The 144,179-nt window shown below is 42.2% G+C and overlaps 2 protein-coding genes across 2 annotated transcripts in view; both read left to right on the top strand.

Moving 5' to 3' along the window:
• The window catches only part of TMEFF1 (transmembrane protein with EGF like and two follistatin like domains 1), a 311,438-nt gene extending 244,226 nt beyond the window's left edge, over positions 1 to 67,212 (top strand). Inside the window, exons 6-10 of the mRNA XM_082258289.1 lie at positions 20,265 to 20,413; positions 22,798 to 22,863; positions 31,118 to 31,241; positions 56,042 to 56,200; positions 65,782 to 67,212. Of these exons, the coding sequence (XP_082114415.1) occupies positions 20,265 to 20,413; positions 22,798 to 22,863; positions 31,118 to 31,241; positions 56,042 to 56,200; positions 65,782 to 65,866 (583 nt within the window). The 3' untranslated portion in view covers positions 65,867 to 67,212. The remainder of the gene's footprint in view (positions 1 to 20,264; positions 20,414 to 22,797; positions 22,864 to 31,117; positions 31,242 to 56,041; positions 56,201 to 65,781) is intronic.
• A 22,270-nt stretch (positions 67,213 to 89,482) lies between these two features.
• On the top strand, positions 89,483 to 141,865 carry CAVIN4 (caveolae associated protein 4). Its single transcript, XM_082259893.1, has 2 exons — positions 89,483 to 90,022; positions 141,023 to 141,865. The coding sequence occupies exons 1-2, from the start codon at positions 89,618 to 89,620 to the stop codon at positions 141,683 to 141,685; spliced, it is 1,068 nt and encodes a 355-aa protein (XP_082116019.1). The 5' UTR covers positions 89,483 to 89,617; the 3' UTR covers positions 141,686 to 141,865.
• Positions 141,866 to 144,179: the final 2,314 nt, after the last annotated feature.

The raw sequence follows: 144,179 nt of genomic DNA, 5'->3' as shown, positions 1-144,179 counted from the left end.
GTTGGGCTTGGCCCCTTAGTTCCAGTTAAGAGAACTTTTAAGGCGTTAGCATACTAAGACATTTTGGACAATTTCATGGTCCCAAATTTATGGGAATGGTTCCAACATGACTGCACACCAGTGCACAAACAAGGTTAATAAAGACATGGATGAGTGAGGTTGGGGTGGAGGAACTTGACTGGCCTGCACCTTAACCTGATAGAACACCTTTGGGATGAATTAGAATGGGAGACTGCGAGCCAGGCCTTCTCATCCACACCAATGCCTGACCTATGCAAATACGCTTCTGGAAAAATGGTCAAACATTCCCATAGACACATTCCTAAATCTTGTGGAGAGCCTTCCCAGAAGAGTTGAAGCTGTTATGGCTGCAAAGGGTGGGCCAACTCAATATTGAACCCTACGGACTAAGATGGGATTCCATTAAACTCCATGCGCGTGTAAAGGCAGGCGTTCCAATATGTTTGGTAATATAGCGTATATAGATATGAGGCTCAAGATACAAGACCCACTGAGTGCCTAGGCATAGAAACTGTTACTTTTCATGAAGAATTTAAGGCAAATATTACATTTTTTTCAGGAGCCTGCTTAGGCACATTTAACCCCTTACCACTGGCTTCAGTTGGTCCCTTAAAGTATAAATTAACTTTGGATAGAGGTCCCTTAAAGTATAAATTAACTTTAGAGTGAGGGGGGGGGGTTTATATCCCCCATCAGTTTGGGGTTTATTTGCTATCTGTTTAACATTACGGAGATTTCCCTTCACTTCCTGTCCCATAGCCAAAACTGAAAGTGAGAAGAAATCCCTCCAGTAAGGGAATCACAGTTTGCCACCAGGGTTACCAAGACTAGTGTCCCTAATGGAATATTTCCCCTCTATTACTGTTCTAATGTCAACCCAACCCAACATTTGGGATTTTCTTTTACTTTCACTTTTAATTAAAATGGTAAATAAAATAAATAGAGAGGGTGAATCTCCCTAAGTGAGACAAAGACACTGACGGTATTCTTATCCCTCGCCACTCTATCCAAAACTAAAAAAAGGTTTTGCCTTTACTTACACTTTAAGAATTTGTAAAGCCAAAGGTGTTACATGGGCCTCCCAATCATGTGATCACTGGGATTGGTTGTGACCACATGATCGGGAGCACATCCTACTAGCTCCTGATGATTACTATGTAACCAGGAGCTGGCAGTGACAGCGCAGTCACAGTTCTCTGGGTGCACAATTGAGTGCACTCTGAGCACAAGCATTGATGCATACAGTGAATGTAGAAGCATGGCATTAAGCCCACTTAGGTCCAGCAGAAAGAGAATGGCAGATAATTTCCAGATATTCCCTAAAAGACAGCAAAATCTCACTTTTTCTGTTATATTTGAAGATTTCAATAGCTCCTGATTATAAAACAGTATCTTACTTTTCCATTAACCAATGAAGCTCTTTAAAATAGGGGTTTTGGGGATATATATCAATATATAGTAGCTATTTAGGAACTGGATGTTATTTTTCATTTTTTAATGCAGTTTTCCATTTCAGTTTTCTTTCAAAGACATTGCTATTGTGTGTTCTCTAACTTTGTACAGATATGTTGCTGAACTGATGTTACAGTTATCTCTTCTATTGTACTGCTGTGCTTATTTTTCTACTCTCCGCTACATTCCCCGTGAGCTGTCAGTACAAATACACAATAGCAAAAACAAAGCCCTAACTAGGTTATATTTTCAGCATTTTGTACGAAATTGAAATAAATAAAATGTGCTTTCATGACACACAGGCATAATAGAATACCTAATTTTGCTAGTCTACATCTGTGTAATATTTGAACTCTTTTACTGTTTAACATATTTGCAACACTTTGTTATAATTCTTCACTTTGATATGTCTTTCTGGCTTCTTTTTCAAAATGTAATAGTTGACATGGTTGATCTGCTGACACACAAAGCTACAATTGCAGGCTTTCTCAACCATTATAACACAGAGAAACCTTGGCTAAAAATGACTACTGTACATCTACAATTCATGATACATTAGTGTGATGGTGAGTGGGAAGAATGTCCCTTACACTTGTAGTCATTGGGAGGAATTACCCATTTACAGATAGCTAAAAGGATCAGTGGTGTCAGTGGGAACTTATCTGAGAGGCAAAAATGTGTCATTGCCCAAGGAACCCTTAGCAGCTTTTGGAGGAACCCTGGTTGAGAAACCCCGCACAATACTAGCATACGGAAAAAGTACTGGATTTACCCTAAGGCCCCTTTCTTATGGGTGGCAGTTGGGCAGTAAAAAAAAAAAAAAAAGGTGGTTGATTCTTCTTTTACCATTCCTCAAATTTCCACTTAAAACCTAAAATGGCTGTTGTAGGGCTTTGTACAGATCCTGCAGCTGCAATTGTTTGCTTTGGAGCTTTGACAGCATGTCAAGTTTGGCAGGTGGCACCACCGGTAAAAATTGCCCTTTGAAGTCCATAGGAGCATGCCACAACTGCAAGCCAAACGCTTAGATCGCTGTTGCAGCCCAGTATGCCCATGTAAAAATAAAACAGCCAACAAAGGCATTCGGGAGGCAGCAGTATTTCTTCCTGAATGCCTGCAAACTCTGTCATAGCGACCTATGAAAAGTGATGCACCATGGATTGCTTTTGAGGTATGCTGTGGTTCTAAAGTCAAAAAACCTTTCACTAGTTGCACCCCCAACCCCTTAGCCTAAATACTTAGTCTTATTTTAATTCAGACAGTGCCCATCTGTAGAAGCATTGGTTCTCACTCTCCACTCTCACAGGCTCAGGGACAGCTGCTGTCAATCAAATTATGTGAGCCTAGAGCAGGGGGTGGGGCCAAGCTGTGCTGTGTGTGTCTATGGCTTCCTATGGTGGCACACAAAGAAGAGAAGGAGCCAATATTGCTGACGGGGACCCCAGAAGAGGTTCAAGACTGCTCTGAGCAATACCATTGGATAGAACAGGTAAATATAACAAATTTGTTTTAATTTTAAAAAAGAACAAAGCTTTGCAGTCGCTTCAGTTCTGCCGCACATGCGAAAGAGGAAGAGATGCTGGTTATGCATTTTGTGAATAGTGCACAGAATAGAAGGCATTCTCTCTGCGAATGGACAAGGGCAGAGGGGGCAGATAAATGGCACTATGGCCACAGCGGTCCAAAAGTGTAGCGAGAGATTTACTATCTATCATTAATTAAACTGTAAAGGTGCTCATACATGCATCAGTCATTTTAGACCTATAATGCTAATAATTACTTATGATGGAATGTCGGAAAAACATTCTCCATCTAGTGATCATGATGAGAATTCCTCACTGCATTTCTCCGTGTTTACAACAATATATCGCCTTCAGCTTCTCCCCAAGCTTTGCAGACTACTGAATCTTCCACAGGTACCCCATAGGTTTGTATGACCAAATCACATAAATGCCTGGAGGGAGGATCAGATATGCTCATGTATAGATAACAATATTTTTCTATTTTATTTTCTATGATTTGAAGAGCGACATTTGCTATGTTTACTGCCACAATGTAAAACAGGTCATTCACTGATCTAAAGCATGACTTATTATTCTTGGAAACAGAAAATCATACCATGGTGTGTGCTGTACCCAGATACCTTCATATCTTTTTTGATAATGCATTTTAAACCCGTATATAAATGAGGAAGCACATGGTTGTATTTTTTTTCTTTTTTTAGAAAAACTTACATTTTTCAATTTGTTTCAGACAGTATTTGTCCCTTCAGAAATAACTCTTGTTGATTTTTAATTTCCACTGGATTGTGCTAGAGAAAGTAGGGTAAAACTTGAACAGATGGTTGTCATAAAGAGGATACCAGCAGGGAAAATTAATGTACCAGCCTATGCTAACTGGTATGTGGAATTAAATGTTTGGACCAGAAAATTAGAATACAGGATTTCCTGGCACTAACAAAAACAGTCATTGTATTTTATTAGTCCATTAAATCATTTCAAATGTGTTTCCTGTAATGCATGTGATACTTTATTTAAAAGAGAGAGAATATTTTATACATACTGTATATACAGTATATATATATAATGCTTTCTGCTCAGTCTTTGCTCTAAAGGAGCTTACAATCTAAGGTGCCTATCTTTATCTCATATGTAAATACTGTATATTCATGCATACACATACCAGGGCAAATTAACTTACCAGCGTGTCTTTAAAGTGTGGGAGGAAATCCACAAAAGCACAGACACAGCATGCACACACTATGCCTATACTGCCCTAGTAGTCAAACCAAGAATCCCAGTGTTGCACATGTGCTAACCATTGAGCCACTGTGCTGTTTCTATTTACATACATTTTACATTTGTTTTACATGTGGTACCATTTAAAATTTTGGAAGATTCACTTTGCTAAAAAGCATAACAAACATGTGTCAATTAGGGTTTTCTTTACCATACTAAAAGATGGAAATGGTCTAGTCTAGGTTTATGGTATTGTTTGGGTAGGGGCATGATTGGGTAATTATTACGAATAGGCTAGAGTAAAGGATATTTGGCAACACGGTGCCCAGGATTGGCAGTATTTTCCTCTTAACTGATCAATTTTGTATAGATGGCTATTTATGTTTATAAACTCTTTTATATTTAGGGTACCTTAAGACACATTTCATGACTTTTAAATATATCATATATAATGTACATCATTTTTCTTCTTTCAATCCAAGATAAACTGGTATTCATTAATATGTAAAATTGTTAATGAGCATTTTCTCTTACTGAGATATAACTGATGACACTGACCCTTCAGTAGAGTTTTTGTTTAATGTTCTTCTGTAATTGAATGCATCTCAAGGACTTTATCAAACCTTATTTCATATTCTTTAGAGCTTCTGCTCTATAAAATTGACGCACATACACTGCGCCAGTGTTCTGCTCTTTTCAAATTCTCTCCAGTTTGAACACTAACCCCAAGCATCAATGAAAGTAAGTGGACTTGGCCCATTTAAAATAGATCAGATATCACAGACAGTGTTTTTACAACACAGCAGGCAGTGAATGGCTGTATACAAATGTTTCCCCCTGAAGTTGGAGAGCATCCTCTATTAGACCTTATGGAGTAAGGGTGTGTTCTCCCCAGTGCTGTTTTTTATTGAAACATAAGAAAGACAGTTCTCTTGAACTGCCTTTTCTGATGGAGAATGTTCAAGTAACACCGTTTCACCAATAGATCTCAAAAGAGAGCTGGGAAACATGACTTGCTGGTAAGCAAGTGATAAAGGGGAACCTTGCCCTTATCTTAACAATTACAACAACGCCACCTTTATTATTGTTAATCTACAAACAGATACTTATAGATAACTAAAGGCTTTTTATTCTTTGCATACCTTATTTCCCCCCCCCCCCCTTCTCACATTGGCCATCTTGCTAACAGCAGTTAAATCTGTCTCTCTTTACTTCCTGGGATCTGGGTCTGCCTTCTGTCAGCTTTAAGAACAATTAGACCTAGTTAGTAGTAGTTTGTCACATTCCTTGTCGTGTAAGGTTGAAGACATTTTGTAGTTTATCCAAGCCACTTCTTCAGTTCTAATGAGAGTCAAAAACATACCCCAGCACATACTGTACAGTATATCCACACAGGTAGCACAGACACCTTAATCCAATGAACATGGAATGTGTCAAAGCAAATATATGTGGTTAGAGGTGTGAGTTGTTGTGAAATCATTGGTATAGAAATGTCAAAATGGTGTTTTATGTGAAATATAGATGGTGTTGAAGTCCCTCACCCCCATTTAGAGATGGTGGATGAAGTTTGACCTAAATGGCCCTTTTCACGCCTTTTGTGAACCAGCTACCCTCTGTGCAAAATGCTTCTAAAGAATGTCCTCTTTCCTTAAAGGAATTGTAAAGGCAGAAGGTTTTTTTTTATCTTAATGCATTCAAGTAGAAAAACCTGTGTGTAGCAGCCCCACCCAGCCCTCTTAATACTTACCTGAGCCCCATCTCTATCCAGTGATGTTGCTGGAGTGTCTAAGCTGCTTGGGACTCCCCTCCTCATTGGCTAAGACAGCAGCGTGGCGCGATTGGAGAGGGGACGGGGCCGTTTTGCGGCTCTATGTTTGAATAGACACAGGAAGCTGTGACTCAGCTCAGGTGCCCCCATAGCAAGCTGCTTGCTGTGGGGGCACTCAACAGGAGGTTGAAAAAAGAACACAGAGGTGATCAAATACCAAAAGAAAGCTCTATTTGAACAAAATGGACATACATTTTATTTGTGTGCAGCATACACGAAAAGCACAATTGTCAGTTAAAGTAACGCAGTGCTGTATCACAACAAATGGCCTGGACAGGAAGGGGGGTAAATCTTCTGGAGGTCAAGAGGTCAAGTAACTTCAGTTTTGTTGAGAAAAAAAAGCATTCCTGTTTTGGGCGATCAGTGTACATTGCAAGGATTTAAAGCGGAGTTCCGGCCATGAAAACGTTTTTTCAATAAAAATACCCCCGGGACAGTCAGGGCTAGTACATTCCACAATGGATAGCCTCTGTACTGTCCAGGGTCGCACTTACCTTTTAGAAGAAATACTTACCTTGAAAATTTCTTCTCCAGCGCTGCCATCTCGGATGTGGGCAGCTGAAGCCAGCACGTCCTCTTCTGCGTCCTCTTTCGTGTCCTCTTCTCCCAGAATGCGCCTGCACCGGCCCTGCTCGTCACTTCCGGTGCAGGCGCGTCATCCCTCCACAGCTTCTGGGCATGCCCAGAAGCTGTTGAGCAGGGAATGACGTGCCCACACCGGAACTGACGAGTGGGGCCGGTGCAGGCGCATTGATTCCTGGGAGCGATGACGTTCAGCTCCCAGGAATCAGTGCAAAGAGGAAGTGATGGCACGGGCCACGGCTGCAGAGGGAGGAAGTGGAAGGAAGGTGAGTATATTTTTCTTCAATAACAAGGTAAAAAAATCGTAACTATCCATTTATTTTTCAGGTGACGAAAAGCAAGCGGATGGCCCAAAATCGACTATGTCGATTTTGTGACCGGAACTCCGCTTTAAAGAAACTTTGTATTCTTACATTTTATTGCTTCAGACTGATCACATATTGATTTTGAGGGTTTGGTACATTGTTAATCAGCTGATGCATTTTTGTGTTCTAATGAGAAAGGCTACAATGTCTGCATCCCTTTAAAAGGAGGAAGGGGAGGGGGAAGAAAGACAGAAAGAGAGTAGTAAAATCATTGGATCTCCTCAACCCAACAACCACAGCCTCCAAGAAGTCCCATCTCAGATGAGTGACTGTAGATATCTGATCCGGGGGTTTCAGCCTTCCAACCTAACCTGCTTGTCTTGTATTTGTTAGGTTTGTAAATGGTAGCAGGAGTTTTCCAGGCCCAAAGGAAAGGTATTTGTTAATACATTAAAATACAGTATAGCTTGTGTAGCAATTGTATTTGCTATAATTTTTTTCCATGAAAGTGGAGTTACCCTTTTAGATGTAGGAAAACTGCTGAGCCCCAACCTGTAGAATATTCCCTCCTATGTTGGCCCATTTGTTTCACACCTACAGCCATGTAAATTGAAGCAAATAACACCTATGTAGACTTCCTAACACCAAGGGAAGGGATTATTTAACAAGAACCACTTTCACGCCTCCTATCCTGTTTTCGGACAATCAACCTGTGCCCACTAAGACTTTAGTGGGCTCCTTGCACGCTGCACCTGTAGGTTAGGAATGCCAGAAAAAAATGGCCCCTTTGCGGTATACGTGCCTTAGTGCCTGCATGAGGCAGGACCAATAAAGGCCTTATTGTTGTGGGGGAAATATAATTGTAAAAAATTGTATGTTTTCATCTTAAATTTTTTGAATAAAACTTTAAACAAGAATCGTCAACACTAGTATATTTTTTCTATTGATTCTTCTTAATACATGTAAGTTTTATTCCCCCCTCCTTTCCTTACAGTAAAGAAAGCAACTGCTAATTAAGTTCTACTTAAAATACAAATTATGCATGTTTTATCTAGTAAATGTTTGTAATGTATAAAGCACAGCACGGCTCAAAAATACATAACCAGGGAACCTTCTCGAAGGTAGAGGCTTCTATTGTCTGGTGTCTTAACAGTACTGAGATGAGACAGCTGAACATGAGTAGATTTTACGACTGTGTATATAGCCCATGCTGGGCAGTATAAACTGTTTGACAGCAGCCTCATGAATGTTATACAGAGCAGAAATAAAATGGGATGCTTTATGAATACTTAATTTGTGTGCAGTCCCCCATTATCTTTGACTGGAACAAAGAGTCATCACCTAATTGTTGATTGCTGCCAGGCAGGGCGCTTAGTTATCCTTTCAGCTTATTCTGTTGAACATTGCAATTTCTCAGGAAACATATCATTTTCAGGCTTTAGGTTACACGACATATGTGGGTATAGTTAATAGAATGATTACGTTGTATAAAAACTAGAATTATTAAATGCGACCTGAAAAAAAAAAAGTTCTAAGTTCTAAAATATCGTTTAAACAAACAACTGTCCTTTATTGATATTATCAACACGTATGAGTTAATGAAGTGATATTTTTTTTCTCTTACTACCCCCCCATTACAGCTACATCTGTCCAATTGTTTAAAGTAATTGATCTACATAGCCCTTCATCTCTCAGTTGTCTGCCGAGTCTTGCCTCTTTTGTGTTCTTGTGAATATTCAACACACTCTTCCTTTGTGCAGTGCGCCTAATTGCTCATTTCAGATGGCACTGACAGGATTTTTCTGGCTTTTATGTGAATTTGACAGCACACGCCCTACACACAGGCTGTGTTTCTGATAGAAGCTCTAGCGGGCCTTTGTGGCACAGGGGTCTATTCAAAAGCTGCTAGTAATAATGCCAAGCCATCGCACATTTATGCAGAGAGAAACGATTATGGAACTTGTGAGCAGCTTTTATTCATCCAGTACATACACAAATGAATGATGTGCTGTGCTAGGACTGCTGAATAGTTAGTACAGAGGTGCTTTGCTCTGTGCATAGTTTATCTTTGATGAAGACGCGTACTGTTTTATGGCATGATCAGACATACTTTTCCCTCTCAGACAGGAATAGATTTTTGTAAGCATCAGAGACTTTCAAGCAGACGTTAATGAAAAAAGGGGGCATATGTACGAACGCAAATATCTATAAAATGATTACAGAACTACACAGAGGGTTTGATTTTTTCCTGCGGATTAGGGTATGTTTACTTTACAACAGTTGTACTCAATTTAGCGAATCAGGGGAGACAAAGTGAAAATTAATTTAAAGAATACCACATCAAAAAATAAAATATTTTGGCTCACACATGATTGGATGATGGAAGCCTGGTTCACTAAGCTAAAATTAATGTTGCAAAGTGAACATGCTGTACTCCTTTAGGGCCCCTTTCACACAGGCGGACCGTTCAGATCCGCCTGTCCGTTTTTTAGGAGGATCTGAACGGATGTCCCATGCATCTCTATGGGGCATCGGATGTCAGCGGAGAATCCAAGTTTTCCAGCATCTAAGATCTTAACGAGCACAGGTCTGGAGATCAATTACCTCAGCCTCTTTCTAGGAAGGGCTGGACATAATCTTTTGCATGAAGGCAATAAGACCCCTGAAGGACTGGACAAACAACCATTAAATACAGGAAGCCTACAGATCCCCCCCACTTTGGAAGCAGCTGATTGATCCGGTCCATTCTGAGAACCACCTCTTTCAGCCTATCAGTTGGGACCTCTGGACAAAACACAGTACATGCTCACATCTCTCCACATTGTGGTAAGAGTCCACTCCTATCACTGGGTGTTCACATGTGTATACCAGGTTATTGAGAATCACTTTGGATCACTATTTTGGGACGAGGCCCCACCCACCTCCCAACACTCCCTAACCTTCACTCCATCTTCTGAATTGAAAGACTTTTTACAGTTTTGCACCTTTTGGAATTGAATGTATATGTTTAATTGGTGTCATCACAGACATCACCTATGAACCTTTGTTCTCATCATTTTGTTTAGCGCACTTTGGTAATTTATGTTTCATACATTACTATTTTTCCATATTCAATTTGTCTTGCAGTGCTGCTTTCACCCCACTTTCATCTGTTTTTAGGTTCGCGCACCTATTTCCTTTCACACATTAATAGAATTTAAAGGCAAAAAATAAGGGACTTTTTGAAAAGCCCAGCAAAGAGTGCAATTCCCTCTGTAATTTGACAAAAAAGTTGGAGGTTTACTGCTTTACATAGAGATACAGTATATCTGATTCAAAATGTGTAAGCTGACAGATAAGGGTGCCAGTTGTTGGCAGGATTTAGAGTAACGTATAATTAGCCCCTCTTCCTCCCACATTGACCTGGTTATGTCTGCTGTGCACAGAAGACATCTTAAATGGCTCTCTTCTTGTAAACCTACACCCAATCCATATCCAAGACCTGCAATTTTAACTTTCTACTTAGCCTGATTTTGAAGATGTTTGCAATCCACAGTCCTCAGGGCACATCTTTGTACACAAAACTTTGTCTTTACACTGCCCTATTAAACTGTTTAAATTTCTGTACACAGTGACACACCCGTGGCATTTACATTATTTTATCTGCCAAGTGAAAGGACTCTTAAGGAAAATCACTCAATTGGATCCACATTTTGGTTTTTAATGCCTATTTCTTACACCACTTTTCCCAATTGATCTAGTTGGCCTTTTCATTGTGATAGATTATTAAAACTTTTTTTTGACCAGATACTCAACCTTCAGCGTTGTTCATATCTGCCAATCCTATTAATATTCACTGTTGAGCCTTGAAGGTTGTAGGAGTCAGCACACAATGTAAACAGCATTGCTATCGAAACCAGCCATACCAGAGCTGATGCTGCGTTGCTGAATCTCTTTTATAAATAACCAAATACATCCCCATGTTTTCATCAGGCAAACTAAACAGAGATTCCTTTTTAATAAAGAAAAACTAAAAGCAAACAGGAAACACCAGCGCAATTTGTAGATTTTAGGCACAGTAGAATACTTAGTGCTGTAGTAATAATACTAACTGTATAGAAAACAATATCAGTGATGCATGGTATGGATATTTTGTATGTTTAAATATAAGCAGTAGAACCCGTTATTAAATCCTAAATATGATACACCCTTTTCTTTGAATGTGTTCATTTGCTTATTGTTTAGTGTTGACTGAATTAAGTCAACAGTGAATTAAGCATCTGGGTTTATTAGTGTCCGGGACTATGCAGAGCAAAAATCCAATCCAAGTGGAAAATGAGTTTTATATGATTCTTATAATCACTGACCCCACTTTGTGAGCTGGTTGATTTGAAATGTCTGCAAGCATGAAATTAAGTACTTAAATTAATCTAAGTATTTAACTACTCTACTCCGCACACAAACAGACTTGTATTATTAGAATAATCACAAGCACTGGAATAAATATAATTTCTTGGGAAGGAATGCCTTTTACCTTATTGTTGAAGAGCCAATCCTCCCATTTGCCTGCACTGTAAATCAGACTGGTTATCAAGGCAACCTTAGCCTAAGATCCTGCTGAAACAAGCTGCTCCACCCTTACTGAGCAGTGCCTGCACCTCCTTGTCGTGGTCAGGCCCAGAGGCCAGTAGCTATAGCAGTGGAGAGGTTCCCACTGACCAGCTGGATAAGTGCAGCTGCAGGTTATCTTCGAGGATGACCCACGCTCACCCGAAGTGTGGCGTCTAAGCACTAACAAGTCTTCACCCGAGCTCCTGATGGTTGAGATGAGTTTTGCTGTGTATTAGTACCAAGTTGCTGTCCTCAGGATTGCCCTCTTCAGGAGGTGGGGTCCAGTAGCAGATATAGCAGGTAGGGATCAAGCAGAGGTGTAGGCAGTAAACCAGTAGTTAAAGGTTGAGATTAAGCAGAGGCGTAGTGGAGGAACAAGACAAAATTTGGTAACCGGTAAGCTGTGTACCGGAAGGACAGGGTAGGAAAAAGAGGGGGAGGGGTATGTCTCTATGTCAAGAATAATGTAAGGGCGATAGAGAGGAATGATATCATGGAAGGGATGATTACGGAGTTAGAATCTGTGTGGGTAGAACTCCATAGGGAAGAAGTAAAGGGAAAAGTAATTGTGGGGGTTTGTTATAGGCCACCCAACCAAAGGGAGGAGGTGGAGCTGGAATTTATATCACTGTTGGGTAAAGTGGCAAAGCTGGGATCAGTCATCATATTAGGGGACTTCAATTATCCCGACACTGACTGGGAAGAGGGGACTACACACTCACAAAAGGCCCGTCTCTTCATGGAAACCTTACAGGACAACTACATGTCTCAGTTGGGGGATTCTCCTACTAGAGATAATGCAGTGCTGGATCTATTGATCACTAATGACCCAGACCTAATCTCGGAGGTAGGAGTTCAGGACAACCTGGGCTCTAGTGTTCACAGGATGATCACATTTAATAACAATATAACAAGGCAAGAGGGGAACATAAGAACCCTAAACTTCAGAAGGGCAAACTTTCCCAAATTGTGCTCAATGATGGAAAGGGGACCATCAGGGTTTCCTGGGACCAAACCCTAGGAACACTGACCATGGAGGAAAAATGGGAATACTTTAGGAACATATTAAACAAATGCGTCTCGCAGTGCATTCCTATGGGAAATAAATTTAGAAGAGACAAAGCCAAACCTGGGTGGCTAAAATGTAATGTTAAAAAACTTATTAGGGAAAAAAAAATGGCCTTCAAGAAATATAAATCAGAGGGCACATTATCGGCTTTCCAGCAATACAAGGGGGCAAATAAGAAAAGTAAATACGAAATCAAAATGGCTAAAATCAACTTCGAGAGACAAATAGCGGAGGATAGTAAAAAGAACCCTAAGAAATTCTTTAAATATATCAACAGCAAAAAAACAAGGGCCGAGCATGTTGCACACATAATTAACAATAAGGGGAGGATGGTTACAGAGGACACTGAAAAGGCAACCATGCTTAATGCTTTTTTCTCCTCAGTCTTTTCCCAGGAAAAGGAGGGGTACACTGACCATGACTGTATGGTTAGCAGTAATTCCCAGGACTTGCCGCTATGGCTAACAAAGGGTGAAATCAGGGAAAGGCTGGATAAAATTAACACAAATAAATCACTCAAAGAACTTAGTAAAACTTTATCTAGACCACTGTTCCTGATCTTTGCTGACAGTATTATGACAGGAAATGTACCGGGGGATTGGAGGGAAGCTAACGTGATACCAATATTCAAAAAGGGGCAGAGGCATAGCCCCAGAAATTATAGGCCGGTCAGTCTGACATTAATAGTATGTAAACATCTGGAGGGGATGATAAGGGACTATATCGTAGAGTTTGCTAGAGACAACAACATCATCAGCAGTAATCAGAATGGGTTTACTAAAGGGCGTTCTTGTCACACCAATCTCTTAACATTCTACGAGGAGGTGAGCTGTGAGCTTGATAGGGGGAGACCAGTGGATGTGGTGTACCTGGATTTCGCTAAGGCGTTTGATACATTTCCCCACAAGCGCTTAATTTATAAAATAAGGTCTGAAGGCATCGACCACAAGGTTTTCTCATGGATACAGAACTGGCTAAAAGGGCGTGTACAAAGGGTGGTAACAAATAGCGCATACTCAGACTGGTCTGGGGTGGTAAGTGGGGTCCCCCAAGGCTCAGTCCTGGGACCGACCCTGTTCAATTTATTCATAAACAGCATTGAGGACAGGATCAGTAGTTCTATATCAGTTTTTGCAGATGACACACAATTGGGCAGGGCAATAACTGCACAGCATGAGGCAGATATCCTACAGAATGACCTGAACAAAATAACAGAGTGGGCAACTACATGGCAAATGAGGTTTAATGTGGAGAAGTGTAAGGTTTTGCACTTGGGGACTAAAAACATAAAAGCACAATACACTTTAGGGGGGGAACCTTTGGGGGAATCAAAAATGGAGAAAGATCTGGGAGTCTTGGTAGAGGATAGACTAAGCAATAGCATGCAATGTCAAGTGGCAGCTGCCAAAGCCGGCAGAATATTAGCATGCATAAAGAAAGGGATGTATTCCAGAGATAAAACTATAATCCTACCACTTTATAAAACTCTGGTCCGACCGCATCTGGAGTATTCTGTCCAGTTCTGGTCGCCAGTCCTCAGGAGGGATGTGTTGGAGCTGGAGAGAGTCCAGAGAAGGTCAACTAAACTAATTAGGGAATTGGAAGACTTTAATTATGAAGAGCGTCTACAATCGCTTAATTTATTCTCCCTTGAGAAGAGACGCCTGAGAGGAGACATGATAGCAATTTATAAATACCTCAATGGTGATTTCAGCATAGAAAAAAAGCTATTCAGTCGCAAGGATTGCATGTGGACTCGAGGACATACAATGCGATTAGAGGAGAAGCGTTTTGACCTCAGGCATCGCAGGGGGTTCTTTACTGTTAGGGCTACAAGAGTGTGGAATTCTCTACCACAAGAGGTCGTTTCTGCGGAAGTATGGCTACTTTCAAAAGACTCTTGGACGTACATCTCAAGGGTCAGAACATTAAGGGGTATGAGAGATGATTACGGCCACGCGCGCCTACACAGGTTGAACTGGATGGACTATTGTCTTTATTCAACCTCAACTACTATGTAAGACTATGAGTGGTAGTGTAGATACGAACTGCAGCACGAGTGGCAAAAATTAGATATTGGCTGGAAAGAGCACAATACTATGTCAAACAGGAAGTGCAAAGGCATGGCTTAGATATGAAGTTCATGTGAGGAGCAAAGAGTTCAAGGTTCAGCAAAACAAGGGCACAAGACAGGATTGTCCAATGAATCAGACAGGGTGCAATCTAGCATATCAGGTGGCTAAGCAAGAAGAGATATCACCTGATACTGCAGAGGTTCCAAGTTCAGATCCAGGTTCTGACATACCTATGCAGTTAGTTAGCTATTCAATTATTTGCCTTCTATTCCCTAGTACCAGCACAGCGTTATTCAGTACAAACCCATCAAAGTACCTCAGTGTAAGCAAAATTTTTCTCTCAAGTTTGTGGTATCAATGAGTGAGGAGTGTCATTCTATCCTAGCTAGTCATTAGTCAATGGACCCTAATTGGGTGGGGGGTATTCTGTTGATAATGACACCTCACTTAAATAAAACTAAAAGCAAATGAGCAAGTTTATCAATAGCCCTATGCAACTTATTTTCATCCCACATTTTTCAAGAGAGACTGTGATTTCTGAATAATCGTCTAATGGCATTCTATGTTAGTTGATGTTTCCCCTGCAGTAATGGTTTTGCAGTGTTGTGTTTGCTCAGTGGGTTAGGACCTTGAAGTAGCTCATTTTGACATCAATGCACTGAAAAGAAGGTCTGAAATATCCTCACTAAGCTAAGAGAAACGACTATCAGCAAACAACTTATTAAGCCGAACACTGAAGCACCAGACCATATATTCCACATGGTATAAATATATGGCTGTGATTATTTTGCTTGTGTTCTACTTAAGTTGAAAAATGAGGGTTATACAAGGTAGATCGGATAGAAAAATTTACTTGCTGTATTCCATAACAGAGCATGTATTGTGGTTATTTCTTGAAACACAAAATTGTCATCCAGTATCTAAAATTAAGTTATGTTAGCTACCGTCTCCATATAATTCTGTTATGCCTCTTTTTGTTCTCCTCCCTGGGATAGCATGAAGGCGCCAGAACACTAAACTCTGCTTATACACCAATACTACACTTCACACACAATCCTCCTTTCAAACAATGCATTTCTTTATTATACTTGTGTTTCCAGAGGGGCTGCACATTACATTTCAGTTATTTCTAGCCTACCCCTATTAATCTGAATATACTCTTGCTACTATTAGGCCTTGTTTTCATGGGGCATACTACGATGCACTCCCATGTGAGGGCCATGCACTCACACCCGCAGGGATGTCAAATTGGGAATAGTTATGTGCACCCCCCAAAGGGTAAACATGGCCCTTGCATAGGTGTAGTACACTCTGTGTGAACAAAGGTTAAAGCTGGCCATACATGGAACAAAATTCAGCTGGTTCAGCAAGGACTAGCTGTATTCAATCCATGTATGGGCACCCTGATTGTACAGAACTTATCACAGTACAACCACCCTGTATATTTTTTTCTGAACAGTTAGTGTCACCGGCTATAGCTAGCAACACTGATTACTGTGTTCTGACAGTGAGGAAGGCTCCCTCCGCCGTGAAAACACAATAGCACAGCAGGAGCGATTCCCCTATCCTCCTTGAATGTGAGGATGGGGGATCAGCACTTTTTTTTTTTTGTTCAACCTTTGCTTTGGGGCGGGGGCGGGGGGGGGGGGCAAGGGCCTCTTCCCCACAACCCTGACCAGTGGTTGTGGGGGTCTGCTGACAGCTGATGAGCCATCTTTTGTTAAGGACGCGACAGCTGGCTTGCCGGCCCGCTACTAAACAACCACCTATTCACTTGTTGTTAAGGACGCCGGCGACCGCCCTGCACCGGTGGTTATCAGCTGTTTAGGAGCATTTAGAAGTTTTCAGCGTTTTCTTTTTTTTTTTGCCAGCAAATCACTCCATAATACGTTAAAAAAAAAAAAAATACAAAAAACTTTTTTTAATGCTTCTAATTGCTGAAGCTGAAAAAAGGCCACTAGACTAAACTAGTAAGCATGAACACATAGGATAACACTATTTGTTTCTAGAATGCTCAAAAGCTGCTGCCAGGAACTTTTTTTTAAGCTAGTGTGCATGGAGCCTTAGGCTCTGTGCTTACTGTAAAGCTACAAAAAATGCCAGAAAAATGCTGGATGAAAAAAGCTCATAATAGCGTTTTTGTGCCAGCTTTCAGCAGCATTTTAACAGCAGTTAGGAGTGTTCAGCGTTTGTTCCCACCTGCAAATCCTTTCCAAAAACACGAAAAAAAAAATATATTTGTTTTCAGTTCCTAGAAGCTGAAGTTTTTAAAACGCTTCTAGACTAAAATAATGTGCATTGACACATAGGATAACACTATTTGCTTCTAGAAGCAGAAAAAAAGGTCAAAAGCTGCTGCTAGTAGCGTTTTTTTAACCACTTGCCGCACGTATAACTTACTTATAAAGTGGCAAGGTGGCACTGCTGCATCGGATCACATACCTAGTACGTGACCCGACACTTCCGGGTCTGAAACGCATACGCACTGCCTGCAACCCGCTCCCGTTGTGATTATACACATGGGAAGCTGATCTGTGGGTACCGCAGACTCAATGTCCACCGGCACCCGCTGATCATTCAGCACAGAAGCAGAATAGTGATCTGCTTATGTAAACAAGGCAGATGGCCATTCTGTCAGTAGGGGAGACATGGATCCTGTGTTCCTGCAAAGCAAGGACAAGGATCCATGTTTCCCCCTAGTAAAAGCACCTCCCACAGTACACAAACACACTAGCTAAGCACACAGTTAACCCTTTGATCGCCCCTGATGTTTAACCCCTTCCCAGCCAGTGCCATAAGCACAGTGACAGTGCATATTTTTATTACTGATCACTCTATTAATGTCACTGGTCTCCAGAAAGTGTCAGGAATGTCAGTTAGTGTCTGACGGTCCACGGCAATATCGCAGTCCCGCTATAGGCCGCTGTTTGCCACCATTACTAGTAAAAAAAAAGATGTTAAAAAAAACTAAAAATGACACCTAGTTTGTAGACGCTATAACTTTTGCGCAAACCAATATACGCTTACTGGGATTTTTTTTACCAAAAATATGTGACAATATATATATATATTGGCCTAAATTTATGAAGAAATTAGATTTTTTCAGTGTTTTTATTGGATACTTTTTATAGCAGAAAGTAAAAAATATTGTTTTTTTTTTGTTTTTTGTTTTTTCAAAATTGTCTTTTTTTTGTTTATGGCGCAAAAAACAAAAAAAAAACTGCAGAGGTGATCAAACACCACCAAAAGAAAGCTCTATTTGTGGGGAAAAAAGGACATACATTTTATTTGGGTACATCATCGCAGGACCGCACAATTGTCAGTTAAAGTAATGCAGTGCCATATCGCAAACAATGGCCTTGTCATGAAGGGGGGTAAATCTTTTGGAGCTGAAGTGGTTAAGCTAGTGTGCATGGAGCCCTTAATCTCAGTCATTCAGTGTGGATGTTGTTTCACAGGGGTGGATTTACTAAATGCAAATAGACTGTGCTCTTTGCAAGAGTAGTTCCACTCATTTTCCCAAGAGCTTATTAAATGTGGTAAAGTTGTGCTGCTTTCCATCATCCAATCATGTGCAAGCAAAAATGCTGTTCTTTTTTGATTTTCCTTACACCAAATTGGGTATTCTTTACAAAGTGAAGCTTTACCTCATTTACTAAGCTGTGGGGAAAATGAGTACAATTGCACTTGCAATGTGCTCAGTCTATTCACCTTAAAGAGGTTGTAAACCTCCAAAAAAAGAAAAAAACTGAAAGACAAAGGCATAATGAGCTAGTATGCATCGCATACTAGCTCATTATAAACTACTTATCTTAGAACAAAGCCCCCGCAGTGCTTCCCGCTCACTGCTGACACAGCCGATATGTTCACCCATCTTCCTTCTGGGTTAGAGTCCTCCAGCCATCTGATTGGCCAGAGCCGCAATGACGTCACTACCACGCATGCCTGTGGGGCTGCCGTGCCGTTCCTTCAGAGCTCATGTGCCAGTGATGTCACTGGCTGCATGCAAAGTAAATATCTCCTAAACGGTACATGTTTCGGAGATATTTACAGTACCTATAGGTAAGCCTTAATATAGGCTTACCTATAGGTACAAGTTACAGAGGAAGCTTTACTTCCTCTTTAAGGCTCCATTTACACCTAGGCATTTTGAATTGTGGCTGGAATCGCTGCGATTCTGCATGCGATTGCAAATTTCAGCAAACCACACAACGCTTTTGTGATGCCATTACTTCTTAATGGCACCCCAATCTCGGTGCAATTTTACCACGATTGTTGTGCGACACATTGCACTGCAATCACGGCAAAATCGCAATGCACAAAGCTTGTCTCTCAAAAAAGGAGCAGGAAATTCTTTTGGGTGATAGCGTCGCACGTTGCGATTGCAGCGTAAGTTATCATGCAACAGTCACAACATGTGATCTGGGTCCTATTAAGAAGTAATGACATTGCAAATGTATGCTGCGTTTTGCCGGGTTTTGGAATTGCAGGCAGAATCGTGGCGATTCCGCCCATGATTCAAACTGCCTAAGTGTGGATGGAGCCTTAGTAAATCCACTAAGCCACTGAAGGGAGGACCAATACATCTGCATGTGACATAATCAGAAAATAGGGTACATTAAGCAAGAAAACATTTGAAAATAACAAATAAATAGGTGGTATTTCACTCCCTATAGATTATCTAAGATGAATCCTTCCCTTTCTCCACTGTGCTGGAGAGAATGTGGTAGAGTGGGCACCTTACAGCACGTCCTATGGGATTGCCCCTCCCTCACAAGCTTTTGGAAAGCAATTTTCCAATGTATGGCATCCATCACTGGAATCTTATCTCCTCCCAAACCAGAGTTGGCATTATTGAATCTAAACATTGAACTATACCCATTGACATATAGACAAATGATTGTGCATCTCCTTTCGGCTGCCAGAACTTTGATACTACGTAAGTAGAAAACCACCGACACCCCAAATATTTCCGAGGCAATTACCCTAGTTAATGAGAACTATAAACTAGAGAAAGCTTTATCCTTCAATGCATTAACCCATCACAAATTTCAAAAAGCTTGGTCGGAATGGCCCTATTTAACACCTGATACTAGAAGCTTATAATGGAACCTTTTATCTAGATTAGTTCTACTCATTCTGATCCTGGGGATGATGGGGGGTGTCGACGACTCACGGCTTGGTGACATTGTTCCCCTAGGGGTTCTGAGTCGGGTTGGTTCGACGCCTCTTCTCTCCTTCCGTCATCGGAATACTCTATGTTAATCTTTACATGCATGATGTCAAAATACTCTTGTACGAAGTTTATAACTATTGTTTGAACACTGTATCATCCACTTTTGGATAATGTTCTACCTTGTTGTTATCATTTTCTTATATCGCATTCTTGATGTGATTTTCTGTTTTTTTTTTCTTTCATTTGTATTTGAAACTCAATAAAAATGTATTGATTGAAAAAGAAAATAACAAATAAATTACTTTAAGCCAAGCTTGAAAATAAAATGTTTACCCAGTACTAAAGTATTGTAGTTTCCCTTTTCCATTGCACTGATCTTTATTTTTCCAGCATTATACAATTTATGCACTTTTTTTTGTCTCCAATAGGTGCGTGTGTAATATAGACTGCAGTGGACATAATTTTAATCCAGTCTGTGCCTCTGATGGAAACTCCTACTCCAACCCATGTATGGTTCGAGAGGCATCGTGCCTGAAACAAGAACAGATTGATGTCAAACACCTTGGAAGCTGTACAGGTAGACTTGCCTCTCTTAAGTTCAGATTGAAGTGTTGGGCCTAAACCAGTTCCAGATGTATAGATCAGTGTCCTGTAACCTAAGTATTATGTTTTTTACAGAATGGGTCCTGCATGCACAGGTTAGGTTTCATACTGATTAAAACATCCTGCAACTGTTCAGAACAATAGAATGTTAGCAGATGGAGAGCTTTTTTTTTTTTTTTTTTTTTTTTTTATATTTTTGTATAATGAAAAGTTTTTGACAAAATATAATAAATCCTTGTATATAAACTATAAGAGAACAGTGTCATCATACGCAGCTTAGAAAGTAAAATTCCATGTTTACATGTTCTGTGATACAGGCAGCACAGTGGCTAAGTGGTTAGCACTTCTACCTGGCAACAATAGGGTCATCAAATTGAATCCCAACCATAGCACTACCTGCATGGAGTTTGCATGTACCCCCTGTGTCGGCATGAGTTTCCACCCACGCTCCAAAGACATGCTGGTAGCCTAATTGGCTCCTGTCTAAACTGGCCCTAGTATGTGTATGTATGAATGTGGGCTAGGGACTTTAGATTTTAAGCTCTTTGAGGTTAGGGACTGATGAATAGTACTATGAAAGTACTTTGTATACAGTTATATATATATATATATATATAGCGCTGGGTAGAGTTCACAAAAGCTACTTTTTATTCAGATTTTTTTTTGTGCATATTCTTTTTAAGTAATGCTAAAAAAGTAAAATGTCAACAGGAGCATTAGCAGCTTTAGCCAAGTGAGCGCACTGTATAATGCAATCATAATATGTACTTCTTGGAAAGGAAACACAGAGAAAGCATATTAAATCTAAAAAGCATCACATTTTTAAGGAAAAAAATATCCCGTTTACGAATAATTTTAAACCCAGGGGTGTCATTTTTGTGAGTTGTGATCCATTCAGGACACTATCTGATTTGATAGGCCATGGTACTTCTTGTGAAAATGATCAGATTGAGCAAGTATTCTATCATTTTTAAAAAAAAATTGTAACCACTTTCGGATCACGCACCACATATATACTGCGGCAGGGTGGCCCGGCTGCGCATAATCATGTATAGGTACGCGATTTTGTGCAGGGGTTCTCGAGGGAGCGCACACTGTGATTAGAGCCAATCTCCCGCTGTGATTAGACACAGCAGTAGCCAATCTCCAGGTCTGGCGGCCACGATGGCTGCCGGCCACCCGCGATCATGCAGGAGAATGACAGAACGGCGATCTGCCTATGTAAACAAGGCAGACCGCTGTTCTGTCACAGAGGAAGAGTTAGGTCTTGTGTTTCAGCTAAGCTGAAATAAAGATCTCTATTTTCCTCTAGCACATCTATCCCCCACAAAGTTAGAAAGCACTCCCTAGGAGCACACTTAACCCCTTGATCACCACCCTTTTCCTGACAGTGTCATTTATACAGTAACAGTGAATTTTATTTTAGCACTGATCACTGTATTGGTGTCACTGGTCCCCAAAAAGTGTCACTTAGTGTCAGATTTATCAGCCGCAATGTCGCAATTCTACTAAAAATCACTGATCGCCATCATTACAAGTAAAAACAATAAAAAAACAATAAAAATGCCATAAATCTATCTCATAGTTTGTAGATGCTATGATTTTTGCACAAACCAATAAAAATGCACTTAAGATTCTTTTTTAACCAAAAATATGTAGCAGAATACATATTGCCCTTAATTCATGAAAAAATTTGATTTTATTGAGAATGATTTATAGCAGAAAGTAAAAAATATTGTGCTTTTTTTCAAAATTGACAGTGTTTTTTTATAGCGCAAAAAATAAAAACCACAGAGGTGATCAAATACACCAAAAGAAAGCTCTATTTGTGGGAAATAAAATACATCAATTTTATTTGGGTAAAGCGTCGCACGACCGTGCAAATGTCAGTTAAAACAGCGCAGTGCCGAATCACAAAAAATGGCCTGGTCATTAAGGGGGTAAAACCTTCCGGAGCTAAAGTGGTTAAATCAGTGAATGATTGATTAAAAAAGTAATACCAGTCCATGCTTTTTCTTTTGAGTCTTTCATCCAGTCATGTGTCACATTGGATCCAAGCTCAGTTAGATCTTTATGCTTAATCCTTAACATTAAAATACACATAAGAAATAAAATAATGTTTGCAAAATGCTATTCCTCTCATTCCCCCAGAGACAGAACATGTGTAATTTCAGCTGCTGAAGTGAGAAGTAGCAATTTTCAAACCTTTGTAGTATTCTGAGTGTGCACGCAGTGTCGTTGAGCTTTTTTACTACATCTGCTTATATTAAATTTCCAGACAATTTAACATTCTAATTTGATAGATCACAAAGGGGTTTCTTGGTATGACCGGCACTTACACTTCTGTTCTTTGTTCAGCAACTGATGACACAATTCCAGCTGGAAAGAAAGATGATGGCTTACAGTACCGCCCGGAGGTGAAAGGTATTGGCTAATTTTCTCAATTGACATATACCACAATTGATCTAGCTGTAGCTTATACTGTATCTGCTTTCTGCATCCATAGATAACACAAATGACAAAAGAGGGGATAAACAGATAAACATGACATGGTATCCTTAACTCACAAGTGGAGAGTATAGGGGTACCATGTAATGTTAGCTGTATATCCCCTTTTTTTCCCTTGGGGTTATCCATTAAATCAGTTTATGATTATAATAAAAAAGATGATTTTAAAGGATAAGTTCACCTTTGGTAACATGTTACATGTTACACCCGTGTTTAGGCCTCATGCACACTGGACATTCTTTCTTCTTCTCCTAGGGGCATTTGGCTTTTTTATGCCCCTAAATGCCCCTATATGTTAGCCTGTGTGTCCATGCACACATAGACATTTAGAGGCAGAAAAGCAGGAGCAGCAGATTTTTGGCAGAAAAAACGCTTGACGCACATAAACAAGCCTAAGCGCCAAGCACACTTAGCACTTGAGCGTTAATTAATTTCAATGGCCAGCATAAATTATTATTCTGGCCAATAAAATTAACACCCAAGTGCCTGATGTGGCTAAAGCCTTACAGGCTTTTATGACTGTCAAGCATTTTCCCTTCCAAAACTCTGCTGCCAGGAGGAAATGAGTATTGGTAATTATTAAGCGATCTTAGAATCGTGAAACGCGTTTACCTGTACTGTGTCTATGTGAAGCAATGTTTGTATTATATCCTACGGGGGATTAAACATTCCATTCTTCAATTTTCTCTGGTCACATTTTCTTTGAACAATAGGAAAGGAGTATATGCCAGTTAGCAAAACGTCCTGTGTGCATGAGGCCTAAGGGTGTAACACTTAACATGTTACCAAATAGCACTCGCCTGCACTCTCTCAATCCCCCCTTGTGACAGCGGTCGGGAGATCCTCTCTCTGCACCCATTTTTATAATTCAAAAACAGCGCAGCCATGCAAGGCTCCTCCCACGCAACCATGTCATTCATTCACAGTTTTCTGTGAATGAATGAATGAACTACAAGTACTGTCTGCCATTGCTGCAGATAGCTTGTAGTTCTCAATGAGCTGCAAGGATGCTGGTGAGGCTCTCGTACTTTAATAATTCTTCCTGCAGTTAAGTAACTCTCTGTCCATATGGGAGGTACAAGCAAAAAGCTGATAGAGAGTCTGCAGAATCCTGGCATTGCATCTGCAATCTGCTGATCATGGGTGCAATGCTTTACAGGCTCCAATTTAGATAAAAATGTGCATTTACTTTTTTTAATAAATGCATTAAGATGTGAATTAATTTTATTTTTTTACAAAAGGTGAACTTAGCCTTTAATGTTGTGTAGTTAATACCTGAAAAGTTCAATGGTCCTCTTGAGTTCTGTAGTGTCAATTAAAACTTAAGGGATGTGGTGAAATCTTCCACACTTTCTGCATGTTCCTTCCAGATGATTGCAGTTGTTTGTAAAATCATAGTATACTTGGTACTCACTAAATCACACCGAGCTATAAAAAAACTATGGTAGTCCACTAAAATCCCCATGTAAATCAAAATATCCTTGTTCATATTTTTATTGATGAAAAAGAGAGACAGGATACAGCGAACATGTCACATTTAAGACTGTGTATGGTAAATAGCGGAGTACAATCAATCATAAAAGAAATATGATTGGGAGCAACTATACAACAGTGAAGTGTAATAACACGACCACGTCAAAGACAATGGGTTTGATTTATTAAAACTGGAGAGTGCAAAATCTGGTGCAGCTCTGCATTGGAACCAATCAGCTTCCATGTTTTTGTGTCAAACCTAACTGAACAAGCTGAAATTAGAAGCTACCATAAAGGCTACAATGCACAGCTGTACCAGGTTATTCAATCTCAGTTTTTTGTAAATGAACCCCAATGTCACTTCAACTCGTTATACAATAGGAGCCCATATCATAGAGTAAACTTTTGTAGTAACTATAAACATAACTAGCAAGTGACACAAACATAGCGAAGTCTGGCAATAGGATAAGGGAAAATATTTTCGCTGGATCCCCCAGACCAAGAAGGGCTGGAAGGGCAGGTTACAATGGGGTTGAGGTCTAATAGGGGATGTGCAAAGGCTTTGGTAAACAAAAATGTATGAGAAAACATGTGGAAGACTGTAGGAGACATACAGTAGGAGGGGAGCATAGATAGAAGATAGAGAAGTAACAAAAGGAGGATAGAGGATAAAGGACTCTGAAGATAGTAGAAAAGCGGAGAGGATGCTACCCCGGGAAAAGCTGAGTCTTCTCTGAGGTACTGCTGGAGTTTTATGGTCTACATGCATATGGTCAACTATGGAAGTAGCAGTTTGCTATCAAAGTTAGAGGGTAAATAGTTCTATTTCAAGGGGCTCCAAAGTTTCTCAGATTTTGGCCACTCTATCTAATAAAACGGCTTCTATTTTGGCGTAGATCATAGCTTGTGTGATCCTATTTTGGACTGCCAAGACAAAAAGAGTGGAGGTTTTTCAGGCTCTCACCGTTGTTTGTTTGGCTGCTGTAGTAACTTGAAGGAATAGTTTGAATTGTTGTTAGGTTATGGCCAGTGGATCATAGCTTGTGTGATCTTATTTTGGGCTGCCAAGACACAGAGAGTGGAGGTTTTTCAGCCTCTCGCAGTTGCTTGTTTGGCTGCTGTAGTAACTTGAAGAAATAGTTTGAATTGTCGTTAGGTTATGGCCAGTGGTTTCACATTCAGGAGTGCCACAGTGGGGTCTGGTTCCATGTAAGTGTCAACAAGTTTAGAGAGGATGCCAAATATGTCTGACCCAAAGGCTTGCACCACTAGGCATTCCAATCAAATATGAAAGAGGGTGCCTGTAGACTTACAGCGGCAAAAAGAGTGGGAAGGGTATTGTAGTAAGAATTTAGAGATCCTGCCAGGGACCAAATACCACCTAGTGAGGACTTTGTAGTTCATTTATAAGACAACATTATTTTGTAAGGATGATTTTGTGGCTTCCCCAATGTGGGTCTAGTCTACGGGGTCTAGGGTGAGTCTGAGGTCTCTCTCCTATTAAGCAACATAGGAGGGAGGGGGAGGTTGGCATTTGCGGGCTCTAACAGCTGTCTATAAATGTCCAAAATAAGGCCTCTCCTATGAGGAATAGATTTGCTTTATCAGCTACAAAGTATCACAATCCAATGACAATATCGTATGGCAAAAGGATAACTGTACTGAAAGATATTATTTGTTCACAAATAATAAGTAGATGTATGTCATTAACTTTATTATGTGTGGTTGCTCAGGAAGTATGCTATTCGCTTTTTTTTCTAGATTTAATGGGGAATAACGTTTGTGTATCCACCAGAATTTATGCACAGAGACAATGATGTCTTGAGTAAATGGCCATGCCTTGTGTGCCAAATTAGGTAGTTTGACTGGTGTGCCAATTTCTAAAAAGTGTTGTGTCTTTTGCCCCCAAATTACCAAAAGTACACCAGATGTAAACTGGTGTACAAAAATGAGAAGTTGAGGGATTCATGTGATAATAGGCACTCATGTTTGTAAAAGTGTACTGTGTTGTGTAAGAGTTTTCTATTGTCAGATGTCCATGATTTTCTCTTTTCTCAAAAATTCCTGTATTCTTTGAGTGCATTTATATCTTTAAAAAACTGAAAAAAGACCCTACACTTGTATATGTGTAAAATATATTGACAGCAGCACTCTAATAATTTGAATACAAAATAAAAAATATGAAAACATAAATAGGTGTGCTATCTCTTTAAACTAAGTGAAATGTGTTCAAACCAAAAAAAAAAAAAAAGAAAATAATAATATTGCATCATAACATAAAGCTCAATTATATAAATAACACACAATGTGCAAAAACAGGTAAGTAATCATCACAATTTGTAAATAACTCATGCAATTAATTTGGTTGGAAGACCCAAGCTCCATACTGAATTTACACTGCTCATAAAAAATTAAAGGAACACCTTTTAATCAGAGTACAGCATCAAGTCAATTAAACTCCTGAGATATTGATCTGGTCAGTTAAGTAGCGGAGTGGGTTGTTAATCAGTTTCATCTGCTTTGGTGTTATTAAAATAACAACAAGTGCACTAGATTGGAAAAAATGAGACAACCCCCAAAACAGGAATGGTTTTACAGGTGGACGCCACTAAAATAAAATTTCCCTACTCATTTCGTTTGACTGTTTTTTACTAGTTTTGCTTTTGGCTAGGGTCAGTGTCACTACTGATAGCATAAGGTGATACCTGAACCCTATAGAGGTTGCAGAGGCAGTCCAACTCCTCCAGGATGGCACATAAATACATGCCATTGCCAGAAGGTTTGCTGTGTCTCCCAGCACAGTCCCAGGAGCATGGACGGGATTCCAGAAGACAGGCAGTTACTCTAGGAGAGCTGGACAGGGCTGTAGAAGGCCCTTAACCCATCAGCAGGACAGGTATCTGCTCCTATGTGCAAGGAGGAACAGGATGAGCACTGCCAGAGCTCTACAAAATTACCTCTGGGCAGGCCACTGGTGTGAATGTCTCTGACCAAACAATCAGAAACAGACTTCGTGAGGGTGGCCTGAGGCCCACCGTCCTCTAGTGGGTCCTTTGCTCACTGTCCAGGACCGTGGAGCTTGATTGGCATTTGCCATTGAACACCAGAATTGGAAGGTCCGCCACTGGTGTTCAATGGCAAATGCCAATCAAGCTCCACGGTCCTAGACAGTGAGCAAAGGACCCACTAGAGGACGGTGGGCCTCAGGCCACCCTCACGAAGTCTGTTTCTGATTGTTTGGTCAGAGACATTCACACCAGTGGCCTGCCCAGAGGTAATTTTGTAGAGCTCTGGCAGTGCTCATCCTGTTCCTCCTTGCACATAGGAGCAGATACCTGTCCTGCTGATGGGTTAAGGGCCTTCTACAGCCCTGTCCAGCTCTCCTAGAGTAACTGCCTGTCTTCTGGAATCCCGTCCATGCTCCTGGGACTGTGCTGGGAGACACAGCAAACCTTCTGGCAATGGCATGTATTTATGTGCCATCCTGGAGGAGTTGGACTGCCTCTGCAACCTCTATAGGGTTCAGGCATCACCTTATGCTATCAGTAGTGACACTGACCCTAGCCAAAAGCAAAACTAGTAAAAAAACAGTCAAACGAAATGGACAGGGAAATTTTATTTTAGTGGCGTCCACCTGTAAAACCATTCCTGTTTTGGGGGTTGTCTCATTTTTTCCAATCTAGTGCACCTGTTGTTATTTTTTTTCACAGATGAGAGCAGGTTCACCCTGAGTACATGTGACACACATAAAAGGGTCTGGAGAAGCTGTGGAGAACGTTATGCTGCCTGTAACATTGTTCAGTATGACCGGTTTGGTGGTGAGTCAGTGATGGTCTGGGGAAGCATATACATGAAGGGACGCACAGACCTTTACAGGCTAGACAATGGCACCCTGACTGCCATTAGGAATCGGGATAAAATCCTTGGACCCATTGTCAAACCCTACGCTGGTGCAGTGGGTCCTGGGTTCCTCCTGGTGCATGACAAAGCCCAGCCTTATGTGGCGAGAGTAGGCAGCCAGTTCCTGGATGATGAAGGAATTGATACCATTGAATGGCCTCCACACTCGCCTGACCTAAATCCAATAGAACACTTCTAGGACGTTATGTTTCAGTCCATCCGACGTCGCCAGGATGCACTTCAGTCTCTTTAGGAGCTCAATGATGCCATTGGTCCAGATCTAGGAGGAAATACCCCAAGACACCATCTGTCGTCTCATTAGGAGCATGCCCTGAACTTGTCAGGCATGCATACAAGCACGTGGGGGCCATACAAATTACTGAGAACCATTTTGAGTTGCTGCAATGAAATTTCAGCAAAATGGACTAGCCTGCCTGCTGCATCATTTTTCCACTTTGATTTTTGGGGGTGTCTTTGAGTTCAGCCCTCTTTAGGTTGATAATCTTATTTACCATTAAACAATGTGGCATTCTTTCATTCCCAAAATATTACCCAGTCCATATCAGTATAGATATCCAGCATGATATTTTTCCCCATTGAGATCTGATGTGTTTTCAAAGTGTTCCTTTATTTTTTTTGAGCAGTGTATATGATCTCAAAACGAGATCAACCGCACCTAGTTGACACACACATATAACATGAAAGGAACAATAGATCCCATAGCTTAGCATTTTTAAAAACAAGGTTCAGTTTATTATGTAAAAACACACATGATTGACCAGTGCACAAGAGAGCCAGCACAGCCACAAGTCACGATGGTGTGCAGGGCCTGGTATGTGACGTCATCACGCGCGTTGATGTGATTGCAGCTGTGCTGGCTCCCTTGTACATGTGCTGATCTATCATCCTTTTATATGAGTGGTTTTGTTTCAAAAAATGTAACCTTTTTTTAAAAGAATACTACACTATGGGATCTATTCCTTTGTTTCTTTCATGTCCATTGTGAATTTACTTAGGATCACTGCGTAATCGGGATCCTGGAGTCTGTTATAGCTGTGTGTCAGCTAGGTGCAGTTGATCTCATTTGGAGATCATATATATCTGGTAAAGATCTTGTAAACTCTGGTGGGATGACTTTGGATCAAGCTTTTGTTTGCTGTGTGGGCACTCTCCATTTGTCACAAGATCTTCTAACAAAGTGGATTGCAAGATTTATTTACCAATTGCGACTTTCACTTATCTGTTTTTGCTTATTGTGTGTTATTTATGTATGAAGCTTTATGTTATGATATGATTATAATTGTTTTTTTTTTTTAGTTTTTTAAATTGCACTTAATGTAAAGGGATAGCGCACCTATTTATGTTTCTATATTTATATCTCTAACCTTAATTTGGTCAGTATTGTAAATGTTGACAAATGTTCGCAAGATTTAGTACCAACTATTTACTGTATTTTTGTCCACAAATAGCATGTATGTCTTCCTTCGTGACAAAATGCTATTTACGTGCCACATTTTGTCCCAAAAACAAATATTTGGTGCAAGATATTTATTTGTGATTACTACCTTCCACCCAAACTATTTCTACATTTCTATGCTGCATATTTCCCTATGGGACAAATTAACAATCTTCTTACACTAGGTTTATTAATTTGACTTAGCTTTCGTGGGGATATATTCAGTTTAGAAACCGGACCACGTTTCTATACGTGACAGTATTTAATTCTCCCCAGTATGTTCTCCTAAGTGTAAGTCACCTGCAGCTGATAACTCAAAGAAACTGACATATCAGGCTCTCTGGAATGAAGAGGCTTTCTTAAAAAAATGTTTTTTGCTAGAGTAAGTTTGCCCTACTAAAAGAAGAGTTCCTGTTCTTTTTTTTTTTTTTTTTTATAAATGTATTTATTGTTTTCAAAAAGAGAGCATACAAATATATTTCACACAATAAAAAAACATCTATTTTCAGTGATGTAACTTTTCCCCCTATTGACCCCCCCCCTATCTATACTAGTTGTCTGTCTCTTTTTCTCCACTCCATTTGGTATATTCTCTCGTTGTCTTAAACTCCTTCCAGTTTTCCCATGTATCATTCCATTCCTCTATATCATCTCCTTCCCAATCTCTCAGGTATCCCAATGTTCTTATTCTCTCGACTCTTTGTACCCAGTCTCCCGTGGTCGGGGCCTCTTCCTTTTGCCAAAATAATTAATTAATTAATCCTTTGCCTGCATTCATCAGGTGGGGTATTAATGTTGGTTTATATTGCCTAACGGAATTTTTAATACCGTGGAATAGACAATACCAAGGATCTTCCGGGATTTCTATTTTCGTGATTTTTTTAATTAAGACCAGGATTTATGGTGGGATTGCCCAAAAATCAAAAAGTATTATAAGAGTTCCTGTTCTGATAGAGACTGCTATGGAACAGAGAGACTTACCTGTTAAAACGGTTATCAAGAGCAAGACTGCCCTGTTGGAAAGAGGTTGTTATTGTAAGTTATTGTCCTGTTGGAGAGAGTCCAAATTCTGAAAGATTGTTCTTTTGGAGTGACTTCTACCCTGGAGAAAAACTATTCAGTTACAGAATGCCTGATTAACTCATTGATGGTGTAATGGGCAACATTACAACAACTGGGAAACAATAGTTGCATCTTGCAAGCAGCGCTGCATATAAAACCTCCAATTCTCTCCAGCAGTGCAGTAATGTTTTCTTATCTCTGGTCTGAAATTGGAAGCATATCAATGTGATACCAATTTGTCATTAAAATCAAATGTGCTTATGTTTCTTATTATTATAGATTCCAGTGATCAGAGGGAAGATGACTACATGGGCAATTACATGCCATGTTCTGAAAATTATGTTGGATACTGTGTACATGGAACATGTGAATTCAGTTATTCAACCCAGAAAGTATCATGTCGGTAAGTTACACTTACAAATAATATTATTACTTAACTTAACACAAATTTGGGAAGTTTTTGGGCATCTATATAATACAATGAATACCTTTTACAAGGCTTTTATTCTGCCAGAAGGTGGAAGTACTCAGTGCCAATACCTCCCGGAAATGCCCCCCAGCCTGGTTAGCTCTGTGAGAGTTAATGCTCAGTAGAAAGCCAGCTAATGGGAGGCAAACAGCAGCTGTGCAGAGTGAGCTATCGCCAGATATGAACACAGGGGACGTGCAGCTCAGAGCGAGTCGGTCCAAGTACAAGTAGGAAAGTGTTACCTGCAGTACAGCTTTATGGGATTGTCAGCCCCCCCCCCCCCTTGTCACTTAGAAAGAATTGCTACCAGGAGCCGATGAAGTCACCAGTAGTAACAGGAATAAAAACAACAGTAAGAAGCCACAGGAAGAAGCCAGTGAAACTCTAAAAGCTACTCACTTTCAAAAGGAAGGCATTCTATGAGGCTTACAGCAACAGTCCAGTACAGCGGGGTAAGAAGGGACTTAGGCCCTAAGTTGAATTGGCTATACTATGTCTGCATGATGTGAATGCGCTTGCTATACTGGCTTCTAGGTATTACTTGTTACAGGACTACATTGACAGTGTTTTGTGGCTTCCTTGCATTTGATAGGGATTGATGGTGTGGCTTTGGGCTGGATCACAAAGGCTACTAGTAGTCACTGTGACTTAAAGTATAACTAAAGGCAAAACTTTTTTTTTTTTTTTTTATAGTTTTAGATGGAGTTGAGAGGGATTAGAACATCTGTCAGTTTTTATTGCTGTCTGTGCCCCCGTTAACCAGTGCCCGACCACTCTAAAGCAGTTTTACCAGAGGCGGCTCGCTCCCGCTGTGATTTTACACAGTGGGAGCCGATCAGCGGGTTCTTGCGGACTCGATGTCTGCCGGCACCCCCCAACCGTTTGGTACAAAGGCAGAATGACAGTCTGCCTATGTAAACAAGGCAGATTGCCGTTCTGTCAGTACAGAAGGCATGGATCCTGTGTCTCTGCAAAGCAGGGACACCAATCCATGTCTTCCCCTAGTCAAAGCACCTCCCACACTACACTAAAACATTAGCTAGGCACACAGTTTACCCTTTGATCGCTCCTGATGTTAACCCCTTACCAGCCAGTGTCATTAGTACAGTGACAGTGCAATTTGTTAACACTGATCACTGTATTAGTGTCACTGGTTCCCAAAAAAGTGTCAGTTAGTGTCCGATTTGTCAGCCGCAATATTGCAGTCCTGCTATTTGTCACTGATCGCCGCCATTACTAGTAAAAAAACAATACTAATAAAAATTCCATAAATATATCCCATAGTTAGTAGACACTATAACTGTTGCGCAAACCAATGATATACGCTTATTGGGATTTTTTATACCAAAAATATGTAGAAAAATACATATTTGCCTAAATTGATGAAGGAATTAGATTTTTAACATTTTTTTATTGGATATGTTTTATAGCAGAATGTAAAAAATAGATTTACCCTCTCAATTTGTCCTGTTTACCATTACCTTTTTAAGTGAAAGTAAAGAAAATCCTAAATGTTGGGTTGTCCCCAGAAAAGCAATAGAGGGGAAATCTCCCAATAGTGACACTAGTTCTGGTGAACTCGGGGGGTCCCCAAGGGATTCCCCTGATATGTAGGGATTTCCTCTCACTTCCTGTTTGTCTGTGGGACAGGAAGCGAAAGAAAATCTCTGAAATTGGGCACAGATGGCCCTATACTCTATCGAAAATGTAATCAAGTTTTGCCTACAGTTCTACTTTAAGGGTTGGACTATTTTATTGATTGCTTATTTGTTTCCAACATATTCACCAATTACTCACCTGTAGTCTAGGTTTCATCAGGAATGCCCTTTTTTACCTCTGTATTGTTACGTGATCACTGCTTTTTTAGCAGCTCTCTATTATCTTAAACCGCAAGCCCGTATTTATTCTTGGTTAACCTCCCTGACGGTATTCCCGAGTGTGGCTCGGGGTTAATTTTCAGTACCAAATGCGGTAACCCCGAGCCACACTCGGGATTACCCTGCAATGTTACTCACCTTCCCTGCGCTCCCCCGCCATCCTCCCCGCTGTCCTCACTGTCTCTCCCGCTCTGTGCACGGCCGATTGCCTGCACTTGGCTTCCGGTTCCCTTCCCTGTGAGCGTTGCGACGCAGGGGGGTGGAACCGGCGGCAAATTCAAAAGCGTAAATACACAAATGACATGATACAAAGCTGTGATCCTAACGGATTACACTGTATCATGCCATTTCAACAAAGGAATGCACCTGGATACTCTTCTAGTGCTTTGTGCCTGGAAAATTTTGAACGACCATGGCGTCCAAAAAGTGTTTTTTTTTTTTTGCGCACTTTTGGACAAACTGGAAAACAGCAACAGCGAAACTGAGTTACTTGAAGAACTGAGTGATAGCGATTCGTGGGAAAATTTGTCATCAGGTACGGAAAGTGATGTCAGCGACGATTCTGATGTCTCTTTCTGGCACATAGCTTGTGGAATTTGGGAAGTATATCAAATGATTCTTCAGAATTTCCAACGGAGCTATGTGCCAGAAACAGACATTACAATCGTCGCTGTCGTCACTTTCCGTACCTATCGGTCAGTTCTTCAAGTAACTCAGTTTCGCTGTCGCTGTTTTCCAGTTAGTCTAAAAGAACGCTTTTTAGACGCCATGGTCGTTCTCAATTTTCCAGGCACAAAAACTGGAAAAGCACAGGCAGGGCACTGGAAAAGTCACCACGCAATCCTGTGGTGAAATGGCATGATACAGTGTAATCCGATCCGATCACAACTTTGTATCATGTCATTTAGTGTATTTACATTTTTGAAATTGCTGCCGGTTCCACCCCCCTGTGTCGCAACGCTCGCAGGGAAGGGAACCGGAAGACAGGTGCCGGCATCGGCCGAGCACACAGCAGAAGGACAGCGGGAGGACGGCGGGGGATCGCAGGGGAAGGTGAGTTTTAAAATGTAAAACAACAGATTTCCGTGCAAAACAATGTACCGCTTTCAGCACAGAAATCTGGACATAAACATACCGCCAGGGAGGTTAATCTGTCTTTTGCATGGCAAACTGCTGTATTGTGAAAGATCCACACAAGTGTTGTGGATGCAGGGAACTCCTCCGCTGTGCTATTTTATTCTGACAGCAGGAACTTCCCCCCATCAGAATACAATAATCGAATGCTGGTTTTCCAGCAGGACTGTTTAACAGAAGCCAGTCCAATGCTCAACTTCTGTTGAACAGAGCGGGGTACACAGAGATTGAAATTTCAGCAGGAACCAGACAAATCTTAATTTCAATACATGTTTAGGCTACTCCAATGGTCGCAAGCACATTTTTTGTTAATGTGCTTTCAAAGCACCTTCCAAATACTAATAGGTATCTAAAAACAGCATCAAATTTGTATGTAAAGTACATGCATACATTTATAAGTGCTTTCACCAATCCTTTTGAAAGTTAATTGAAAATGACATTGTCAGTAAAAACAAAACTTAATTTAAAAATTCATCATCTCCTTAAATATATCACAAACCTATTATAACTTCTTCCTAAATAGATGACACCTTTGGCTAAAACGTACATTTGTAATTTCATTTTTCGTCTGTTAGCTTGCAACATTCATGCATGCGACACTTTATAACCCTCATCAGTGTTGTGTGCATTCATTTCATCATACTCTTCTAATTATAGCGGAATTAGAAGAATGATTCTGATTGTGCTGACATTACTGTCCATAAAAAACTGCAAGCCAGAATATTTGCCACAGGCACTCTTCCCTTTAACATCTCTCTACAAAAGTGGAATGTATTTGGCTTTAACCAGAAATGGATGTCAGTTACGGCCCCAGACCCTCAGACCACTTAAACTATATGTAGTCCTAATTACTAAAGTCATTTTTAATGTTTACCTGTAGCTGTCACTTAATAATACCTGGTGCCATGAATGGCCTTGTTTAGTCTCCCAGTTGTCCTCTTACCTTGTAACCCTGTCACATAGACTCCCAATGGGGACTACAATGGGTTATGCTGACACACATTGCACATGCTTGTTCTGCTTCACCCTGAGATATGATAGGCAACAGTTAGTAGATTATGTGAATGTAGATATTACATGACTGCAAAAAGAATACAGAAGTTTAGCAGAACTGAGAGACAGTGATTTTATCAAAAGAAAATGTTGTTTATACAAAGTGCTTTAGCAAACTAAACGTCAATTCATTAGCGTTTACATCTACTTTATTAATACCCTTTTTACCATACTGTTAATTTATTTTACATTTACCAGAATGCTAAAAGAGTGAAATACAAATTGTGATGATGAAGTGAAGGCAGTCTACCTGTAGAATTTGAGACTTGCACAGCTTTTCACAAATATAGTTTAGTTTTAAATCCATGAATAGTCCAATGCTGCAGCTGTCTGTAATTTTTAGGGATTTGGTTATTAGTCTGCATGCACCATTATGAAGATTTATAATCAAGATAATAAAAATATGAAAATGGGGAATTTAATAGTGGCACAGAGCTGAAACAAGTGTTGTTTTACTAAAGACCAATACACTGTGCACTTTGCAAAGTGCAGTTACACTCTGGAAGAGCAGTTGCTTCAGAGATTAGTAAATGAGCAGAAGCTTTGCTGACTTCCATCGTCCAATCATGTGCAGGCAAAAATGCAATTGTTTTTATTTTCCTTGCACGTTAATGAGTACTCTTTGCAAAGTGAAGCTTTGCCTCATTTACTAAGCTCTGGATACAGTATATATATACGTGATCCTGCACTTCCTGGTAATGGGCGCGAATGCGCACTGCAGGCGGCTCGCTTCTGCTGTGATTTTACATAGCGGGACCTGATCAGCTGGTACCATGGAATCGATGTCTGCTGGCACCCGCTAATCATCCTGCCGACAGACAGAATGGCAGTCTGTCTACGGAAACAAGGCAGATTGCTGTTCTGACACGGGGAAGGCATGGATCCTGTGTCTCTGCAAAGGAGGGACAAGGATCCAGGTCTTCCTCCTCCCGCAAAATAGTAAAACATAGGCTAGGCACACAGTTAACCCTTTGATCACCCCTGATGTTAACCCCTTCCCAGCCAGTGTCATTATTACAGTGACAGTGCATATTTTTTTTAACACTGATCACTGTATTAGTGTCACTTGTCCATAAAAAAGTGTCAGTTAGGTGTCCGAATGTCCATCACAATATCGCAGTCCCACTAAAGTCGGTGATTGACGCCATTACTACTAAATAAATAAATAAAAAATGAATACAAATATCCCATAGTTTGTAGACACTATAACTTTTACGCAAACCAATCAATATACGCTTATTTGGATTTTTTTTTTACCAAAACTATGTAGCAGAATACCTATTGGCCTAAATCTATGAAGAAATTTGATTTTTTCAATTTTTTTTTATTGGATACGGTTTATAGCAGAAAGTTAAAAATATTGAGTGTTTTTTTTTTCAAAATTGGCAGGCTTTTTTTTTTTTGCTTATAGTGCTAAAAATAGAAAATCGCACAGGTGATCAAATACTGCCAAAAGAAAGCTCTATTTGTGAGGAAAAAAGGACATACATTTTTTTGAGTACAGCATCGCACGGCCGCGCTCTTGTCAGTTAAAGTAAAGCACTGCCGTATCGTAAAAAAATGGCCTGCTCATGAAGGGGGTTAATCTTTAATATTTAATATTTATTTCTTTAATATTGGATTTGGATCATGCTGATTTTTGTCATAACTAGTTTTGCAAATATTTCAGTATTTTATTATCATTAGGATTTATTACAATATTAGTGAATGTATTTTCACTAGCTCATGCATTAAGTAAATGTATGCTCTGAGAAAGTGATTGTAATGTTTTTATCCCTTTATGCCTTGACATTTATAGACCGAAAGCAAACTCCAACAAAACTAAAAACTCTGTTCTGAAAATAACACACTTATTGAGGTCCCTTATTTTACCTATAAGTATTGGTGCAATATGTGAACATATATATATATATATATATATATATATATATATATATATATATATATATATATATATATATATAAAATATAATATACTGTAATAAATATATATATATATATATATATATATATATATATATATATATATATATATATATATATATATATATATATATATATATATAATATATAATATATATAATATAATACACTGTAATATATATATATATATATATATATATATATATATATATATATATATATATATATATATATATATACAGTATATAATTTATATGTATTCATAGCAACACCATCTTCATGCACCATTGCCTCTTCCACCTCTATTCCTGGTTGGAAACCTCGTTGAAGTTTCATGGTTGTCAGATTTTGAGATCTGTACCTGCAGCTATGGATTTTAAAGGGTATAATCCACAATGCTAGCTTCTTTAGAAGTAATCACTGTTCACATCTCACTGCTGCTCTGAACAGTCCATATTTGATTTTTGACATTGACAATTTTAGCAGGCTGTATTTCACGTGTGTAGCCTAAAGAGACCTATTGCTGTATGTACACATGCAGCATTGTAATTTAGAATACACAGTAAATATAAACATACTGCATATATATATCAGAGACTTTTTAATGGTAAGTTGGAGGTTTTATTGCCCACTGCTTGCAGTTATGCACTCAAAATGCAGAAAATTAATTTCTACTGCTATGGAAGCAGCCACATATACAGGACAGAGGGAGACCAACTGCAAAGCAAATTCACCTGCCAATGAATTTTGAATGATCTCAGAAGTTCATCAAACTAATGTTGAAAGCAAGCTGCCTTTTTTTAACCACTTCAGCTCCAGAAGGTTTACCCCCCTTCATGACCAGGAGATTTTTTGCGATACAGCACTGCGTTACTTTAACTAACAGTTGTGCGATCATGCAAAGCTGGACCCAAATAAAATTGATGCAATTTTTTTCAACAAACAGAGCTTTCTTTTGGTGGTAATTGATCACCTCTGCGGTTTTTATTTTTTGTGCTATAAAGAAAAAAACTGACAATTTAAAAAAAAAAAAATATTTTTTACTTTTTGCTATAAAACATTCCCAAAAAAGTTTTTAAAAATAAAACTTATTCATCAATTTAGGGCAATATATAATCTGCTACATGTTTTTGGTAAAAAAACAATCCCAATTAGCGTATATTGATTGGTTTGTGCAAACGTTTTTTCCGTCTACAAACTATGGGATAGATTTATGGAATTTTTATTTTTTATACTAGTAATGGTGGTGATCAGCGATTTTTAGCGGGACTGCGACATTGCGGCAGACAAATCTGACACTAAGTAACACTTTTTGGGGACCAGTGACACTAATAGTAATCAGTGCTAAAAAATGCACTGTCACTGTACTAATGACATTGGCAGAGAAGGGGTTAACATTAGGGGTGATCAAAGAGTTTAATGTGTTCCCTGGGAGTGCTTGCTAGCTGTATGGGGGATGCTTTGACAAGGGCAAGACAGAGATCCGTGTTCCTGCTTAGCAGGAACACAAGATCTTCATCTTCCCCTCTCACAGAACGGCAGTTTGCCTTGTTTACAAAGGCAGACCACCGATCTGCCTCTCTTACAAATGCTCGCCAGGTGCCGGCGAACATCGGGTCCGCCGGACCTGCAGATTGGCTCCTGCTGTGTCCAATCACAGCGAGAGTGGGTCGCTGATGGCAAACACACGCGCCCCAGACCCAGTGCATGAAATGACATACAGGTACATCATTTTACACAGGAGGGCCGCCCCAGTATATCTGCGTGGGGCGGTCTTATAAGCAGTTAATGTAGATGTAAACCCCATTCATAAAATCTGACCTCGGAACATATATCTGTAGTGTTTACATATCTCTCTGCAAAGCCCTAAGTCCCATGTCTTCCTGCTGCTCCGTTTCTCTGTTATCAACATGACAAGTTCTCCGACACAGGGGATAAAAGCAGCTGGGAATTTGTTTTGGGGTGGGGGGGCATAGAGATAGATTAGCAGAGAGCTGTTCTATTCACAGCACGTCTCTGCATGTTTCTTCCTTCCTATGTGGAGGGGGGAAGGGATGTGCCTTTCCTCCAATCAGCTGTCACACAATGTATGCCAAGACTCCACACCCAGTGCTGGAACAGGAAGAAAAAATTCTAACATGATGTTCACTTTCTAAAGAGTGTAGAAAGCGGATATAAAAAAATAAAACTTGTGTAGGGAAATTTGTTTCATCTCTGTGTATCATCTGAGGCTGCTCACTTCACTGGGTATATGTGAGGGTTCACAGCACCTCAAAAGTAAATCGTTTTTTTTCATTATAGTCTATGAGGCTCTTCAAATCAATGGGTTGTGTTACAGTACAGTGTGCTGCATTTCTGTAAAATCCTGCTTTTTACACATGCATTCTTTTTGAAAAAAGAGCCTTTACGTTATAGTCAATGGTAAAGTACAAAAAATGTAATACAAAAATTAATTAGATATTAATTAATTTACTAATTAATTAATATTAAATAGAGTGATGTCAGTCACATGGCCATGGTTTTAGGGTGGAAATTAAAAAAAAAAAAAGGATGAAAAACAAATGTAAAAAGCGCACAAATGTATTTAAAATGCAGCATGTGTTGTCCTAAACTGTAAGGCACTGCGATTTCCAATGCCCTCGTGTGACTGCATGCAAATAGATGACAAGATGTGCTGCCTAGTACATCCACTTTGTTTTAACAACTTTCGGAAATGCAATAAAACCTCTGTTTATGGGTATAAGGAATGCTGTATACAGTATATCCCCAGTATACTCTTTGTGGGAACAAGGATACAATTGTTAGAGCTTCACAGAAGCTTGAGTGCTGGAGGCAAAATGCCTGTCAGTGTGTCTCCTCCCAAGACAATTTTGCCGTTAGCATTAGATTAGATAGAGTTCTCTTCTTTGAAGCATTAAAGCTAAGTAGAAGCACTGTCATAGCTCACTTTTTCCTCCAGTGCTGCCAGGAACACAGTAGACGTTTGGCAGTTAGAGATGCATTGAAAAAGGGGGGGGGGGAATTGATAGAAACCCACACTGCATCGTTGAAGACTAAAGCTGGATACACACTATCCAACTTTTGTGGTTAGATTTCCTTCAGATTTACCTTTTCTATGTAGTACAAGGGCCTGCCAGATTGCATACAAATTGAAAGTGTTTAGGTTTGACCTCATATTATATGGTTTTGGTAAATCTAAAGGAAAAAGTCTTCAGAAAATCCTATAGTGTGTATGGCCCTTTAAGCTGGATACACACTATACAATTTCCTTTAGATTTTTTCCTTTATTTACCAAAACCATATAATATGGAAGTCAAATCTAAACACTTTCAATGTGTATGCAATCAGGCAGGCGCTTATACTACATAGTTGAAGGTAAATCTAAAGGAAATCTAACAACAAAAGTTCTATAGTATGTATCCAGATTTAAGGACCATACACACTATAAGATTTTCTGAAGACTTTTTCCTTCAGATTTACCTTTTCTATGTAGTGCAAGGGCCTGCCAGATTGCATACAAATTGAAAGCGTTTAGGTTTGACCTCATATTATCTGGTTTTGGTAAATCTAAAGGAAAAAATATTCAGAAATTCTTATAGTGTGTATGGCCCATTAGAGTGAACAGAGCTTACATTCCCCATCTAACCTCACAAAGCCATCAAGACTCACAACTATGCCCTCTATGCAAAGACCGCAGGCCCTCTTTACTCCACAGACTTTGGCCCTGCCCCCACATTTTTCGTTTCTGGGACCGACTCAAACTCTTTGTGGCGAATATAACGGCTCTCCACCCCGCAAAGACATCTATTTTTTACTCTTTGGGTTCTTCGACTCAAACCCCCAAAATCTAGGAGACACGCAAGCCAAGATTATCAGGAACAATAAAGCATGGCTTTCCACTTGCTACGTGGTTTGACGTTTTATCTGTTTGTAACTCCACAGAAGAAATCCAATAAAATTTATTTGGAAAAAAAAAAAACGACTTAGAGTGAAATAGTTGGATGATAGGGGATGGTCAGAGAAGAGTATTGCTGAAATTTAAACTGAATGGGTTGTTTCGTAAGGTTATCGTTTACATTCAGTTTAAAATTGAAATGAAAGGCAAAACATTTGTGTATAGATATATTTATTAAAAAAAAAACAAAATCATTAATAAATACCTTTTATTTTCCTTTTTTATAAGTGATCACACACCGTCTATTCTCAGCTGCATGAGAGCTGGGGGAGGGGAAGCAGCAGCACACCCATCTTCCCAGTGAAAGGCTGTCCAGGGGGGGGTGTCATTGGAGGAGAGCAAGCTGAGTTCCCAGCATAGCTAGAGGACTGACCACAGTCTGTTCTCCTGCTTAGTGTGGTCAGTTTTTAATAGGGAAGCAGAGGGACTTGCAGGAACACTGGGGATTTCACAGAAAGGAAGCAATACAAAGAGAACATGATACTTTCTCATACAATTACATGCTACAGAAGACACATATCAGGAATATGAAATGTTGTGGTAACAAACACTTTAACCTCCCTGGCGGTATGATTCTGTCAGGAATTACATACCAAAAGCGGTACAATTCTTTTCATGGAAATTTGGCATTATGTATTATAGGCCTACAATTCTTAGTAATTACTGACTTAAACCTGACCAAAACAAGAGTGTAGTAGACATCCCAGATGTGATAAATTTGAAACACAAACACGAGAATTATAATCGAATCAATAATATTATTTTATTATTTAATATATAATATGTATAATAAAATTATATTATTGATTAGATTATAATTCATGCATTATATATTATATATAGATATATGTGTGTGTGCATATATATATATAATATAAAATGTGTTTTGTGTTTTGTGCAACGTTTTTTTTTTTTTTAATTTCCCTCCCTAGTTCCGCTCCCATGCAGCATTGCTGCTGCAGGGAACGGAACTAGGAAGTGATCAGAGCGACGGAGACCGACGGAGGAGCGGCGGGACTCTCGGCTGGCGGTCACAGCAATGAGAGATCATCGCTGGATCGCCAGGAGAAGGTAAGAGAACACCGCTGCGCTCTCTGCAATCCACCCCGAGCGTGACTCGGGGTTAGCGCTCCTGATATGAAAAACCAACCCCGAGTCACGCTCGGGATTACCGCTAAGGAGGTTAAGGAGCTTGTAAAGGCACATACGGAATGCAGGAGCAATATGAGAAGACACAACACGGCCTCCATCTAGAGCGGCCTTTCTCAACCCTTTCAACGTGGAGGAACCCTTGAAATAATTTTCAGGTCTCAGGGAACCCCTGGTAAAAATGACTATATTTACAATTAATGATACATTAGTGTGATGGTCAGTGGGATAAATGTTCCTTACACTTGTGGACATTGGGAAGAATTACCTTCTTCCAGATAGCTAAAAAGATCAATGGTGTCAGTGGGAACTTATCTGAGAGGCAGAATTGCTCAAGGAACCCCTAGCAACCTCTGGAGGAAACCTAGGGTTCCACAGAACTCCACTGATCTAGAGGTCCATTGGTTATAACATCTCAGGCAGGACACATATTGAGATCTGTTTGTACAAAAATGTCTATATCTTGCATGCAAAAATCTCCATATTACTGACCATGTCTGTTGGGTCAGCCGCACTAGAAAGAGCAAATCCTGGCAGTACAGTTGATAGCCAGTTGTCTCCCTGTCTGTCATTCTTAGAGACAGCTGTCCATCTATGGCTAGTTTTACTCACCAATTTATGGAGAAGAAATAGTCATATCAAAAATCCTGTACTTAAAGGACTTGGCAAAATAAAGAACTGGAAACTAAAAACATGTTTGCAAGTTATAAAAAAAAAACAATTTTCATTTTGCATCGGTATAATCTCAAAGCCTTATCACAAAAACCACCTCTGTATGATATTGTCATTTTAATATAAGTTACAACGATAAATCTATTTGAATTCCTTTAGCAGTGAAAGAAGGCCTGCAGGGTAGAGCATCCCAGACCTGGTAAGCCTTCACTTTCATTTCTAAAGGGGCTGTTTTGATTAAGATGTACTATAAAATACATTTAATACACAGCCAAAATATCTAAATAAATATACTATCTCTGGAAGTGATGATAAATAATTCAGACGATGATGTTTCTAATAAAAATGCATTTGAAATAAACATGAGCTTGCTTTCAATCAATTTTTTCCTATTTTCATTTGACTTTTCCACTTTATAACAAATTAATGTATAGACCGTCACTCACTCTTTTCCTAGAACATAAACTTTTCCCAGTAGTAATTTGTAATATGCACTTAGCTAAGTAAAAAAAAGTGAAGAATTGAAAACCGGTGAAAACCCTTAAAGCAGACCGCTCTACTTAGTTACATAGTTTGTGAGGTTGAAAAAAGACATCAGTCCATCCAGTTCAACCTATGATGTGTGTGTTAGTACATTGTATACCCCTGTATGTTGTGGTCTTTAAGGTGCCCATCTAATAGTGACTTAAAGCGGTATTAAACCCAATGCCAAAACTGTAATTTATTGCACCTTACCAATCATCAGTGGTGGATGCATCAGTTTTCTTGGGCTTTTTCCCTCTGTTTTCCTCCGGTTTTCTGACCACTAACACTCTTCCTGGATCAGAGTGCCCCCACTCTGGATGCATGAGCACAGGGGGCACCTTTGGACAGCAGCATTGTCAATCTGAGGGGAGGGGATTGTTGGGTGTACTAGCAGAATTGACACTCTAAACAAATTGAAGCCAAACTGAAGCTAATACTTTAAATGCAGTTACAGCAAACAGATTTTTCCTTTTAGGATAAAGGTTTTGCATAAATAAAAGCTATTCATTGTAAGCACCCCTGGTAGTGGTAATGAGTTTATTTAATCAATGTAACTGATACATTCTGCTGGAGAGCTTGCACTTTTGAAAAACAAACTTACAGTGCAGTGCAATGGCACTTTTCCACTGCAAGTACCGGCTAGTACCGGCTCGGCTCTACTCGGCCCTGCTTGGCCCGGTTTGCTTTTCCACTGCGGTACCGCATGGTATAGTGTCGGAACGGTTCGGTACGGTACGGTATAGGTTTGCTTTTCCACTAAAGTAGTACTAAAGTTAAGTGGGCGGGATAACAACGGGGTGGGTGTGATTCTCTGACCAATCAGTGGCTAGTAGTGACTGCATGCAAAGGATTGTGGGATATGGTACCAGTTTGGTACCTGTTGGAACCACAATCGAGTAGGTACTGTTTTTTCAGAGCCGTACCGTACCGTACCGTTCGGTTCCATGCAGTGGAAAAGCAAACCTATACCGTACCGTACCGAACCGTTCCGACCCTATACCATGCGGTACCGCAGTGGAAAAGCACAAAAGCGTGCCGAACCGGGACGGTTCCATGCAGTGGAAAAGCGCCACAAAAGTGCCATTAGATGCCTGGATCAGCACTGAACAACTGAGAGCCTGAACAGCCGTTCCCGCCACCTACACAGCCCAGCATTCCAGCAAACGCTGAAGGGGCAGAACAGAGAGCCAGTAACTGACAGTCACCACCTCCCTGCAGGCTGAGGACCAAGAGCTAAATGATCAGCTGTGTTTGCTCAGTTGTCGGTCTTAAGTGCTGTGGGGGACGGCTGCAGCTGGGTCGGTGCTGCAGCCAATCAAGGGGATTGTTTCTTTCTTGTGATTCCTGAACTTCTCTTTTAACAATGAATTCCATGCGTTGTATTTGGTGTATTTTTAGTTACATTTGTCCAGCTTCGACCAATGTAACTATGTATACACGATACCTGACATCACTGTCCTGCCTCTCCACCTTGTCCAATCAGAGAACACTTTTCATTTATTCAGAAAATGCAAAGCATTCTCTGAGTGGGCCCATACTGAGCCACAACCTCCTATATTCAGAATGCACCAAGCCAGCAGCTCAGCACTGAACCCAGAAGCAAGTGGAGTAGCTGTGTCTACAGTGATTTCCAGCTTCCAGGGGCAGGTATGGTACTGAATATGCTTAGCTACATTTGCCCAAGATGTATAAAATAGTCACACCTGGAATTCCTCTAACAGATGTTTTAGAAAGCAATTACTAGAATATTAAGGTTTACTTGTACTCCTAGGCAAAGATGTACAGATGTCTAGTTACTTATATCTCATGCACACTATGCATTGTACTATATATAGAGCCATGTATCATGTAATTGTTGCATAATCACAGTAGCATATTGAGGATCTTAGGAACAGGGAGAAACACAAATGGATTCAGATGTCTTGCCATTAATCAGTAATTCAAGTTACAACACAACAGACGTAATGACTAGCCTATCTAGCATAGAAGGGGTCAGGTTGGGTCAGGGAAGCATTGACATATGTACAGTTGTTGCTGACTGTGTTGTGGAGGTTTGGTAGCACATATTAGGGAAGCTTTAAATTCAATGTGGTGTCATGTAGATTTTATATTATTTGAGACTTGTTGCCTTTGTTTTTTGAGAAATCCGAAATTTGTAGTATACTTTAGAAATACAGTGTATTTGAACACTAATATTCATGTCTGGAATAGGCATTTGTGGATTGAATAAAGCCCTGTACACACGTATCGATTGTCGGCCAAACGATTGGCCGTCTTGTGTCCAGTGCTGTCGTGTTGGTTGAAAAGTGCTCAAGACTGCACACGAATTTTGTCGGCCAACAACAACCAACTTTAGAAGTGATGTCATGTGATGGTTAACTTTCCGTGTGTTTTTTCTTCTCTGAGCATGCCCAGTCTTGCTCATATGGCTGTTGTCGGCCGAAATCTGTACTGACTGACAAACAATCGGCCATTCTGGTGTTGGCAAAAAAATTTTTATAGCATGCAGACCAGATTTTGTTCGGCCGAAAAGTCGCAGTCGGTTGTCGGAAGCATCATACTAACAAGCCGACAATCGGGCCGATTGGACGTTGGCTGAATATTTACGGCGGACAATCGGTACATGTGTACGGGCCTTTACCCACTTGCTTGTCCTAATTCTCATAAGACATTGTTTCCACATGACAATTAGATCTGTGCTCTGGGCAGGGTCACACACACGACCCAATAGACAAACATGGAACTTTTATCATGGGGATATACGCATCCACTGTGCTGGTAAAACACGGCCCTGCATTGGGGTATGGATGAAATCGCCCCATGAGAGCAAAGCCTTTCCTTTTAAATTTAAAAAAATGGGGAGTTGGGGGAGTCTTTTAGGGAGGGGTAAAGGAAATACGCGGCCACTGAATCCTACAAAAGCCCGATAAGAAAGGATATGTGCAGTGAGAAAATAAAGGAAGAAGAAGGGAGAGAGAAAGAAGAGGGAGGGAAATGAGTACTCCAGGAGTTTTAAGTAAATACAGCGTGATAAAACAAAAATTGTGTATTCATTTCATGTTGCAAAGCAACAAAATGTGATTATTTTAAAGGGGGGTAATTCTTTTCTATACCCGCTGAACATGTCCGTCTCAGTTATTTGGGGGTTTTTTTTTGCATCATGGGTGATACCATTAGCAGCGTGACATCATCACTTGATTTGGCCAAGATTATTGCCTGAAACTCTGAACTCTCATAGTGAATAAGTGCCACCAGGTATTCTCAGATACAGTACTGTATAAGAAAGCCAGACTTTGTGACTTATTTTCCAAGAACAATGAAAAACTGTTCTTTCAGTTTTTGGTGCATTTGGACTTTCAACCCAGATTTTACTTAACTTTCTTACTCACGTAGCACTCTTATCAGCATCAAGTATCTTCATCCGCCCACTGTCTGGAATTTTGGAAAAATACACTTATTTTTGGGACATGTCATGGAATGAGACCTGTGAATACCTTAAGGCTCCGTTCACATGTGAGCGTATGGATCGCGGGCAGAACCGCCGCGGTTCCGCCCACGATCCGGAGATTTATTGCATATCGCGGGACGCCTAGCGTTGCCCGTTGATTTGCAATAGCGCCCCAAACACCGAGTGATGTTGCCGCGATTTCCGCCTGCCGAATCGTGGCAACATCGCGCAAACAAAATCGCGGGACGCAATACGCTCCAAAGAAGTATCAAGGGCGGTTCTGCCCGTGATCCAAACGCTGACATGTGAATGCAGCCTAAGTTCTAAGAAGGCTTTACTCTGCTCTGCTCAGATTTGGTAGGGGCTTTTTGATTATTTTAGGCTTAGTTCACACTAGATTGCGGAGCAGCTCGCAACAGGAGGTCCAGTGCGTTCCGTTCACCGTTTTAGGTCTGAATTCGGTCTGAATTTTTGGCTGAATTTGGATCTGAAACAGACAAGACGACGCACACGAATTTGCTGCAACCTCCACTGAGAACCAGTCACACTCTCCTGACATGCAAATTAGATGCGTGGAAACCTGCATCCAATTCGCAGTAGTGTGAACCCAGCCTTAGTCCCTTCTTACTACAGCATGCATGTGGTTACACTGTCTTGTTAGGTCCCAAGCCCTTTTTCATGAAAACCATGGTTTCCATACACTGTATGCAATTTGGAATAAATGGTTTTATAATATTAGGCTATATTTGCACTATACACCAGCAGGTCTGGAAGTACATCTGGCTTATGGGGCAAAAAATCACTGATCTGCATGGCCTTGCCTACGTCTAAAATGAAAATAATTCTCTTTTTTGTGGGGGGAAATAAGTGGAACCTAAAATGTAAATACCATTGTTCTAAGAAGGCTTTACTGTGCTTTGCACTGGTTCGGTTTGAGGACTTTTTGATTGGTTATACTGTCTTATCATCAAGTATAATTATTTGACAAAAAAGTTACACTGTAGTACCCAACCATTTTGGACTTCATTCACACCTGTGCATTGTATAAACATGCACAAAACTGAACCCTTGCCGCAATGCACAGAAATTTGCTCCCCTTTTGCAGCCCTGTGGTAGTTCATTTTAATGGCACCCTAATACATTTTTCTAACGTTTTTCAGAACGCATTGTACCATGAATTTTGGTTCAGAGCAATTTTTAAAATTGGAGAGAAAGCCGCAAGCTTGATCTTCCGCATTGAATACATTTATTAATCTAGGTTAATTAATTTAATTAAAAATTAATATACGGCTCAGCCTATAATTAAGGCAACACACAGAAATGCGTAAGCCCTGTATTATTTCATACCACATCTGGAATAATAAATTCATTACGGGAGATCAAGCTTCCGGCTTTCTCTAATCGACATGTTTGCTTGGGTGCTAGGAGGACACTACAAGCCAGTGCACCGACCTCTCACTACCATAAGAAATTACTACAGGTGTTTTCTACTATATTTAGGCATTAAAACGAATAGGCTGCCCTAAACACAACATGTGGAAACAAGCAAAAAAGTGAGTGTGTTCCGACACACAAGCAAGGTGTGAAGGGAGCATAGTACCTAACTTGTAGTGCTTGTTTGGAAATAATTCCAGTGCCTTCTGATCCCAGTATCACAAAGAGAATATTTTCTACATACTTATGTTTAATCATTTATCATGAATGAATAATGAATTATACTTTATATACACTGCTCAAAAAAATTAAAGGAACACTTATTAATCAGAGTATAGCATCAAGTCAACGAAACTTCTGGGATATTAAACTGGTTAGTTGAGTAGCAGAGGGGGTTGTTAATCAGCTGCTTTGGTGGTAATGAAATTAACAACAGGTGCACTAGATGGGCAACAATGAGGTGACCTCCAAAACAGGAATGGTTTTACACTTGGAGGTCACTGACATTTTTTTCCCTACTAATTTTTTCTGACTGTTTTTCATTAGTTTTGCATTTGGCTAGGGTCAGTCTCATTACTGGTAGCATGAGGCAATACCTGGACCCTATAGAAATTTCATAGGCAGTCGAACTCCTCCAGGATGACACATTAATACGTGCCATTGCCAGAATATTTGCTGTGTCTCCCAGCATAGTCTCAAGAGCATGGAGGAGATTCCAGGAGACAGGCAGTTACTCTATGAGAGCTGGACAGGGCCATAGAAGGTCCTTAACACATCAGCAGGACTGGTATCTGCTCCTTCGTGCAAAGAGGAACAGGATAAGCACTGCCAGAGCCCAGCAAAATGACCTCCAGCAGGCCACTGGTGTTAATGTCTCTGACCAAACAATTAGAAACAGACTTCATGAGTGGGCCCTGTGCTCACTGCCCGGCCCCATGTAGCTCAATTCGCATTTGCCGTTGAACACCAGAATAGGCAAGTCCGCCACTGGCGCCCTGTGCTTTTTACAGATGAGAGCAGGTTCACCCTGAGAACATGTGTCAGACATGAAAGGGTCTTGAGAAGCCCTGGAGAACGCTTTGCTGCCTGTAACATCGTTCAGCATGACAGGTTTGGTGGTGGGTCAGTGATGGTCTGCGGATGCATATCCATGGAGGGACGCACAGACCTCTACAGGCTAGACAATGACACCCTGACTGCCATTAGGTATTGGGATGAAATCCTTTGACCCCTTGTCAAACCATACGCTGGTGCAGTGGGTCCTGCTGGTGCACAACAATGCCCGGCCTCAAGTGGCAACAGTATGAAGCCGGTTCCTGGAGGATGAACAAATTGATACCATTGAATGGCCCCCATGCTCACCTGACCTAAATCCAGTAGAACATCCCTGGGACATTATGTTTCGGTCCATCTGACGCTGCCAGGTTGCACCTCAGTCTGTTCAGGAGCTCAGTGATGCGCTGGTCCAGATCTGGGAGGATATACCCCAGGACACCATCTGTCGTCTCATTAGGAGCTTGCCCCGACATTGTCAGGCATGCACACAAGCACATGGGGGCCATACAAACTACTGAGTACCATTTTGAGTTGCTGCAATAAAATTTCAGCAAAATGGACTAGCCTGCTGCATCATTTTTCCACTTTGATTTTCAGGGTGTCTTTGAATTCAGCCCTCTGTAGTTTGATCATTTTCATTTCCATTTAACGATGTGGCATGCTTTCATTCCTAACACATTACCACATTAGTATAGATATCCAGCATGTAATTTTTCCCCATAGAGATCTAATGTGTTTTCAAAGTATTCCTTTAATTTTTTTGAGCAGTGTATTATTATATTAATATTAGGATTACGGTTGTTTTATGCAGAAATTATACACAGTGTATTTCGAAGAAAATATATATAAACCAGCCAATAAAACAGATTAGTTATACAGTATATACAAAAAATACCGTGCAATTTTAGGCCCTTACCCCTGTAAGACCAACAAAAATTAAGGAAAGAAAAAGATGGGGCTTTACAGGCCGGTGGGAGCAGAAGGATCAGAAGCAAAACCAATATTTGTAAAACCAAAATTACATTTTATTGATAAACATAGAATAAAAATACGCATAGACAACCATGCATTCTTGGAAATGACAGACTAACATGTATTGGTAAAAACATATAAAGTCACTAGCAGTACAGAAACAATCCCCAAGGGGGATATGACCACAAACGCCTGTGTAGGATGGAAGATGGGTCTCATGTTGGATTCGGTCAAATATAGGTCCCCAGCAAGCCGACGCGTTTCGCTCAAGACTTCCTCAGGGCCTGAGAGACCATAACAGACCGGTGTTTCTATAATAACATAAAGGCATAATCAAGTAAGTATTAGTCAGTCATACATTTCGAGGTATATCATACATGGATTTATCATATTTTAGTTACATTTGGTTGCGGTTTTGTACTGACCCTTATTGGTAGTGACTCATACTAAGCGACAAGGTTGTAGTGATGACAGATGCTGTTTGGAAGATATTGCTTCCGTATTTCCAATATGAATTCTTATACAGATATCATAGACAATTAGTTGCACTGGATCCAATACTTTAGAGTCCCAACTGCATCACCAATGGCAGGGCTGTGAATCAAAGCACCAATAGGCTCATAAGCCTGTGTCTATTCTAAATCCATAAAAATCTAGACATCTTTATATAACATTTCCACCCACCTTATAGGTTTACCCTTACTGTAACCTCTTGAACAGAAAGTCGCATTTAGAAAGGCAACAATCCTCTCCCTGGCGTCTTTCCAATTTTATATAAATATGTATATTCACCATTAGGTGTGATGGATCTGTAAGGTGGAAAGAATGGTGAATTACCACATATATAAGAAGGGGAGGCCAAGAGGTTACCATTGATTTGATAAAGTAAGAACAACTATGCCACAGATTCTGGCGGTATTTACAATAATGTCCAGTAATGGAGTTAAATATTGGCACCCACCTACGTTTACACAGGAGTGGCTTCAAACAGGACAGGAGTCACCCTTCTCTTTGCGATTCAAGAGATGCTAATGTTCGCGGTCTAGAAGCCCTGGGAGGTGGCAGTGAATGACCTGGAGGGAGGGATTCGTATTTAAAACATAAAAGGAGATTCTTCTGCCACATAGCTATACTCTCAGGCTGTAGAATTATTCCAGAAGAAGGAAAGTTATTGTATTAGAGAGAAAGGAGGGCCACACATAGGTACACCTACCTCTTCTTAATGTATGGAGTGCTCCAGGCAGGAAAGGGGGTGCATATATTTCATTTATAGGGACAATTGGTCCTGGGCTAATTAGCCCTGAAAAAGATGATTCAAGGAATTAATCAAAATACTTGCAGTATCCCAACCAGTGCTGCAGATAGTGCAGCTCCAATGGTACATGTCCTTTAGACCCATATAGAGTTCGCCCTACTTACCTTCATCTTCAGATTGCCAGACAGCCTGCCTACCTGCTCCATGTTATAGCCGGATTATATATAGGGAGTATGTCAGGGGAGACCGCCTCTATTGCGTTGTTTTGGCGCTCAAACATTCAAACCCATCCAGGTGATGTCTATGAGTGTGTGATTGCGGTCGGCGGTGGGGTCACTCGACCGCATCATTTCCGGTCGCTCCGGAAGTGAAGACATAGTCTTCTCACCAATCAGCCCGCGGTTGGCGGCGGCGCCACCGTATCCGCGTCACTTCCGTGCGCATAGGAAGTGCAGAGGTACGGCAGAGAAAATCCTCCACAGCCGCGTCTGGCCCGCCCTCCAGCCCAAGGAACATCACCTCAATGCGGATGCCATCAATGCTGCATCCCAGGCGTCCCACTCCCACAGCTCCCTCTACTGGTGTCTCCTAAAATATGCTCCAATACACATCTCTGCCCAACAGGAACCCATAGGGGACCCATGATTAGATCCAATCATGCAAATACCCTATTATCGATATGTATGTCAATAAAGTTGTGACATATTATTTTTTAGAAAACAGCATCCGTCAACTCCTTGTCGCCACGCTGGTCACCTATTTGATACAGAAAAGAAGATACATATATATGTTAATCTCTGCATATGAGCAAATTCATCATTTATTTTATATACCCACTCATTTCATATACAGTTACGCACATCTCATTGTGTTTAAATTGGTAGTCCCTATGCTATCAGAGTCCTCTGATAGCATAGGGACTACCAATTTAAACACAATGAGATGTGCGTAGAGTAGAGGGAGCTGTGGGAGTGGGACGCCTGGGATGCAGCATTGATGGCATCCGCATTGAGGTGATGTTCCTTGGGCTGGAGGGCGGGCCAGACGCGGCTGTGGAGGATTTTCTCTGCCGTATCTCCGCACTTCCTATGCGCACGGAAGTGACGCGGATACGGCGGCGCCGCCGCCAACCGCGGGCTGATTGGTGAGAAGACTATGTCTTCACTTCCGGAGCGACCTGAAATGATGCGGTCGAGCGACCCCACCGCCGACCGCAATCACACACTCATAGACATCACCTGGATGGGTTTGAATGTTTGAGCGCCAAAACAACACAATAGAGGCGGTCCCCCCTGACATACTCCCTATATATAATCCGGCTATAACATGGAGCAGGTAGGCAGGCTGTCTGGCAATCTGAAGATGAAGGTAAGTAGGGCGAACTCTATATGGGTCTAAAGGACATGTACCATTGAAGCTGCACTATCTGCAGCACTGGTTGGGATACTGCAAGTATTTTGATTAATTCCTTGAATCATCTTTTTCAGGGCTAATTAGCCCAGGACCAATTGTCCCTATAAATGAAATATATGCACCCCCTTTCCTGCCTGGAGCACTCCATACATTAAGAAGAGGTAGGTGTACCTATGTGTGGCCCTCCTTTCTCCCTAATACAATAACTTTCCTTCTTCTGGAATAATTCTACAGCCTGAGAGTATAGCTATGTGGCAGAAGAATCTCCTTTTATGTTTTAAATACAGATCCCTCCCTCCAGGTCATTCACTGCCACCTCCCAGGGCTTCTAGACCGCGAACATTAGCATCTCTTGAATCGCAAAAAGAAGGGTGACTCCTGTCCTGTTTGAAGCCACTCCTGTGTAAACGTAGGTGGGTGCCAATATTTAACTCCATTACTGGACATTATTGTAAATACCGCCAGAATCTGTGGCATAGTTGTTCTTACTTTATCAAATCAATGGTAACCTCTTGGCCTCCCCTTCTTATATATGTGGTAATTCACCATTCTTTCCACCTTACAGATCCATCACACCTAATGGTGAATATACATATTTATATAAAATTGGAAAGACGCCAGGGAGAGGATTGTTGCCTTTCTAAATGCGACTTTCTGTTCAAGAGGTTACAGTAAGGGTAAACCTATAAGGTGGGTGGAAATGTTATATAAAGATGTCTAGATTTTTATGGATTTAGAATAGACACAGGCTTATGAGCCTATTGGTGCTTTGATTCACAGCCCTGCCATTGGTGATGCAGTTGGGACTCTAAAGTATTGGATCCAGTGCAACTAATTGTCTATGATATCTGTATAAGAATTCATATTGGAAATACGGAAGCAATATCTTCCAAACAGCATCTGTCATCACTACAACCTTGTCGCTTAGTATGAGTCACTACCAATAAGGGTCAGTACAAAACCGCAACCAAATGTAACTAAAATATGATAAATCCATGTATGATATACCTCGAAATGTATGACTGACTAATACTTACTTGATTATGCCTTTATGTTATTATAGAAACACCGGTCTGTTATGGTCTCTCAGGCCCTGAGGAAGCCTTGAGCGAAACGCGTTGGCTTGCTGGGGACCTATATTTGACCGAATCCAACTTGAGACCCATCTTCCATCCTACACAGGCGTTTGTGGTCATATCCCCCTTGGGGATTGTTTCTGTACTGCTAGTGACTTTATATGTTTTTACCAATACATGTTAGTCTGTCATTTCCAAGAATGCATGGTTGTCTATGCGTATTTTTATTCTATGTTTATCAATAAAATGTAATTTTGGTTTTACAAATATTGGTTTTGCTTCTCATCCTTCTGCTCCCACCGGCCTGTAAAGCCCCATCTTTTTCTTTCCTTAATTTTTGCTAGTTATACAGTATGTTCCATATATTTACTGACTTTTAAGAGTAGGTTACATTTAAATGACTTACAGTAATTTTTAATATGATGGAAAGAGTATTGATATCCTGTGATCATCCATACAAATAAAAAATAAAAAACAAGTACATTGCATAAACAAACATATTTTAAAAACTATACTTTCTATTGAAATTGCTATGGACTCTGTGACTAGCACCATTTTAATTGAGTAAAATCATATTTGAAGGCCATAAGGATAAATGGATTTTTAGTGAGGACAATTACAAGTTGTTGACATCATGTGATCTTCAGAAATGTTCAGCCCTTGATGATTTATAACAGAGAATTATATTTTGGGACTGCATATGGATCTGTGATGGTTTAAAGTGGTCGTAAACACTCTCATATACCAAGTGAAATGAATAGCCTCAAATGAAACACAGAGATTAAACAGATCCCCCTAGATAAATTGTAATTGTTTATCTGCAGTCTTCTCTTGTCTACAACCCGTTAAAAGAGCACAACTGTGAAAAAAATCCTTTTGCATCCTTGAGCAGTACAGAGAAGGGGGTGGAGAGCTGCAGTTACAGCTCTTATACACTGTGTGAGAGCTGATTGGGGGAAAAGGACACACCTCCTCCACATAGGAAGAGAAACAACGAAACATGCAGAGCTGTATGGGGTTGCACACATCTATTCCAAAAATGTATGAAAAAAAGACACAACAACAATTTTTTTTCCCCATAACATAACAACAATTTTAATTTATTTAGAGAAAACTTTGGTCACGGCATTTATTATTGGTTTACAGAACAAACTAAAACCAGACTTTTATATGCATAACAGCTCAGTTATCACAGTTCAAGCTGACTTTTTTTTATCAAATATAACAATATTGCTATTATTGTCCCCCTTTTTATTTAATTCAAAATGGTGACCCAAACACATATATAGTATATCATGTCGAGGACAAGGAAGGAAGGGAGGAGAGCTCTACCGCTTTCCACCTCCAGTGGCGAATGGCAAAAGACTGCTCCGGAGACCCTTTTTATAGCCCCCTGATGAGTTCCAGAACATTCCATATAGGTCTCAATGCTCCCTTTTTTGACAGTTATTTTTGACAGTCACAAGGCCCTCTGCACCCCCAGCGCGGGGAGACTTTAAACCTTTGATGCTGCAATCCCATATGTACAAGGCGGGCCTTGAAATCTGCTTTCCCCTTTTTCTCTATATTCTGAATAGACAAGCTGTGTGCTTATCTCCCTCCCGGTCACAAATTTTATCTCACGTGTAGGGAGAACTTCTCAGAAGTGACACATGCTGATAACAGAGGAACAACTGAGGTTTACAACCACTTTAAATATATTTGTCCTTTTTGCTCAATTACCTTTCCAGAAGAAATTAGGCAATCTTTGTTTATTAATATGTAGCCATAACCATTTTCTCCTCTTTTACAGGTGTGACTCAGGATACACAGGCCAATACTGTGATAAGACAGATTTCAACATTCTGTACGTGGTTCCAAGCAGACAAAAGCTCACTCATGTTCTTATAGCAGCCATCATCGGAGCTGTGCAGATTGCCATTATAGTTGCTATTGTCATGTGCATAACAAGGTATGTTATGAAAAGGGTGTTTTTCTGAAATATGCATGTCAAGATTTCTTACATAATGGCTAGAATGCATAATAGGACTAAATGCAATGCTAATGCAAAACATCCCCTGTTTATTTATACCATTGAGTACATTCATTACCATACATGGTAACAGACATAACAACACAAAACCTTGAATGAAATTATTTTGCATGCCAAGAAAATATCATCATGTCATGAAGTCACCCGCGCACATTCCTGCTGTACAGGGAGGCTTTCAGTGACTCCTTCTTAGGCCTTTAGGGATCTTAGCATGGACAACAAACACATTCTGAGGGCTCCAAAGTTGTGATTGGTGGTGCAAAAAGGTTGCTTATTCATCAAGTTCTTGAGTCCCGTATATACCTAAAAATTATATATTTTCTGTTAGGCTATGCCAATATCATTTATGCATCTTTATATAACAAAGCAGCAATCACAAGATGCATAACATTCTGAGGCTTCTACATTTGTGATTGGTGGTGCAAAAAAAGATTGCAGAGTTTTCAAGTATTTGGGTCCCATATATAGCTAAAAATATATTGTATACTTTTTCTTTGGCTTTGCTAAAATAATTTTATGTTGGTATACGAAATCCATTTGGGTTAGTAAAATCACACAAGATGGGTATACTATTCAATTGTACATGGCAAAGAAGCAAACACAGGCTGCATCATAGCAAATGAGGACAGTTTAAAGCAGCTGTTCCCAGAGATTAACTGCTCAGCAACATGTGTAAGCTTGTACACATACGTTAGCCACTTCAGTAGCTAAAATCATACACTGTTCAAAATCAGCTCCATAGCTGACATGCAGCCTTTAGAGATTACTCATGCGGATATATTACTCATCACCTAGCTTAAACTAACCATAGATCTAAAGTGGAAAAGAGGTTTGCCTAATTTGGATTCATTACATGTAGACACAGTGCTAGGCTCCAACTGACAATTTATCAAGCGATGCTCTTTTATTTCTATATTGACCTATATTGTTCAGCAGAATGTGTAAACACAGTGCTTTTCTATTATTTATTCATTTCACTCACTTATGTGACCTTACATTAAAGCAGTCCTTAGGCCACCCCTTGCTGCCTCCTACCATTTCCCTATTAGTTACAGAGTGTGTATTGAAAATTGTAAACTGGTAGCTGGAAACAAATTCAGATACCTAAAGTTCCTTGCTCTATCAGGTGACATTTTTAGAGCACGCTGGGAGTAAAGCTGGATACACACTATACAATTTTCTTTAGATTTTTTCCTTTAGATTTACCAAAACCATATAATATGAGGTCCAACCCAAACACTTTTAATTGTATGCAATCAGGCAGGCCCTTGCACTACATAGTTGAAGGTAAATCTAAAGGAAATCTAACAACAAAAGTTGTATGGTGTGTACAACTTAAGCCCCGTACACACGATCAGATTATCGAACGATCTGTCGTCCGTTTTTTGTGGCATGCTAGTCTGATGTGGAAAGTGAAGAGGTTATTTTCATACGAATTTTCCCCTACGACAGAATTCTACTTCAGAAGTCATGTGTTGGATTGCTTTGTATGTGTTCTTTCGTCTCTGAGCATGCCTAGTCTTGCTCTTAAGATTTTTTTCCGTCGAAATCTGTACTAATGAGACGAAAATTGGACGTTGTATAACGGACGACAAAAATTATATAGCCTGCACATCAGGATTTTGTCAGCCGAAAAGTCGGAGTCGGCTGTCGAAAACACCATACTAACAATCCGAAAATCGGCAGATCGGTCGTCGGACGACTTTTCCCTACAGATTTTCTTATCGTGTGTACGGGCCTTTAAGCAGATCTTTGCAGTCAAGCTTGGCCCACCCTAAAGCCTCGTACACACGCTACGAATTTCCGCCGACCGGTCGTCCGTCTTTTGTCCAGAGTGCGTGTCCGTTGGTTGGAATGTGCTCTAAACTGCACACAAATTTTCCCGTACGACAGAATTCTACTTCAGAAGTGATGTCATGTGTTGGATTGCTTTCTATGTGTTCTTTCTCTCTGAGCATGCCTAGTCTTGCTCTTAAGATTTTTCCCCATCGAAATATGTACTAATGAGACGAAAATCGGACGTGTGTTGACGGAGGACAAAAATTTTATAGCCTGCACATCAGGATTTTGTCAGCCGAAAAGTCGGAGTCGGCTGTCGAAAACACCATACTAACAATCCGAAAATCGTCAGATCGGTCGTCGGACGAATTTTCCCTACAGATTTTCTTAACGTGTGTACGGGCCTTTAAACAGATCTTTGCAGTCAAACTTGGCCCACCCTAAAGCCTCGTACACACGCTACGAATTTCCGCCGACCAGTCGTCCGTCTTTTGTCCAGAGTGCGTGTCAGTTGGTTGGAATGTGCCTAGACTGCACACAAATTTTCCCGTACTACAGAATTCTACTTCAGAAGTGATGTCATGTGTTGGATTGCTTTCTATGTGTTCTTTCTCTCTGAGCATGCCTAGTCTTGCTCATAAAATTTTTCCCCGTCGAAATCTGTACTAATGAGACGAAAATCGGACGTGTGTTGACGGAGGACAAAAATTTTATAGCCTGCACACCAGGATTTTGTCAGCTGAAAAGTGTGAGTCGGCTGTCGAAAGCACCATACTAACAATCCGAAAATCGGCAGATCGGTCGTCGGACGAATTTTCCCTTCCGAATTTCTTATCGTGTGTACGGGGCTTAAAGCCTTGCCTTATAAACCTGCAGGGAGTCTCAGGTAGCAGACCCAAGCTAGACTTTAGGAACTGAACTTTGCATGTTAGAACTGCAGCAGATTCAAGGTTCACTGGAAAAGTAATCTTGAAGTGTCTGCATTTGACTCCAGATATCACCCCTATACTTTCAAACCAATTTCCAGTTTGCTATAGCTAATCAGCATTTTCTACTGTCAGAGGAAGAGGCAATACAGATATTTCATTTGTATCTTACGCAGCAGGGTTAAAAGAGACCTGCAATATATCCTCCTGTTCTTGGGTTATGCCTTCTGTGTGGCAAGCATGGAAGAACAATTTACTAATTAGCTGTGCACAAGCATATTATCCCTTAGCAATGCTAATTTAATTTGTCTACATTAACCCATTTGTGGCTGCAATACAAGTTTATAGGTCAAAATGTAAAACGTTCCATGCCACGAGAATGCTAATTAACCTCACAGCAGAGAGTTTGAAACATGCAACTGTGTGTGTTCCTAGTTCTCAGACCCGCTGTCAAACAGAAAAAATTGTTAGAAATATTGTAAAGCTAACTGACGGCTGCTAAACTTGGTCTTGGCATTTAAGCTTAAAAATGCTGGTCACACAAAGCTTAAACTACTAAAAATAAACCTCAGATTGGTCATGATGACGGAGTTATTGCACCTGCTTTTTTATTGCATTGTGGACCCCCTGATTGAAAAATTCTATGAAACAATTTTGTATTCTACATGACAGCCGATTCTTTCTGTAATGATTTTTTTTTTTGAAGCTTAAAGAGAGAAAACGTATTGGTTACTTTGGAGAACACAAATGGTTCTTTTGTCAGACATTTGATTGTGAAGTCCATTGTTACTGGAAAAGACCTATTAGCAGATCTGACCATGAATGCAATATCATGGTATATAAATACAGTACTGTGAAAAAGTTTGGCAGATGTGAAGAAATGCTGTAAAATAAGAATGCTTTAAAAAAACATACTTTAATTGTTTATTTTTATCAATTTACAAAATACAAAGTGAAACAAACAGAAGAAAAATCTTAATCAAATCAATATTTTGAGTGACTACCCTTTGGCTTTCAACCAGTTTTTCGGTTCTTACACTTGCACACCTTTAGGCCCTGTTCACATCTGAGCGTATTTCAGCTCCTAAAACGCTCATCTCTGAAGTCTCAAACAACAAGCAGAATCCCATTCATTTCAATGGCACCTGTTCACATCTGAGCTTTTTGTCTCCAGAAGAAAAAACGCCTGAAGCTCAAAAAAGTACGTGAGCTTCTTTTTTGACTGATTACAAGTGTTTTTGTTAGATGTCAATGCCTTCCTCCAAACACCTGCAAAAAACGCCTGAAAAAAGTCAGAAAAAAACGCCTGTGAAAAGCCCAAAAAAATGCCTGAAAACAATGCGCTCAGGTGTGAATGGAGCCTTAGGAATGTTGTCAGATTGGAGTAAGGTGCATAATTAACCAATTATTCCAAGCAGGAGCGAATGTTCATCAATTTCATACGTAGGTTGAAAAACACAGCCATTAACGACAACAGAAACCGCTCTGTAGAAGGCCTAAAGCAGAACTATAGGCAACTCTTTTTTTTTTTTCATTTGGTTAGGCTTCTTTCACACACGTGGTGCGCCTGATGGAGTCCATTCTGCTCAGCGGGGGATCGATCCGCCGATCCCCGCTGAGCAGGCAGATGACAGCTCCGTCTCTGCTCTGTGTGCTGAGATGGAGCTGTCAGATCCCCGCTCTCCTCTATGGGAAGATCAAATGAGAATGGACCGCCTGTCCGTTCTCATCCGATCCTATGCGATCCAATCCTTCAGACAGATGGAAAATAGGGTTTCCATCCGTCCGGATTTCACAGACAGGATTCGGATAGCAGCGGATGTCTCCGCTGACACCCGCTGCTCTAAAGGGCTGCATGGAGCATCTGATCCGCTTGAAAAAACTGACAGGTAGATCGGATCGGAAAGCACATGTGAAAGGGGACTTAGAGTAAGGGAGGGTTATAACCCCTTTTTTTTTTTTTTTTGCTATACGTGTCCCATTCCGGAGATTTTACTTCACTTCCTATCCCGTAGCCAAACTGGAAGTGAGAGAAAATCTACAAATTAGGGGAATTCCTTGGGGACCCCCAGGTCACCAGAACTAGTGTTTCCATTGGAAGATTTCCCCTATTAATTTTCTGGGAACAACCCATAATTTGGGATTTTCTTTTACTTTCACTTTCAATAATGGTAAACAAAACAAATAGGATGAATCTCCCTAATGGGGTCACAGACAGCAATAGAAACTGACAAGCATTCTAATTCACCTCCACTCTATCCAAAACTAAAAAAAATAAGCTTTGCCTTTAGTTATACTTTAAAACTGCACGAAGAACAGCCAAACTCTGCTACTAAGGTGAGGTTATGGAAGACAATTTCATGTCACAGGCCATACACCATGGTAAGACACAGCAACAATATAGGCTTACCACATCAGCAAGATCTCTCAAGGGCAAAGATTTTAAAGCAGACTGGAGTTTCAAGATGTGCTATTCAAGCTCTTTTGAAGAAGCTCAAGAAACGTGAAAAGTTGCGGACCATAGATGCAGTGGTCAGCCAAGGAAACTTAATGCAGAAGATGAAAGACACATCATGCTTGCTTCCCTTTGACATCGGAAGATGTCCAGCAGTGCCATCAGCACAGAACTGATGGAAACTAATGGGATCCAGGTACACCCATCTACAGTGCATCCGGAAAGTATTCACATCGCTTCACTTTTTCCACATTTTATGTTTTGTTACAGCCTTATTCCAAAATGGATTAAATATATTATTTTCCTCAAAATTCTACAAACAATACCCCATAATGACAATGTGAAAGGCTTTCTTTTTAAATCTTTGAAAATGTATTAAAAATGAAAAACAAAAAATATTACACATACTTAAGTATTCACAGCCTTTGCTCAATACTTTGTGGAAGCACCTTAGGCACCAATTACAGCCTCAAGTCTTTTTGAGTACGATGCTACAAGCTTGGCATACTTATTTTTGGGCAGTTTCTCCCATTCTTCTTTGCAGGACCTCTCAAGCTCCATCAGGTTGGATGGGGAGCATCCATCCCGTAGCCACGCCTTTGTTATCGTGGCTGTGTGTTTAGGGTCGTTGTCCTGTTGGAAGATGAACCTTCGCCCCAGAGCACTCTGAAGCAGGTTTTCATCAAGGATGTCTCTGTACATTGCTGCATTCATCTTTCCCTCAATTATAAATAGTCTCTCAGTTGATGCTGCTGAAAAAAATCCCCACAGCATGATGCTGCCACCACCATGCTTCACTGTAGAGATGACATTGGCTAGGTGATGAGCAGTGCCTGGTTTCCTCCAGACATGAGGCTTGTTATTAAGGCCAACGAGTTCAATCTTTGTTTCATCAGACCAGAGAATTTTGTGTCTCATGGTCTGAGAGTCCTTCAGATGCCTTTTGGCAAACTCTAGGTGTGCCTTTTACTGAGTGGCTTCCATCTGGTCACTCTACCATACAGGCCTGATTGGTGGAGTGCTGCAGAGATGCTTGTTCTTCTGGAAGGTTCTCCTCTCCACACAGAGAAACGCTGGAGCTTTGTCAGAGTGACCATCGGTTCTTGGTCACCTCCCTGACTAAGGCCCTTCTCCCCTGATCACTCAGTTTGGCCGGGCAGTCCACTCTAGGAAGAGTCCTGGTGGTTCCAAACATCTTCTGTTTACGGATGATGGAGGCCACTGGACCTCCAATGCTGCAGAAATGTTTCTGTACCCTTCCCCAAATCTTTGCCATGATACAATCCTGTCTCAGGGGTCTACAGACAATTCCTTGGACTTCATGGCTTGGTTTCTGCTCTGCCATGCACTGTTAACTGTGGGACCTTATAAAGACAGATGTATGCCTTTCCATATCATGTCCAATCAACTGAATTTACCACAGGTGGAATCCTATCAAGTTGTAGAAACATCAAACATCTCAAGGATCATCAGTGAAAACAGGATGCACCTGAGCTCAATTTTGAGTGTCATGGCAAAGGCTGTGAATACTTATGTACGTGTGATTTTTTTTGTTCTGTTTTTTTTTTTGTACAAACAATACCCCATAATGACAATGTGAAAAAAGTTTGTTTGAAATCTTTGCTAAAAAAAAAAAAAAAACAGAACAAAAAAAATTTTGAGGAAAATAATGAAATTAATCCATTTTGGAATAAGGCTGGGGCATAACAAAATATGGAAAAAGTGAACGCTGTGAAAACTTTCCGGATGTACTGTATTGTCCAGAGAAGTCTTCATGGAAGAATTACAGCCAAAAAGCTATACCTCCATGTGGAAATAAGGCTAAGTGACTCAACTATGCACAAAAACATAGGAACTGGGATGCAGAAAAATGGCAGCAGGTGCTCTGGATTGATGAGTCAAAATTTTAAATATTTAGCTGTAGCAGGAGGTAGTTTGTTTGCCGAAGGGCTAGAGAGCAGCACAAGAATGAGTGTGCAGATTACAGTAAAGCATAGTGGAGATTCCATGCAGGTTTGGGGCTGCATTTCTGACAATAGAGTTGGATGTTTGGTCAGGGTCAGTGGTGTCATTCATGCCAAGAAATATAGGCAGATAATTATTCATCATTCTGTACCATCAGGGAGGCGAACGATTGCCCCCAAATTTATTCTAAAGAAGGACATTGACTCCAAACATACAGCCAAAGTGATTAAGCACTGCCTTCAATATAAAGAAGAACAAGGATTCTTGGAAGTGATAGTTTGGCCCCCACAGAGCCCTGATCTCAACATCATTGAGTCTGTCTGGGATTGAATGAAGAGACAGAAGGATTTGAGGCAGCCTGCATCCACAGAAGATCTGTGCTTAGTTCTCCAAGATGTTTGGAACAACCTACATATTTAGTCCCTTCAAAGACTGTGTGAAGGTGTACCTAAAAGAATTGATGCTGTTTTGAAGGCAAAGGGTGGTCACGCCAAATATTAATTTGATTTGGATTTCTTTTCTGTTCATTTACTTTCCATTTTGTTAATTGATAAACACAAACTATTAACACTTTTGTTTCTAACAGCATTCTTAATTTACAGCATTTGTTCACACCTGTCTAAGCCGTATGCACACTAGACGTTATAAAAATGGCAGTAGTGTAAGCTGTAGAAAGCTGTAGCTGTGGAATGAGTTTTGCAGCGTTTTTCAGCATTTTTTAGCTTTTTTTATAAACAAAACTATACTCCCACAAAAGCTTATGGCTCACAAACTCTGATAAATGCCGAATAGCTGCATTTTTCAGTGTTTTTAAGCTTTTACCAGAGTTAGAGCATTTGTACAGCTGAAAAACTCCACTTAAAACCCACTACTTGTGGGTTTTTTCCAGCCAGAATATGCCCCTCCCAAAAAACGCTGATAACAGCCTATGTGTGCATGGACACATAGGATAACATACTGGGGAGTTTACTGGCTGCAGAAAAAAACACCTGATACCAAAAACAACAGCTGTAAAAATGTCCAGTGTGCATGAGGCCTAAAACATTTGCACAGTAATGTATGCCTGTACTGTAGAATCCACTGTGGACTGAAATACCTTAACATATACCTATAAGTCCACACAGGTATTAGTGTTGTCCTGTCAAGCAGGTTCAATTTGTTGACATGAAAAACTTTAAAATGTATGTACAGCAGAACCTTTTTTCTTTTGTTTTGGATAGAATGAAACAAGAACCCTTTTTTATACTTCTATCCGTTAGAGCAGGCTTTCTCAACCAAGGTTCCTCCTGAGGTTGCTAGGGGTTCCTTGAGCAATGGGCAATTTCTGCCTCTCAGATAAGTTTCCAATGACACCATTGTTCCTTTTAGCTATCTGTAAGGGGGTAATTCTTCCCAATGATGACAAGTGTAAAGCCTCGTACACACACACCGATTGTTGGCCGTGAATTTTCGGCCAACGGCCGATTGTCGGCTTGTTAGAATGATGCTTCCGACAACCAACTGCGACTTTTCGGCCGAACAAAATCTGGTGTGCAGGCTATAAAATTTTTGTTGGCCGTCAACAGAACGGCCGATTGTTCGTCAGTCAGTACAGATTTCGGCAGACAAAAATGTAATGATCAAGACTGGGCATGCTCAGAGAAGAAAAAACACACGAAAAGTAAACCAGAACATGACATCACTTCTGCAGTTGGTTGTTGTTGGCCGACAAAATTCGTGTGCAGTCTAGAGCACATTTCAACCAACACAACAACACTGGACAAAAGACAGCCGATCGGTCGGCCAACAATCGGTGCGTGTGTACGAGGCTTTAGGAGCATTCTTCCCACTGACTGTCACACTAATGTGTCATGAGTTGTAGATTTTTAATGTTTAGCAGGGGTTCCCCGAGAGCAGAAATTTATTTCAAGGGTTCCTTTGTGTTGAAAAGGTTGAGAAAGGTTGCATTAGACAGTTTTATCCTCCCATCCTGTCCTACTGACTATATTTTATAAGACCGGACGTGAGGGGAAACTCTCCAACAGCAATACAGATTAAAAAAAAAAAAGAGTAGGGGTAAGGGAAAAAAAATATAAGATATTTTTATTTTTGTCAATGTCCATGTTGTAGATTTTCCAACCCCTCCTGTCAGCAGGACAGGAATGAGGGTAAAATGTCTCCAATGGAGCCCTGAGTAAAAACCAAAGATTTTTTTTAACCCTATCCCACTGTATCCAAAACTAAAATGTTTTAAAATTCTTGTAATAGGAGACCAAAACAAAGTAGGTTCAATGAATGGCTGTGTATTAAAGCCTCCACTTTGTGGGGCTGCTAGCTGAAATTTGCTAGTACAAGAGAATGCTTTCACAAAATTAAAGTGTACCATTTACTTGCAGGAAATGTCCGAAAAACAACAGAGGACGTCGACAGAAGCAAAACCTTGGTCACTTCACGTCAGATGCTTCATCCCGGATGGTGTAGCCTCAGTGTTTTTTTCTTGTTTATTTTTTATACTTACATTGACCATGTGATGTACATTTTTATTATATCTTTTTTTAAAGAATGGAAATATTTATTTCAGAGGCCTTATTTTTTGACATTTTATAGTTTAGCCTTGTTGTTTGTCTGTTGTATTTGCAAAGCATCAGCGCTGGCAGCAATGGACGGATATAGCTTTTTGTTTTTGGTTTTTTTTTGTTTTTGGTTTTTTTTTTAAATATTTCTTTTCTTGAAAATGCAGTCCTCCATTTCTGTGTATTTGCTTTCGCATGGTTGTAAATTAGTCATTTGACACTTCAAGTGTCCCAATTGTGAGATCGTTGGGGTCCAGCCACACAATTTGGAAAGGTTAGTTAACTGAGGGCAGTTCAATGTTTATAACTTTTTTGATGTTCATACAGTTTGTAAAAATAACTTTAGCTGCCAAACTGTTTTGACCAGGCATTTCATTTGAAGCCTGGTTCTGAAAATGCAGTTTGTTTACCAGTATGACATAGACTGTATTATGAATCTGCCTAGTTGAAACTAACAAAATGGTGGATGCAATGTTCACTGTATCCCCACAATTGGTTGCTCCTATGGAACACAGGCTCAGGCCTTTTTGAGGTTGAAGATATGAAAGTAACATCAAAAATGTAATAAACACCCAAGGCATGAGCTAAAGGTAACAATGTTTACAGTCTTTTTTTTAACCAAACTTCGTAGAATACACTGTGTTGAATAGGTATTTTAATGTTTTATAGAGCTTAGTTATGCTTTTACTTTACTTTTTTTTTTTTTTTTAACACTGGCTATCGCATGATATGTGAATTGTATTCTGTGAGTAGTTGTAAAATGTTGAATATGTTCTATGGTTTCTAATCCTAATATTTATAAGCTATTTGGCCTGTTCATCCAGGGCTGAGGAATGCAGTTGGTACATTGTTCTGTGGTGTCAATAACTGTAACTGTTTTGTATATCTTTTATTTATTTTTTAGTTGATTGTGTCTGTGACTATCTGTATTTTATACACAACTGACAATGAGGAAAAAAAAAAAAAAAAAATTCAATTGGGCACCAAAAAGACACCACACAAAATACCAATTGCTCCTGTGCCACATTGGACCCTTGAGGAAAACAAAACTTGCTCCTTTTTTAATACAAATGTAATATATAATAATTTGGGAAGATATTGCTTCCTTAGCTCTGATATATAATGGATCTCACAACACTTTTGTTACATTTAGATAAATGTTAAATTTAATGTAAAATAAAACTTGAAACTGTTGATCAGCATACTTATGTTTATTTGGACACCATTACAAAATTAAAAGGCTGCTTTAATAAACGTTAGACTCTCTTTTTAATGATGCAAATTTAAATAATGTTTAATTAAATGTATTGTGTAAGTTCACTTATTGGTTTTGGGTTGATCAGGGAAGCGTTAGAAACCCTGATGGGTTTTTACTATCTGTGGCTCTGTTTAAGGAATTTTTCCCTTGCTTGCTGTCCTGGTGGAAGCAGTTTACTCAGACATGAACAGAGACAATTACCAACAGCAATACAGACAAAAATAGGTAGAGCAGAGGAAAAGCTAAAACCCCTGTCATTTTTTATTCTGTCTGTGCCCTAATGCATATTTTTTTCTCAGTTCCTTTCTGGTGAAAACCATTGTAGCTGTGATGACAATGAGGCTTGGTTCACACTGCCGCGACATAGGATCCTACAAGTTGCGTGACATGTAAAAACTCATTTAGTCATTGAGAGTTGTCCAAATTAGCACTATAGAAGTCGCTCTGACTTTAGAAAAGGTACCTGTACTACTTTAACCACTTAAGCCCCGGACGATTTTACCCCCTTCCTGACCAGGGGGTTTTTTGCGATTTTTTACTGCGTGACTTTGACGGACAATTGCGCGGTCGTGCGACGCTGTACCTAAACGAATTTCACGTCCTTTTTTTCCCACAAACAGAGCTTTCTTTTGGTGGTATTTGATCACCTGTGCGATTTTTTGATCATGCGCTATAAACAAAAAAAGAGCGTAATTTTTGCAAAAATAACAATATTTTTCACTTTTTTTTATATGAAATTCCCCCCAAAAAAAATGTAAAAATCAAAATTTTTTAACATTTTCGGCCAAATTGTTTTACGCTACATATGTTTGGTAAAAAAATCGCAAAAAGCGTATTTTGATTGGTTTGCGCAAAAGTTATCGCGTTTACTAACAAAGGGAAAGATTTTTGTCATTTTTGGTGCTTTTTTTTAACGAGTAATGGCGGCGATCTGCGATTTTTTTGCGGTACTGCGACATTGCGGCGGACAGATCGGACCCTTGACTGACATTTTTGACACTTTTGGGGGTACCAGTGACATTTCTGCAGTAATCAGTGCTATATATATGCACTGTTACTGCAAAAATGACACTGGCAGGGAAGGGGTTAACTGTATTGGACAGGGAGGGGTTAAGTGTGTCCTAGGGGCGTGATTCTAACTGTAGGGGGACAGGTCTCCTAGTGTAAAAACAAAGATCAACGGTTCTACATAGTAGAACCGTCTGATCTTCATTTTTACACAGGGGAGAATGACAGGCGGCTTGTTTACATAAGCCGCTCTGTCTTTCTCCCGCTGTACCGGCGATCGTAGTGTGACCGGCGGACATCGGGTCCGCCGGTCACACGCCCGCGCTCCTTTGTGAACGAGCCTCGGCGGGCTCGCGCCTCGGTGGGCGCGCGCTTGCCCGCTATTGGCTCTAAAAGGAGTGACAGGCGAGCGACGTAGACCTACGTCACTCTGCCTGGCCGGGGCTGACTGCCGCAGTAAATATACTGTGAGCAGTCGGCAACCGGTTAAGGGACTCCTATCAGACTTGTGCCCATAGACTTTAATGGAAGTCGGATCCTCATCTTAATTGATGTGATTTGGATCCGACATTACAGGAAGATTACCCAGTCATTCCCTGAATTTGTTTTAAAGTTCCTTCAAGTTGCATTCAAGTTGCCTGGCAAAGTCAAACTGTAAGTCGTGCGACTTTCAGGTCACAGCAGTGTGAATCGAGTCTTAGTAAGGAAAAAGCTCTTTACCGGCACCTCAGATATGAAAAAAATCCAATAAGGGTTTTAACCCTTCTCTAATCTAAAATGGAACCAAATATTGTTGTACTATTCTGTTTTACCAATATTGAAATGATATGCTGGCAATTCTGACTGTGTGTCCCTTTTGGATTGATTTTCCCTGATCTCCTGTCCTGTAACTGGGACATGATGAGTGAAAATCAGTTCAGTAGAGAAGTATGAAGAGAGAAGGGATAGACATTTTTGTAAAGTTTTTAATGCCATCTGGGCCCTCATTCTCCTCACTTCAGTAAAGGAAAATCTTTACAAGACAGAATGGGTAATAATAAACCTGCCAGAGGTTCTAACCCTTCCACACTCCAGCCGGAAGTTAAAACAAGCATTTTTGTCAGAGTTACACTTTAAATTACTATAGCCAAGGGTTTATTCATATAGGTTTCTATTATCTTTAATTGTCATCCAGGATTTGTAAATCAAAACATAGTGCACAGGCAATTATCATTGTGGATTAATATTTAAAGCATAACTCCACTTTTGTTGAGAAAAAAACATTCCCCTCTGGGTGATCAATATACAGTAAATTTCAAGGATTTTAACAATCTTTGTTGCATATTCCTACCTTTTGTTATGTGCATAGTAAATGTGAATGGGAAAGACTTTCTTATTATCAATCAGCCGCTGCACTTGCCAGGCCCTAATAAGGAAAATGACAAGGTCTGCATCTTTGTAGACATGATTTCCCTTTGGGAGTATCTTGCCAAAAATTACATTTTTGTTACAGGGGATGCCAAAAATCTGACTTGTATCTTAATGCAGACTTCTGGGAAATCAGTAACCTAATTACAGGCAGGAAATTACATTTCTGGGGTGCATTCTGTTTTAATACCATCAATTGCAGTATGACTTGTGTCACAGTTGTATACTATAGGTCCGGGGTCCTCAATAGGCGGACTCCGGGCCGCCTCCGGACCCACACGGCCTGAAATCTGGACCGCCGAAGCAGTCTGCTTCCTTCTATCATCAGCGGGGGGGGGGCAGAATTGAGAGGATCGGGAGGATCAGAGTGGCTGTGTCTTACACTTGCAGCGCTGCACGATTACAAAAGCCGAGTTCTTCTGTTTACCCGGCGGAGAGGATGTCCTACAAAGTCCCGCCTCCTGGGCCATCTCTTACCTATGATAGACAGAACACTGGTGACGTCTATCATAGGAGCCGGTGTCCAGGAGGCGGGACTTTGTAGGACATCCTCTCCGCCGGGTAAACAGAAGAACTCGGCTTTTTGTAATCATGCAGCGCTGCAAGTGTAAGACACAGCCACTCTGATCCTCCCGATCCTCTCAATTCTGCCCCCCCCCCCCCGCTGATGACTTGACTTTTTATAATCATGCGGTGCTCTAATCCGCACTGGTCAATCTGCATTAATGGGGGCATGGGTCACTGGTCACTCTTCATTTATGGGGGTACGCACACTGGTCAATCTGCATTAATGGGGGCACGCACACTGGTCAATCTGCATTAATGGGGGCATGGGTCACTGGTCACTCTTCATTTATGGGAGTACGCACACTGGTCAATCTGCATTAATGGGGGCACGCACACTGGTCAATCTGCATTAATGGGGGCACGCACACTGGTCGCTCTGCATTAATGGGGGCACGCACACTGGTCGCTCTGCATTAATGGGGGCACGCACACTGGTCAATCTGCATTAATGGGGGCACGCACACTGGTCGCTCTGCATTAATGGGGGCACGCACACTGGTCGCTCTGCATTAATGGGGGCATGCACACTGGTCAATCTGCATTAATGGGGGCACGCACACTGGTCAATCTGCATTAATGGGGGCACGCACACTGGTCAATCTGCATTAATGGGGGCACGCACACTGGTTGCTCTGCATTAATGGGGGCACGCACACTGGTCGCTCTGCATTAATGGGGGCATGCACATGGTCGCTCTGCATTAATGGGGGCACGCACGCTGGTCACTCTGCATTGGATGGGGACAAGTTTTAACATGTTTAGGCGTGTCAAGCGCTAGAGTGTTAATTCATTTCTTTAGCCAGAATAATAATTTACTCTGGCTATGGGATAGCAGGCCGCAACCTGCCAACAACCTTACCATTTCTAAAACCTACAAATTAAACACAGCACACACAACTTATTGGCATTGAAAAGGCTTTGTTGGTATTTGCAAAATTAAGCATGTCACTTCTTCAAAATAAATTCTGTTAGTAAGCATAGAAATCATTTCAATAATAACATTAGCAAATAGCTCAGTTTTGAGAACTCGAGCTTAAAGGCCAGTACACACGTACCGATCGTCGGCCGAAAAGCTTCGGCCGACGACCGATCTGCCGATTGTAGGCTTGTTAGTATGATGCCTCCGACAGCCGACAGCGCACATTCGGCCGAAAAGAATCTGTCATGCAAGCATTAAAATTTTTGTATGCCGACACCAGAGCGGCCGATTGTTCGCCAGTCAGTGCAGAATTCGGCCGACAGACCGCAGATTTGCAAGACTGGGCATGCTCAGAAAAGGAAAAACAGGGAAAGTTAACCATTACATGACATCACTTCTGCAGTCGGCTGTAGTCGGTGGACAAAATTCTTGTGCAGTCTTTTGCACTTTTCAACAGACACCGACAGCCCTGGACAAAAGACGGCCGATCGTTCGGCCGACGATCGGTACGTGTGTACGGGGCTTTACTTTACAGAGATTACAACGCCCTCCTTGAAATATCAAGGTGGCAGATAACCACATAAAGTACCTGCGATGGCTGATAGATAATTATGAGACCACTACCATTTGACGCACTCAGCACAGAGGCACAAACAGGGATTTCTTCAGAATAACAAAAGGTAGGAATCTGCAACAAAGTCTGTTACATTCCTTGTAATGTACATAGATCACCTAGAGGGGAATGTTTTTTTCTCAACAAAAGTAGAGTTACTCTTTAAAGGGGAAATGTCCCCAAAATTAACTAACACTTTTAAACAAAATTTATTTTGACAAACCAGCTTTAAATAAAGCTGGGGTGACCACTATTCCATGCTACTGCAGCACAGTGACAGCCCTAGGTCCAGCGACGTAGACTTACGTTTCTGGACTCCTAGCTGTCTCGGCACCCGAGGCTCGCTCCCGCTGTGTTTAGACACAGCGGGAGTCGGGCCGGAGGGGGAGAGGCAGCAATCACCGTCTCTCTTCCCCGAACATCTGGGAAAGTGTGAGAAGATCCGCCCGTTTGTGTAAACAAAGCAGGCGGATCTTCTCTGTGACAGACAGGGAGAGATCACAGGATTCAGCATAGCTGAACCTGCGATCTGCGTCTGTGTCACAGAACCCTCTCCCCGCACACACGTCAGTAAGCATGAGGCATACATTTAACCCCTTTTGTATAATGTGTTTTTGTTTCTTGATTTTTGGTTCATATTCTGTCTCTATCAATTAAAATACACCTCTAAATAAAATTATAGATCCTTCATTTCTTTGGAAGGGGGAACACTTATAAAATCTGCAGGGGATCAAATAAACATTTTCCCCACTGTATATATTAAGGTTACCAGATTTTACAAAAAAAAAAAGTCAGGGACACCTTACTATCCACACTAATTTTTACCATACCCACATAACAAGACACCCAAAAAATCACTCCATCATTTTTAACACCCCCCCCTGAACAGTTGATCACAGACTTTTGAAGCAAGAGGCAGGCATTCAAGATATAAAGACAAAATGCCTCATATATGCAGACTAGAGATGGGGTCCTATGTGCACCACGGTGAATTATTGGTGTGGCCAAATTTCTGTAACAGTGGGAAGGATATGGTTAAATAAAACCTGAAAAAAAGTATACTCATTTGTGGATCAAGAGTGTGTGATGCACAAAGTGCAGAGATCAAGATAAGTAATAAACAGTAGACAAGTTAATTCTCCTGCACTCAGGTGCTGCGTTATAGGGAAGGCTGCATTGATGGAATCTATGGACGATGGGCATCCACATAAACTAGAAACAAAAAAAAGCAAGAAAAGGGCGCACCAACCTTGTGCAATATAATAAGACATTTATTGGAAAGTAAAAAAGAATGCCATACATCATACTCACATACTGTACATATGCTGAAAATGTGCATATAAAAACTCCTAATGCCGTCAGGAGACCTCCAGGACTGGGATACATTACAGTCAGACATCTGTACGGATGGGGCTGATGCGTTTTAAGGGAGAACCCTCTTCATCAGAGCCACCATCCCAAATGACTTACTACACATCTATATAGCGCAGCAGAGCAGACAAGACCTCCCACACTGATTGGTCTTGCTCCTTGGACATCTTTAGCATGCAAATGATTATATATGATAAAATGTGATAAAATACACTTAAACTTAAACTTAAACGACATTAGTAACCCATAAGACACAGACCTATAGTCAGTCACAGTGAAAATCATGTGAAGATTGTTATGGTATAGTAATTAATGGTGCCATACATGCAAATATTAAAAATACATATGTATTGCTTTTTTTGTTTCTAGTTTATGTTGATGCCCATCATCCTGAGAGGGCAGCAAGAGCCGAGATGCCATCAACGCAGCCTTTCCTATAATGCAACACCTGAGCGCAGGAGAATTAATGTGTCTATTGTACTATTACAGTGTGGGAACTCCAGCAGCTGGGTGTTTATGCGTACAAGGTGTTGCATATGTGAGGTCCTGTTGCTTCGTTCTCCAATATGGTTTTATCAATTGAAGAACTACAATTATGAAGGAACTCCCTTGCCAAAGGCTTTCTGAATAGCATTGATTTACATGAAGGTCAGACCACTGCATCTTTGAGACTGGGACTGACCCTGGCATACACAGTAAGGAGGACAAGATGGTTACTGCCTTTTACATGTTGGAAAAAGAAATGACTCAATGGTGGGATATTACCCTACTACAAAAATATCTGGAGGTCAATAGGATCCCCAGAGGATTGAGAATTAGGAAGATTTGTGAATTTTTAGACGAAGATCTGAGGAATAAATGGATTATTGAAATGCGCAAGTTCAATAAATCCTGGTTACAGCTCATTATCACACAAAGAGAAAGACATTTGGTTAATATAAGAGGTGATATTGTGAGCATCCAGGATGAACTTGCAGCATTCACTGATGTGATGTCTTTTAACACATGGGACACCATGGTGAATGAGCAGATGGTTGACTATGAAACAGAACTAATCAGTAAAAAAATCGACTAAGTTCGAGAGGGATAAACAGGACTATCTATAGGAGCGGGAGTTTAATTGGAAGAGGAATAATAATGAGATCGCACAATCCACTAGAAATGTAGGGGCTCCTGGGAAGGGGGATGGTAAGAATAACAACAGGGGTAAAACCATGCGACATACAGTGGGTACGGAAAGTATTCAGACCCCCTTAAATTTTTCACTCTTTGTTATATTGCAGCCATTTGCTAAAATCATTTAAGTTCATTCTTCTTCCTCATGAATGTACACATAGCACCCCATACTGACAGAAAAACACAGAATTGTTGACATTGTTGCAGATTTATTAAAAAAGAAAAACTGAAATATCACATGGTCCTAAGTATTCAGACCCTTTGCTCAGTATTTAGTAGAAGCCCCCTTTTGATCTAATACAGCCAGGAGTCTTTTTGGGAAGGATGCAACAAGTCTTTCACACCTGGATTTGGGGATCCTCTGCCATTCCTCCTTGCAGATCCTCTCCAGTTCTGTCAGGTTGGATGGTAAACGTTGGTGGACAGCCATTTTTAGGTCTCTCCAGAGATGCTCAATTGGGTTTAAGTCAGGGCTCTGGCTGGGCCATTCAAGAACAGTCACGGAGTTGTTGTGAAGCCACTCCTTCGTTATTTTAGCTGTGTGCTTAGGGTCATTGTCTTGTTGGAAGGTAAACCTTCGGCCCAGTCTGAGGTCCAGAGCACTCTGGAGAAGGTTTTTGTCCAGGATATCCCTGTACTTGGCCGCATTCATCTTTCCCTCGATTGCAACCAGTCGTCCTGTCCCTGCAGCTGAAAAACACCCCCACAGCATGATGCTGCCACCACCATGCTTCACTGTTGGGACTGTATTGGACAGGTGATGAGCAGTGCCTGGTTTTCTCCACACATACCGCTTAGAATTAAGGCCAAAAAGTTCTATTTTGGTCTCATCAGACCAGAGAATCTTATTTCTCACCATCTTGGAGTCCTTCAGGTGTTTTTTAGCAAACTCCATGCGGGCTTTTATGTGTCTTACACTGAGGAGAGGCTTCCGTCGGGCCACTCTGCCATAAAGCCCCGACTGGTGGAGGGCTGCAGTGATGGTTGACTTTCTACAACTTTCTCCCATCTCCTGACTGCATCTCTGGAGCTCAGCCACAGTGATCTTTGGGTTCTTCTTTACCTCTCTCACCAAGGCTCTTCTCCCCCGATAGCTCAGTTTGGCTGGACGGCCAGCTCTAGGAAGGGTTCTGGTCGTCCCAAACGTCTTCCATTTGAGGATTATGGAGGCCACTGTGCTCTTAGGAACCTTAAGTGCAGCAGAAATCTTTTTGTAACCTTGGCCAGATCTGTGCCTTGCCACAATTCTGTCTCTGAGCTCTTCAGGCAGTTCCTTTGACCTCTTGATTCTCATTTGCTCTGACATGCATTGTGATCTGGAAGGTCTTAAGCCCCGTACACACGTACCGATGGTCGGCTTACAAATGTTCCTCTTTTCTCCCCGGGATGTCGGTGTCTGCTGAAAAGTGCAAAGACAGCACAAGGACAGCACAAGAATTTTGTCCGCCGACTGCAGAAGTGATGTCATGTAATGGTTAACTTTCCCTGTGTTTTCTATTTTCTGAGCATGCCCAGTCTTGCAAATCTGCGGTCTGTCGGCCGAATTGTGTACTGACAGGCGAACAATCGTCCGTTCTGGTGTCGGCATACAAATATTTTCATGTTTGCACGAAAGACTTTTGTCCGCGGATTGTGCGCAGACATCTGTCGGAGGCACCATACTAACACGCGTACAATCGGCAGATCCTTCGTCCACCGACGTTTGTATGCCGACGATCGGTACGTGTGTACGGGCCTTTATATAGACAGGTGTGTGGCTTTCCTAATCAAGTCCAATCAGTATAATAAAGCACAGCTGGCCTCAAATGAAGGTGTAGAACCATCTCAAGGATGATCAGAAGAAATGGAAAGCACCTGAGTTAAATATATGAGTGTCACAGCAAAGGGTCTGAATACTTAGGACCATGTGATATTTCAGTTTTTCTTTTTTAATAAATCTGCAACAATGTCAACAATTCTGTGTTTTTCTGTCAGTATGGGGTGCTATGTGTACATTCATGAGGAAGAAGAATGAACTTAAATTATTTTAGCAAATGGCTGCAATATAACAAAGAGTGAAAAATTTAAGGGGGTCTGAATACTTTCCGTACCCACTGTAGGCCAAGAGACATGCACAAACAAATACACAACCACTATAGTAGTACTAACAATACTCAAAGTGGATGGCACAACCCCAACACTATCAGGATAGATTCCAATAAGAACAATATGCAGGTTATGGATGTCTATGGCCCTAATATGCAAGCTGTACCTCCCCTTAGGGAACATGTTGAACATTCTAAGGACAAGAGGGCGAATGAGGCCATTATTAGTCAGGTGAATGTTCAGTGTGTGGTGGGAGACTCTACATCAGTACTCCCACTGCACAGTTCTAAGATGGCAATCATAAGGAAAAGGAACAGAGTAGACCAGACACCATCAGGAATGAAGCAACCAGTCCCGATACTAGACATACCCCAACAGTAGTGGAGCCTTTTTCTCTTACCTCCTCTGAAAGACGCAGCTCTCCATAGTTTCTTCACCAATGGGTAATACACCATCTACAGGAGTAGACTAGGCAGTGAAACATTTCAGAAAAAGTTTGCCCTGACACGCCTATAGGGGCTGTCCCTTATGACATTACCGCAGACACATTGTGCTCACTAATCAGTTTCTTGCTGCCTAGAAAAGGAGTAGGACCTAGGTTTCCCTGCTGGGACTTCGGTCTCAGTTTTTATTTTCTTTTGAAAATGTTTATGTTTATTTCTCTTTACTCACTATCGCTAGCTAGTGTCAGGGGGATCCTCCTGGTGAACTACAAGCGACAGCCGTGCTGGGGTTTCGCACTGGATAATCTAGATCCTTATGATCTCCCTGCCTGGCCAACGAGCGTGAGCAGGTTGTGGTCCGCTCAGGCCTCGCCACAACAGAGCCCCGACGGATGGGGACGAGCCTGCGAGCAGATGCTTTGCCGGGACGCATCGACCTGGAACACCCTAAGTTGCAGCGTACCCCTTTCTGGCTGGCAGCACCCCCACTCAGGGTGGGAGGCGAGCTGTTTCAGAGCGGAGCCCCTTGGTCCATGGTATGGTGAGTAATGCAACCCCCCTTGTCCCTGGGACAGATTGCTGTGGGGGTGATGTGGGCCCACTCCTGGGGATAGCAGAGCTGTTCTGCCCTCCCTGCTCCCGCTGGGGGGCGCTTTAGCGGCGTCTAACGCCTGGGGGAGTGTAAAGATGTTACCTTGTCCTGGGGGGTCCCCTGTAGTGGATTCCCATGATGGCCACATTCCCTGGGCTCCTGAACGATTGGCGCCGTTTTCGGCTGCCATTTTGGGTGTGGGCATCAGGCTGTATCAGTTTAAGGGCAGCAGCCATTTTCCTTGCCTTGCTAAGTGTTTGGTGCCGTTTTTGGGTGCCATCCTAAGTGTGGGCAGGCTGCGCTGTGTGGGCGGGGGCAATTTTCCCTGTGCTTTCCTATACTTTCCTATGGCATCATGTTATTGATGTTAAGGGATTTCAGCCTCTAGTGATGTTTGGGTACTTCCTCCCAGAAGTTTCACTTGCTGAAGACAGACTGCAGAGCGGTGTCTGCTCCAGGTTTCTGGCACAGTAAGGCGTTTTTAGTCCTTGGGCATTACTCGGACACACTTGGCTCCTGTCAGGATACCTGTTAGCCTAAAGGGGGACTCCGGCTGTAGCGTGGTGTAGCGGTGCGGACCGCGATCGCAATTTAAAGGGCCGGTATACTCTTTTTTTTCTGCCTTGCTCAAAATGGAGTCTCAAGTTGAAAATTTCCCCTCTGATCTTATATGTGCATCCAGACCATCGGGATCACCTTCTTTAGTGTCTCTGTCTGCAGCCATAGAAACTCTGGTGTCCAAAGTAGATCTTGTAATGAAACAAGTTGCTATCCAAAAATGGCCGATGCCCTCCCAGTCCTCTGATTCAGAGCCTGATGTGGTTGCCACAGACAATGCCCTCCCTGAGGGATCCCTGTCCTCACAGTCAGATGGCGAGGAGGATGAGTCATCCTCAGCTGCGGCGTGGGAAAGCGCTTTGGTGGAAGCACTGGTTCGCTCAGTCAGGGAGACTTTGCATATAGATGATGAGCCCACATAGTCAGGAAAGCAGGTTGTCTTCGGCTCCCGCAAAGCCTAGAAGTCGGGTCAGGTTTTTCCTTGCCCTGAGGAATTTCACGATACCATGAATGAGCAATGGCGGCGCATTAAGCACACGCTGGTGGTACCCAAGCGTTTTCGACTTTTGCAGACTCAGTTTCCAATCACTGGACAGTGTCACCTAAGGTGGACCACACTGTGTCACGGTTGGTAAGTCAACGTTGGTACCCGTGGATGACTCCCCGGTGTTTAAGGACCTGGTGAACAGGTGCATGGAAGCGCTTTCCCGCCACCTGCACTTGGTGACGGGCTTGCTCCTCAAACCCGTGTTCGCCTACGTCCTGGTTTCTCAGACAGTCACGGGATGGCTCAAGGTGCTTAAGAGCAACTTGCTGGCTGAGTCGATTCCTCCAACTCTCATTGAGCTCCTGAATCAGATGGCCCAGGCCATGGTATATCTGTGTGATGCGGCCCTGGACAAGGCTCCTCTGGTCGCCAGAGTATTGGCGGTGGGGATCGCCTTTCGCTGCATGGTGGGGCTGAAGAGCTGGTCGGCGGACCAGGCTTCTAAGAAGGCTGTGTCTGATCTTTCACTTTTGGGTGAACGCCTTTTTGGTGACTCGTTGGATGAGCTAATCGAGGGTCTCACAGAGTACTCTTCTCCTCCAATCCGCAAAAGGTAAGGCATCTCGCAGCAAGCGAGGGCCTTCCTTCAAGGCTCATAGGGGGATTTTTCGTGCCTCAGGGGCACAGGAAAAAGGTAAACCTCTGGAGGGAACGAGGAGGCTTGGTCGAGTAAGTCTGACACTAGCCAGTCTGGTTCAGCGGATGAATCCTCCTCTGCATGAAGGGATGCCCTCACCCGCTTCTGGGGTGGGGGGACGTCTGCGTTGCTTTCCAGGACCCTGGCCGTCTCTGGATCTGGACGAATGTGTTCACGACCTGATTCGTACAGGGTACAAGACCGAATTTTGGTCTCGCCCAGCAGACAGATTCTCTCCACCCTGTCTCCATCTATCTCCAGATCCATTGAAGGATCCATTGAAGGATCCCAGGGAGGCGGTGCAGGTCAGAAACCCAGGGTCTTCATCAAGGTTTTGGCCCCGGTGCTGGCTTTGCTGCGCAAAAAGGGGATTGCGATCTTTGGATATCTAGACGATCTCCTGTTGAGGGCGAGCTCTCATGTCACCCTGTCAAGTGACCTGGAGTTCTCAAAACGCTTCAGGAGTTAGGTGTGACCATCGACTTCCAGAAGTCTGCGCTGACTCCGTCCGTTCGTCTGCACTGCCTGGGCATGATCCTGGCCTCCTCTCAGGTGAGGGTCTTGCTCCCAGAGGACATTTTTCAGACCTTACAGGGCGAGATCAGGTTGCTGATGGACAACTGTCTCTCCTCCCTGCGGATGTGTATGAGGTTTTTGGGGGTCATGGAGTCGACCTTCGAGGCGGTCCCATTCGCTCTATTTCTCACAGGGCCTCTGCAGATAGAGATTCTTGTCAAGTGGGCCACGGACCCACAGTCTTTATACAGGATGATTGTCTCCGCCATCAATCAAGGTCAGAGCTCTTTTGGTGGCTTCTGTCTGAGCCAGGGCAGGTTTTTTCTGCCACTGTTGTGGATGGTGGTCGCCACGGATGCCAGCCTGTCAGGCTGGGGGTGGACTTGTTCCTGCCCTCTCCGCAGTTCACATTCCAGGAGTGGGGAACTGGCAGGCAGATTACCTGAGTTGTCAGGTTCTGGATGAGGGGGAAAGGTCCCTGCATCCGGAGGTTTTTCCACCTCCTGTGTGCCCGGGGGGAACTCCGGAGGTGGATCTGTTTGCATCTTGCCTAAACAAATAGGTGAAGAGGTTTGTGGCCAGGCCTTGAGATCCTCTGGCAGATGCCACAGACGCCTTGGTGGCGCCTTGGAGCTGATATCGGCTGGTTTATGCCTTTCCTCCGATACAACTGTTGTCCGGGTTCCTCCGCAGGTTGGCGGCGGAGCAGGTGTAGGTGATTCTGGTGGCCCCAGACTGGCCTCGCCGGTCTTGGTTCGCAGACCGAGTAAAGATGGTCATTGAACCTCCCTGGCAGCTGCCTCTGAGAGAAGATCTGCTGTCTCACAGCCGATCTTCCATCCTGCCTTACGGTCGCTGGCTTTAATGGCGTGGCTGTTGAAGGCCAGGTGCTGAGGGACAGAGGTCTCTCTGATTCTGTTATTCCTACCTGGCTGTGAGCTAGGAAGGCGACTTCCAAGAAGATTTATTAACCTACTCGGAAGAAGTATATTGCCTGGTGTGACTCGCTCTTTTTCGGTGGTGAGGGTCTTAGCCTTCTTGCAGAAAGGTGTGGAGCAACGTTTGGCTTTGGGCACGATTACAGATCAGGTGTTGGCCTTAGCCATTTACTTTCAATGTCCCTTGGCAACTAACTCTTTGATTCACACCTTTATTCAAGGGGTTCATCATTTGGCTCCTCCGAGGAGGTCCCCTTTACCTCCGTGGGCTCTGCATTTGGATTTGTCCATTTTGCAACGACCTCCCTTTGAAAATATCAGAGAAATCTCTCTGCCTTTATTATCTCAGAAAGTTGCCTTTCTGGTGGCTGTCACCTCTGCTTGCAGGGTATCTGAGTTGGCGGCTCTGTCTTGCCGTTCACCTTATCTGGTCTTCATAGAGATAAGGTTGTTCTGTGACCTAACCAATCCTTTCTCCCTAAGGTGGTGTCGGCTTTCCACCTCAATGAAGCCCAAGCATCCCAAAGAATTTGCCTTGCATTCGCTGGCTGTGGTTTGGGCGATCAGGGTTTACCTGTCGTCCACGGACTCCTTTCAGACATCTGACTCCCTGTTTGTCCTTCCTGAGGGATCTCATAAGGGTTCAGCTGCATCTGCTGCAACCATATCAAAGTGGATCAGACAGACCATTGTTCAGGTCTATTCATTGAAGTGTCAGATTCCTCCTTTCCCTGTGAGTGCCTCTTGGACTTTTGCCATCAGGCTTCTGTTCCTCAGGTGTGTGGAGCGGCGACCTGGTTGTCCGTACACACTTTTACAAAATTCTACAAGATTGAGTTGATGGCATCCTTGGATGATTGGCCGCAGAGTTCTGCTGGGCGCTGTTTTCTGCAGAGATTTTTTGTTCTCTTTATGGGGTGAATTTTTGTTTTTCAGGCAAGCTTCTGTTGGATTTAGAGAGCTTTCTGTTGCCCTGTTGGCTACGTTTTCTAGCCTTGTTGAAACATTAACGGTTGTTGGTTGCGTTCTTCCTACCCCTCATGCCTACACTGCTATAGGATTTCCCATTGGTGAAGAAACTATAGAGAGCTGCGTCTGTCAGAGGAACGTAAGAGAAAATTGGATTTTTGTAAGAATTTACCGTAAAATCCTTTTCTCAGAGTCCTCTGACAGACACAGCTCCTAACCCTCTATTTTGGGGTTGGTTTTTGCATTGGGAGCTGTGGGGGAGACAGAACCCGCAGTGATGAATGCGTTCAAGGCCTTACACCAATATTCAAGGAAAAGGGGAAACCAACAAGACAAGGGAGAAGGGGAGGCAGGAAACACAAAAAGAGGGAGAAGGAAGTAAACACACATTTGACTATCAAGATTTTCAATCTCCCCAATTCTGTATTTTCGAAATGGAACTAAATCTTAGAAAAGGACTCAACTTTGCTCCAGGAAGCCCCCCTAATTTGTTTGAACTTTTTATCAATCTCAATAGGTTCACACGGAATGTTACGATTAAGCGATATTTTGCCATTAGGAATAAAGACACCAATGACGAAAAAATATCAGGTGCCCCCCCCTCTCCCACTGATAAGCTAAATGAGGACATGTTAAAGGTTCTAGAGGAACTATATATAGAAAGAGAATGTGAGGGGATGGTTGATTCCCGGCTCCCCACGTTTGAGGCAAGGCTCATACACACCAAGGTGGTTTTGGAGGAATTCAAAGCCCTGTGTAGTGGGAGGAAATACAAGTAGTATGGTAAGAAAAATGAGGATATCAGAAGCCCCCTCTCTACCTTGATTAATAGAATGGAATTTATCATAAGGAAAGCTGATAAAGGTGGTAGTCTGGTGATACAGGAGAGAGATGTGTATATTAAAGAAGTGGATAGGCTTATAGGGGGACAAACATACTTATGAAAGACTCCCCTGTAACCCTACCAGTACATATAGGGAGGAACTGAAAAGCCTCCTTTATCAAGCCCTCAATGCTAAAATACTAACAAAGGACGAATATCAGTTCCTATATGTTAAACATCCAATGGTACCTTACTTCTACCATATTCCAAAGATCCCATCCATCCTCCTGGTAGACCCATCATTCTTGGGATCAACAGCTTAACAAGTAATTTGGGCTGCTATGTGGACCACTTCTTACAGGGTATAGTCACCACCTTACCGTCTTTAATAAAAGACTCAGGGCATGCCTTGGATATCCTCTTGTCATATACATGGCAGGAGGGCTACAGATGGCTTTCACTCGATGTGGCCACTCTGTATACCTCTATACAGCACCAGTTCGGACTTCAGGCTATTTTACATAATTTAGTGGCGGGTCAGAATTTTCATCATGAGCAAGCTTGTTTCATTTTTGATAGCATTGAATTTATGCTTACACATAACTACTTCTCTTTTTTGAGCAATTACTACGGGCAGGTGAAGGTAAAGGTTTGCTCTGAGTTACGCCAATCTCTTTATGGGCTTTTGGAAATCTTAATACATCTGGGCCAATAACCCATTCGGAGCCAACCTGGCCCTTTATGCACATCATCTATGTCCTATATGCACAGTACATAGATGATGTGTTATTCATCTGGAAAGGGTCAGATGAAGAGCTAGAAGGCTTCTTAAAACATTGCTCTGCAAACTTGTATGGTATCACGTTTATGCACGTGGTCGATGAAAAGTGCCTTGTGTTCTTAGACTTAGAACTGCGGGTAGGGAACGAAGGTCGTATCATCTCAAGGACCCACTTTAAGCCAAGTGCGGGAAATCTGCATGCACGTAGCCATCATCACCCTAGATGGATCAAAAATGTCCCTTTCGGTCAATTTTGCAGATTGAGACGCACCTGTACCCAGAGAGAGGATTATGAGAAACAGAGCAAAATCCTTAGGGACAAGTTCAAAGAGAAGGGTTATGAGGAAAGCCATCTGGAGCAAACATTCCTCAAATAATTTTCCTTATATGGAGAAAGTTCCCCTAAATCCCCAAGTAAACACACTCAGGTGGAGACTGGAAAAAGCAAAGCGAGATTCTGCACTAGATAAAACAAGAAAGCACCTCTGTTTAATAAGATTCTGAAGAAAAATTGGAACATATTTAGGCAAGATCCCTTCCTGAAAAATGATCTACCCTCCCAACCTTATGTGGTTTATAGGAAACCCAAGGATCTCAGGTGTATGGTAGCACCAAGTAGATTAAAAAACGTGAGGAAGGGTGTCCTAAACACCGTACCATTTCTGATCAGAAAGGTAGTTACAGGTGTGGGATCAGCAACTGTGGCACCTGTGCTCCTATGTGCCACCGCAAAAAAAAGAAGTGACCGCTACGAATGAAAAAGTGCACACAATTCAGCAATTCATCAATTGTGGCACTTCATGCGTGATTTACGGTCTACTATGCCCTTGTGGGCTGTTGTATGTGGGCTGCACATAACGTCCATTAAGGGTTAGAATAAGCGAGCAGAACAGCAATATCACCACCATGAAAAACAAAGATTCAGAGTCCCTCGACACTTTGCGGGTGTGCACAATAGCAGCACAGAGGGCCTTAAATTTTTTGGAACTGAATCCATTAATAATGACCTAGACAATGGTAGAAGATATCAGAAACTCTGCAGTAGAGAGGCGTTCTGGATCTTTACCCTAGGTTCTCTCATCCCCAAAGGGCTGAATGAAGAAATTAAGCTCCAGTCAGTGATGTAATTCCCCCTGCCCTGACCTTCTTGTTAGACTGATGCACTGGCCTCTCTCTCCCCATTTTATTCCATTCGTCAGACCTGTTTATTAGCCTGTTTAGAGCCCTTTCCTTTGCAATATGTTTGAGTGGTTTGCACCCTTCCCCTTCCATTCCCCTTTTCTTCCCTTTTTCCTCCCCTCTTTTCATATTGGCTTTGATTTAGTCCCAGTCATTCTATTACTTGAGTCCCATGATTATGTCTAGGATTTAATTGTTAGTCCTTGGATTCTGTCACTGTACAGTAAGATATCCATGCCATTATATATGTAATCTCAGATCCCGGTTCATATGAAGTTATTAGTTTAAACTTATTTTTAGTTTAGGCAGTCTAGTCTTTTGATGATTGACTAGTGTCCTTCCTATGTACTTCTTAGAACTTCTCCTGGGGGGAAAAATATGGTGGTGTGATCCGCTTTCCCCACCCCCTCCTCCTTTTTTTTTCCTCACCACTTTTTCACATACAATTGTATGCGATTCCACCTTTTTATTTGAACAGGAGCAGTTCTAGGGAGTTCTGATAGCTGTATGGTCCCTATAAGTGACTTTCTGGAGACATCATTACAGCCTTTTTTTTTTATAACATTTTCATCTATTTATAGCCTTATTTTATATCATTTTATAATACTTTACATGTTATCCATTATTTAATTGTTAAAGTTACCAAAGGCCTAATACAGGCTTTTCTGATTTTTATGGCCCTCCAGTCCTTGTATACTCTCCCTATTGGAATAGCTACGACTATTGTGCTAATCAGTCCAGCTCTTTCTCTAGCTGGCGCTTCGTCAATTCTGGGATCCCGATCAAGCCAGATGTGACATCGGTTGAGGCCGGAGGTGACATATCAGCTGGTGGAATACATGCACATCTGAACTTCCGGGTTTCCAGTGTCAGCGTGCACTCCAAGGGGGCTTTGGTGCAAACCGGGAGAGCGGCTTGAGCCCCTGCTGCTCCTCTCAGATTGGGCTGACAGTAAAATCCCCACCTCCCCGCTTTGGAATCCACCCCTGAGCCCATTGATGAGCAGTTTGGCTAATCCTGGGCTGTTAAATGGATATAGTAGGTGTACTTTTATGTATTTTTAATATTTGCATGTATGGCACTGTTAATTACTATACTATAACAATCTTTACATAATTTTTGCTGTGACTGACTATAGGTCTGTGGCTTATGGGTTACTAATGTGGTTTTAGGTTTATGTATATTTTATCACATTTTATCACATTTAATCATTTCCATGCTAATGATGTCTGAGGGGCAGGACCAACCAGTATGGAAGGTCTTGTCTGCTCTGCTGCGCTATATAGATGTGTAATAAGTCATTTGGGATGGTGGCTCTGATGAAGAGGGTTCTCCCTTGAAAGACATCAGCCCCATCAGTACGAACGTCTGACTGAAAAGTATCCCAGTCCTGGAGGTCTTCTGACTGCATTAGGAGTTTTTATATGCACATTTTCAGCATACGTTTGTGAGTATGATGTATGGCATTCTTTTTTACTTTCCAATAAATGTCTTATGATATTGCACTAGGTCGGTGCGCCCTTCTCTTGCTTTTTTTTTGTTTCCAAGTAATAAATAGTGTGCAGAATTCAGAATTGCGCAATGCACAAGTGCAAGGGTCAGGAGTGTATAACACACAGAATGCAGGAAAAGGAGTGTGTAATGCACAGAGTACCTGGGTCAGAGGTGCATAATGCAGAGAGTGCGGGAGTGAGTAATACATAGAATAGGGTCAAGAGTAAGCAACACATAGGGGTAGAGATGTGCATGGTAGCCAATCAGCTTCTAACTTAGCTTGTTCAATTAAGCTTTGAATGCAATGAAACCTGGAAGCTGATTGGTTTCTATGCAGAGCTGTACCAGATTTCTTAAGTTTTAGTAAATACCCCCAAGAGAAAGTAACACATAGACTGCAGGGGACGGAAATAAGTAACACACAAAGTGTAGGGTTCTGGAAAAAAAACTGCACTGTTGCAAGACAGGCACCAGAATGGTAATCATTTCTTAATGCCTCTACTTTTTTTTTTTAGCACAGGAGGTCCAGAAGCAGTATGTGTTGAGATACCAGAACCTGTGCACATGGATGAGGAGTAACAAAGTCCAGCTCCATCACTGCAGTTCACTGTACATACATAAATAGTGCCAAGAAGCTGGAACTTAAAGCATGGGTTAACTGCTCATTTTTGTCTATGGGATTGAAGAGCAGAGATATACTTACCTAATCTGCCAATCTTCCCAGAGCAAGACCAGTCTCTGCCGCTGCAGCCCCCCCACGGTCTAGCTGTCTTCTGCGATAAACTGTTCTTGACATCATCACATACATGGCTCTGGACGTGAGGGCGGCAGGAACAGTACACCGCTGGACGTGAGGGAGCGGGGTTTTCCAGAGGATTGGCGGATCAGGTGAGTTTAAACTTTCTGCTCACCCCTACACAAAATGAGCACTTACCCCTGTGGTGCAGGCATGGGGATTTTTTCCCCCTGAGTTCTTCTATTACAGCAGAACCCAATCAGCTTTAGTCAGAAACCTTAAAAAATACACTAACTTTTGAGCAGGCAGCAAAGGGGTCCCAGTGACATTTGTGTGCAAAAAGCTATAATACTTCTCCATTTCCAGAGATGTAATCCTGTGTCCTCTGTCATGTCATGCCAGTCCAGGGTCACTGCATAGTGGCACACTGTCTGTGCTCAGCAGCTTCAAGGAATTCTGTAATGTGCTTTAAAAATTCCTCCGACACTATGCTGCTACAGATCAAGCTGGCAGTGGTGGGCAGACCATAAGAGAAGCAAACAGCCTTGCTAATAACAAAGTAAGGGGAAAAAAAACACTGGGTGGGCAAATTCAGAAGTTGACTGCCTCAATAATAGCATAGTGTATAAAAAGCTGGGGAAATACAATGCCTAGGGACACACCCTTAAAACATGAACTGTCCCCAGCATACGGGGACAAATGGTACTCTTAAACTCTTACTTCACTATCAATTATCATAAGTATTGACAACGTTAGTAGCAAAGGAAAAGGCTCAAGGCTAAAAAAATAAAAATTTCTGTGATCTAAAAGGGCTATATAGGTACAAGAGTTAAAAAAAATGTTAAAAGAGAAATGTGGGGTTTAAAGAAAAAACAAATTATCATACTCACTAAGGTGGATGCAGTATCGGTCTGATGCTGCATCTGTCCCCTGCCGCCTATAAGACCGAGAACTTAACCTTCAATGACCGCCAATCGCTCAGTTCTTGGTCTTCAGTGAGCAGAGAGCTGCTGACTGTCAGTGTTAATTTCGTCATAATTCTTGTCAGTGGCATATTTCCAGTGATGAAAACTAAATGATTGATGAAAACTATGACGAAAATCAATTCCATTTTTGTCAACGAATGAAAACGGAACAAAAATTTGAGAGAGGGATGTTTACCCACGTGAACTTCCAGTTTCCCTGGAGCTCTGCCTGTAAAGCTAGTGAGTGTTTCCCCTGCCAGCAAGCAAGGTAGCAACCATAGTGGCGTGGTGTGCTTAGCACTGAGCAGCATTACAGGCCTCCTCAGACAACCATCCAGAGTACTGTGCATTACAGGCCTCCTCAGACATCCATCCATCCAGAGTACTGTGCATTACAGGCCTCCTCAGACTGCCCAGGGCACTGTGTAGCATTACAGGCCTCCTCAGACCACTGTCCAGAGCACTGTGCATTACAGGCCTCCTCAGACCACCGTCCAGAGCACTGTGCATTACAGGCCTCCTCAGACCACTGTCCAGAGCACTGTGTGTGCATTACAAGCCTCTTCAGACCGCCCAGGGCACTCCCTATTGTGCATTACAGGCCTTCTCAGAACAGAGCACTGTGTGCATTACAGGTCTCCTCAGACTGTCCAGAGCACTCCTCACTGTGCATTACAGACCTCCACAGAACAGAGCAGTGTGTGCATTACAGGCCTCTTTAGACCTTCCAGAGCACTGTGCAGGATTTACAGGCCTCTTTAGACAACCGTCCAGAGTGCTGTGCATCACAAACCACCATCCAGAGCACTGTGTGCATTACAGGCCTTCTGAGCACCATACAAAGCACTGTGTGCAAGCATTACAGGTCTCCTCAGACCAATGTGCAGAGCACTGTGCATTACAGGCCTCCTCAGACCATCCTGAGCACTCCTCACTGTGAATTACAGGCCTCCTTATTAGATTGTGTTTATACCAGGAGTATATAATGTGTTTGGAAATTCTAGATAAATGTATAAAGTATGAATTACAGTTTGACTAAACCCATTAGATTTTAGTCAACTAAAATGTACTGGAGATTTTAGTCAATTAAACTGTAGGATATTTTAGTTGGCAAACATTTAGAGCAGATTTTAGTTGACTAAATATGACTTAAACAGTTGCAGATGACTAAAACTATAAAGGCATTTTAGTAAAAAGACTATGACCAAGACTAAATTGAAATTTGACACCAAAAATAACACTGCCGTCAGTCATCAGCTCTCTGCTCTGCCCCTCCAGTGCTGACTGGAGTGCTGGATTGTGGAAGGGGCGGGAGCAGCTGGGTTCAGGCTCTCAGCAGCATGCTGAGAGGCTAAGCCATCTGCTGGTCAGGCATCTGGGTGGATTCCGACATTAAAGTTGGGATCCCTCCCAAGTCTGGACCAGCTGAGTGACATCAGCCACCAGCGAACTTTAGCCCACTGTCGGCTGAATACAGGTCACAGGAATGCAGAACTAAGTGCGGTCCTGTAAGGTACATGAGAAGTAGAGCCAAACAAAATTTGGCCCTACTTCTCTTTTAAGGTGACTAAAAGAAATACATCTTGTTACATTCAGTTTCTTTTTCTAATGGGATAAATATAAGTGCAGAATCACAAATGTTTGAAAGGGACTATGTTGGGCTGTGCACTTCACTGTCAGTAAGCTAATATGCAGTGTACATTTAGTAATCATGTAGTGTTTTTGTATACTACACAATCTAGTGCTAGTAACCTGTTCATTCACTCTGATTCAACAGATGGCCTGCAACTGGATATCTGAGTTGACTATCCCACAGTATTTTCTTTCATGGATTTATTACTCAGAGCATGTTTCCTAATTTTAGTGGCTTGGTATTTCATAAGGCATGTTGACCACAGTTCTCAGTGCTTGAATGATGAGTAGATATAAATGTCCTCCCAACCCCTCAGGGTGGAGCCTTCCATTTTATGTTGAAGGTCTTCGGAGGCAGCTGTCTGTTTGCTCTGATGCCAGAATTGTTCCTACAGTCCTAAACACTAACCAGGGGACTCAAGCTCCTGCAGTTTTGGCATAAAAAATGGATCACATTGAAAGAACCTCAGACAAAGTTGATTCAAACCGTTTGTCCATTGTCTCAGAAGATGACGAAGATCATGAATCTGCCTTGACTATCGTTTCAGTTCTTGACAAAGTAGCCACAATTGTGGATACTGTGCAAGCCAGCCAGAAGAGAATTGAAGAACGTCACAGAGAAATGGAGAATGCCATCAAGACCATTCAAATTGACCTTCTAAAACTAGCCCAGGCTCATAGCAATACCAGCTACACAGTAAATAAACTACTGGAGAAGACTCGTAAAGTTAGCACCAATGTGAAAGATGTAAGATCTCGAGTAGATAGACAGAGCGATCAAGTGCAAAAGGTAGAATCCAAGCAAGAAGAGATGCTGAAAAAGAACAAATTCAGAGTTGTAATATTCCAGGTAAGTAACATCATATCACTTGCAGAAATATTGGTGAGTGCTATCTATTCAGTAGTTATATCAGGGTCAGATTATAAAAGTATAAGAGAAAATATCATTATTCAGTTAGGACCTATATATAGGACCTAACCATATTTTACAAATTAAGTTATTTACTGAAGGCAGTCAGACTGTGCATTTTGCAAAGGAAGTTGCACTTTGCAAGGGGGTTTTCTCTAGAGCTTAGTAAATGTAGGAAAATTTCACTTTGCCAAAAAAAAAACATGCAAATTAGAATATAAAAATAAAATTTTGCTTGCATTTGATTGAATGATGGACATCAGCAGACCTTTACTTCATTCACTAATCTCTGGGAAAAATACCCTTTCAACGTAAAGCTTCCCCTTCAATGTGAACAGTCTATTTGCCTTTAGAAAATCAAACCCCTTTGTCTTTTTATTGCAGGCTGGAAAAAAAACTTGACAGATATTGGTGGTTTGGTTGTTTTGGGAATCATTTGGGTTTATATTTTTTTACCATAGTTTTATTGTTTCAATCATACTCCCTATGTGCTGTATATTTTTAGTTTTGCAGACAAAACCTTTACTCTTTTTAATTTGCTATTAGCTATATTTCTATTCCACTATTACTTCTTGTCTATATTTTCTTATATCATTTATAAAATCTATAGACCATTCTCTAGGTTTAACGTATTCTATAACTCATAAAAGCGCCTTCATTATGACAGATGTTCATTTTTCATCCATAGGTTTTCAAAATGTGAAAACATAATTAACTTGTCATTGTTTGTATAGTAATGACATCAGTTATAGCTTTGTTATTAGCATATCAATAGTTCTTACAGCAGAAAGGTAATTATGGGTGTAATCTGTAATCACAGTAGTTTATTACATGTTAGTAGCATTTTATTAATGTCCTGCACAACTGTTTGGTTTTCTTTACCATCGCCACTCCACATTTCACTTACTTTACAATGACTCAAGCATAGTTGTATGTGACAGTGCTGGCTCCGATGACATGGGGTAATGCTTCAGATCATAGAGTCTATATTTAGATGTGGTAGTTTTCGTCGCCAGGCAAAGTAGCTGAAAATGCTGACCAGCTTGTCCTATTTGTTGCCACTGTGAATGGTAACATGAGGATTTAGGGACCGTAACTATGTCAGGTGCTGAGAATATTTTCAGATTACAATCATTCTGTGTGAAAACTGATAGATTATTTATTATTTGAATAGGAGAATAGGATATGTTGCCACATCAATTCTGCCCATTTCCCTTCCCTGATGACATAGTGAGAGATATGCATAAACAAAGGGCTGTCTATAAAATTAGTAGCAATATAAATATACTTAATGGTTAGATAATTAATTAATTTATACACATCAATCAATACATCAGATCTAAAAGAGGGACATTTGTGGAAGAGAGGGAAATGGGGATTTGTTGGAAGCAATTGCATCGTCCACTCAGTGGCCTGGGGAACAGAAGGGAACCAGTCTGAATTGCTTATCGGAAATTATAGCTTTTCGCACTATTAACGTCACTGCAAAATATGCACAATTTTTTGTTCTTCAACATTCTTCATTCATCCTAAATCTTGTCTTATAATACAATTATATTCGGCACATATTCACCACATAATGAAAACCTCAGGCATAGAGTCCAGATATAGGTGGATATAGGTGGATAGGTGGATAGGATAGGTGGATAAAATTTCACATAAGTCTCTTTCTTTATACTGTATGGACCTGGGAGCCAGCAAAGCCGAGTCTGTCCCTAACAGGCAAAGGAGTTGATATACTGAAAAAAAATAGACTGTACACTTTGCAAGGAAAGTTGCTCTTTGCAAGGCAATTTTCACAGAGCTTAGTGAATGAGGTGAAGCTCTGCTTCCATCATCCAATCATGTGCAAGCAAAAAGCTTTCTTTTTTTTTCCCTTGCCCGTGATTGGGTATTCTTTGCAAAGTGACATTGCAAAGTACTGTACTTTGTAAAACCAAATAAAATGTATTATTAAAAAAAAGTGACATTGCACTGCATTCACTAAGCTCTGGGGATACCTCCCTTGATAAGTGCAATTTCACTTGCAAAGTGAACAGCCTATTTGGCTTTAGTAAATGAATCCCAACATTTCCAGCTGAAAATAACTGCTATTTGGTAATTGCTTCAGAAAAAAATGAAAGAGATTAACACCCTACACCTTCCCCACCCTTGCTGTCCCTGCTGTACTTATCTCTGTGGGCAATGAGCTGTCAGTGCCTATGCAGCAAAGGGTAGCAGTCCAGGGATTAAAATTCTTACTTTTCTCCCACTTCTTTCTGCATGGCTTCTAAGACAGATCAGAGCAATTCTGATTGGCCACTGCAGGCACAGAGAATCTCTCTGATTCATCCCAAAAGCCCCGCAGAAAGATGGGGGAGAAGAGTGGGGATTTCAAATGCCCAAACCGCGGGGGGGGGGGGTGAGGAGGGTGTACAGTGTTAGTTCACCTTTTAATTTTTTTTCAAAAGGTGGACTAACCATTTAAAGTAGGAGTGAGGGCTGCCTTTAGAGCATAACCATATATACCCTGTCCACTCTGTGAGGCTTCAGTTTTTTTCTAGTTCCTTAGGCGATGGACCTTTTTTCTCTGGTGTGTATTTATTTCTTGAAGTTTTTTTTCATCTGAACTTTCTGTCAGCTTTTGACTGCTTATTGCCTTTTGCTACCTAGCAGTTTCCAGATCAGTTACTCTTAGTGTGTACCTAGGGGACTGTACCTGGACCCCAAAGTGCAAGCTGGCCTTTAATGTTTGCTTCAGGCATTGGAACCTGTGTTAGTTGCTCACCATGGCACAAATGCCAATGCATGACATTAGCTGCACAGACAAGTCCAAGGTCATGGTCCATGTCTATGGTATAATGACCCTAAGAACCACTTCAGGGTATGCTTATTTTGATGGGCAAAGACTAAGGCTCCATGTACACGGGACGTTGTTAAAAGTCCCTTTGAATGCTGGAATTTTTAAGACGTTTGAAACGTCCGTTCAGTCGCGTTTGTACCCGCGTTTAGCGTGCGTTCAGCGGCGTTTGCGTTTAGAAGCGTTCCTAGAGGTGAAAAAAAATTATTCCCCTTTAAAATGGAAAAACGCGAACGCTAAACGCGGGTCATCGTGTTCGGACGCGTTCAGATGCGTTCAGACGCGTTTAGACGCGTTTGGACGCGTTTGTGCGTTTGAAACGCCGGGAAACACACGTTCGAACGCAAATAATTGCGTTCTAAAAACAGTCCCTGAACACAACTGCCTGCAAATGACTGTAAACGACCTGGTGTACATGGACAGATAAGATAAAATGTAGATGGGTTCAGGGGCTTCTGAAAAAAACGCCCAACTGCTCCTAAACGGCCATTTCCAGCGTCCCGTGTACATGGAGCCTTAATCTTAATAGGCCTGGTGTCATGGATACAGTAAGACAGGGTTTCCCTGTATATGAAATCCAATTCTTGGCATTATCCACAGGTCAACACTATCCACAGGTCAAACTATTCCTGAAACATGAGTATCCCACTTGGTATCTTCTCACTAGCAATGACAGATCACAGGCACAATGGAGCTGACACAAAAAGGACTAAAGCCTCGTACACATGCAACGATTGTTGGCCGTGAATTTTCGGCCGTGTCCGATCGGCCGATTGTCGGCTCGTTAGTATGATGCTTCCGACAACCAACTGTGACTTTTCGGCCGAACAAAATCTGGTGTGCATGCTATAAAATTTTTGTTGGCCGTCAATAGAACGGCCGATTTTCCATCAGTCAGTACGGATTTCGGCAGACAAAAATCAGATGAGCAAGACTGGGCATGCTCAGAGAAGAAAAAACGCACAGAAAGTTAACCATCACATGAAATCACTTCTGAATTTGGTTGTTGTTGGCCGAGAAAATTTGTGTGCAGTCTAGAGCACATTTCAACCAACACAACAACACTGGACAAAAGACGGCCGATCGGTCGGCCAACAATCGTTGCGTGTATACGAGGCTTTAGGCCCCTTTCACACGAGCAATCCGATCAGATCCGCCTGTCAGTTTTTTAGGCGGATCTGATCGGATCCCCATGCATCCATATGGGGCAGCGGATGTCAGCGGGGACATGTCTGCTGACACCCGCTGCCATCCGCATCCGATCCTGTCTGTGAAATCCGGATGGATGGAAATCCTATTTTCCATCCATCCAGGGGATCAGATTGGATGGGATCGGATGAGAGCGGGCAGGCGGTCTGCTCTCATTCCCCCATAGAGACGCATGGGGCTCTGACACCTCCCTCTCCACACACAGAGCGGAGAGGGAGATGTTACTTTCCTGCTCAGCGGGGATATGTGTTTACGATCCCCTGCTGAGCAGCACGGATCCGCCTACGGAGGCGGACCGTGTGGAAGAGCCCTAATAGCATGTGTTCCATAGACTGCCTACATTAAATACAGAAAAATGCTCAGGGTGATAGATGTTTCCTTTTCCCAGAGCAATATCCTATAGTCCCCTCGTCTGACTTTGGCACCATCTCAGGTACGCACCATGCTCCCTGTCTGCCAGAAGCAGATTTCTCTGCCACTATTCCTGAATTCTTTTGGTTGCCAGAACCAGAATTTCTTCAGAAGATCTACGAGGTCTGTCAATACTTCTCTCAGACAAATGGAGTATCTTGCAACAGTAGTCATAAACTATGCCCATTTGCATAGTCCCATTTTCCCATCACACCAAAACTTCTTGCATTTTGCTGTGGGGGACCAGCACTTCCAGTTTGTGGCACTACCATTCAGGCTGTATTCTGTATCCCAAGCATTCACAAATGTGCTTGCCCCTCTTTTGGCTCCTCTACTGACCCAGGGCATTTAGGTTACCTACTAAAGATTCCTCAGCCAAGGCTGTCTGCCAATGTCCAAAAGACCATACAGTTCCTTCAAACCCTTGGCTGGATAATCAAATTTCCAAAGTGTACCCTCTATCCCCTATACTGTATGGAGTGCCTGGGTCTAAACTTTGATGCAGTCCATGCCAGAATCTTTCTTCCTGAGAAGATTGCCTCCCTAAGGTCCACCTCTTGAATTCTCAGGTTACAACACCACCCCTCAATTTGCTTCTGCATCCAAAGATTGGGTCTGCTTGTTCCACTTGAGGATGTTGTATGGAAGAGTGCTGGGCCTCTTGATGGCTTCCTTTGAGGCACTTTTCTTTGCCCAATTTCACTCCAGGCCCCTTCAATTCAACTTCTTTAAGATGTGCAACAAGCAGACCCAATCCTTGAATTGCCCAATGTTTCTGTTAAGTCAATCAAAGAACTCCCTAGCATGGTGGATCTCCAATCCTGCCTTAGAACTGGGAATGTCGTTCATTACATTCAACATAGTAATAAAGTGAAAACTACCCATTAGCGTTCTGCAACCGAGAACCAACTGGTTTATGCCTTCCTTCTGATGAAGATCATCCCTTGACTCCTGTGCCATTTAAAGGAGGAAGGGATCCTGGTAATTTGCATTAAACTAAGTTGATCCAGAAGAATGTGGTACAAAGACATTTTCAGATTTCTAGCTGATGAGCTGTTGAAACAAGTTCTAAAAGATAGGGTGTTCCTGATTTGGTTATTCCCACCTTACTCAGAGCAAGGAAATCAAACTCATTCAGCTTCACCATCATATATTGAAGGATTACTTCTTCTGGTGTGAGAACAGAAAGGTTAACTTTAGGACTCATTATTTTTCTGGCCTTTCTTCAGCTTCACATTACCTTATCAGTACTTTTCTTCAGGAAGTTGCTCTCATCATTTTCCCATTTAGGCCTCCTGTTTCACCTTAGTACCCTCTGATTTTCATGGATCCTCTTTGACCAATTAGAGACATTCCTTTGGAAGACACAACTTTTAAGTTTGCCTTCTTGGTTGCCATCTCATCTGTAAGACATGTTTCACTTTCATTCATTGACGGACACAGCTCCTGATCTTCTTAACCATTGGATTATACTGCCCCTTACAGGAGTAGGACACTAGGCAGGAAAAAAGTCTGGCTATGCCTATGGTCAGTCCCAGGGGGTATACTCCCTCTCTGTGCTATAGGTACTAATTTTTTTTCTGTCTAGTCAGGAGTAAGGACCTAGTTCCTTGTTGGCATCTCTGGTCCTGGCAATTTTTTCTTTTTAGATAGATTTTTTTTCTCTGGTCCTAGCAATTTTTTCTTTTTAGATTTTTTTTCTCCTGTTTTTTTTTCCTGTGAGATCTACAATCAACTGATGGACTGGGGGACAGGCTGGATAATCTAGATCCAGTGGTCATCCCAGTCTGGCCAGCGAGCACGCACATACCTCAGCTCCATGCTAGCTCGGCCACAACATAGCCCCACCAGACCGGGGCTGAACTGCGAATTAAAAGCCTTGCGAGGTCGTATACGACCGGGTCTCAGCCCGAGTCGCAGCATTCCTCCGGGCCGACAGCCCCATCATTTAGATGGAGAGGAGGTTCTATCTGTAACAGTGCCTGCCTGGTTCCTAGGAGGGTAAGTAACTGTTCCCCCTCTCCCCCTGGGGTGGACGTGGGCCCCTCAATGGGAAAGTCAGACCCCCTGGGTTCCCCTCCTTCCTGTTAGGGACCCCCCTCATTGGTCTGATGGTCTCTGTGGGCCATATTGCCCCCCCATCCACCCCCCCCCCTCCTTCACTGATGCTGGGGCTATAGGGTGGCCTGGTCCACTGTTCAGGCTGGGGGCAGGGTGCTGTGCTGGTGATGGGGGTGGGGGATTGCACCGCCGGCAACAGGGCGATCAGCTGTGGGGGGGGCTGTACCTGGTGGGGGCTCCTGCCAGGGCCCCCCTTGCTGCCTGTGCTGTTTTCTGAGGCCTCAGGATTTCTCCTGGGTCTCTGGGAGCCTCCTGGTCCCGGGCAGGGCAGCCATTTTAATCTAGACTGTGTGCTCAATGCATGGCAGCCATGTTTGTGTAGGCCGGCGATCATTTTGCGGTGGTTTGCTTTTGAAAATAGCAGCAGCCATGACAGTAGAGCCCTCTGGGTGCCGATTTCGGCAGTGGGAGCCCGTCCTAATCTCCTGGTGCTGACTTCTGGATCTTTTCATTTGCTGATCGCCACATGTGCAGTGCAGGTTCTCTTAGTGGCTGCGGTGCCTGGTTTCTGCTGGGTGGTGAATCTGGTGGGGTCCTCACCCTCTCTGCTGAGGATCGATTGGGTGCTCTGTTACTGGCGACTAGGGGGTGCTTCCAGAGCGGTGGGCGTTGTCCCTTAGCAGTGTTTTTGCACCTTTTTGTGGGGTCCCCCTGGTGACTCATGTCGTATGTGGAGCACATCTCCCCACTTGATCCCCTCTCTGGGGCTGCGGGGCCCTCCGGGTCCCATCCATCTATCGATGCACTAACTGTGGTCCTGGAGTGCTTCGTGTCCCAGGTGGCGGTGGTTTTTGGGCGACAGGCTGGCATAAAGTGCCCCAACCTTCCCCTGCCTCATCTGTCTCATCAGATCCTGAATCTGATTCGGTCGCCGAGGACATGGGTCACCCTGCTGGGTCTGCGACCACCGGCCCTGAATCCTCAGATAGCGGGGAAAATTCCTCCACTTCTGCAACCGACGCTGGTGGACGCACTGATTGTATCTGTGCTTGAGACCTAAAGTTGGGGGATACAGCTGCAGCAGCATCTGCGACAGAGGCGCAGGTTCCCTTTGGCACTCACAAGCCATCCAGAGTGGCAAAGGTGTTCCCTTTCCCCTCCTATTTTGACAGAGTTTTCACTAAAGAGTGAGGACAACCAAAGCGTTCCCTTGGGGTCCTTAAGCGAGTTGCTAAGCGATATCCCTATCAGTCCCTTCTTAGGAAGTGGACTGTTCCACCGGTGGTGGACCCTCTGGTTTTTTCCAGATTAGACAAGGCAACTATGATTCCGACAGGAAGACAGAGGCTGAGGCCTGCAATATGTACACCCCTAGCTGGTTCGGCACTGAGGCCGATATTCACCATGGCCCTGGTGTCGCAGACTCTGACCGAATGGTTCCAAGCTTTTGCGCTGTTACCTGGAGGGGGAGTAGCTCCCCCCTGCCTTTGCTGAGCTGGAGGACCATCTGTGATGCCTCTTTGGATGCGGCTTCCCTACTGGTTTGGCTCTCGGTTTCAGCAATGGTCCTTGGGGGTGTCTTTTGGCTCAAATGCTGGTCTGCGGACCAGACTTCTAAAAAAGCCTTAACTGATCTTCCCTTTCAGGGAGATTGCCTATTTGGTGCTACCCTGGATGACATCATTAAAGGTCTCACATGGGGGAAAAGTACCTTCCTTCCGCAGGCTACTAAGGGCAAGGACCCTCATCGTAGATGTGGGCCCTCTCAGCTCATAAAATGTTTTTTTGTCCTCAGGGCCGACTGACAAGGGATCGAAGCCCTTCGGGGCCTCCTATGGAGGATCCAAGCAAACTTGGTCTGGCAAGTTGAGAGCAGGCTTCTCCAAACCCGTGGACAAGGCCCTTTCAGCATGAAGGTACGCCCTCACCTGTATCCGGGTTAGGGGGTATGTCTTCACAGGTTCTTGGACACATGGACTCCCCTGGTACAAGACAAGTGGGTCCACAAGGTAATTTGGTCCAGCTACAAGATCCAGTTTTGTTCTTACCCTCCGGTACGGTTCTTCCTTCCAATGTGCTACTGTCCCTGGTCCACTTACAGGCTCTTTTTGGGGTGGTGCAAGACCTTTTACTTCAAGGGGTGATGGTCCCGGTTCCGATTTCGGGGTTTTACTCAAGCCTGTTTACAGTTCCCAGGAAGGAAGACAAGGTGCGTCCAATTCTGGACCTCAAGGCACTGCACTGCTTTGTGCGGGTGCAGGAGTTCAGAATGGAGCCCATTCGCACAGTGGCGGCTTCCCTGCATCAGGGGGATTTTCTTGCCTCCATCGACATCAAGGATGCTTACCTTCACATTCCAATATGTGTCGGTCTCCAGTGATTCCTTCGCTTTTGCCGTGGAAGAGGAGCATTATCAGTTTGTGGAGAAACCTTTTGGTCTCTCCTCTGTTCCTCGGGTCTTCATGAAAGTATTGGCCCTGGTGCTGGCATTGTTATGCCAGTGGGGGATCACGGTACTGGGCTACTTGGACGACCTTCTGCAAGCGGAGTCTCCTATTGCTCTAGTGGAAAACCTGGAAATCACCATACGAGCTTAAGGGAGTTTGGCTGGGGCTTGAATTTTCAGAAGCCTGCTCTGGTTCTCTCCACAAAGCTGGACTATCTGGGCCTGACTCTGGCCTCGGCTTTAGCCAGAGTGCTCTTTCCTCTGGGCAAACTGCAGGCTGCAATTCGTCTGCTGCTGTCCAGCAGATGGTCATCTCTCCAGACTTGCATGCGGGTGCTGGGCATGATGGTGTCTACCTATGAGGAAGTTCCATTTGCACAGTTCCATACGAAGTCCCGGCAAGGGGGATTCTGGCCCAATGGGATAAGAATCCGCAGTCTCTGGACAGTCAGATCTGAGTTGGGGACCGAAAGAGTCCCCTTCATTCTTTGGCTGGGCAAATCCTTCCTCCCCTTGTATTGGACATTGGTCACCACGAATGCCAGCCTGTCCGGCTGGGGAGGCGTCCTCGGCAAAATTCTGTTCAGGAGATCTGGACACTGGAAGAGTCCAGACTACTGATCAATGTCTTGGATTTCTGAGTGATCAGACTGTGCCTGGAACATTGGATGGATCATCTTCAGGGATGTCTAGTGTGCATTTAATTGGACAATGCCATGGCTTGACAATGTAATAGAGCAGCACGAAATGCCAGCAGAATGCTTGGATGTATAGGGAGAGGTATAAGCAGTAGAAAGAGAGAAGTGCTTATGCCGCTGTACAGAACACTGGTGAGACCTCACTTGGAGTATTGTGCGCAGTACTGGAGGCCATATCTCCAGAAGGATATAGATACTCTAGAGAGAGTTCAGAGAAGAGCTACTAAACTAGTACATGGATTGCAGGAAAAAACTTACCAGGAAAGGTTAAAGGACCTTAACATGTATAGCTTGGAAGAAAGAAGAGACAGAGGGGATATGATAGAAACTTTTAAATACATAAAGGGAATCAACTCGGTAAAGGAGGAGAGCAAATTTAAAAGAAGAAAAACTACCACAAGAGGATACCGTTTTAAACGAAAGGGGCAAAGGTTTAAAAGTAATATGAGGAAGTATTACTTTACTGAGAGAGTAGTGGATGCATGGAATAACCTTCCTGCAGAAGTGGTAGCTGCAAATACAGTGAAGGAGTTTAAGCATGCATGGGATAGGCATAAGGCTATCCTTCATATAAGATAGGGCCAGGGACTATTCATAAGTTTCAGATATATTGGGCAGACTAGATGGGCCAAATGGTTCTTATCTGCCGACACATTCTATGTTTCTATGTTTCTATGCTTATGACAATCACCAGGGGAGCACAAGAAGTGTCCTGGTGGCTCTGGAGGTAGCCAGCATTCTAAGGTGGGCAGAATGGTTCCAGCCCTCTCCTCTGTATACCTTCTCTGGGTGGAAAAATGACAGGCGGATTACCTCAGTCGGCAGGCGTTGGACCAAGGGGAGTGGTCACTTCATCCGCAGGTGTTTCATTAGTTGGGTCTCCGGTGGGGCATCCCCCAGGTGGATTTGATGGCTTTCTGGCTCAACAGAAAGGTGCAGAAGTTGTGGCTCGGTCACGGGATCCTCTGGCAGACCCCACACATGCGCTGGGGCCCTGTGAGGTCAGTATCGTCTGATTTACGCCTTCCCTCCTCTAAAGCTTCTTCCAAGACTTCTACGCTGGATCGAGGCAGAAGGGATTCAGATCATCTTATTGGCCCCGGACTAGCCTTAATGGGCTTGGTACGCCGATCTAGTGGTCAAAGACATTCCTTGGAAGCTTCCTCTCAGGGAGGATCTGCTGTCCCAAGGATCAATCTTCCATCTTCTTTACAGTCGCTGGCTTTGACAGTGTGATTCCAATGCTGTTAAAAGTTGGGAAGATCTACCATCTTACGTAGAAGACCTACATTGCATGGTGTGAGTCTCTTGGGGTTCATCCTCCCTCTTTTTCGGTGGTTTGGATCTTAACCATCCTTCAGCTACGGAGTCCTTTTAGTAGTCAGACTCACTATTTATTCTCACAGATGGGCCTAGGAAAGGGTTGACCGCTTCCTCTGCAACCATTTCCAGATGGATCAGACAGTCGGTGGTTAAGGTCTATTCCTTTAAGGGTAAGATTCCTCCTTTCCCTGTCAAGGCGCATTCTACTCAGGCGCTCAATGCCTCCTGGGCCTTCCTTTATCAGGCATCAGTGATGCAGGTTTGCAAGGCAGCCACCTGGTCGTCGGTGCACACTTTCACAAAGGTCTATAAAGTGGATGTGTTGGCATCAGCGGATGCTTCCTTTGGCCACAAGGTTTTGCAGGCTGCTGTTTAAAGGATCTGCTCCTCTTTGAGGGTGTATTGTTTTTTTCAGTTGAGCTCCAGTTGTTTTGGTTGATCTCTTGTTTACCTGGTTGGCTATAGTTAGCCTTGGGAGCTTCTTTTTCGCTGTTCCCACAACTCATGTTTAACACAGCTTTGGGACGTCCCAATGATTAAGAAGATCAGGAGCTGTGTCCGTCAATGAACGAAAGAGAAAATTCGATTTTTTAATCACTGTAAAATCAATTTCTCTAATGTTCATTGACGGACACAGTTGTAATTTTTCTGACACTGCTTGTAATAAAACTAAGTACCTATAGCAGAGAGAGGGAGTATACCCCCTGGGACTGCCCATAGGCGTAGCCAGACTTTTTTTCTGCCTCGTGTCCTACTCCTGTAGGGGGCAGTATAACCCAATGATTAAGAAGATCAGGAGCGGTGTTCGGTAATGAACATCAGTAAAATGTATTTTACACTCAGCCAAAAATCCAAATTTTTAAGTTAGCATATTTCTCTTGTAAAGAGACTTTTCTTGGTTTGCACAAGAACAAGGTGATTTTGAGAGCAAAGCATTTTCTTTTGTTTCAGATAGTCTTCTTTCCACCTCAATGTGGATATTACCTCTTTTTTCCTATTCCCTGCCCCAAAACATGACATTGCCTGAATATGGTCAGGACTGCCAGGGTCTACCTGAAAACTATAGCCTCTATTCTCAAGACTGAGTTCCTCTTTGTCCTGCCTGTGGTCCTTTGTAAAGGACACCCTGCTTACCATTCAACCATTGACAGGAGGATCAGTCAACTCATTTTGGGGGCCTATGCCTTTAAGGAAAATGGTCTCCCTTCCAATCAGAGCACATTCTACCAGAGCTTTTAGTGTCTCCTGGACATTTCAGCATTTTGTTTGAGTTCCTTAAACCTTGTGTTCCTTGTGTGCCTGTTGGCAGATCTAAGTTGCTATGTTGTTGCACATCCTTGTGTCCTGTACTGTATGATTAATATAATAGGAATTGTGCCTTAACCACAAATCTATCAGAGCTAGCTTATGCAATCAAGCATGCATTAAAGAGACTATATCATCTACCCATCAAATACAAGTGAAACATCTCTGATATAACAAAAATCCTCAAATCAAAGTAATATAGGGAGTTTAAAATTTACAATAGTGAGGTCCATGATAAATAAATAAATTGTCCCTAATATACACTGATTCTTTAACTCACAAAATAATGCCAGAGATCTGTGTGTGCTCTTGGAGAAAAATAAAGGCTTACAAGAATGTGTTGACCACTAATAATTAAGTTAGTCATATAACATTTTTCTCTGTAGGGTTTGATCAAACAGGTTCTCAGGTACACCTTTTCCCCCAGGTTTATTTGAATAGACTTTATGTAGGATCCACCACACCACTCTGCTACTTCTCAGTATATTATAAAATATAAAGGGAGGCTCGCTGGAATAAACTGACCTTTACATAAAAGTGAGTCGAGAATTGCTTATCCAAAAAAACAGTAAGATGTCACAGAATCCCGTACAGTTTCAGTTCCCCAGGGTGGAAACAAGGAACCTCAAAACCAATTCTCCTCTCTTGTGACCAGAATCAGGCTCAGCTCAGACAGACCGATTAAAACTAAAACTCTTCCATAGTGTTTTCCAATGAAATCACAAAACGTTATTATGTAAAATGCTTCTTACATAGTAATTTTGTATTTGGGGCTTTCTATAGTGCAGTTTTAATTATTATTAGGGAATTTTGACCTACCTATAAATTCCTTATCTTGGAGTACGGTATAAGATACAGGTCCCTCTCCATTGCTTGCTAAAAAAAAAAAAAATAGAGCCTCACAGATTGGGCAGGACTATATTGATATGCTACAGGGGTGGCCCTAGCAGAAGTTTTTGCCAGTGTACAATCAACCAAAGGTAGCAGCTTATAGTCCAAGGTCTTTGAATGCCAGTCCCAAATCCAGTACTTTTCGCCATTATAAAGGATTAATAGGCAAATCAAAATACAACTTTTTTTTCGTAATCTTCTAAAGTGTGGTCATATGATCATTATACTCTAGCTCCTCTGTGTCAAGGAGGGGCTGGATTCACAGCCCTATGTCCTCACCTGCCAGCTGTGGGAGCCAATGGCTCCTGCTGCTATCAATCTGTCCAATGAGGAGAGAGACAGCGGCTGGAGCTGCTGCGCTCGTGCACATTGCTGGATCGGATCGGGTTAAGGTAAGAAAAAGGTAGGGTCTGGGAGGAAGCTGCAGCACAGAAGGTTTTTCACCTTATTGCATAAGAATGCATTAAGGTGAAAAACCTTAAGGCTTTAGAACCACTTTAAAAATGTTTAGGTATCAGTATTGCTCCTCATCCCCCCTTATACTTACCTGAGTCCTTACTCGCCCCAGCACTGTGCCTTCCTGCAGTGGCCCTGTCTTCTATCCCCACTCTCACAGACTTTGCTTACTGCTGTCAGGTAAATCCTGCAATGAAGGAGGTTCGAACTGCGCTATCTGCATCTATGGATGCAGGTAGCCTGGCTCAGGATCGAGCCTGCAGGTCTGCCACAATACAAAGCGGCTTCCTATAGCAGCACACCAAGAAAAGGAGGAGCCAGGAGTGCTGGTGGAAGACCCCAGAAGAGGAGGATAGGGGCCGCTCTGTGCAATAACATTTCACAGAGCAGGTAAGTATAACATGTTTGTTATTTAAAAAAACAAAAATAATTCCTTTACACACACTTAAAAAAAAAGAAGTATTTACACTGAGCTATTTTATAAACAGTATGCCGCATGTGTACGAGCAAGGGGAGAGGCAACATTTTAAACCTGGGTTTTATTAGCCTTTCTTTCCTGTTTAATGTTAGGGTAGCAGTGCCGGGGCAAGGTCATCCAGCGCCCAGGGCAAAGATGTCAAACTGCGCCCCCCCCTCCTTCCCCTGGGTTAGGGTCAGAGCGACCACATCCCTGCAATAAACCATTGTGCCCAGGGCAGCCGTCCCTCCTGCCCACCCCTTGCCCCAGCCCTGTAGGATAGGCACATAGAGTTATTGCACATACAGTAAATATTGACCAGCACTACAAGGACCAACTGGGCTTAAACACTGATAAGAACCCAGTCTAATCAAGAAAAGAGGGTAGGGGGTGGGACTGAAGGGATCAAAACATCTCAGATTGCTTTCTCCAGCCATTACATTTCCTCCATCCCCATGTCATTGTCTAAAGTAGCAGGGGTGCACGATAATCCAGCATGATACGCAAAAAAGGAGAGCTGAAATTCCAGAGAGCAGAGAGGTTTAGGACTTCTGTCAAGCTAGGCCGGCCAGACATGAGTCATTTACTTTTGGTTAAACCTAACTTAATTCTCCCACCTACACACTCAATGTAGATGGGGCAATCCCTCCCACTCTGCTATCTATTGTATTTTGACAGCAGGGAGACTTCCCTGCTGTTAGAATACATTGATCATCAGCGCTGGCAAAAAATTATCAATAGATCAACTTGTGTACAACTACCCTGGCCATACTTGATTCAAAATTGTGCTGGTCCCTGTTAGACATGTGCAGAACAGAAAAATTCATTTAATTTCGGATAGATTCATTATGTTACTATTTTCGGTTCAATATTCATTTTCAGAATTCATTTAGTTTAGCTTAGTTTAGTTCGAATCAATCTAAAATCCATCGACCAATCCGAATTCTAGTTGTTACAGGGCGGGCCGGCAAGCTATCCGCGGTTTCCTTAACCATGACTCATCTGCTGTCAGCCGTATTCCCCGATGTAGCAGAATATAAACAAACAATGCCGACATTAAAAAAAAAATCAGCATGGGGCCCCCCCAACCCCCCAATCTATACCAGACCCTTATCCGAGCATGCAGTCCAGCAGGCAAGTAAAGGGGGGCGAGTTATTTCCCCCCCCCTCCTGAACCATACTAGCCCACATGCCCTCAACATAGGGGAGTGCTTTGAGGCAGAGTGGGCTACCCCCTTAAAGCACCTTGTCTCCATAATAATGGGGAAAATGATGATCGCCGTCGTAAACCCGAAAAAAAAAAAAAAACAGGTCTGCACATGTCGCTTGCCTCTCGGCGTCTCATGTCGGGTTCTGACCAATGGTAAATAAACAAAGTGGTGTGGTCCCCTCCCCTTTGTTTATTTACCGTCAGCACTGGGCACCAGAGTTGTCAGTGGGCGAGTGCCTAGCAACAGTAAATAAAAAGGTCTGCACATGTTGCTTGCCTCCCGGCATCTGGCATGTCGAATTCCCACCGATGATAAATAAACAAAGCGGTATTTACAGTCAGCACTGGGTACCAGAGTTGTCAGTCGTGAGTGCCTAGCAACGGTAAATAAACAAAGGGCCAGGGCCACCCCCTACCAAAGTTAAAGGGGGCTTCCAGATTCCGATAAGTCCCCTGCCTGCAGACTCCCACAACCACCGCCCAGGGTTGTGGGAAAGAGACCCTTGTCCCCATCAACATGAGGAAAAGGTGCTGGGGGTGTGGCATTCGCTCATCCCCCTCCCCTTTCCTGACCTGCCAGGCTGCATACTCGGAAAAGGGCCTCTTATGAATTGTGGGGGGGCCCCGCACAGTTTTTTTTTCTTTTTTTGTGGCGTGGAGTTCCCCCTAAAATCCATAGTAGACCCGAAAGGTCTGGTATGGATGGGGGGGGGGGGGGCATGCTGTTTTTTAAAATTAACCTTATTAGTGTTGGCATTGTTTATTTATATGCTGTATATGATAAGTCACGGTTGTTAAGCACACTCTGGCCGGGAGGCCTTCCCGCTCCTTAACAACCAGTTTTTATTGAATTAATTCAAATCATTCCATTCATTTGGATGCTTCAAACGAATGAAACAAACACATTTTTTTTTCATTCATTAATGTTTAATTCGAATTTCTTGACATTAGTTACTGTTGCATTTGGAAATTTGGATACATCCGAATTTACAAATAAGGAAAAATTTGTCTGAATTTCAATTCGGAATGACATAAACCGCACATCTCTAGTCCTTGTTAAACTGGCCAAAGTTTCGATCCATGTTTGGCTGGCTTTGGTATTCCTGTGTCCCCACTTAGCTTATCCACCCTTTTTATTTGTCCTGGTAACCATTGTCACCAAGACGTAAAATGATAGGAAATCTAAGATGTTAGGATTGTCACCAGAACAATGTGTGGGTAAGTCCTCTAATGGTGACACTTATTCCTGTGAGAACTGTCTAAGTAGGGAACTTGTTTGACATTGTAGAGATTTCTTCTCACTTGCTATCGTATTTCTGCTACAGAAAGGATTTGAAGGAATATTCCCCCCCCCCCCCCCCCTTAAGGGGTAACAGACAGCAAAAAAAAAACTGACGAAGATTGTAAACTTTTCAATCCAAAACTCAAAAGAAATGTTTAGGCTATACACGCAATGCTTACACCGATCAGCCTTAACTTTATGACCATGACCACTGTCAGGTAAAGCGAATAAAATTGTGCATCTCCTTACAATAGCATCTGAAAGTGGATGGGATATATTAGGCAGCAAGTGACTATGTTGTCCCTGAAGGTAATGCGTTAAAAGCAAAAAAAGAAATAAAAAATTAGCAAGTGTAAGGATTTAAGCTGCTTTGACAAGAGCAGATTGTAAGGGCTTAATGACTGGGTCAGAGCAACTCCAAAACTGCAACTCTTGTGGGATGTACCCAGTCTGCTGTAGTCAGGACTAGTGATCGACCGATACCGGATTTTTGTTGCTGATACCGATACTGATATTTTGGCCATTGAATATCGGTATGGGCCGATATTTTTGTACATTTAAAAAATATTTTATATTATTTATTTTTACACTTGACAGGTACTGTTTTGGAGGGATCTGGGGGTCTAAACGACCCCAAACTGCTCCTCTGCACTTTAAAGCTTTCAAAACTGCCAAGTTTGGCTGTTTTGAGTGTTGTCATTTTTTTTAATCTGGCGCCGAATACCCGGGTGTGATGTCATGACATCACTTCCGGGTTTTTACATGGAGACCCGATCAGACCCGAATGCGGCTTTGATCGGGTCTTCTCTTCGGCGACCATACAATTAGGATGCCTGGGTCTCCTGGTGGGACGGGAGACCCAGGCGAGCCGCGGAAAGCATCGGTTGTCATTACAAGACAGCTGACCGTCGGCTATGAACACCGGTATTGGGTTGATGCCTCTAGCTGCAGGCATCACTCCGGTACAAGCACTTTCCCGAAATATCGGCAATATCGGTAACCTCAGGGGCCAATTCCGATATAACGGGGAAAGTGCAGATCGGCCCTCGATATATATCGGCTTTGCCGATAATCTGTCGATCCCTAGTCAGGACATACTAAAAGTGGTTCAAGGAAGGAAAACTGGTGAACCAGTGACAGGGTCATGGAAGGCCAATGCCCATTGATGCATGTGAGGAACGAAGGCTGGCCTGCGTAGTTTAAGAGGTTGTAAACCCTCTCTTAGAACTTGTACCTATAGGTAAGCCTTTAATAAGGCTTACCTATAGGTACTGTAAATATCTCCTAAACTTGCACCGTTTAGGAGATATTTACTTTTAATGCAGCCGGTGACGTCATCGGCGCATGCGCTCTGAAGGAACAGCCACCCGTGCCATTCCTTCAGAGCCCTGTGCCGTAAACGGTGGCTCTCGCACGCATGCGCAGGAGTGATGTAATCGCGCCTCCGGCCAATCAGATGGCCGGAGGACACGAACCAGGAAGCAGGGCGGCTGAACATGTCAGCTGTCCCGTCGCTGAGCGGGTGGCACTGAGGGGGCTTCGTTCTAAGGTAAGTATTTCATAATGAAATATAAAAATTCATAAATCCTATATAATAATAATAATGAGTAAAAAAGAGGGAATAACCGCGCTAAGTAAAAAAGAAATAAAATATGGAGCAGCAGCTTCAAGTGTGACAACACCCAAGATAATAGTAAATAAACAAGCTGCGCTGCTAAAGTGAAATTGTGCTATAACCACACATGTGTATCAAAAAACATATGTAAATTAAATGAATAAAAAAGTCCATATAAGTCTCTTATTCAAAAAATATTTCCAATATGATATATCCAATATTCACAGGAATCACTAGGTGTAATGAGGTCTCCGCTAGTAGTGCAGGCTGCTTACCAGAATATAATAAATAATACGCCAATTAGGGAATTGCACACCCAAGATCTCCAAAGGATATCCCACTTCAGGGACAAGTACTGCACTGTGTTCCCAAACTTGGACCATAGGTAGGCTCAGCCAGCATCATACCACGTACATATAAAAAAAGATATTGGATCCCATAGCGTAAAACTGATATATATTGTATAGAAGTGAATAGAGGAAAACTTACAAGTGTAAAAAGTGTTGAGCGTGAAAACGAATCACACAAAATTGTGAAGAATCCGGAGAGTGGCAGATATTCCAAATGAACCAGACTCCCCCAACAGTGTATTACCACCACCAGACGTACAAACTGCTTACCAGATGAGGTGAATTAAATAGCCGATATATAATAATTAATTCAGACACCAAACTTCACCGAAGGAACAGTGACCACCACCAATAGTACAAACTGCTTACCAAAAGTAAACATATATTTGCCAAAAAGGAAAGAAATGGTGGGCAATCCAGATGTAGATCAGATTCAGCCAAACAAGAACAGTAGCCGCCACCCAAATCTACAAACTGCTTACCAGATGTAAATCATATGAATGCTAAATAGATATTGGGTCCACCAAAGGGTCTCATAAAATCCAGTGATCCAGATAGGGAGAGACTTAATTAACCTCCAATTGATAGTTGAGTTCAATCTCAGTGGGCATCGATCACCGGATCATAAATTAAAAAAAATATACCCCATAGTGTAAAGCTGCATACTTTAATATAAAACAAATAGGATAAAACTTACAAACATCGATGGGGAGAACACATATAGAAACAACAACCCGCCGGCCGGTCGGCTCTTCCGCCCCCCCTTCGTCTCACTCGGATGACGCCAGCACGCCGCAACCGACGCACGTTTCATCAGATATGACGTTTTCAAGGGGGACGTTTTCACCTTGAAAACGTCATATCTGACGAAACGTACATCGGTAAGCAGTTTGTATGTCTGGTGGTGGTAATACACTGTTGGGGGAGTCTGGTTCATTTGGAATATCTGCCACTCTCCGGATTCTTCACAATTTTGTGTGATTCGCTTTTACGCTCAACACTTTTTACACTTGTAAGTTTTCCTCCATTCACTTCTATACAATATATAACAGTTTTACGCTATGGGATCTAATATCTTTTTTTATATGTACAGTACGTGGTATGATGACGGCTGAGCCTACCTATGGTCCAAGTTTGGGAACACAGTGGAGTACTTGTTCTTGAAGTGGGATATCCTTTGGAGATCTCGGGTGTGCAATTCCCTAATTGGTGTATTATTTATTATATTCTGGTAAGCAGCCTGCACTACTAGTGGAGACCTCATTACACCTAGTGATTCCTGCGAATATTGGATATATCATATTGGTAATATTTTTCGAATAAGAGACTTATATGGACTTTTTTATTAATTCAATTTACATATGTTTTTTGATACACATGTGTGGTTATAGCACTGTTTCAATAATAATAATGATGATAATAATAATGCCTTTGTCTTACAGGGTTATTTTTTCGTTTTCATTTTTTTGGGGGGCTTACTTCCTCTTTAAATCCAATAAAAGAGCTACTGTAGCTCAAATTGCTGAAAAGGTTCATATTTGCTATGGTAGAAAGGTGCCAGAACACACATTACATTGCAGTCTCTATTTTCTTGGTTTTGAGGCTGTAGGTTGGTTGTATTCCCTGATGGCAGTGGCCTTTTTCAGCAGGAAAAATGTGCCCTGCCAAACTGCCAAAATTGTTCAAAAACGGTTAGAGGAACACAACATTGAGTTTGAGATGTTGACCAGGCCTCCAAATTATACAGATTTCAATGTCAGATGTGCTGAAAAAACAAGTCCAATCCAGGCCCCACCTTACAAATGACAGAATCTGCTACTGGCTTAAGCTGGACATACATGAGTAATTTTCTTTCGTGCAATCTGCTGGTTGAACGAAAGAAGATGACTTGATTCCCCAATCTACACACTTGATGTGGATGGAGGAATCCCTCCCGCTAAACCTTTGTATTTTCACAGGGGGGAGATTTCCTCGCCGTCAGAATACACTCACCTGCACCGCTGGCTATATACATTTTAAAACAGGCTGGTTGTACACAAGGTAATCAATATATCGACTTGTGTACAACCAGCCTTCCCATACATGCATTCCTGCTGAATCAGCCAAATTTTGACCCATGTATGGCCAGCTTAAACCACCTTAATATCGAGCACTTTACCCCCTTCCTGACCAGGTCAATTTTCAGCTTTCAGTGCTGTCACACTTTGAATGACAATTGTGGGGTAATGCAACACTGTATTGAAATTGAATTTTTATCATTTTTTTGAGTCAGACAGACCTTTCTTTTGGTGGTATTTATTCACCATTGGGGTTAATATTTTTTGCTAAATAAGTGAAAAATAAAAGAAAAAAACAAAAATGAAAATGTTTTCTCCACACTGATGGGCACTGATGAGGCTGTACTGATGTTCACTGGTGAGGCATCACTGATGTGCACTGATTATTAGTGTAAATGCTGTATTCGCTGTGTCCTGTCAGATCGACTCACCTTTTTCAAGCTGTCTCTGTGTGAGGAAAGGAGAGCCAGTAACCAGCAAGACTTTTTACATCTGACCAGATGTAATTGGACACAGCTTATCACATGGTAATGGGCTGCTGTGATTGGCCCTTTACCCCAACTTGTGTTCCGCTGTGTCCCTTGGATGTGCACCCCAGGAGATGTGTGGGAAGTGCGTTCTCCGGAGGAAGTCCAGGGATGCTCTCCCAGAACTAGGGAGCCATGCTGTAGCATAGTGGGCAAGTGGTTAAAGGATCTGCTACTGACTGCTTGGTGTCAGATACCACAGCATACTGTCAGCAGTGATGGTAGTAACTGCGTTTAAGTAAACGGCGTTACTTAACGCAGTTACTTTTGAGGGTAACGAGTAATCTAACTGAATACTCATGCCCTCCCTGTAACGCCGGTGCCGCTATTTTCGGCTGCGTTACCGCAATTACATCTACCACCACTAGATGGCAGTAGATGTAATTGTAATTCCCCCTCTCCTCTATGACCGCTGTCTGCGGTACAGGAAAGAGAAGAGGAGGAGACTCAGACAAGGAGACACGAGAGACTGTGACAGCCGGTGTATACTCGCAGCGGAAGTGCCGTATATGGTTGAAACTTTCGGCAACTTTCGGAACCTTTTGGGGGCTCGAAGGAGGAGGTGTCACTTCTCCACCAAGATATGCAAAAGATGTGGGAGTGCATGACTGCCGCTGAGTTTGAGGGAGGGATTTGGAAAACAATTGGCAGTACACCGGTTCACACTAGATCACTCCGACTTCGGGGGCGACCTGAGAGCCAGAGAGCACAGCTCGCCAGCCCCAGGAGGAGGACGGAGCCAGACAGACCCAGACAGTGTGCCAGTGCCTGCCAGCCCAGCACAGCAGGTACCAAAAAAAAAAAAACCTCACAGTCAGTCAGGAGACTCAGACCCCCACCACCGCCACCATCAGTGTGCCACACCACCACCACCAGTGTTCCACACCACCACCACCGGTGTGCCACACCACCAGTGTGCCACACCGCCACCACCACCAGTGTGCCACACCGCCACCACCACCAGTGTGCCACACCGCCACCACCACCAGTATGCCACACCACCACCACACTGCCACCACTCCAGGCAGCAGGTACCAAAAAACAAAACAAAATACAGTTACTCACAGTTAGGAGGACTCAGGACTCAGACCCCCACAGTGTGCCACACCGCCAACACTATTAAAGATCTTATAGAACGTTGTTAGGTGCAAAATTGTGGAAAAAACATTTGTTACACATATTTTTCAGGCACTCTATTGGGGCCAAAAACACGGGATCAGACCCCAAGAAGCTCTTTTAGTTTTTCTAAACAGTGAACAACAACACATTGTTAAAATGTAAGTGAACACAACAGAATGGGAGTTGCATTATCTATTTATATACTAAATTGGTAATGAGAGGAAAAGGAAAATATAGCAAACTGATTATCAAGCAGGTAATTTTCATTATCCTTGTGTTACTTCCATGGATTGGGCTGAAATGTAATTTCGTATTGATTACTGCTTAAATTCATTTTTTTTTTTTTGTGATAATAAGGGGCATATGATAGTTGTGCTACACCCAATGTATATACTAAACGTTTAGACTAATATAGATAAGAAGTCACTTGTGATCAGCAGAGTAAGGCTTGGCTATACTGATGATTAAAGGATATCGACACCCAAGAACTAAAATTGAATATATTGCAGCTTACCACTCCTAAAATGTGGTGGCTGCATTAATTTTCCTTTTTCCAGGCCAAGAACATTTTCAGCAAGTACAGACAAATGCCTGCACGATACAATATTATCTTCCTTTGATAAGCTACTAATTTCCCCATCCCCACATTGTGAGGAGCCTCTGTCCCGATGGTCAGTTTGCCACCCTGCCATCCCTTTGCTCTTGGGAGCTAGGAAATTCACTTCTTGCAAAATCTCCCATTGCACTTGAAAGGCATACTTCTTTTTGTGTAAGTAAAATTCCAGACAAGGAAGTTCTCTTGGATCAGTTTAATCTTTTTTTTTTTTATTTTGGTCCAGATCAATGTTTGGCCTCAAGTACTGTCAGGGGTTTTGTCTCAGTCTTGGGTGATATTTCTTCAGAGACCTTTTGCCTCTCACTACCTGGGGAGGACTTTTAAACAGGGTGTCTCACACACACTGTTTCCTCTGTATAATTCCCTGTGACTCTTTGGGATCCCAAATTGGTTAAATTGGTTCTTCAAAAGCTGCCCTTTGAATCCAAGAGTGATCTTCCTGTCTATTCCTATTTGCAAGGTTGCTTTTTCCATCGCCATCACTTCTGTGAGGCAAGTTTCCAAGTTGAAGCCCTTAACCTGTAGAGAACTTTCTTGTGATACACAAAGACAGGGCTATGTTGAGGCCAGGAGCCTCTTTTCCTCCTGAGGGGGTTTCTCCTGTTAACCATAATCAGTATGTTGTTCTTCCATTTCTCATTCTCGCTCCTACACATCCTGGGACAAGGTCATATGGTGCCGGGGCGAAGATGGCAAACTGCGCCCCCCCCCCTCCCCAGTTCAGCGTTCTTACAGAGTGCTGAAATATGCCCGGTATAGAAGTGGTTAACTGTCCCAGGAACCTCTTATGGCAAGTGGACCCACCGTCCAGGAAACAAATATCACAGATGGTCCCCAAAATACAAAAGTCTCGCTTGTAGTAATCTAAAAAATCTTTAAAAACTTTATTTAAGGTATACAAAATTGCACTTATAGCAAGAAGAACATGTAATCACATTAGGATCAAAACAAGCCAGCTGGCTAATCGCAGCTACCTGTCCTTCCGGGATTCGAGAAGCGCGGTGACGTCAGCTGGCGGAGTGATGTGCTGATGTCACCTCGCTTCTCGAAGTCCGTGCAGTCTGGTAAGTGAGAACTTTATCTATGGTGGAGATGACTGTCACAGGATCACTCAATTGAAGTTGGCAGATGGTGCGGTTGTTGCCAAAGAACCTTTATTTGCACATTGGGACTTTGTGTTTATCACTGGTGTTTGACTCAATTTGTATTATGCAGCATGAGGGGGTTAATGTATTGTGCTGGTCACTGATACATTAGTGAATAGTGGCAGTTATTTAACCCCTTTGTGCTGCATTAGTGGCACCAGTGTCAGTGTTACTGATATATCAGTGACAATACATTAACCCCCTCATGCTGCATGTTACAGAAATTAAATGTTAGAGAGGGGGAGAGAGAGAGAGAGAGAGAGAGGGGGGAGAGAGAGGGGAGAGAGAGAGGTGGGGGAGAGAGAGAGCTAGAGAAAGAGAGAGAGAGAGAGGGAGAGAGGAAGGGAGGGAGAGAGGGAGAGAGAGGTGGGGGAGAGAGAGGTGGGGGGAGAGAGAGCTAGAGAAAGAGAGAGAGAGAGAGAGAGAGAGAGAGGGAGAGAGGAAGGGAGGGAGAGAGGGAGAGAGAGAGGTGGGGGGAGAGAGAGGTGGGGGGAGAGAGAGCTAGAGAAAGAGAGAGAGAGAGGGAGAGAGGAAGGGAGAGAGCGGGGAGAGAGAGAGGTGGGGGGAGAGAGAGGTGGGGGGAGAGAGAGCTAGAGAAAGAGAGAGAGAGAGAGGTGGGGGGGGAGAGAGAGCGAGAGAGAAAGAGGGAGAGAGGGAGAGAGAGGGAGAGAGGAAGGGAGAGAGAGGAAGGGAGGGAGAGAGAGACCCTTACATCAGAGTACTCACTGGGAAGCAGAAGGGAGGGAGTGGATGGATGGGATGGATGAATGGATCAAACTCCATCTTTCCTCTTCTGGTTCTTGGTGTTCAATCTTCCCGCCCACACATCATCTTCTCTGAGGCAGAAAACTGTCGGAGAGTGTGGGCGGGGCAAGCACAGGAGGGGAGGGCGGGAGGAGGAGGAGGAGCAGCGGAAGCAGCTCTGTCTCCTCTCTTGTTTGTGGGGGAGGGGGGAAGTGTCAGCGCATCGGCTCTATCTGATTGTGATCTCAAATGATCCAGGCTGGTCTGCTCTAAGGCTTGTGCCGGGTGCAGGAGCACACTGGGCACATCGTTGCATGAGGTACAGCAACTAGCGGCTAGATCAATCACACACAGTTGTCCTATTTAGAAGTACACTTCACTGCGCCCCCCCTCCCTCCAATAAATTGTACCGCCAAGGGCATCCGACCCTTACGCCCCCCCCCCCCCCCCGTACCGGCTCTGCATCCTAAGGAAACTTCTTTTCATTGTCTGAATGTGGTATGAGTCCTGTTTATCTCAGCTACAGCTCCTTTTCGTCAGCATAAATATTTGTTTTGTATTCCTTAAAGTCTCCATAGGTTAAAGCCTGTTTCTTATCCACTATCACTAGGTGGATTAAACAGTTCGTTATTCATGCTTATAGCCTCAAGACACAGTCTACTAGATCAGTTAGTGCTTCTTGGGCTTTTCAGCATCTGGTTCTTTTGTCAGCTGTATTGGTTCTGTTAAACACCCTCTGTTGGTTTTTTTTTGTTGGTCATGTTTGCCTTTTTTTTTCTGTTGTCCACCCCTCAGTTTTGCCACCATTCTCTACTTGCACAATTTCTCCCACTAAGAGCCGGTTCACATACAGTGGGTACGGAAAGTATTCAGACCCACTTAAATTTTTCACTCTTTGTTATATTGCAGCCATTTGCTAAAATCATTTAAGTTCATTCTTCTTCCTCATGAATGTACACATAGCACCCCATACTGACAGAAAAACACAGAATTGTTGACATTGTTGCAGATTTATTAAAAAAGAAAAACTGAAATATCACATGGTCCTAAGTATTCAGACCCTTTGCTGTGACACTCATATATTTAACTCAGGTGCTTTCCATTTCTTCTGATCATCCTTGAGATGGTTCAACACCTTCATTTGAGTCCAGCTGTGTTTGATTATACTGATTGGACTTGATTAGGAAAGCCACACACCTGTCTATATAAGACCTTCCACATCACAATGCATGTCAGAGCAAATGAGAATCATGAGGTCAAAGGAACTGCCTGAAGAGCTCAGAGACAGAATTGTGGCAAGGCACAGATCTGGCCAAGGTTACAAAAAGATTTCTGCTGCACTTAAGGTTCCTAAGAGCACAGTGGCCTCCATAATCCTCAAATGGAAGACGTTTGGGATGACCAGAGCCCTTCCTAGAGCTGGCCGTCCGGCCAAACTGAGCTATCGGGGGAGAAGAGCCTTGGTGAGAGAGGTAAAGAAGAACCCAAAGATCACTGTGGCTGAGCTCCAGAGATGCAGTCAGGAGATGGGAGAAAGTTGTAGAAAGTCAACCATCACTGCAGCCCTCCACCAGTCGGGGCTTTATGGCAGAGTGGCCCAACGGAAGCCTTTCCTCAGTGTAAGACACATGAAAGCCCGCATGGAGTTTGCTAAAAAACACCTGAAGGACTCCAAGATGGTGAGAAATAAGATTCTCTGGTCTGATGAGACCAAAATAGAACTTTTTGGCCTTAATTCTAAGCGGTATGTGTGGAGAAAACCAGGCACTGCTCATCACCTGTCCAATACAGTCCCAACAGTGAAGCATGGTGGTGGCAGCATCATGCTGTGGGGGTGTTTTTCAGCTGCAGGGACAGGACGACTGGTTGCAATCGAGGGAAAGATGAATGCGGCCAAGTACAGGGATATCCTGGAAAAAAACCTTCCCCAGAGTGCTCTGGACCTCAGACTGGGTCGAAGGTTTACCTTCCAACAAGACAATGACCCTAAGCACACAGCTAAAATAACGAAGGAGTGGCTTCACAACAACTCCGTGACTGTTCTGGAATGGCCCAGCCAGAGCCCTGACTTAAACCCAATTGAGCATCTCTGGAGAGACCTAAAAATGGCTGTCCACCAACGTTTACCATCCAACCTGACAGAACTGGAGAGGATCTGCAAGGAGGAATGGCAGAGGATCCCCAAATCCAGGTGTGAAAGACTTGTTGCATCTTTCCCAAAAAGACTCCTGGCTGTATTAGATCAAAAGGGGGCTTCTACTAAATACTGAGCAAAGGGTCTGAATACTTAGGACCATGTGATATTTCAGTTTTTCTTTTTTAATAAATCTGCAACAATGTCAACAATTCTGTGTTTTTCTGTCAGTATGGGGTGCTATGTGTAAATTCATGAGGAAGAAGAATGAACCTAAATGATTTTAGCAAATGGCTGCAATATAACAAAGAGTGAAAAATTTAAGTGGGTCTGAATACTTTCCGTACCCACTGTATATGCGATGGCAGACATCGCATGTGATTTGCAGCTCACTGCTCTGTGCAATGTGTCTGTGCGATGCAAATTCAGCTATACAGATTGTATGGCTGAATTTGCATTGCATTTGGATACAACTCGCACAGGACCCTTTTTTGGGTCTGCACCAGAATCGGATCGCATATGTGTTCACACTTAAGCGATCCGATTCATGTCCGAACTGACAGTTCGCACTGCGATATGCGAACTGATCTGGGGGTGTCGCTAACTTTGTATTGACTGCATATGTGTGAACCGGGACTCAGTCTTCTTAACTCCCAACACAATTGGCCAAATAATTACAGTTGCTACCCGCCCAGGTGGCCTGGGATTAATAGTTACACATGCTTCACCAAAACATTTGTAACATATGATTTTTTTCAGGGATATACATTATGTCCCACTGTAAAATATGGGGCTAACAGTGACATAGAGAGACCTGCCCCAGCATCAATGTGAGGAAAAAATGCCCCCAGCATTAGTGGTGTCTTCAGAATCTTCAGAAAAAAGTTTCCCCAAAACGAACAGAAAGATTGGTCTCCGCGACCAATAGACCTCAAGGACAAGGAATTTTAGATATATAGGTTATTGGTATGTTACCTAAAGAGTATACACTCACTAACTTCCTATAGACTTAGAATGTATCCCTACATATCCTGTGCCATGAAACACACCAGAATTTCAATTCAGTAGATTCCCAAACCTATCAAAAGACATATAAAGCCAATGGATAAAAACCTATCAAACGTCATCTACATTTGAAATATCACTTTAGGGTAGGCTTATCCTTCCACAACACTAAGACGATATTGGGCCATTTCTATGGCTCCTTGGTATTTCAGTTTATTAATCTTCTTAGCTCTTTCTGACCAACTGATTAGGCCTCATCTTTACCACAAGATGGAGACATTCCATCCGGTTTTTAACTGGGGTAAGAGGTGATGATGGAGGAGTGTCTGCAATGCGATCACCTGTTGGTACTAACCAATCACGCAATCTTCCTATTTATTCACCTCCTAAACCCACCAATGACGTCCTGACGAAGCGTGCGTCACGCACGCGAAACACGTTGACGTCACACGCCGGCCCTGCACAACCCGGAAGAGCCACACATAAGCTTCGGCTCCCATCTATGGCGCGGAAATCCAGGTTCAAACTGGAACACGCTGTTTCCTCGTGGTCTGCCGAAGCTGAACCTCCTTGCCGGGCCTCCATCTTAAACGTTCTCTGAAGAATTTGAGCAGAAGTCAACGGATTAAAGATCCCAAGTATGTGGTGAGCATCATATAATGTTACATTAGGGGATAGAGAAAAGGCTGTGACCACCAGGCTGCCTGTGGACATACAGCATATTATTGCTTACCAGCGGAAGGGAAAAATTTGGCCCATGGTACAGTTCACCCCAATGAGACCCAGCCTTATCATGGTGTGAGCCTGCGCAGTACACACATTGCACTGCGTCTCTCCCCTGCTCCTGCACCGTCAATTTCCATTTACTGCCAATGACTTTCTGCCCCAGAGGAACGTCTGTCGGCCTGACACTGCTGCTCCATATATAAGAGGAACTGCATCACATCTCTGGATAGCACATTTGCCCTTGATTATTCCGGGACTGATCCTTCATAATTTTCTTTTATCTATTCGGCATGCAGACACCCCTTCAGACACCCTCATCCCAATGGTGAAATTTATCTGGAATTCTGAGTTGATTGAAATTCATGAATATTGTGTCATGGTTTAGCCTGCTACTGAATATACACAACATTGATATCCTATAATGAATTGTCTTGTCCATGCTAGGACTCTTTGACATCAATGCTTCAGCTGTGTAGAATCAAGTTGCTACTATGATAACAATATGATGGTTATGATACCTCGATATTTGGTGCAACTATTCTGGTACATCACAATAATTGTATTACTTTATATTGTGGCATGCCAGACAGTAGATCTTTGAGTTTACTGCGTTTACAAATTCCGTATCGGAATATACGCGGACTGCACAGATCTCTGCTGTCTTGATCTTCCGGAGTGTGTGTGTGGTCGGCCATGTGAATGTGTGTCGTTGGTTTTTATGTCTTGTATGTGTTCTGTTGTTTGCTTCATACTTCATGATATTTGCAATGTCTCTCCCCTCCATGGGGTATTTTTTAGACCACGTGTCATTTTTGATCCTCAATAAAGGTATTTTCTAATTTCACGAAGTTGGTCTGAGCATCCCTTTTTGCAGCTGTTCCAAGGGGTCCCCTATGGCCCCTTTCTTTTGTTTAATGTCTCATCTTACTAAAACTGACTGGGTTTATTCCATGACTGCGTATATTATTATTTACAGAGTTGTATAAAGTACTCGAAACCCATACTTGAGTAAAAGTACAAGTGCTCGATCAAAAAGTGACTTGAGTAGAAGTGAAAGTGCTCGATCAAAAAGTGACTTGAGTAGAAGTACTAAAGTATTCAACATTTTTTGTACTTAAGTATTGCAAGTGGTTTTTTAAAAAATTTTGCTACTCAAGTACTGAAAGTAAAAGTACCAGTAGTTTTGAAAAAAAAAATTGCTACTCAAGTACTGAAAGTAAAAGTACAAGTACTGTGTTATGTAGTTGTTAAAGAAAGAAGTCAAAAGTTTGAACATCATATTGTTTTTTATTATTTCAAATGCAGCTTTTATTTATACATACAGTAGTTTTTATTTTCGTATGCGCTGATAATACACATGTTTTGAGCTTCATGAAACCTGCCATCTACTGTTCTGGCAGTGGTAATTTTTATAATAGTAACTAGTAACTATGCAGCACAAAAAAAAAAATATCGGAGTAGAAGTATTGAAATCATTGAAAAAATGTAGTGAAGTAAAAGTGGAAGTAGGAGAAAGAAATTCTACTCTAGCAAAGTACAGATACCGCCTTTCTGTACTTAAGTACAGTAGTGCAGTAGTTCTACTTAGTTACTATACATCTCTGATTATTTAGCATACTGTCCTTATGCAAATGGTCATCATATTCTACTGCCCCTAATCCCACTGCCATCATTCAGAATCAGTACTATAATAAAGTGTCTGCTCGTACACTTATCTCCAGTTAGCAGGCATTTCTTATAATTGGATTTATGTATTTATCCTTTTGGCTTTTTCACTGTAGTCTTTTCTCTTGAGATTTTATATTTTAATAGGCAGGTTATTATATCTTTAATTATACTCCTGTGACTTCTACTAACATGCATTTCAGACATATCAATTCTGTAATGAGTCTATTACAAATGCTAACTATACATCAATGCTTTGCCATAATATTTACATTTCGTTATCAACAATGTGAAAAAATGCAACCTGTGCTACTTTTTCTCAGAGCACACCAATCCAGTGCGTTGGTGTGAACCGAAACAATATGACATGGGGTAAATTACCTTGTCTATTTATTGGGACTGCATTGGGCAACATTGCCCAATATGGTTGCTGTGAACAAGCCCCTAAATTCATTTAAATATTGTTAAAATGCAATTTCTTTTGCTGTATTTATTTCCAGATCCATCGTTTTCAGAATTTACTCTCATATAGGCTTTATTAACTCTATTGGCTTTTGAATCATATCTGATTGAAAGAAAAACATCATACAGTAACTCACATAAGTGTAAATATTTTATTATATCTTTTCATGTGACAACACTGAAAAAATGACACTTTGCTACAATGTAAAATGTGTACAGCTTGTATAACAGTGTAAATTTTGCTGCCCCCTCAAAATACCTCAACACACAGCCATTAATGTCTAAACCGCTGGCAACAAAAGTGAGTACTGCTCACTGCTAAGTGAAAATGTCCAAATTGGGCCCAATTAGCCATTTTCCCTCCCCAGTGTCATGTGACTTAGTTAGTGTTACAAGGTCTCAGGTGTGAATGGGGAGCAGGTGTGTTAAATTTGGTGTTATCGCTCTCGCTCTCTCATACTGGTCACTGGAAGTTCAACATGGCACCTCATGGCAAAGAACTCTCTGAGGATATGGAAAAAAGAATTGCTGCTCTACATTAAGATGGCCTAGGCCAGGGGTGGGCAAACTTTTTGACTCGAGGGCCGCAATGGATTCACATATTGGACCCGGGGGCCGGACCAAGAGTAGATGGCAAAAAACGCTGTAAAAAATTGCGTGACTTTGAAGCCCCGTACACACGCACCGATTGTTGGCCGTGAATTCTCGGCCGCCGCCTGATCGGCCGATTATCGGCTTGTTAGTATGATGATTCCGACAACCGACTTTGACTTTTCGGCCGAACAAAATCTGGTGTGCATGCTATAAAATTTTTGTTGGCCGTCACCAGAACGGCTGATTGTTCGTCAGTCAGTACAGATTTCGGCTGACAAAAGTCAGATGAGCAAGACTGGGCATGCTCAGAGAAGAAAAAACACACAAAAAGTAGACCAGAACATGACATCACTTCTGCAGTTGGTTGTTGTTGGCCGACAAAATTCGTGTGCAGTCTAGAGCACATTTCAACCAACTCAACAACACTGGACAAAAGACGGCCGATCGGTCGGCCAACAATCGGTGCATGTCTATGAGGCTTTAGTCACCAGTATTGCCTGTTGTCTTTCTGCAGCTGCCATGCCTTATTCAGCCTTGTGTGGATGTGGTCATCTTTGTAGAGGCATGATTTTTAGAGCAACAACAGTAAGAGCATAGTAGTGACATAATCAAATCTCACTCCAGTTCTCCTGACACTGTCGGAACAGTCAGAACCGGCAGCGCCTTAGATCTCACACAAATTGTATAACTATGAGGTTGTTGGCACAAATCCAAAACAGGTATAGGGGCACTCATAGGTCTTGCCGCAGAGATAAGTCAAAGCAACCACATTTTATTGTCAGTGTTTCAAAGGAGCTCAGTCTGACTTTTCCAAAGCACTGACAAAAAAAAAGAAAATGATCAAACTAATAAACGCAAAGCCTCACCCACCAACAATACCCCCTAGTGATGGCATCACACATCGCAAAGGTAAAAAGACACATACTGGGTTGAGCGCAAAGAAAGGTTGCATAAGGAACAATTCCCAATAGCACGCCAAAAAAACAATAAATGATGATACATCCTAGGTGACACTGTTATACAAAAGCAGCTAATGCAAAAAATGCAGAAAAAAAGTAGAAAAGCAAATCATACCTAAAACACTTACAAAATGGCTGTCTGTGCACCTGGCAAACACCTGGCAAGAACGCACCACCATTATTTGCAACAAAGTAAATAAATGTAACAAGTGATATGCTAGGGCAACACAATGGCTAAGGCCTGAAAATGAAAAAACAGCACAGGACCAACCCCTTACTTGTGCCATAAGTAAACAAGTGTGAGAGCATGAATGACACCCTAGAAAAAATAAGGACAAAGGCATTGATGGTGCACAAACTAGGGAATATATACAAGTGCACATTACAAGAATCGCTACTCCAAAGCCAGATGGTTTACAATTGCAGATGAGGAATAGAGATGAGAACCCCAAGACTACCAAAACTAGAGAAACAGTACAAGATCCCAGACCAATAAAAGTGGGTGCGGAAACCAATAATAAAAGTACCTGGACACTGATATGGCTGTCCAGCGTACAAGTGTATGGCTATACTATAAGTGGAGAGAAAAGTAGTTCTCGGATAGGTTTTGTGCAGCTGCTGCCCCATTTGCCACAAAAAAACATCAGTGAAAGAGATGGGCAAACATCCATACATGAGAGTGCTAACATTAGGGTGCATACATTAGCGTACTGCAAATACAGAGGTGCATACTGTATGAAGAATGTAACTCAATCAAACCTGGCATATAAGTTGCAAAGTATAGCAAAACATAGCCATGAGCGCATGTACAGTCAGGTCCATAAATATTGGGACATGGACACAATTCTAATCTTTTTGGCTCTATACACCACCACAATGGATTTGAAATGAAACAAACAAGATGTGCTTTAACTGCAGACTTTCAGCCTTATTTTGAGGGTATTTACATCCAAATCAGGTAAAAGGTGTAGGAATTACAACAGTTTGGATATGTGCCTCCCACTTTTTAGGGCTCTTTCACACATAGAGTCCGTCAAACGGACTCCGCTTTTCTCAGCGGGGGATCCATCCGCCGATCCCTCGCTGAGCAGGAGAATGACAGCTGTTCTCCGCACTGTGCGGAGACACAGCTGTCACAGCCCCATACATCTCTATGGGGGAATCGGATGGGAATGGACCGTCGGTCCGTTCTCATCCGATCCGATCTGCTGGATGGAAGGAAAATAGGGTTTCCATCTGTCCAGATTTGACAGATCGGGTGTCAGCGGACATGTCTCCGCTGACATCCGATGCCCCATAGGGATGCATGGGGGGACCGTTCAGATCCACCAAAAACATGGACAGGCGGATCTGAATGGTCTGCCTGTGGGAAAGGGGCCTTAAGGGACCGAAAGTAATGGGACAATTGGCTGCTCAGCTGTTCCATGGCCATGTGTGTGTCATTCCCTCATTATCCCATTTACAAGGAGCAGATAAAAGGTCCAGAGTTAATTTCAAGTGTGCTATTTGCATTTGGAATCTGTTGCTGTCAACAATATGAGATCCAAAGAGCTGTCACTATCAGTGAAGCAAGCCATCATTAGGCTGAAAAAACAAAACAAACCCATCAGAGAGATAGCAAAAATTTTAGGTGTGGCCATATCAACTGTTTGGAACATCCTTAAAAAGAAAGAATGCACCTGTGAGCTCAGCAACACCAAAAGACCCGGAAGACCACGGAAAACAACCGTGGTGGATGACCAAAGAATTCTTTCCCTGGTGAAGAAAACACCCTTCACAACAGTTGGCCAGATCAAGAACACTCTTCAGGAGGTAGGTGTATGTGTGTCAAAGTCAACAATCAAGACAAGACTTCACCAGAGTGAATACAGAGGGTTCACCACAAGATGTAAACCATTGGTGAGCCTCAAAAACAGGAAGGCCAGATTAGAGTATGCCAAACAACATCTGAAAAAGCCTTCACAGTTCTGGAACAAAATCCTATGGACAGATGAGACCAAGATCAACTTGTACCAGAGTGATGGAGAAGGAAAGGAACTGCTCATGATCCAAAGCATACCACCTCATCAGTGAAGCATGGTGGTGGTAGTGTCATGGCAAGGGCATGTATGGCTGCCAATGGAACTGGTTCTCTTGTGTTTATTGATGATGTGACTGTTGACAAATGCAGCAGGATGAATTCTGAAGTGTTTCGGGGCAATATTATCTGCTCATATTCAGCCAAATGCTTCAGAACTCATTGGACGGCGCTTCACAGTGCAGATGGACAATGACCTGAAGCATACTGCGAAAGCAACCAAAGAGTTTTTTAAGGGAAAGAAGTGGAATATTATGCAATGGTCAATCACCTGACCTGAATCCGATTGAGCATGCATTTCACTTGCTGAAGACAAAACTGAAGGGAAAATGCACCAAGCACAAGCACTGAAGACAGTTGCAGGGATGAAACCCAGCGTCTGCTGATGTCTATGCGTTCCAGACTTCAGGCTGTAATTGACTGCAAAGGATTTGCAACCAAGTATTAACTACTTGCCGACTGCCGCACGACTATTTACTGCGGCAGTCTGGCTCTCCTGGGCAAACCGACGTAGGGCTACGTCACTCGCCTAGGAGCCTCTAGGGGATGAGCGCGCACTGCCGGAGGCGCGCTCCCGCCCCCGCTCATTCCCGCGCGAGTGACCGGCGGCTCCGATGTCCGCCAGTCACTCGCGATCTCCAGCTGGAGAGGGAGAAAATCAGGTAGCTGATGTAAACAAAGCCGCCTGTCATTCTCCCTGATGTAACTTCAGAGACTACACGATCCTGCTATGTAGGATCGTATGTCTCTGTTGTTACATCACAAGCCACGCCAGGGCCGGACTGGCCTACCGGGATACCGGGAGATTTCCCGGTAGGCCGACTGCCCTGGGGCCGCTTTGAGAGCAGCAGCACTCAGAGGGCCCGCCCACCCACAAGTTCCGGCCGCCCGCCCACAAGTTCCGGCCACCCGCCCACAAGTTCCGGGCCGCCTGCCCACAAGTTCTGGCCGCAAATTCCGCCCGCCCGCCCACAAGTTCCAGCCACAAGTTCCGGCCGCCCGCCCACAAGTTCCGGCCGCAAGTTCCGGCCGCCCGCCCACAAGTTCTGGCCGCAAGTTCCGGCCGCCCGCCCACCCACAAGTTCCAGCCGCCTGCCCACAAGTTCCGGCCACAAGTTCCGGCCGCTCGCCCACAAGTTCTGGCCGCAAGTTCCGGCTGCCCGCCCACAAGTTCCGGCCGCCAGCCCGCCCGCAAGTTCCTTCCAGCCGCCCGCAATTCACGGCCACCCGCAAGTTCTGCCTCTGTGTGACTGGGGGAGTGACCAACATGATCTTCATGAGATCCGTAACAATCCTATTCAGACAGATGGGTAAGGGTTCAGTGGATGGAGTTTTTGTTTCTATTTGTCTGGGTGGTTAATTTACCTCGTTGGTGTGATGAATGCACAGCCACAGGCAAGCCTATCCACTTGCATCTCCATCTCATACACATTCACATTAAGAACTTTATAATGAAGATGTTTTTTTCCCAGGATCTCTGCAGTGTGTCCTCAAACTGTTTATCTAATTCTGGAAGAATACAATTCTGAATAACAAGGCGGGGTATATAAACAAAACCTAACCTTCCTTGCTGGGGGGGGGGGTTGCCTAGGGTGTCAAAAATCTTTCCACTAGCCCTGGTGGCACCTGTATAGTATATGGCTGCAGCTATGCCAGGGAAGGCCAGTAGAGGCGTAATGGCACTGGGCGGTGTCATTTTTATAGAAAGGCACTAATCTTGGTCGGGGTTGTGGCGTGTGCCTTTCTACACCAGGGGCGGGTAAGACTGGAGCCCTCCGCAGCCTCCGACATGTCCTGTACCATGTCCGCACAGCCCCTGACATGTCCTGTACCATGTCCGCACAGCCTCTGACATGTCCTGTACCATGTCCGCACAGCCTCTGACATCTCCTGTACCATGTCCGCACAGCCTCTGACATCTCCTGTACAATGTCCGCACAGCCTCTGACATCTCCTGTACCATGTCCGCACAGCCTTTGACATCTCCTGTACCATGTCTGCACAGCCTCTGACATCTCCTGTACCATGTTCGCACAGCCCCTGACATCTCCTGTACCATGTCCACACAGCCTCTGACATCTCCTGTACCATGTCTACAGCATCTGACATCTCCTGTACCATGTCCGCACAGCCCCTGACATCTCCTGTGCCATGTCCGCACAGCCCCTGACATCTCCTGTACCATGTCCATACAGCCTCTGACATCTCCTGTACCATGTCTGGACAGCCTCTGACATCTCCTGTACCATGTCTACAGCATCTGACATCTCCTGTACCATGTCCGCAGAGCCCCTGACATCTCCTGTGCCATGTCCGCACAGCCCCTGACATCTCCTGTACCATGTCCACACAGCCTCTGACATCTCCTGTACCATGTCTGCACAGCCTCTGACATCTTCTGTACCATGTCTGCACAGCCTCTGACATCTCCTGTACCATGTCTGCACAGCCTCTGACATCTCCTGTACCATGTCTGCAACCTCTGACATCTCCTGTACCATGTCCGCACAGCCTATGACCATCTCTTGTCTTTTATCATGTCTGCAGTCTCTGAGGGGGAGTCTGGAGAGGAGTCAGGAGTGGGAGTTCCGCCGGGATGGGGGTCATGGGAGAAGTCAGATGTATGTGGACTGTGGAGAGAAGACTATAGGATAAACCCAGAGCCAACAAGCTGGAGAAAACTGACTGAGCCCTGCACGGTGCACCTGAGAGGAGGTCAGTGACAGCTCCCTCAGACCAGTCTGAGTAGGGGTCTGTGAATACAGTAACGTAAGGGGGCACTGATATAAAGGCCCCCCTTTATATCAGTAACCCCCCTTCTTTCTGTGGAAGGTGGTCTCTGATCACATTTCCAGAGTTCCTTGGGTTCCCCTTTACATCAGAGTCTGCAGGATTCACCATTACAGTGCAAGGGGGAACTCTACGGACCCTCATGTAAAGTCAAACTTTGATTATTTTTTATTCTGGTAATATATCACCATCGCAATAAGTGGACTGTTCTTGATAATTGCTCCACTTTTAACTGGAATTTGCTCTTATGTACAGTATGTATGTATCTATATACATATATATATAACACCCTATGTGATTTCATACCTGTCTTATCTACATATAATACACGCTTCACATGTGCTTTAAAATGCATGGTTTTCCCTTTTAGGAACAGGAAAATAATGACGCTTTGCGTCAATAATGGGTCGGTATAATAATGCTATGGGGCTGGTATGAAATGATTTCCGGGGCTGGTTTTTATTCCCAGTCCAGCCCTGAGCCACGCCCCTTTACAGTTAGAATCACGCCCTAGGGACACACTTAACCCCTTGATCACTAATAAAGTTAACCCCTTCCCTGCCAGTGTCATTTTTACAGTAACAGTGCATATGTATAGCACTGATTACTGTAGTAATGTCACTGGTACTCCCAAAAGTGTCAAAAATGTTAGTCAGGGGTCCGATCTGTCCGCCGCAATGTCGCAGTCCCACAAAAAAAAAATCGCAGATCGCCGCCATTACTAGTTAAAAAAAAAAAAAAAAAAAATGACATAAATCTTTCCCTTAGTTAGTTTGCAATCTCTCTATGAAGTATGTTCTACTCAAGTACCTTTAGATCCTAAAGTTACTATCCTTGGCATCATCCCGGAAGATTTTTCACTTTATTCTTTGCCCGAAAACGAATATTACAGAGTAGGCTTTTACCCACGCCTCCCTCTTTACTACAGTGGCGTAATCCTGTAAATACCATTCTAGATAGGGAAAAATTAACCTATCAACATAGGGGGTTGCCCAAAAAAGTTCAAAAACATTTGGTATCCATGACTAACTAGCTCCTATTACTTCTTTATTTTCCACTTGCCTTCAAGGGTTATGCTATTGCTCTGCATATTTCCTATAGGAAATAGGCATAATGCTCTGGAATAGTCCAAAACTTTAGGACATTTGTGTGATCCTGCCTGAACATCCTATTCACAGATCCATTTATACCCATATTCTGTACGCTATGATCACTACAACACGTGCAACTTTGTACATTACCCTGCTATATGATTATGATCTAGAAATAGATATAATTTTGTTTTTCTACACTTTTTCTACACAAATAATGAAAAACGTAATAAAAATTACCTAAAAAAAAAAAAAAAAAAAATGTAATAGATGCAAGTGCTTGCTTTAATAATAATAACTGTAAAAAGCCTATGCAGTAGCATAACATAACAGCAGCATATACTGTTATGACATTTACCTTCTTACACTATACAAGCAGTAATTGGAACCTAGAAAAAACAGGGATTTGGATTTGGAATACTATGCAGAAATGTACATTGTTTAAATTGATCATCATGGGTTACACCCTCTAAAAAACATGTGGAAAATCATACATAATTGCATGTTCAGATGACAATATTAATGTCAAAACTATATGAAAAATAATGAGGCTATTTTTCTAAAGGAACTGAGAATCTTCACTCAACAAAATGTGTGAATATCCATTACAGTCATCCAGTCATGCATTTTGAATACCCAATAATGTGCAGATGCTTTTCACATGGGTTTTTAACCACTTCAGCCCCAGAAGATTTTACACCCTTCCTGACCAGGCCTTATTTTGCGATTCGGCACTGCGTGACTGTAACGGACAATTGCGCAGTCGTGCGACGCTGTACCCAAAAGAAATTGATGTCCTTTTGTTTTCCACAAACAGAGCTTTCTTTTGGTGCTATTTGATCACCTGCGCGATTTTTACTTTTTGCGCTATAAACAAAAAAATATCGTAAATTTTGCAAATATAACAATATTTTTCACATTTTTTATATGAAATTCCCTAAAAAAAATTTAAAAATCTAAATTTTTTAACATTTTAGGCCAATTTGTTTTCTGCTACATATTTTTGGTAAAAAAAATCGCAAGAAGAGTATTTTGATTGGTTTGCGCTAAAAGTTATTGCGTTTACTAACTAAGGGAAAGATTTATGTCATTTTTCACTCCAACTTAATCTTTGCACAATTTCTGAGGACAACTGACTGTAGTATGTGCGGCAAGGCCACTGCTTCACCTTGCCACTGAAGTGAAGTAGAAGATATGTTCCTGAATTAGAAGATATGTTCCTGAATGAATTCCTCTTCAGGGACCTAACCTGGCACGCCCTTTCTCACTTCCATGCTAGCCCCTTGTCCACTGACTCTCCACTGGAGTAGTCCCCTTCCTGGGCAGACTCCTGGCAAGCTTCCGGTAACTATGTAGCTCACAGACACTGTTTTTCCCTGGGTTGCTCTGCCTTCAGCTCCACTCCTCAGTATCCTGGACCTCCTGGTCCACTAGACTGACTGGCTGTGACCACCTTCCTTGCTAACAGGAGGAGAGACAGCTGTCACCCTCTTCCTGGGACCTGGCTTCCCGCCCAAAGACCGCCCTGTCATATGTGCCCTTGGCTTTTATAGGCAATCCCAGAATGCACCACTCTCTGTGCTAACCCCCTGGGACAGCTACAAAAGCTTGTGTGTCACTGGCTGGGTTTCCTCCACTGTACAGTCGGGACACTCCCTCAGACCAGATAAATCACACATGGACACATGCAACAGGCAAAAATAACAATCAGGCTCCCCTGATAAGCAGATAGAGGAGGGTGCTGCATATAATTATTTTCCTCTTACTGGTTACGTCATAGTTTATGTTTTGGGGTTTCTTTTCAAAATTTGCAAAGAGAGAATACACAAAAAAACTTGCGGATGTATAACATTTGAGTGAGCAATGACAGATATAGTAACAGAAGTGCAATATATCAAAAGTCTATATCTATAAATCTATAAAGAGACTTATCTGCAGGTAGAATACCAATGCTCTTCCAAGGGTCCCCCCTGTTTTCCAACAGCTTGGCAGATGATCAGGACAGACACGTGCTTATCGCAGAAGACTAGTTGATTCCAATTTTGGCTGTGGTAGATACAGAACTAGTGTCCTGTCCTGTACAATGTCTTGTAATTGTTTGGAAAGTGATACTAGCTTTTAAGGAAGGACTTGAAAGAGCTTGGTTGGCTTGGTCACTTGGTCATTTTGCCATGGCATGCTTTGGAGACATTCTTATATAATATTGAGCCAAAATCAAGGAAAAATGAATTTTCTCCATCACTAACAAGGGCTAACAACATACTCTAAACTAAAGTGCACGAATGGATGATCGTAATACATAATACTAATTTTAATTATAGATATTATGCCTCTATATTTACTAACTCTATGACTTTTCCAAATATTTTATTTACCGTATATTTTGTACAAGGAGGGCATTGTTTGCTATGTTCTGGCCTCCGAAATGCATTAACTGTTTTTTAGTACAAACCAATAAATCAATTTGGACTCTCATCATTTAGTCTAGTGCTCCTTCTATTGGTACATGTTTTTTTCTCGTAACCTGCTGGGTACCCACTGTTTGTTGCGAGCAAGGTAGTGAGGTAGAATGGTTTGTTTCTTCTTTCTGCCTTATATGAACTAAGAATAAAGTTCCAGTGCCTCTTGGGTGCTTTTTTCTTCTTTAATGACTTGACGAACGCCAGCCGCAGATATACTGCAGCAGGCTGGCTCAGCTGCGGGAACCACCGGACCTGTACGGCACCTGGGGGCGGGCGCCCGCCCCATTAGGAAGTGGGGAAGCCGATCCATGGGGCCGGCGGCCGCGATTGCCGCTGGGCACCCGCGATCACTCTCCGTGGAGAGAGTACAACGGTCTGCTGTTGTAAACACAGCAGACCGTTGTTCTCTCTGAAATGATCACAGAGCGCCTGTGATCCTCCTATTTAGAATCATAGGGCTATGTGATTGAAGTCCCTCCCCCATACAGTTAGAAAACACCCCCTAGGCTCACACTTAACCCTTTGATCACCCCTGGGTTAACCCCTTCACTGCCAGTGTCATTAGTACAGTAACAGTGCCTATTTTTAGCACTGATTACTGTAGTAACGTCACTGGTCCCCCCAAAAGTGTCAAAAATATAAGTTAAGTGTCCACTCTGTCTGCCCTAATGTCGCAGTCTCGCTAAAAATCTCAGATTGCTTCCATTACTAGTAATAAGAATAAAAATAAAAATGACAAATCTTTCCCCAAGTTTGTAGACACGATAACTTTTGCGCAAACTAATCAAAATACGCATATTGTGATTTTTTTACCAAATCAAGCTAGGCATGAGTGCAAAAGCCAAAATGATGGAGCATTCAGGAACCAAGTCATAGATAGGGAAATGACAAGACAGGCTCTCATAGTGCAGTATTACTCAATGGAGCATAATTTTATTAAGATAAAATGCACTCACTACAATCAAAGTAGATAAACGCCTTAAAAACTGAATCGATAGCAGGGAATAGGAGACGCCGCTCCACGCCTGCGCTCCTCAGACCCGGAAGTGTACAGTCTCACGGGAACCCTACTTCCTGTATTTAAAATGAGAGGAAATTTCCCCAAAAATAGTGGATTTCCCATCCTAGACAATTATCATTAGAACAGGTACCTCCATCAAATAATTTACCACCACCACTTGCTCGGGTGACAGTTTAAAAAATGTTATCTTCCTCTTACTTACTGTTTTAGTGACAGTGCTCACCAGGACACCTAGGGAGGGTGAAATCTCCTCAGGGAGAATGAGTATTAATAACAACTTCGCAGACCGTCTAACCCTTTCCCACTCTATCCTAAAAGAGCTTGCCATTACTTACACTTTACAAGTCTGTAAAAACAGGGCTAGTTCCGTCACAGCGGGAGTCGGGCCAGGGGAGGAGCGGCGGTGATCGTCGCTGCTCTTCCCCGATCGTCTGGGAATCTAGTCTGGAGATCCGCCCGCCTGTGTAAACAAAGAGGGCGGATCTCCTAAGTGACAGACAGTGACAGATTGCAGGGTTCAGCATAGCTGAAAATGCGATCTGTCCCTGTGTCACTCAGTCACCTCCCCCCACACGTCAGTAAGCACCAGGCATACATTAACCCCTCCCTCTCCAATAAAATTAACTCCTTCCCTGCCAGTGTCATTTTTACAGTAACAGTGCATATTTATAGCACTGATTACTGTAGTAATGTCACTAGTACCCCCAAAAGTGTCAAAAATGTCAGTCAAGGGTCCGATCTGTCCGCTGCAATGTCACAGTCCCGCAAAAAAAAATCGCAGATCACCGCCATTACTCGTTAAAAAAAACACCAAAAATGACAGAAATCTTTCCCTTAGTTAGTAAACGCAATAACTTTTGCGCAAACCAATCAAAATACACTTATTGCAATTTTTTTTACCAAAAATATGTAGCAGAAAACAAATTGGCCAAAAATGTAAAAAAAATTTTGATTTTTACATTTTTTTTGGGGGGAATTTCATATAAAAAAAACAACGTGAAAAATATTGTTATTTTTTTCAAAATGTACGCTTTTTTTTGTTTATAGCGCAAAAAGTAAAAATCGCACAGGTGATCAAATACCACCAAAAGAAAGCTCTGTTTGTGGGGAAAAAAGGACATATGTTTCGTTTGGGTACGGTGTCGCACGAGCGCACAATTGTCAGTTAAATTTGCACAGTGCCGAATCGCAAAAAGTGGCCTGGACGTAAGACAGCAAAAGTGGTTAAAAATAGTGCATGGAAACCTACATAACAAAATAGGAGGAGACCCAGATGTTTGGGAATGAGCTTTTTATGTGAAGGAATATTTGGGGACTGTATGGAATCTTGGGTGAATCTGACATACATCCTATTATAAACAGAACCTTGTTTTTTTTTAAACTTTGTAAACCTGATAGGTTTACTTTAACTACAACATGTTCAGCAGGAAAAAGCTCTCAAAACTGTGATCACACAATTATAGTGTACGAAAATAAAATCAATAAGGTATGCTTAGATATTAATTGCCTGTCCTACAATGTCAAAAGATTGAATTATTGGGCAATCAAAGGTGACAAATGTCTGCAACAATTATCCTCTCGAAAATGACTGTTGTGCAATAGTCTATTGGGTCAGAAATATAACAGAAATAACAGTTCTAAAATCAGCAACTGAGCTCATATCCTGCAGCACAATGTAGGCTCTCTCAGCTATGGTTTCTCTGGGAGATTTGGGAAACAGATGAACGGCTTTGGTGTATAATTGAGATGGGCTTTTAAAGGTGCAGGAATGTCCTAGAAGGAATGTACCTCCCACCCAGCACCTGTCCAGCCACCTTCTCACAATGTTTTTATGATTTTTGAAACAGTATTTTTTATATCCGTCTTATTAATCAAAAAAATTGAATGAATATCATACACTGAAAACAAAAACTTCACAGGAAAAAGTATAATTTACAAACCATCCTACCAGGAAATTCACATGCCTCTTTATGCATATAAAAGGACTATAAATGTAGAATTTGTCCTGTCCTTTGCTGTATTGTTTGTACATTTTTATGTCGTTTTGAGCTTTTGATTTGCCTTTCACAAAACTCAATTCAGGAGTCATGAGCACAGGCCTTTGGATGCAGTGCCTTCCCATACTCAATTGTGTGACCTGCCAGGGAGGAGATAATTCAAGCTTGGTGGAACAGCTACCAACCTTCCAGATTTTTTAAGCCCTTCACCCTCGTGACTCCCCCAAGTTCACTACAGTGCTCTGCTCTCCCTTAACATTCCAAATGGGCTTCGGGCCTGCCAAGAGGGACATGCTAATTGCCTGCTGGCCTCCAGCTGTAATACTTTCTAATGTATTAACTTAGAACAAGTATGCAGATAAGGACTTCAGGACTTCAGTATTCTTTTACTAAAGGGTCAGCATGCAGCTAGGCAAATATATGTTTTGGAATGAATGTCTTCCATATATTTTTCAGTGCAGATTTACCTCATATTGGGCGCCACAGTGGTGTAGTGGTTAGCACTTTCACCTAGCAGCAAGAGGGTCGCTGGTTCAAATCCCAACCACGACACTACCTGCCTGAAGTTTGCATATTCTCCCTGTGCCTGCGTGGGTTTCCTTGAAATTAAAGTGATTAAATGTTGCGCTATGGTGAAACCTAAAAAAATCATCAAAGTGCTGCTCTGCAAAAATCAAATGGATCTTTAAAAGTGATAATACAAAACAAACAGCGCAAAATGATTGTGACTAACTTAAACCGTATGTGAAATGTATCACCATCAATATAAATCAAATATATAGTGAACCCTTATATATAGACAATATCCTGTGTAATAGATAATAGTAAATACAAAAAGTTCATAAGTGCAAATAGTCCATTAAACTGTAAAAATATATATTCCAAAGTGCTTCAGCAGGTAGCCAGTGAAAGATAGTCCAAGAAAGTGCTGGAAAATCTATGCAAACTCATGCTGACACTGTGCTGTGAGAAAAAATGGTGACTTTCCTTTCCCCCAGGATGTTGCACTTACCGGACAAAGTGGACCCCCAGACAGTACTGTGTAAGGGTCACACAAGCTTAGTCCAGTAAGGAATCCAAGACGTATACTCTAGACTGGTTAAAACCTCATAGGGACTTCCAATAGGTGAACTCAGCAGGATATAGGGACCATATAGGGAAGAAAGGCTCACAATAGTGTAATACTGACAAAATAAACTTTTTATTTAAACCATAAATTGGATCACTCACATTTTGGTATAAAAAAGCAGGCTGATACAGTCATTCGTAGGGTACAACAGATCCTGTAGATCGCGGTGTGCTCGGGGCTGCGCTGGTCCCGGCGTGCGTTCCACCGCTCCCGGAAATGACGTCACAGCTAGCGCAGGACCGGAAATTGCGTTGACGCGTTTCGCCCTCCTCCAGGGCGTTATCAAAGACGTATTTTCCTCTGTATGTATTATCACTCTGGTTTCCTCCCACACTCCAAAGACATGCTGGTAGGTTAATGGGATCCTGTATAAAAAAAAATTGGCCCTACTGTGTATGTATGTGAGTTAGGGACCTTAGATTGTAAGCTCCTTGAGGGTAGGGACTGATGTACAATGTATATGTAAAATCGCTGCGTAAATTGACAGCGCTATATAAGTACCTGAAATAAAATAAATAAATAAAATATTGTCAGTTATGTCTGTAGCAGTCACTAATTGTTTGTTTCTGGTAAAGGAAATAGGGAAGAGCATAAATACATTTTTTACAATTTTTCATGTAGTGTATTGTATTTAGCTTCCATGTAGGTTTTTTTTTGGAACTGTGTTGTTTTACCTTTAAATTACTTAGAGTGCCATGATAGACAGGGAATATCTTCATTACTGGCTTGGGACAATCGTATTGCCTTCCTACTAGGGGAGAACAGTTCTGGCCAACTGGCCACTGTGGATTGTGAACCATGTGATTCCTCGAACACTAAAAGCCTCTGACTATAGTCCAATAAACAGTTTTAAACAGTTTTTCCCTTCTTTTTTCATATGCCAGACAAGACCTTCAGACCTGCATTGTTACTAATAGGTGCTTGGGTTTCCTATTGTTTACAGTATTCATTCAATGGTGTTCATTCTCTTGACTGTGTTTTGTAGTAAATTACGGGATTGGCCCCAAGTGCTGTACTCATTTGACTAAGTCTTTGATATTCCGTGGTTTTATTTTTCCCACACATTGTGATGTTTTTCCGTTCTATTTTCTAAACGTATAAAATGCTAATAAAATGAGACTGAACTAAACAACTTTAAACTGGCAGGCTCATCTTATTACTGCATATGTACAAGATAATACAGATTAGAGACACTCGAAATCTCCATGATAAGCAGCACTAGCTGTGCAGAAGCGCTACAGTAAGGGTGCCCACCTTTAGAATTACAGTTCCCCCCTCTGGTTAGTCATTGCAGCTGAATCTGACACAGTTAAATATTATTTGCCTTCCTTTGGGCAATGAGAAATAATGACTCCAGTAGGTGTTATTATATTTGCTTCCTACCATTAATCACCGCCTACCTCTTAGTTTGCAACTTCTCCCTTACTTGGCAAATTCTGCACTATTCTATTACTCTAATCTCCATAAATTTTACTCTGAACCCACTAGTATATGTTATATGGTTTCTTATATTTATGCATTGTCAGCACAATATTTTCTTTACTTTTTAATGATTTGTATCCGTTCACAATTATTTTTTATTACAAAGAATGTATCCTTTATAGCACAGATGCCTTAAAGTATATAACCTGATACTACCAGCCATTAGAGGTATAGCAGTAGGACCATTACTTATATCTGTAGAATAGAGGTGTCACTGCTGTAAAAGGAAATGTACAGGTGCATCTTATAAAATTGATATATCATCAAAAAGTTATTTTATAGTTTTATAGTAATTCAATTCAAAAAGTGAAACTCATATATTATATATAGATGTGTTACACACAGAGTGATATATTTTAAGCATTTCTTTCTTTTAATTTTGATGATTATTGCTTACAGCTAGTGACAACCCACAATTATCTCAGAAAATTGCATAAGACCAATTAAGAAAAGGAATTTTAATACAGAAATTTTGGCTTACTGAAAAGTATGTTCATGTACGGTATAGTATGCACTCAATACTTGGTTGAGGCTCCTTTTGCATGAATTACTGCATTAATGCAGCGTAGCATGGATGCGACCGGCCTGTGGCACTGCTGAGGTGTTATGGAAGCCCAGGTTGCTTTGATAGCGGCCTTCAGCTTGTCTGCATTGTTGGGTCTGATGTCTTATCTTCTTCTTGACAATACCACACAGATTTTCTGTTGGGTTTAGGTCACGCGAGTTTGCTTGCCAATCAAGCACAGTGATGCCATGATCATTAAACCAGGTATTGGTACTTTTGGCAGTGTGGACAGGTGCCAAGTCCTGCTGGAAAATGAAATCAGCATCTCAATATAGTTGGTCAGCAAAGGGAAGCATGAAGTGCTCTAGAATTTCCTGGCTGCGCTGACTTTGGACTTAAAACACAGTGGACCAACACCAGATGACATGGCTCCCCAAATCATCACGGACTGTGGAAACTTTTGCATTTCATTTGGAAATCAAGGTCCCAGAGTCTGGAGGAAGAGTGGAGAGGCACAGAATCCAAGTTGCATGAGGTCCAGTCTGAGGTTTCCATAGTTTTTGGGGAGCCATGTCATCTGCTGGTATTGGTCCACTGTGTTTTACCAAGTCCAAAGTCAGCACAGCCCTCTACCAGGAAATTCTAGAGCACTTCATGCTTCCCTCTGCTGACCAGCTTTATGGAGATGCTGAGTTAATTTTCCAGCAGGACTTGGTACCTGCCCACACTGCCAAAAATACCAATACCTGGTTTAATGATCATGGTATCACTGTGTTTGATTGGCCAGCAAACTCGCCTGACCTAAACCCCTTGGAAAATATGTGGGGTATTGTCAAGAGGAAGATGAGAGACACCAAACCCAACAATGCAGACAAGTTGAGGGCCGCAATCAAAAGCAACCTGGGCTTCCATAACACCTCAGCATTGCCACAAGCTGATCACCTCCATGCCAAGCCGCATTGATGCAGTAATTCATGCAAAAGGACCCCTGACAGTAAGCCAACATTTCTGTATTAAAATTCCTTTTTTTTATTTGTCTTATGTATTATTCTAATTTTCTGAAATGCTGAATTTTGGGTTTTCACTAGCTGTAAGCCATAATCATCAAAATTAAAAGAAATAAATGCTTGAAATATGTCACTCTGTGTGTAACGCATCTATAAATAATATGAGTTTCACTTTTTGAATTGAAATACTGAAATAAATGATCTTTTTGATGATATTCTAATTTTATGAGATGCACCTGTATACTTGCATAGCAGTGCAATCACCAGTTGCATCTGGAAATTTGCATCACATATAAATGTTCAGTGAAACAACTCCTAAATGACAATGAATATACAAACACCTGGCTACAATGATCGCCCCTTAGTAAAGTGGGATCCTGCTGCTGAATCTCATACCATTCACTGGGTATGCATTGAGATATGGAACTCTGTTTTCCAGATTTGTTTATTAATAACATTGCTGACTGGAGTCAAATAATTTAGCAGCCAGATGCATCGCACTGCTTCAGTTCAACTACACGGAAATGGAATAATTAGCTCTGAGCAACAACATGAGAGGGGCATGCCCTTACAAATATCAACTTAATATAGGTGCCGCATATCTTTCTTTAGGAATTTAGGTTTATATAAAACTAAAATAGAAAGCAGTGTAGAATTACAGCCCATTCAGACGCTGTGCACCGTGACCTCGGCGCGACTTGCACGGACTTCATATAATTGAAGTCAATGCAAGTCGCCTCCAGGTCGCCCCAAAGTAGTACAGGACCCTTTTTCTAAGTCGGAGCGACTTGTGTCACTCCTATTAGAACGGGTTCTGTGCTATTCAATGGCGAGCGACCGACCGCGACTTGTCAGGCAACCAAGTCGCCTGACAAGTCTCGCTAGTGTGAATGGACCCTTAAAAAATATTGTATAAAAAAAAAAAATTTATATTACAAGTGCAAATATTCTATTTTTTTTTTTAAAAGTCAGTACCGGTTTTTAGTTTCATCTATCTGCTGTGGGTTGTTCATTCTCTGCAACTTTTAATCACATATCTCCCTTTATGTGGCAGCAAATAAATAGTTGTGACAATACATAAATATTTTATTAGTAGGTTTATCAAAATTAAGGGTCTTCTGTGCTGGCTTTATGTGTGTGTGTTGCAGTAAAGCAGAGTAAAATGGATGTTATGCTGCATGTTACCCCAAAGCACATTAACACATGGTACTGTTTGTATTGCAATATCATTTGTTTAGAATGGCAATGCAATGCACCCATACAACAGCTGCCAATGCATCAGCTTTACAAAACACCACAGTGCTCGAACAGAAAAAAGCTGCTCTAATGCAGATGGTCTTAATACACAAAAATGCATGTGTGAACTTGCAAGACTTATAACACACACAAGCGTGATAATGTCTGGCCTTTTAAGTCTCAACTCAGCAAAAGAGTCTGTTAAGTCATATTACTTATGTATTATGATGTGCAAAGAAAGCAGCGCCAATTCAAATAATAATGCTGTTGTCAATTATAACATATAATAACTATGACATTATAGATACAAAATTATCAGAAATAAATATAACTAGTATCACGGTTTTAAAGAGGTTGTAAACCTCCGTTTTTTTTTTTTTTAAAAAAACGAACACCTGAAATAAAAGCCCATAATGAGCTAGTATGCATCGCATACTAGCTCATTATGAAATACTTACCTAAGAACGAAGCCCTGCAGTGCCAACCGCTTACCTGTCTCATGGACCCTTCTGGACTGTTTTGTCGCCCTTCTTCCGGGTTTGCGGCATCCGGCCATCTGATTGGCTGGAGCCGCGATGACGTCACTCCCGCGCGGGAGCCGACGGTAATGGCACGGGGGTCTGAAGGAACGGCACGAGCGGCCGTTCCTTCAGAGCACATGCACCAGTGATGTCACTGGCTGCATGGAAAGTAAATATCTCCTAAACGATGCATGTTTAGGAGATATTTACAGTACCTATAGGTAAGCCTTAATATAGGCTTACCTATAGGCACAAGTGTCAGAGGAGGGTTTACTTCCTCTTTAAGTGGCTGCTTGTTCACACGAATTGACTTTGCACAGATATCAGTTTGGTAGTTTGGATTACTTATATAATGCATGTATAATTTACACAAACATTTCCATAGATAGATTAGATCAGTGGTTCTCAACTGCAGTCCTCAGGACCCATTAACAGGCCAGATTTTATGTATTACCTTAGGGAGATGCAGACTAGAATACTGCAATCAATGAGCAGCAAATTATATCACCTGGGATGTATATCGGTTATCTTGCAAACCTGGCCAGTTAGTGGGTCCTGAGGACCGGAGTTGAGAAGCACTGGATTAGAGGAATCAAAGTAAAACTATGCAGGGTATATGACAAGGTCTCTGGAAAGAGCCCTCTGCCCCCTTATACTCACCTTAGCACCCCCACTTCTTGCTCCACTACAGCCAGAAATCTTTCCTAACATTTACGAGTATGGAAGAGTATGAAATCTACTCTCCTGTAAGGATGCCAGGGCCTAGCAGCCAATTTCTAGTACTGATTCCTGTCACATTTCCAGGGGAGCGGCATCACTGATCCCCCTCAGGATCTCAGTATTGGCTGTAGAAGAGGGAGGACTTGCAATGGAGTGAAGATAGGTGAATATGATGGGGCTGGGAGATGTTACATAGTTACATAGTAGGTGAGGTTGAATAAAGACAATAGTCCATCCAGTTCAACCTGTGTAGGTGTGTGTGGCTGTAATCATCTCACATACCCCTGAATGTTCTGATCCTTGAGATGTAAGTCTAATAGTCTTTTGAAAGCCACCATACTACCCGCCGAAACCACTTCTTGTGGTAGAGAATTCCACAGTCTTGTAGCCCTAACAGTAAAGAACCCCCCACGTTGCCTGAGGTTAAAACGCTTCTCCTCTAATCGCATTGTGTGCCCCCAAGTCCTCATGCAATCCCTTCGACTGAACAGCTTTTTTTCTTTTTGGAGACATTGTCAGTTTGCCTTGTATAAATTATGCCATTTACAATGTAGATTTTATACATTTAACTTTTTTTTTTATTTGCATTTTTGCAGGAGGATATTGAATGCCCAACTAAGTTGACCGTTACAAAGGAATCAGCCTTAGATGGGTACTTGAAGGATAAACTCTATCCACCAAATGACCTTTCTTCCGATGAGGAGTACGAAGTGCCAGAGACCAGAGCTTCCCGCCTAAAAAAATCTGGCATGCAACGCATTGACAACATCAAGAAAGCATTTTCCAAAGAAAACATGCAGAAGACAAAGCAAAACTTTGGGAAGAAAGTCACTAGGATGCGCACCAGGATAGTTACTCCAGAAAGAAGGGAGAGAATCAGGCAATCTGGAGAGAGACTGAAACAGTCTGGAGAGAGATTTAAACAATCCATAGCAAAAGCAGCACCCAAGAAGGAAAAATTTAAACTCAATAAAAAGAAGAAGGAAAAAGAACGAACAACAGCAGAAGGTCAAGAAGGTGGCGAAGATGATGATGAAGAGTCCATTTCTGAGCATGAAACTGTGGAACCCATCTCAGAGGAAACTTTTACTAAAGTGGTCACCATAAAGAAGAAAAAGAAAAAGAATGGAGAAAAGGCTGAGCTTCTTCCAGCTCAGGATGAAGAAAAGGCAGGCTCAATCTCAGAAAAACCTTTGCTGAAACTGGAAACTAAGTTGGATACAGATGAAACCCCGCTTGTTGATATCAAACTGTCTTAACAGAGGATCTTACTAACAAGAAAATCTAGCACAGATCTATCAATAACTCTTCTCAAGGATCTCAAGGACAGTGAAACGCCATAATTATAAGGCCCATTGTGCATATCTTCTATTTACCAACAACTGCTTCTACTCAAAACAGAAATAGAACGAAAGCATGTAACCCGTCTTAGTGCCAGTTCACACTGATCCGACTTGGACCGCGACTTGTCAGCCTGAAAGTCGCGTTCCGTTGCGTTCCCATTGTTCGGTGCAGGAGCCGTTCTAATAGGAGCGACACAAGTCGCTCCGACTTAGAAAAAGGGTCCTGTACTACTTCGGAGCGACCTCGGAGTGACTTGCATAGACATTCATTTTATGAAGTCCGTGCAAGTTGCGCCGAAGTCGCGGTGCACGCGACTTCACAGGTCGCCCCCAAAGTCGTGCCGTTGCACTGTGAACCGGCACTAAAGGGCAGGTTACACCTGGCAAATTTGGTCATGTATACTTTTAAAGAAATGTTATTTAAATGCTGACTCAAAAACTCACAGTTGCTATACTACAAATAAAAGGCTCACAAATATGTTGTGATATACTAAGGTGCTCCATGCAGTGCTGTTAGGTTAAATGCAGTGAACTTAAAGCATAACTCCACTTTTGTTGAGAAAAAAAAAACGTTCCCCTCTGGGTGATCTCTTTACATTTTTAACAAACTTTGTTGCAATTTCCACCTTTTGTTATTCTAAAGAAACCACTGTTTGTTCCTCTGTGCCCATGTGCTGAGTTAGTCTAATAGGAGTGGTTTCAAAATTGTCAACCAGCTGCTGCAGAATCAGGGCTCTATGAGGAAAGTGGCAGGATCTGCATCCCTTAAGATGTTATTTCCTATTGGGAGTATATTACAAAAAAATACATTTTTGTTGCAGGGGATGCCAAAAATCTGACTTGTATTTTAGTGTATACTTCTGGGAAAATCAGTGAGCAAATCACACAAGCAGCAAAAAAACGTTTCTGTGGGTCGTTCTGTACACATTCTGTTTACAGAAAACCTCTAGGTAGCCATATTGCATTGCACAGTAGATGCAGATTGAAAAGGAAAGGTAATTTTTAACCACTTGCCGACTGCCCCAGGCAGATTTACTGCGGCAGGGCGGCTTGGCTGCGCATAATCACGTAGATCTACGTGATTATGTGCACGAGGTCTCGGCTGCGCACGCGCACCGCCAGAGCCACGCTCTCGCTGTGATAAGACACAGTGGGAGGCAGACCGCAGGAGGAGCGGGCGCGATCGTCGCCGGCCTCCTGCGATCTTAGGCTAGAATGACAGGAGAGCTATCTGGAATGTAAACAATGCAAGACGGCTCTCTTGTCAGAGAGGCAGGGAAAGATTGTGTGATTCAGCTAAGCTGAATCACACGATCTCTCTATTCCTCTCTACTCCATCCCCTCCACAGTTAGAAAGCACATATAGGGAACACATTCAACCCCTTGATCAACCCTAGTGTTAACCCCTTCCCTGCCAGTGTCATTTATACAGGAACAGTGCATACTTTTTAGCACTGATCAATGTATTGTCACTAGTCCCCAAAAAGTGTCACTTAGAGGTTTATTTATTAAAGCTAGAGAGGGCAAAATTAGTCACAATTCTGCAGAGAAACCAATCAGCTTCCAGGTTGTATTGCAAAAGCTTAATTAAATAAGCTGAGCTTAGAAGCTGATTGGTTTCTCTGCAGAATTGTGACTAATTTTGCCCTCTCTAACTTTAGTAATAAACCCCTTAGTATCAGATTTGTCCGCCGCAATGTTGCAGTCCCGATAAAAAAATCACTGCCATTACTAATAAAAATAAATAAATAAATTAAAAGTCCAAAAATCTATCCCAAACTTTTTGTAAACGCTATAACTTTTGCGCAAACCAATGGTTTGGGGTTGGGGTTGGGGATTTTTTTTACCAAAAATATGCAGCAGAATGCAAATTGGATTAAACTGATAAAAAAAAAAAAGATTTTTATAGCAGAAAGTAGAAAATATTGTTTTTTTTTAATCAAAATTGTCTTTTTTTGTTTATAGCGCAAAACCTAAAAAATGCAGAGGTGAACAAATACCACCCAAAAAAAGCTCTATTTGTGGGAAAAAAAGGACCTCAATTTTATTTTGGTACAGCGTCGCATGACCGCACAATTGTCAGTTAAAACAACGCAGTGCCGTTTTGCAAAAAATGGCCTGGTCATTAAGGGGGTAAAACCTTCCGGAGCTGGAGTGATTAATAACATTCAATTACAATATGACTTGTGTCACAATTGTATATGGTATATTATTTTTTTTCCCCATGAAAGTGGAGTTACCCTTTAAGTAATTCTAAGCTAGATTTTCTGATGTGTAGAGTGAGAAAAAGTAAACGTGTTATAACTCAAACATTCAATGTGAGGGAGAAGCTCTATTTTTTTTGCAAATTCTCCTACACGTAATTGGATGTTTGAAGTGAACACAGGATCACTTTCGTTTTCTGGTCCAC

The sequence above is a fragment of the Pelophylax lessonae genome, assembly GCF_965119305.1.
Source record: "Pelophylax lessonae genome assembly, chromosome: 5".
Classification (NCBI taxonomy): domain Eukaryota; kingdom Metazoa; phylum Chordata; class Amphibia; order Anura; family Ranidae; genus Pelophylax; species Pelophylax lessonae.
The sequence above is the reverse complement of the archived record's forward strand: the minus strand, read 5'-3'. Positions and strand labels throughout refer to the sequence as shown.

Coding starts and splice junctions, on each gene's coding strand:
- CAVIN4 (XM_082259893.1), top strand. CDS start 89,618: ATGGATCACATTGAAAGAACCTCAGACAAAGTTGATTCAAACCGTTTG. Junction 90,023..141,022: donor TCAGAGTTGTAATATTCCAG/GTAAGTAACATC, acceptor GCATTTTTGCAG/GAGGATATTGAATGCCCAAC.